General features: G+C 47.4%; 10 protein-coding genes across 19 annotated transcripts; 7 read left to right on the top strand and 3 right to left on the bottom strand.

Moving 5' to 3' along the window:
- The first annotated feature begins 1,112 nt into the window (after positions 1-1,112).
- On the top strand, positions 1,113-5,093 carry LOC105569478 (protein transport protein Sec61 subunit alpha). Its single transcript, XM_012025981.1, has 8 exons — positions 1,113-1,315; positions 1,510-1,577; positions 1,878-1,943; positions 2,019-2,229; positions 2,302-2,559; positions 2,648-2,814; positions 2,926-3,315; positions 3,399-5,093. Exons 1-8 carry the CDS (start codon positions 1,309-1,311, stop codon positions 3,660-3,662), a joined length of 1,431 nt encoding a protein of 476 aa, XP_011881371.1. The 5' UTR covers positions 1,113-1,308; the 3' UTR covers positions 3,663-5,093.
- Positions 5,094-5,262: 169 nt separating this feature from the next.
- LOC105569476 (integrator complex subunit 5) lies at positions 5,263-9,741 on the bottom strand. Of its 2 annotated transcripts, none has more exons than XM_012025979.1 (11): positions 9,282-9,741; positions 9,061-9,190; positions 8,088-8,497; positions 7,862-7,997; positions 7,123-7,792; positions 6,793-7,037; positions 6,515-6,720; positions 6,258-6,404; positions 6,036-6,176; positions 5,659-5,919; positions 5,263-5,588 (listed from the first exon to the last, which is right to left on the bottom strand). In XM_012025979.1, the coding sequence occupies exons 1-11, from the start codon at positions 9,501-9,503 to the stop codon at positions 5,367-5,369; spliced, it is 2,790 nt and encodes a 929-aa protein (XP_011881369.1). In that variant the 5' UTR covers positions 9,504-9,741; the 3' UTR covers positions 5,263-5,366. The 2 variants fall into 2 exon arrangements, with proteins under 2 accessions (XP_011881369.1, XP_011881370.1); XM_012025980.1 differs by having other exon boundaries at positions 9,301-9,376.
- A 783-nt stretch (positions 9,742-10,524) lies between these two features.
- On the bottom strand, positions 10,525-13,089 carry LOC105569475 (protein anon-73B1). 3 transcript variants are annotated; one of them, XM_012025976.1, is made up of 3 exons: positions 12,497-13,089; positions 11,037-11,209; positions 10,525-10,965 (listed from the first exon to the last, which is right to left on the bottom strand). In XM_012025976.1, exons 2-3 carry the CDS (start codon positions 11,205-11,207, stop codon positions 10,867-10,869), a joined length of 270 nt encoding a protein of 89 aa, XP_011881366.1. In that variant the 5' UTR covers positions 11,208-11,209; positions 12,497-13,089; the 3' UTR covers positions 10,525-10,866. The 3 variants fall into 3 exon arrangements, with proteins under 3 accessions (XP_011881366.1, XP_011881368.1, XP_011881367.1); XM_012025978.1 differs by having other exon boundaries at positions 12,811-13,088; XM_012025977.1 differs by having other exon boundaries at positions 12,841-13,087.
- A 128-nt stretch (positions 13,090-13,217) lies between these two features.
- Positions 13,218-48,638, top strand: LOC105569474. 2 transcript variants are annotated; one of them, XM_012025974.1, is made up of 13 exons: positions 13,218-13,858; positions 34,682-37,420; positions 37,529-37,613; positions 37,729-37,885; positions 38,047-38,191; positions 38,279-38,326; positions 38,511-39,195; positions 39,315-39,799; positions 39,887-41,438; positions 41,549-43,141; positions 43,353-43,605; positions 43,707-43,844; positions 44,030-48,638. In XM_012025974.1, exons 2-13 carry the CDS (start codon positions 35,088-35,090, stop codon positions 44,611-44,613), a joined length of 8,058 nt encoding a protein of 2,685 aa, XP_011881364.1. In that variant the 5' UTR covers positions 13,218-13,858; positions 34,682-35,087; the 3' UTR covers positions 44,614-48,638. The 2 variants fall into 2 exon arrangements, with proteins under 2 accessions (XP_011881364.1, XP_011881365.1); XM_012025975.1 differs by lacking the exons at positions 43,353-43,605; positions 43,707-43,844; positions 44,030-48,638 and having other exon boundaries at positions 13,222-13,858; positions 41,549-42,384; positions 42,479-42,774.
- A 741-nt stretch (positions 48,639-49,379) lies between these two features.
- LOC105569473 (aminoacylase-1-like) lies at positions 49,380-52,799 on the top strand. 2 transcript variants are annotated; one of them, XM_012025973.1, is made up of 6 exons: positions 49,684-49,745; positions 50,007-50,194; positions 50,268-50,442; positions 50,520-51,032; positions 51,364-51,654; positions 52,044-52,799. In XM_012025973.1, exons 2-6 carry the CDS (start codon positions 50,124-50,126, stop codon positions 52,185-52,187), a joined length of 1,194 nt encoding a protein of 397 aa, XP_011881363.1. In that variant the 5' UTR covers positions 49,684-49,745; positions 50,007-50,123; the 3' UTR covers positions 52,188-52,799. The 2 variants fall into 2 exon arrangements, with proteins under 2 accessions (XP_011881362.1, XP_011881363.1); XM_012025972.1 differs by lacking the exon at positions 50,007-50,194 and having other exon boundaries at positions 49,380-49,745; positions 50,273-50,442.
- Positions 52,800-53,974: 1,175 nt separating this feature from the next.
- Positions 53,975-59,183, top strand: LOC105569472 (aminoacylase-1-like). Its single transcript, XM_012025970.1, has 5 exons — positions 53,975-54,236; positions 55,706-55,875; positions 56,226-56,741; positions 57,219-57,509; positions 58,214-59,183. Exons 1-5 carry the CDS (start codon positions 54,131-54,133, stop codon positions 58,355-58,357), a joined length of 1,227 nt encoding a protein of 408 aa, XP_011881360.1. The 5' UTR covers positions 53,975-54,130; the 3' UTR covers positions 58,358-59,183.
- An 873-nt stretch (positions 59,184-60,056) lies between these two features.
- Positions 60,057-73,915, top strand: LOC105569471. Of its 3 annotated transcripts, none has more exons than XM_012025968.1 (4): positions 60,057-60,271; positions 69,380-69,656; positions 69,871-70,692; positions 71,683-73,915. In XM_012025968.1, the coding sequence occupies exons 2-4, from the start codon at positions 69,388-69,390 to the stop codon at positions 72,368-72,370; spliced, it is 1,779 nt and encodes a 592-aa protein (XP_011881358.1). In that variant the 5' UTR covers positions 60,057-60,271; positions 69,380-69,387; the 3' UTR covers positions 72,371-73,915. The 3 variants fall into 3 exon arrangements, with proteins under 3 accessions (XP_011881358.1, XP_011881359.1, XP_011881357.1); XM_012025969.1 differs by lacking the exon at positions 60,057-60,271 and adding an exon at positions 60,619-60,944; XM_012025967.1 differs by lacking the exon at positions 60,057-60,271 and adding an exon at positions 68,217-68,987 and having other exon boundaries at positions 69,046-69,656.
- A 4,670-nt stretch (positions 73,916-78,585) lies between these two features.
- LOC105569469 (CAAX prenyl protease 1 homolog) lies at positions 78,586-81,781 on the top strand. Its single transcript, XM_012025966.1, has 6 exons — positions 78,586-78,929; positions 79,263-79,409; positions 79,513-79,716; positions 80,227-80,742; positions 80,960-81,103; positions 81,193-81,781. Exons 1-6 carry the CDS (start codon positions 78,828-78,830, stop codon positions 81,409-81,411), a joined length of 1,332 nt encoding a protein of 443 aa, XP_011881356.1. The 5' UTR covers positions 78,586-78,827; the 3' UTR covers positions 81,412-81,781.
- Positions 81,782-84,780: 2,999 nt separating this feature from the next.
- On the bottom strand, positions 84,781-95,711 carry LOC105569468 (splicing factor, arginine/serine-rich 15). Of its 2 annotated transcripts, none has more exons than XM_012025964.1 (15): positions 95,512-95,711; positions 94,724-94,852; positions 94,346-94,637; positions 94,042-94,223; positions 93,686-93,958; positions 93,463-93,609; positions 93,140-93,387; positions 92,872-93,057; positions 92,590-92,723; positions 92,290-92,498; positions 92,030-92,207; positions 91,277-91,585; positions 90,664-90,891; positions 88,726-90,126; positions 84,781-87,719 (listed from the first exon to the last, which is right to left on the bottom strand). In XM_012025964.1, the coding sequence occupies exons 1-15, from the start codon at positions 95,539-95,541 to the stop codon at positions 86,839-86,841; spliced, it is 4,827 nt and encodes a 1,608-aa protein (XP_011881354.1). In that variant the 5' UTR covers positions 95,542-95,711; the 3' UTR covers positions 84,781-86,838. The 2 variants fall into 2 exon arrangements, with proteins under 2 accessions (XP_011881354.1, XP_011881355.1); XM_012025965.1 differs by having other exon boundaries at positions 88,726-90,102.
- Positions 95,712-96,909: 1,198 nt separating this feature from the next.
- On the top strand, positions 96,910-101,320 carry LOC105569467 (dnaJ homolog subfamily C member 7). 2 transcript variants are annotated; one of them, XM_012025962.1, is made up of 11 exons: positions 96,910-97,257; positions 97,824-97,912; positions 98,425-98,549; positions 98,616-98,804; positions 98,889-99,007; positions 99,088-99,241; positions 99,326-99,490; positions 99,559-99,727; positions 99,811-99,957; positions 100,043-100,195; positions 100,286-101,320. In XM_012025962.1, the coding sequence occupies exons 1-11, from the start codon at positions 97,178-97,180 to the stop codon at positions 100,396-100,398; spliced, it is 1,503 nt and encodes a 500-aa protein (XP_011881352.1). In that variant the 5' UTR covers positions 96,910-97,177; the 3' UTR covers positions 100,399-101,320. The 2 variants fall into 2 exon arrangements, with proteins under 2 accessions (XP_011881352.1, XP_011881353.1); XM_012025963.1 differs by lacking the exon at positions 96,910-97,257 and adding an exon at positions 97,301-97,450.
- Positions 101,321-114,854: the final 13,534 nt, after the last annotated feature.

Below are 114,854 nucleotides of genomic sequence, written 5' to 3'. Positions count from 1 at the left end.
AATTTGTTTATAAATATCCGATAATAAGATTAATGATATACTCGTGTGCCTTAATATTGAAGGCGTTATAAATACAATTCTCCGAAATGTATGCGCGTCTATGTATGTAAATGAAAGCGAGATAACGAAAGTGATGAATTAGTCGATTGTAACAGGTCGTTTGTTACAAGTTTCTGCAGAAAATATATGAGCCTTGACCGACATACACGGATATTCAGTCAGGCGAGCGCTAGAGGAAAACAAGGTAGTAAATTACGTGATTTACACTTGACGTACAAATTTCACTGTAAGTGTCGTGCAAACTGCGGCGCGTACACTTTTTTAAATATACAGGGTGTCACATTTTAAGTAATCCACGCAAATATCTCCAAAAATATGTATCTTTCATATTTTTGGAGATATTTGCGTGGATTATTTAAAATGAGACGCCCTGCACAATTGCAGAGCATATTATGCAAATTATGGAGACTTCGAAAAATGTTACTATTCTTAATTTTAACGACGGTCAGCTCGGTTTCATAATTCTTTTATTTTCGAACAATATCAAATAAAGTGAGAAAACGAAAGAAAACATTTTAATTAACAATGATAATCATAATAACGGTACTTGGAGTAGTTTTATTGTACTATGTTAGTCACAAGATGTAATACTATACACTGTTTCGTCGCACTAAAAGTCGAGTGACATTATACAATTTCTTATTCACGCGAAGCGATTAAACAAATAATAAAACGAACGTCAGCGAGGCGTCGAATTAAAAATAGGTGTCGAACAGGTCGTCTCTGCACATCAAAGAAAAGTGAGACTTTTCTTTAATAAATACATGCATCTATCTTCTTCAAGAGATCTTTCTCTTCACGGCTAAATTCGGCGTTTGCAAACCGGCGCGACATATTCTCGAGCCTGCAGTCATGCAACCCGTCGTGCATCGCTGTTTAAAGTGATAACGTAGTAGAAGACGAAGAATTATTTATCCCGAGGGCCATCTCTCACGGCAATGTTACCCAGAGTCGATGCGAACACGTAACGTTATTACCGACCGGCGCGCCGCGCCACCTGGCGCCGGGCGGCGGAGGCGCGTGCGGACGCGCGTCGGCCAACATCATCAGGTCACGTGACACTGGCATATTGATACGTGTCGGCGGGGTGAGCCACGACTCCGCTACGCTCTGCCAGTCGTGCATACGCGGCCGCGTTCGTGCGCGCTTGATGAGTGGGTACTTGGCGACGGTGTCGTGTCTCGGGATCCTGTGAGGGAAGGTCACTCGATCCGCGCCGTTCAGGACAGCCGTGTCGACGCCGACAAGATGGGATGTGAGTATGCCCGGCCGCTCGCAAGTCAGAAATTAAGGGCCGCCGTGCCGCGGACTCGCGCCCGCCGCCAACCTCTTTCTCGCAAGCCGCGCGCGTAACCTCCTCGCGGCAGCATATTGCTGGCGGCGCGAGTCAGCGCTGACACGCGCGCACCCGGGCGCCGCTTAACCGCTCCTCTCCCCTTCTGCTTTCAGTCAAATTTCTCGAGGTGATCAAGCCGTTCTGCAGTATACTGCCGGAAATAGCGAAGCCGCAACGTAAGGTGAGTCCCACGCGCGCGACGTAGCGCGGTCTATTTCCGTCTCTCTCTCGTATTTACAGTTTCGCGTACCGTTTTTCCTAAATTCCTGAATCGGCCCCCGGCCGCGCGCAAACACGAGACGAGACGTTCCTTACCATCTGTTTATGACGCGCGTCCGTCGCGCTGATACAGCGTAGATTGAAGCTGTAATTTTCTTTGTTCTCTTTCTCGTGCTTCAACGTTCGCATATCCACGGTATTTTAATCAATCTTAATCGTGATATTAAGGAGATGGAGTCACGCTTCTGTTGTCTCTCCACAGATTCAGTTCAGGGAAAAGGTACTATGGACGGCGATCACGTTGTTTATCTTCTTAGTATGCTGCCAGGTGAGTTAATGGACCTTTAATGTCGCTTGGGAAAAGTAATGCGCAAAATTAAGTACGAACACGTAATACTTTTAGATTCCGTTGTTTGGCATCATGTCTTCGGACAGCGCCGATCCGTTCTATTGGATCCGCGTGATACTCGCGTCGAACAGAGGAACCCTCATGGAGCTGGGTATCTCGCCGATCGTCACCTCGGGTCTTATCATGCAACTGCTTCACGGCGCAAAGATTATTGAGGTCGGCGATACGCCGAAGGACAGAGCGTTGTTCAACGGCGCGCAAAAACGTAAGTAACATGAATTCCAACGTACCGCCGTTGGAATGGAGCAGCGGTAACATTGGTGTCGTCCTTGCGCAGTTTTCGGCATGGTTATTACCGTTGGACAAGCGATCGTTTATGTGATGACCGGAATGTACGGAGACCCGACCGAAATTGGAGCTGGCGTCTGTCTCCTGATTATCATCCAGTTGTTCGTCGCCGGACTCATCGTGTTGCTGCTGGACGAGCTTCTCCAGAAAGGATACGGACTGGGCAGCGGCATCTCCCTCTTCATTGCGACTAATATTTGCGAGACCATTGTTTGGAAGGCGTTCTCGCCAGCCACAGTCAACACTGGTACTTTCTTGTTGTTGAGAAAAAAGAAATTGCATAACAGAAGCATTGCTCTTGATCATCTAAAATTATGTCTTTGTACACTCGATAGGCCGCGGTACAGAATTCGAAGGAGCTGTGATCGCGCTGTTCCACTTGCTGGCCACCAGACAGGACAAAGTTCGCGGCCTGCGCGAAGCGTTCTACAGACAAAATCTTCCAAATCTGATGAATCTTCTCGCCACCATTCTAGTGTTCGCCATCGTTATCTACTTCCAGGTAAATTGCCGATAGGTTACGCGGCATTTGTACAAGCTTGTATTAAGTTTTTCTAGTGCCGATCTTTGAGTAAAGAAAGTATCAGGTGACGAGAAATAATTTTATCTTTAGGGCTTCCGTGTGGATCTTCCGATCAAGTCCGCCAGATACCGCGGCCAATACAGCAGCTATCCGATCAAGCTGTTTTACACCAGCAACATTCCGATCATTCTGCAGTCGGCTCTGGTGTCCAATTTGTACGTCATCTCTCAAATGTTAGCCGTCAAGTTCCAAGGAAATCTTATAGTGAATCTGCTGGGCGTTTGGTCGGACGTCGGCGGCGGAGGTCCCGCCAGATCGTATCCGGTCGGTGGGTTATGTTATTACTTATCACCACCAGAATCGGTAGGCCATATCCTTCAAGATCCTGTCCACGCCATGCTCTACATTCTCTTCATGCTTGGCTCGTGCGCTTTCTTCTCCAAGACGTGGATCGAGGTCTCCGGAAGCTCGGCAAAGGATGTTAGTATGACTTTCACTAAAAGGTGGTGTGCATCTTCTCGGCGCGATGTAAAAATTTACGACATGCATCATTGAACTTTCAGGTTGCCAAACAACTGCGAGAACAGCAGATGGTGATGCGAGGCCACAGAGATAATTCCATGATTCGCGAACTAAATCGATACATCCCGACCGCCGCGGCATTCGGCGGACTGTGTATCGGGGCTCTCTCCGTACTGGCGGACTTCTTGGGCGCGATCGGTTCCGGTACCGGTATCTTGCTTGCTGTTACGATCATATACCAATACTTCGAGATCTTTGTGAAGGAGCAAAGTGAAATGGGTGGCATGAGCACGTTACTCTTCTAAACTTAATTCATCTATAGACTTAAAAAGTGAACTTTTTTAATTCTGAAGAACTGAGTAATAATTTATTGTAAAGTAAGAGAGTCGAATTGGCAGCTGTGTGTTTATGTCGAAGCTCATGGGATGATAGACATACACCGGCGCCAGACGAAAGTTCCCCGTTGTTATACATGAAGTCGTACATATTTAACTTATCATTGGTATATTGTTGATTCTCTGCTCAAAAGATTATACTGTCGAGAGGACATTTCTTTAAAAAAAAAAAGGTATGTGCTTCTTTTACGCAAAATAATATATTAACGCGTGACCATTGACACACAATATACTTTCAAATCATTCTGAAAATATTACTATTTTACATTTACATTTGTGAGATCTTTGTTCGTGCATTATTGAGAACAGAAGGGCGTATCCTTTATTTTTACATTAAACGTTATTGAATCTACGCTGTGTCAAATGGTACACGAAGCACTAACTGATAGGGGCAAGATACATTGACGGAGCGTAGAGAGAGTATAAGAACACGAACATAACATTTAATGCTCGCGAGTGCAAGCACGGAGGATGTAGCCACCGTGCGTACACCGCCGTGCTTGCATGCAAGATGTAATATCTTTCGTACAACGAGCAGCGTGTACATAGTAAGAAAGTGATTAAATATTTTCAACATTTTTTACTAGCGTTTCAGGCTCTGTGATTTGACGCGGACAGAGCCGTGTGGAAGACTCAATGGCGTAAAATCGCGACATTTATATATGTATGAATTGAACCGATTTTGCATACGATTATATGAGATAATCATTTCAGTTAGGACGAGACACCCACCTAGGGTATTCGTACAGCAATTTCGAACAGCGTTTGTTCATCTTAGGTAACATCCATTCCTATATATTGATAATAAATGCGAAATAAATTAATTTGTTTCTTACATATGTATTTAGGAGAGAGAATGTGCTTTTATAAATATTAAAACATATGTATATTTTTCTTTTCGTCTTCCTTGTTTCATTCCTCGACGGCTTCATTACGTTTTATTGCGCGCATATAATCTGCGCTGCGCGTAATCGCATCACGACTGAGCGATAATTTCCGAGAGTTGTAGAACAAATTTCTATCCATATTCTTAATTGAGAATTATGACGTTCGATTATATCACAGAAAGGAGGATCCATGTATTATGTAATATGTTACATACTTAAAGCAGAATGTATACAAGAAACCAGTAAAGATTACTTCCTATTTTATACAGTGTATGTGATTGTCATTTTCTACTTTATATTCAGGGTTGTTATAAGATATACATATATATAGATATATATATGAATTATAACTATTGTTATATAGGATATCGATGTAACAAGGAGAAAACACTAAATGTCCAAATGTACTTACTGTTAATGGTGTTTAATACATGAAACCTGTGGGAATATTTAATCTTAGTATTTATAATCTTGAAACACGCATGTTGCAATAAATCGACTTTCTCATATATGACGTCAAGTATTTCGATAACATTGTATTAACCAATATTATCAAAATACATAGCTTTTATATGAGAAATTATATGTATTCTTACAGAGTAAAAGAAGGTACAGGACGGATGTTACATTTTCGTATTATTTATTAATTGTCTCACGCGTCAATTAGTGATATTTACAAAATGCATACGATTAAACAATAATTTAAGTATTATCCAAAAATTATATCTCATTTATTTTCGTTATAAAATAGCGTTGAATATAAAGATCCTAAAGTGTGAATGTTTGCCAGTAACACTAGACGGAGAGTATCTGTAAAACGTGCATTGGGCGACGACATGTCAATATCCCTCCAGGCTATGTTGGTGCCTTCGTTCCGCGTAAATAGCGCCGGAGACGGTACATTTTCGCGCATGTACGCCCACAGGCATTCCCTCATTATTGTGTTTATCTGCAATCAAATTTACGAAATCCGAATGTATGAGATCAACCGAAGTAGCGTTGGAAACTCGAGAATGTACCTGGTGAGGCTGTAAAACGGGTAGGATGTCCCTGATACTCGCCAGCGGCGGTGGTAATAATTGACCGAGTGCCATTATATTGACAAGCGAAACGCCCTCCTCCGTATTCCAATTAGCCATGACAGTTGCGGTGATGCCTCTCAGTAAAACGGAACAATACGCTAACGCCGGCCTGTACCAGGCGGTCAATTCTAACAACGTCCACAACAGGGGAACGTCCTTAAACTTGCGACGGATTTGTAAATCTCTTTCTATCGTGACCTGTCGTAAAACCATCGTTGTATTGAATAACAATGAAGTATGAATGATGAATAGCTCAGGGATACAGCAATGAAATAACAACAAGTAACTTGACAAGTGTTCAGCGTAAATAATACCTTTGTAAATTCCTCATCAGGCCATGGCAGACCATTGTACATAACATCAGGTGATACCAATTCAACCAACAACAAACTGACCATCGTCAGAGCGTCCAAGTTGACCGGATATCGGTCCGTTTCCTGGTTGCTGCAACAAGCCTGAAAGTAGTTGAAATTGTTAGAGTATTTCGTGCAATGTTCTGGGACCTATTAAATAATAAATTTTATAGGATTCTCTACCTTTATGACGTCTACTAGTAACATTTTGTTTAAAACAACGACTTCCTTATCGATCGCATTTTCCGGAGGAAGCCTTCGTGGACCATGTCCTATTACACCAGCATGAAATACCGATGAATGTCGTTGCGCCAACATCGTGCTCGTCACCTGAGGTGAGATCATTTAAATTCTACTTATCGAGGTCTAATGGATAAATATTTTCAGTATTCTAAAATATATATATATATTATACTTTAGCACTTTCGCACAAGTTTTACCTGTTTATGATTCTGATGTAGCAACAACATCTCTTCGAAACGGGGCTCGAATTTCTCCTTTGCGCCGAAATATTTCGCCTGCTCATTATTAATACTATTTCCTAGTATCTCTCGGAGCGCCAGTACACGCGCGGATGTGGAATAACATGCTAAATCCCTCAATAAATGGCACACCATCTTTACCCCTTGTTGCTTTTTCGTAACGTCTAAGAAATTGCATTGTCGTATATATATCTTGTTGCTCGAAGAAAAACCAAGAACGTTAAAATTCTAATTACCAGTTTGAGTAATGCATGAAAAGAAATGCCGTATGATCGCCCTCGTCAATTTCAGCATAAGTTCCACATCGAGAACCTGATCTTTTCCGGGTGTACTCAACAGATCCAAGAGAGTAACGATATCATTCGCCAAGTCGAAATCATCATTTTTCATCAATAAGGAGGATATTTGATACAAATTAGCTCGGAGAGCTCTGCTAATCATCTGCGACTGCAATATCGCCGCTTTATTTGATTTCTCCCATCTAAACGATAGAAAAAGATTCTATTAATTATTAAACTATAAAGTGCTTAATTACTTTAAACTTGTACATGTTTCACAATACTTGCTTCAACATTGTAATGAGATTCTTGAACAGTTGTCTCGATTCTTCCTTATGTATGATATTTTTATAGTGCATCTCCCTAAGCGCCTGCTCCAAGACCTGTGCAAAGTAATCGTGACTAGCGAGGATATTTTCGGATCCGGATTTATTCATGGGAAACTGTACGACGTTGTTGGTGATAAGGCGTATTAAGGCAGCGAGGTGGAACGTCGTTTGCGCCTTCATCAGCATGTAGGACGCCGTGAAGACGACTATGTTCGGATTTTGACTTCTGAGAAAACACAACAGCCTGACGGCCGTTTGTACACGCAGCGGATTGGGATTCAGCAGCATTGGTATTATCAACGACATCTCCTGTTTGATCGAACTCAGCAGGAGGATATTAGCTGACTGCGGCCCGTGCGTTCTCAGCAAGAGATCGATCTCCTGTAAAACCAATTCCAGTATCTCCCGACAAATGTTCTTCACATTTTGCGCCGCGTTGACGCTGTGATAGCCGACGTTGCTCGTGTTCAGACTCGTGTCCAGCAGTATGTTGATTATCTGCGACGCGCCTTGCTCGCATCCCAACGTCAAGTGCACCGTCAGGTCCATTAACGCCGCCGGTTGATTGTCAAAGTATTTACACCAATCCGCCGCAAACATCGCCAGTCGTGGTATAACGTCCGGTCTCACTGCAACAAATATTTTATACAATTGTAATGATATAATTCACTTCAACATAATTTTTATCAGAAGCATACATATTTGTAACACGTCGCTGGTTATTGCTTTCAGAAGAGTCTGCGAAAGCGAGGCCAGGTTCAGAAGAAACGGTACTGTGGCCAGTTTCTGCTTCTTGGTACCGTCATCGAGACTCACGTCTTCTTCCAGACTCCACTAAAAGATTATTGCGAATACATTATATAATGCATAAATTTAAATCAAGAGTGTCAGTACACGCAACAGGGCAGTAAACGACGAGCTTGCCTCGAATAGGTCTAGCAGCGCTTTTCTGATATCTTGAAAATGACTGCCCGCCAAATGCCCCAGTATGCCGACCACCGAGTTCAACTTTGGATTCTTGACATTATGCTCGTAGCCCACAGCACAGAAGTCTTTCAATCCGCACGACAGCACCCTGGTGATGACAGTGTTCGGAAAGCAACTCCCTACGTGAGCAACCACCCAATCGAAGTACGGACTGTGCAGCACGCTGGTGTCTAGTAAAGCCTTGATACAAGATTCCGTGTCGGCGTGCATAAGACACTGCAGGCATTGAGCAGTAATGTCTATCAGAGTCCTCGTCGCACGGCACGACATCCACTGCTGCAGGAAATCATTGATGCCCGCGTTGACCGGCAAATTGCCTCGCTTCGAATAGTCGGACGACAGTTTGCCTGCGGGAGAAGCGTACTTTGTAAGTCGCAGAATTTCTATATTTTCAGCACAACTGTAAAGGCTGGTCTACAATATATGGAGTAAGCTTGGAGTAAGGAGTAAGAGAGAACCATAAACTTTAGCTTTTGGTGTAAATATTTATAACACCGATGGCATTCTGATTCACTAAGAGTAAGCGTAAGAGCTGAAGTGAAAGTAGGAAATAAAATATTTCTTACTCCAGGCTCACTCCACATTGTAGACTAGGGGGTCGATTCTGTATCTTACACATGGCGAAAATGCTAAAAGTGAATAGCTTTGTCTCCAACTTTCGGCGAGGGGTAAACTGCTGAGGGCATTGTAGTGTACAGATTTGTGGCATTACTGGGCATTACTAGGCATTACTTCGGGCATTAGGCCTTGCTGCAGCATTATAAAATAAGATAACAAGATAATACCCACTGGACATTAGCAGGCATTGGTGTACATGATTTTAGTCAGTGGTTTGCCACTAGCTTTTAGCATTTTCACTGTGTTGCAAGATACAGAATTGACCCCAGACCTAAATGAAATATGTATATACCGAGCAGGTCCAACGACCATGCGGATATGATGGGCGCCCAGGCTTCTGGGTTGCCGTTGACGAAGCTGCTCAGGATGGCGTGGATCTCCGCGATGATGTTCTCCTCGGGTATCGGTATACTCTGATTCGTCTACAAGATCGCAATTCATTGTTATTACGTCAATTATACTCATCGCGCGTCGCGCAAATGAATGAAGAGCTCGAGCGGCGCGCCCGCCTACCTCGATCTGGCGAACGTACTTCGTCACCGCGACGAAGAATACGTTGCAAAAGTACTCGAGCACAGCGTCCCTCGCCGCGGGTACGTTTCTCAGCAAGGACAACGCCGTGCGCGTCACGTCCTGCGTGTTCGTGCTGTGAGAGGGCCGGACGGCGCCGGAGATGAATTTTCTAACCTCGTTGAGAATATCCTGCGGCGACAAGGCCGCCGTGCTGTGCAGCATCCTCGCGGGGCGTTATTATCGATAATAATGTTCTAACTGCAAGGCACCGTTCGATCACGCCCGCATCTCCACTTGGATCAGCGTAAATTCATCGCACGGCCGCGCCGCGAGTGGCGTGGCTCTTTTCGATTTGGAGGTTATGTTGCAGCGTAAAAACACAGAACCCACAGAACGTACCAAGAGGTTAGGCTACACGCAGCTACACGTACTACACCTATACAGGATGTTTCATTTTAAATAATACACGTAAATATCTCCAAAATATGAAAGATACGGAAAAACGTTTGAAACAAAAGTTGTTTGGTTCGAAGGGGGACGTAAGGTGGTGCCATTTAAGCTTATGATATCTCGATAACTGTTTATCGGAGGGAAAAGTAGTACAGGACTTTTTTTACTTGGGGTTTGTTTTCTGTTCCTGCACTGGTGAACTAGTGCAGTAAGCTAGAATGAGAAAAAATATGCTTGTCTTACTCCAATTTATTGCACTAGTTCACTAGTGTAGGAACAGAAAACAAGCCTTTGATTTAGTCTCAGGGATATGTTGTCGCAACAGTGCTCCAATTATTGAAAAATTTTGTGTATTGTAACACATAAAATTTACATACAAAGTATCAGGAGAACATGATCAGCAAAGAGGTGGCACTATCTAAATTTCCAAGAATTGGATTCCCGAGAACTTTCAACTTCAAATCGCGAGAATCGAGAAAATTGGCAAAGTATCAGGAGAACATGATCAGCAAAGAGGTGGCACTATCTAATATTCCAAGAATAGGAATTTCGGCGAAAATCTTGAATCTCGAAAACTGGGAAAGTATCAGGAGAACATGATCAGCAAAGAGGTGGCACTATATAAATTTCCAAGAATTGGAATTCCGAGAATTTCGAACTTTTAATCGCGAAAATCTGAAATATGGAAAAGTGACAAAGTATCAGGAGAACATTTCTGCCTGCCTGTGTACATACGTACGTACAGATGCGTTTCGCAATATTCACACCTTTTTCGGAAAGAACTTGGGACACCTTTTCTTTTGCAGAATTACTTTTATTCCAAAGATCCTCCTCGCTAATTTCATCATGTAAAAGCTAACAGTTCTTCCTTTATAAAATATCACATACAAATAACGCTTTTATAAGTATAAATTCAATATAAATAACGCTTTTATAAATCAGAGATCGAAACGGAGACAATAAGTTGCGCGTTTAAGACGTAGCAAAAGTAAAGTATGATCTGGAGATTGACGCGACGCTATAAAATGTCCGTGTAGTATACAACTTAGACGAGTTGAGGGATTATCTTCAAGGTCCAGCCTTCAGGTGGTCGCGAAGCACGAGGGTACTCGTCGAAGTATCGCAGGGAAACGTCTCAACGCCTCTTCTTCTTCTCCTGCTTTCGCGGCCGGTGCGGTCTTCTCGGCGTCACCTGCGGGCTGTTCTCGGAGCATTCCACGTCGCTCGGGTCGTCCTGCAATTGCAAGGGTCATTGCTAAACGGAAGCCGCGTCCTCAGCCGCGATCCGCGACGGCTGGAACGTACCTTCAAAGCTGCCACGCCGTCGGACGGACCGGCCTGATACACGACTATAGCCAGCAAGCACATGATCTGGAACACCGCGCCTACGTAGAGGCCGAATCTCAACAGCTGCTCGAACAGAGTCTCCTCCGCTGGCAGCAAGAGTCGCTTGAACTGTGGATCCGCGTCGGCCATCTCTACGTGCGAGAAGCACACAGGTGTCAAATAATTTTTCGCTCGTATTCTGAATCCTCTTTTATCGATAAAAGCGCCCATAAAGAACTCTTTCAGCAAATAAGAATCCTTCAAAACCAATTTTAGGGACACTTATAGCGACAAAAGAAGATTTAGAACATGGACCTTTATCCGCGATGTATATCAATCATCACGTCGGGTTCGTTACGATGAAAAGGAGCAATGTACACTAGGAATCACTGATGCCTTCCTACACAGACAGATACTAACACATTTATACATTTTGCATATACATGGAAAGTGTAGAGGAAAGTCCCCTAATCTGTTGGTTCCACCATGAATTTATTGCCCTTGGAGTGGTCTGTTTAGCGGAAAATTGTTAGATCGTTGCGAAAAAAGATTTGTGATCGAATTTGGACATTGAAAACCTACTATCTCGTGTTAGAATTCTGTCTCATAATAGAGAGGACTTTCCTCTACGTATGTTCTATCTGTGCCTAAATTCATATGGGAAGGCATCAGTGATTCCTAGTGTACGACATACGTACTTTCCAGATAGCACAGATGATCATTATGGACTCGACAAGTATTCAATGTTTAAATCCTTTAAGAATTACTGTGATCTGTTCAAAATAAACTCCAAAAGAATTCCTTTCCGTGAATTCTTTTAGTATAAAGAGAATTCGTTTTGTGTCTGGAGAAAGAGCTCAGAATTGGTGGCACAAAAGCGAATTCTTCTCTCATGAACACTTTCGGCACAGAAATGGGAACCGGCAAAGGAATTCATTTCATAATTCGGGAATCCAAAATAAATTCTTTTTAACTCTCTGTGCTATCCGGGTTCGGAGACAACATGCATCCGAGCGAACGAACGTACAGTCGTGTATCTTTGCTCGACGAGCTTTGAACAGGCATTTCGGATGTCGATACAAATCTTTTACAAGTATAAATTCAATATAAATAACGCTTTTATAAATCAGGGATCGAAGCGGTGACAATTTCGCGTTTAAAACGTAGCAAGAGTAAACTATAATTTGGAGATCGACAGGATTAAATTGTCCATGTTGAATCGATTAGAACAGAGAGGGTGACATGTGACAAAATCGTACACATATTTGAGAGAAACTTAGTAGCTTTACAAGCGATATTTGAAAAAGCGAAAAACTGTTTTCATCAGCAACGTGAATCTCAAGCTTTATGCTACTTCGAAGGCCCTTTAAAGTCTTCCTTAAAACAACTTTTTTTTCAAACAGATGCGTCCTATCCGTGTAGAGCGAAGATCCGCTAACTCAATTTCGGCCAAAATGTTACGCGTTTCCCTCCTGCTCTCGCCGGTCCAATTTAAATCACGTTGATTCGCATTCGGCGGAAATTGAATTGTCTCAATTGCACCAAGTACGTCACATCCGCACATCCGAACCGCGGACGCATATTAGTCGGGACAGCTCGCTCATTCGCAAGTCTAGTCCGAGGCTGCTCCGACGAAATTTTTCCCCTCTTTCTCCCCCAATGGCATCCCGTTCTCTCGCACAGAGCTGTGCGCGCGACAATCCCGCGTTCCTCCCCTTCGGAGAACATGTCCGGGAAAAAATTTTTCTCTCACGTGAAAACGGGGCTTCCCGTGCGACGGTACCTGCTCGATCACGGTTGGCACATGGTGGTCCCGCGATATTCACGCGAGGGACATATATCTAGGAAAACGTGGAGGAAATCAATAAACGACGGCGACCGGCGATGAATCGCCGCCTCGTAGCCTCGCGGCGCGTAGCGACAGATAGTACCAACATTAGAAACGCCCGCGAACACGGCACGCACGCCGCGTCCCGTCCCTTCCAAGCCGGTGGCCGTCACGGCGCGATCGCGACGGCTCGTGACGTTTCGCGGAACGAAAACACAACAGCGTCGGCGGCGGCGGCGGCGGACTCGGGTCGCGATCGCGGCCCTTCGGCTCGCGCGCCGAGTCCGGCCGAAGTCGCCCGCTCGGCTCGCCTCGGCCCGGCTCGGCTCGAGACGCGAGCCGCAGTTGAGCTCCCTGACGTTGGCAGCGCGCGGCGTTCGCGCTTGCCGCGCTCACCGACAGATGGCGGCCGCGCGCGAGCGGCGCGACATCTTCCCGCGGCCGCGGTTACTTCGGCCAGTGTCCCTCGAGCGTTTCGTCGCGCGGTCAATTTGCGCGCGGGACCGCGATTCATCGTCTCGTTCGTTCCCACGTCGCGCACGCTTTCGTCGCCCCGCGGTCCGGAATCGCGCCGTCGCCGACGCGGAAGCACGCGGGCGCCCGACGCCGGGGATCCGCTCGCGCGCTCGCCCGACCGGTTTGAATCGCGCGGCGCACCGAGAGCGCCGGAAGCGCGCCTGGGTTCGAGGCTCGCTCGCTCGCGAGTCCGTGGATGTCGACCTTTGTTTTGTACGAAAGTAATGGCTGCCATCTCTAGTTTTCGACTGATGTTTTCCGTGGCGAGAGCGAATTCCCGTGTTTACCGCGGTATTTAATAACGCAGGATCGCATCGCGCAGCGCGTCGGCGTCGGCCGCGATGTAAACGGTGCTCCGGCGCGCGTCGTTTCGGCTGCCTCAGTGTCATTTCCGCCGAAAAATGCCTGTGTTTACATCCGAGTTACGAGCGAGCTTCTGCATCCCTGTCACATTAAGGTAAGCGACGCTCCCTCGGGCCGCGGAACGGCCCGTCGGCACGGCCGCGCCGCGGAAACGCGGAGACGCGCCGCGAGAACGCGGCCCCGCGGCCGCCGACGACGACGATTCCCCGGGCTGTCCGACGGCGACGGCGATCCGTCGCCGCCGACCGCCGTTCGCTTCTACCGCGATCGCTCGCGTTTCGCCCGTCCTGGCGACCGTCCCGGGGTCGCGAGTCCCCTCGTCGCGACCGTCGCCCCGGCCTGCGGCTGGAAAAATGCGCGTGTGTCCGCGAGAACGGGCCGAGGAGCGAGCGACTCGGTCCGTCGTGACTTAACCAAAAAAAAGTTTCGTCCCCCTCCCGAGGCGGCGGACGGGCCGCTCGACGCGGATTCCTGGTTTCTCGCTCGCGTGCGAGGCCGAGCGGGAACGTGGAGCGCGCGTCGCGGGCCCACGGCCCCGCCGTGCCGAGTCCGCGACAGATATTCGACGGGGCATATAATTCCGTGCATACGCAATTTTTCGTCCCGGATGGTGGCAACAATGGCTGGTAAAATGGTGAGCGAGGGCAGGTCAAGCGCGCACACATCGCCGCGGCTGCCCGTTTCCTGCGATCGCAAAACAAGTTTTCTCGATCGCGTCGCGCGATCGCGTGTCTCTCGATACGGGCCGATCGATCTTTCGGGAAAAGCGGCGGGAGGGGGGGCCCTTTAAATTGCGTCAGCCGCGGAATTTGGATCGAAGCGTTGGTCGAGTGTCCAGTCGCCGTTTTGTTTATTTTTTTCCTTCTTTTTTAACATGTTTCGACGGTTTCTACGCTTCTCTGGTATCGTATCTTCTCGCGTCTTAAGGTACGTCGAGGTAACAGATGGTTTAATCCAGCTGTTCGGATTGCAGATCTCGCCCTGCTCGATAAGCGTTTTTCTAAAATCCGGAGAATCTCCGCTGGACGCTAACGGAGTTGGCCATTACTTTAACCGCAATTAAGAATTTCTTATACAAGCCAGTGTAGAAACGATACTTGACGTAAAAAGGTTTCGTTGCCGTGTTCTTTCGTTGCATCTAATCGCCGTACGAGAACCGCCGATGTTTTTTTTTCTCTGGGATTTGCGAACTAATCCATTACCGACGGACGAGCGCGACAGGTCGGGCTGATCCGACGATCATTATATTGCGTTAGCGGCGAGACGTTTCTCCGCATGAGAGCGAAGGATGCCATGCGAGAGCAACGCCGCGCGTTACTCCGCTCACCGCTTCGCCCCGACTTCGTTCGGATCCGCGTCTATCGGCCGCAATTGCGCCGGGATCGCAGGTCGGGATTTAAATCTAACCTAAACGATCGGAAGTCGGCGGCGAAACGACGGTCGGAAGACTGCTTCGCGGCGGGAAGGGAAAAATGTTTCCAGGCGGCGCTTCTCTCGCTCGCGGGCGGCCATATTGTCCGCTCCGGCCTTCCTGCGCCATCCCCCAAACCCTCGTCCAGCTACCCTTTTCTCTCCCTCCCCCTCCTCCTCCTCCTCCTCCTCCTCCCCCCCCCCGGCGAACCCCATTTCCGTGATCTTTTCACGAGCGCGCGGATCCCTTCCAGTCGCACTCCCGTTTCTCCTATTTTCTCTCTTTCCCTCTCGCTCTCGCGTCACCCGGATTTTCCTCTCTCCGCCGTTGCGTCAGGTTTCCTCGCCGCTTCGCCGTGAAGGCTGCAACGTCGTGAATGCGCGGCGAGCGCGTCCGCACAATGCGTATTTAACGGGGATCAGAACGACGGGGGTGGCGAACGGACGCGTTTTTATTTCGCGTCGTCGCGAGGAAGGTCCGAGAATTATCCGGGATCGATGGCTCGCGCGAGATTCTCGTCCTGCTTTCCTCCCCCCCCCCCCTCCCCCAACCATCTTGCGATTCCGTACGGCGCGAGATTTGTTTCGCGAAACGCTGGGCGCACGGCGGGCGGCGGGGCTCGTCTTCCGAAATCTCCTCCCGGGGGTTTTAACGTCCGCGCAGATCTGTAGCCTATTTTTAGACAGCGCTCACGGCTGACTTGAACGCGGTGCCGCGCGATAGCACGCCGGAAGTGAAATATTAACAAGCACGAGACGACGGCGCGTCGCACGCGTGCTGTCCGCTATTAGTGGTGCAATTAACGGGACGAGGGAGCGGGGGAGTCGCGTGGAACGTGGGGCGACCTGATAAGTTTCCTTTTCGCAGAGAAAGAGACGATTGAAGGGATCCACATCGGAAAGAGAAAAATAAACTCTGAACTAGCGCAGCCAGTTCGGCTAAAACGAACAGACACCTAGACTGTCGCGCGCGAAATTCACTCGTGGCCCTCGGGGGGGCAAAACGGCCGAAACTCGGGCGAACGTACGGAGCGGCCTAGACGAGTTCGAATTCAAGATCACGTCGAAGCCAATCTTGTCTCTTTCTCTGCAAAAACGGAACGTACCGAGTCAGGTCGCCCTACGTTGGAAAGAGGAAGATAAACTCTGAACTGGTACAGTCAGTTCAGCTGTAAAGAACAGACCTTAGGTATACTCGGCAGTCCCCCAGGGGGTTTGATTCACGCGGCGATTGATCTCCGTCGCCGTGAACGCGGAAATCGGTCGGTTAATCGGATCGGTCCGCGCCACCGCGACCGAGCGGCATGCGTTCGATTAAAGCGCCATTGCGTTGCCTAACTCCATTACGTGCCGTGCATCCATGCACGAATCAATTATTGATTGGTTTATCCGAAACCCGCGGGCGCCGCGCTCTCGCCCGCAGGTAACCGGACAGGTAACAGCACGCGCGCACACGCCCCCGCGACCCCTGTCCTCGCCCTGAATTGTTTTACAACGCGCGAACGATTCGATTTCCAGCGATTTGCAACGGGCCGGGAGATGAGAGCCGACGGCGAAACAGTGTTTTTTTTTCTAAACGCCCGTTGGAATCTAGTAAAATCGCGCAATGGCGTTTCGCACGTAATATCTGTTGCTGACGCGACAGCCGAATCTAACGTTTTCGAGTTTCGCGTCCAGACTTTCTTGAAATGCGCGCCGGTATTCGAAAGAGCGTCCTGTCCATAGTAGTATAACTATGTAGGTCCACTCTCTGCCGGCCTTTTCGATCTTCGCGGCCCCGATCACGTGGTATTCCGCCATGTCTTTGGTGCAAATCCAGCAGCGAGAGCCAATCAGGATTCAGCTTTGAGTCACCTGACCGAAAACTCTGCATCCTAATTGGCTATCGTAAGCAATCCAGTAGGAGAAATAGTATTGTGTGCCATTGACTTTACTCATTAATGCCTGGACCTCAGTTTTACCATAGTATAACTAGTAGATCCACTATCTGCCGGCCCCTTTGATCTTTGCGGCCCCGATCACGTGGTATTCCGCCATACACCCGGGCAGGATCCAGTGACGCGTGTGTGTATACGCACAGTATAACTAGTAGATCCACTCCGTCATTTGTTTCGTTTTTCGTCGATTCCTTCTCATCAAAGCCACACTACAACACACAACTTTTCTCTCATTGGTCTGCCCAGAGCAATGTCGGATGCGCAGAAGGGATCGACGCGAAACGAAACAAATGACGGAGCGGGCCTACTAGTTATACTACGGTTTCACTAGGATTCATTTACATTTTCATAATCTTTATTCCCATCTATACATCGATGAGTTTCAGGCTGTAGTTCACGCAGCTTCTGTAGAAGTCTGTGATCAGCCTGAAACTCAGTGATTTGTATAGATGAGAAAAGTGATGATAAAAATGCAGGTCCAGGCATTAATGAATGAAACTCTTCATACGTACGTTGTGTGTATACTCGTCGAACTACAATATCCTACGTACAACTTTAATCTCATTGGCTGTCCCAACAAAATGTCGGATGCGCAGAAGGGATCGACGCGAAACAAATGTCGGAGTGGACCCACTAGTCATGCTATGGTCTCTCTCGCGCAAATCCAGAGCCGTCTCTGCGTGGGCGAGCGAGCTGCGGGTTGCCTCGTCGTGAGGTAAAATCGTATCGACCGCGAAGAAAAGAAAGTCGCGCGGATTGACGAACGAGCGAGCGAGCGAGCGACGCGCGTGTAGTTGGAAAAGATTGATCGAGGATTACCTGTCACATAGATAATCACATTCCTCGACTCACGATAGAAGTATAATTACAGTCGGGCAATAATTGATAACGCTTCCGATTCGGAAATACGATTGTTAAGTGCATACGTGATCCTCTCGGAAGGCGCAACTCATTTTCCGTAGGTATCTTAATTTCGGCGCGCACGGCTTGTAGTGGCTGCGTTCAGCCAAACAAGCTACTTTGCAGCTGTTGTGAAACTCTTGAATCTGATTGGCGCATACTCTTAATTATAGCGGCATCTAAGAGCATACGCCAATGGCTGCGTTCAGCAGAAGAAGTTGCTCTGCAACTGTTGTAAATTTGATTGGCGTATGCTCTCAGATTCTGCCACAGGTAAGAGCACACGCCAATCAGATTCAAGAGTTTTACAGCAGTTGCAAAGCAGCTTCTGCTGAACGTAGCCGAATCAAATTGACGAATTTTACAATTGCAAAGCAGCTTTTTTCGCTGAACGCAGCCCAGTTTCATCGATTTTCAATGATCCCCGTCTCGCGAGGCCTCGACAGTTCGACTTCCGAGAGACTCGCATAACAATCCTGCCCCGGGGAGGCCAGAATCGTCCGTCACTGACGGCGGATTATACGTCAGCAGCGCCGGAAGAGGAGGCGGCCGCGAAGGGCATCGGGGGCTTTTCCCCTCTCGCGTGGGGGTTTAACCTTAACCCGCGCACACACGGGGGCCGTTTCGGGCGCGTAGCGGGTCGATCGATAGGCCGCGTTTCCGACGCGGCCCCGTCACCGTCTCGCTCTCTCGCGCCGGCCGACCGCGTGCGGATTCCAATTGCGGCGCGACGCGGCTCGCGGATTGACTTTTAAAAGCCGGCCCCGTGCATAATTCATAAGCCGTGTAAATCCCAATCAGCGCGCCTCTTTGCCCTCCTCCCTCCTTCCTCGCGCTAATCCGATCCCCCTGATTGGCCGATTCGACGGACGAACGGGGACGATCAGGTGGTCGCGTGGCCGCGTTTCGTGCACGCGCATTGCCCTCTACATTCGTTTCTTTCAATGGATCGGAAATGCGCTTCTCCCGAAGAGAAACAATCGGTACGGAAAACAAAAATTGCGGACAAATGCAGATTCGCTGTCGATAGTAAAAATGGCATCGCTTCCGTTAATTTCAATAGACGAGCCATGGTCTCGTGGGAAGAGCGCATTTTTAAAGCTCGCGCGAACGGCATTCTCCTTGAAAATCCGCCCTAGGTTCGCCTCGGATGCGACCGTCGCCCGCGCAATTGAACGGAGAGACGGCGAGCCTGTACGATTTCGCGGATCGTCATTCGCCGCGGAAACCTCAGGGTCACAATGTCGTGCAAAATCACGATGTCACGCGGTGAGGAGCAACAAGACGAGAGGCGCTCCGTTCATTGGACGGCCGCTCGTAACCGTCGATTATCCTCGCGCGCCGTAAAGTATCGGCCCTTTGCCGGAGCTAACGAGACATCCATACGGCGCGCGCGTCTGATATCCCGCGGCACTCGATCTAATTATGGGGGGAGGGCCATTGGGGCCGATTAGTCTCAGTTTTTACGCGACGGCGATGGAATCCGGATCGGAATCCGTTCGCCTCGATCCGGCCCGAAATCCGCCCCGATGCTCCCGCGCGCGCGACTAATTCCGCGGTTTTGACAATTCCGCGATGCGGGGCGAGCGCGCGGGATCGTCGTTTGTTTAATTTTGCAACGTCGAAAAAAAAACGCCCGGCTATTTCTAGACGCGCCGTCAGATTCCCCCCTTTCCCCGAGACCGCGGTCTTTAATCGCGTCTTCGAAATCGCGGCGCTGATGCTATTCGCGTCGATAATAAACGGCACCGCGGCCGGTCGCGTGAACGATAAAAGGATTTTTACCGAACGCGTCGATTTCGCGCGGCGACCGCGATCGATTCGCGTCGTCGCCTCGCTGTCGACACTACGTCGTGTAAATCTTTCCGGGGCAACGTTACACACGGTGCTTTATGCGTCTTACAAGCCGTAGGCGTTATCTTGACTCGCGCGCGCGCGCGCGAGGATTAACGATCTCGTTTTGACTGGAGGACGGAGACGAAGCTCTCCAGAGAGAGAGCTCGCCGCGTTATCTCCTGCCGCCGGATATCAGTCGATTCCTCCGCGCGTGTAAACAGAAACGCGCGTTGCCGGCGATCACGGAAACGCACGGCGGAGAGAATTGGCGTTCGAGAGAGTCGTAAGATCCGCGCCGCCTGTCCCAGCCGCGAGGATCCCGGTGCGTTTCTGCGGCATGACGTCAGAGCGTATTAATGGCGCATGAAATTCTGACGATCCGCGCAATCCGCGTAAAGGCTGAATCAGACTATAGCAATTGCCGACGCGGTTTGGCTTGGGATTGGCGATTGACGATTATCCTCTAGCCAATGAGAGCAGCCAGCGATTCTATCGACTCTCATTGGCTAGAGGACAATCGCCAATCCCAATCCAACCCGTGTCTACAATTGCTAGTCTGCATCGGCCCTAAAGACCAATGAGAGTCGCTGAAATCGCTGGCTGCAATTGCTAGTCTGATTCGGCTTTAACGAGCGGCGCACGCGTTGCCTTTGGCACGCGAAATTACCTCCCACGAGTCCCTAACTCCTTCTCCCCGTCTGTCGACAAATATTGTTTGTATTGTATTTTCATAACCTTTTGCACAAAACCTGACGGTCGGGTGCGTTAAATTGGTGCGTTAAATTGGAGGCACGTGGTCCTCGTTTGATTCGAATCATTTCTCACGGATGAGCGACAGTCTTGTCCAAACGAACATTCCATTATGAATCTGGAAATTTCTGTTAAACCCGGTTGCACCAACGTCACGTAATTTTAACTGTAGCTTAATTCATTATTTGTCTGTTCCTGAGGGAAGCAGAAACTATGTCTTTTGTTTCCCTCAGGCCTGATTTACAATGTGCTCTTTGCGTCTAGAAACATTCTATTTTGTAGCCGATAAATATGTTTAAAGAATTTCTACAAGTTGATAAATTGTACGTTATACATCGTACAATCGTATGCTGTCGATAAATTTTTGAAGCGTTTTGATTTGCTTATGTAAAACAGTTTCTAGACACAAAGAGCACATTGTAGATCAGGCTATAGAAACTGTGTTTTCTGTTTCCTTTGAGGCCTGTGTCCACGATGCTAGAGCTTGGTGCAAGTTCTAGTTTCGAGAAATGTGTAGCCAATCAACTTGCGGCTATTCCATAAAAGCTGCAAGTCGATTGACTACACACCTTTAGAAAGGGACAAAGAATGACTTAAGCTAAGGTTAAAGTTAAACGACATTGGTGCAACCGGGTCTTACTCTCCGGAATTCGCGGGGATTTCTAAAAACACAGCCTACCGATCGTAATCGTGATTCGGGTATTTGCGGAACCGCGCGATAAACGCGAATAGCGACTCGATATGCGACTGCTAATTAGTCGTCCATTAATATCCGCGCGCGCGCCCAATCTATTAATCGCTCGTCGAATCGCATTACACATCCCGGGAAACGTTTCCTTCCGTTCACGGTGCGAAAGCGGACGGAACGTGTGCAATTGGCACGACGCTCGCTCGAGCATTAGCGATAACGTTCGAAGGTATCGCGGCGGCCCCGTTACGAATAATAAAAGAATTCGAAAAGTGCGATAATCCTATTCGTCATGCCCGCGATAGCGGGGAGCCGTTCTTCAGCGGTGCATTCACCCTGCGATAACAGTCGTAACGCATCTGATCCTCCGTTACGGAGTAGCCTCGAGTATGTCACTCGTTTGCCGCCATCGTCCTTTTGCGAACTTAAGAATGATGACTTCTCTTTGCGAATTACGTCAATGTTGTAGCGGCATAAGGGACTCAGATGTGCGCACGCAAGTTTTTCTATCAATCGAGCAGTTTTATTGAGCGTAATGAGAATAATTGCCGCTTTATCATTTTCTTCAATGTCTCGCGTTTCAATTTTTTTTTTGCGCAAATTTTTTTTGCGCGTCATTGAAGTAGCTCAACTGTAAAAGTAATTAACGCTTTGACGCAATTAGGCTTTATCGTGCGTGATTTAAATTCTCCCGGTGGTCTTCTCACGGTTGAGGGTCGGATGGCTCCGGAGCACGCGACGCGAAGCAAAGCGGATCTCTCCCGATTATTAGTGGCAAAAAAAAATGACGAGAAGTTACGACGGGGGACGCGTTATTATCGACTTTTCGCGCAAGTCCATTTATCGAGACGTTTAACCCGACATTAGTCGGCAGTTTGTTCAACGCGAAACGTTTAATTTCCCTGTCACGCGAACGATAACGCGATGATTCGTGAATTGAAATGCGAAATTCGGAGAACCGCGAGACAGAATTCCAGGGATGAAGAAAAAGGTTAAGGGACTCTGAAAGGATAAAATAGGAGCACTTACAGAGATTCGAAGGAAACGAGACCAAGATTTATTTAACTGTTACGCAAGTTTGTCAATTGCGCGTCGAAATTCGAGAAAACTGCGCCAACTTCGGAAATATCGCTCGACCTTTGTCTCAGCATCATTCGGGGATCAGGCGTCGAGCCCTTTAATATTCGGAAAATGGAGCGGCGCGCTGTTATTTGCAGTTGCGTCGACGCAATTGCTTTAATCGCAATTGCCCCGTAAATTAAGTCGCCGGCTAAATTACGCCTGACGGAAACGTGGAGGACAATTGCTGTTGTTCGACCGTGCGGAATTAGCCGACGGCTCCGCCGCGTTGCGCGTGTCGCCGTTAAAATTTAAGGGGCGAAAAACGGAGTAAGGGGGATTATTCTCGCGACGGCGATCGTTACGTTTCCTCTTTATTGACGCACGCTTCGCCGCACACGTAAGGTGTACGCACGTTTATTGCGTCGCACGCGTAACGGACCGAGGAAATCACATTGCAGCGCGATGGACACGCGCTCGCGCCAAGGGCGGGGAAGAAAAATGTCGATCCTCCTTCAGCGGGTTTCTCGTCGACGGAAGTCCCCTCGCGCCTCCCTATCTCTCTTTTTTCACCACCCCCCCTCCCCCCTCTCTGTCTCCGTCCCCGTCTCTGTCTCTCTTATCGGCGAGATGAAGAAAAGTGCTCCGCGATTGCGTAAATAAAACTTCCTGCTCCATTTTCCGACGCGCTGATAACACTGCTCGACAAACCATTACTTTTTTTCGAGCACAAGAATGAGACTAATCGTTTCCCGTAGTTTTTAAGACGTTGAACACGATCCTGTTTTATTTGCTCTGTCACACTGAGAATAATTTCCATCGGACAAGCCAATTAGAATGGCGCGCCCGATGGTTAATTTTTCCGATTACGTTTTTCGATTAAATCGTGGGTACAGCCGATGAAATTTATCCAATGAAATGCAGTTTCATCGGGTGCGTCCCGAAAGCGGACGCGCTAATTGTCACGTTTAATTGTCATCTCGCATGCTGCTTGACTTCGTCCGGATTATGCCCAGTCGCGGGAGAGCGACTTGACGTTCGAGTGACGCCGAGTCAATCTGTGCGTCGAGGCACGCGTTTGAAATACGGTCCCGCGTCGCGGATAAGCGGAACGGAGAGTCGACGCACGTGAGCGAGAGAACGGCGGAGAGTACGAGAGGAGAGTTTACGACTCGTCGGGGGTAACCTTGGATGTAATAGCGGAGGCGCGCAATGCCGGGTCGTCGTCTTTCATGTCGTCCCTCCACTCTTCTGGGACACCCACGTTAACGCGCCGCCGCGATTTGCACACGCGATATTGAACAAACGTTCGGTTCCCAATGGAGCCCGGGCGTCATCCATCCTCCGGATCTGGGCCGGTTTTGTCCATCACTTTCGACCCTTTGTCCGCGCGTGTCGAACCTTTTAAACGATCCACGTAACTTTACAGGCAACGTAGCGCATAGTCAAATTGCACGTAGAACTTCGGGGCAAGTTAAGGGTCGCCTAGAAACGATCTTTAGTTCGATCCCTCGGCCCCCTTCATCCCCGATCGCCCTTGTGCGCGCAGCCTCCGATCCTTCCTCGCCGTATGCTCGCATTCCTAACTGATTAATCTGTGAAACCGCGATGTGAAATCGCGCTACGGCGGTCGTCGACTGGAAGCGGAGGCGTTCGTCGACGAAGCAACATCCTTTGTTGGATACAATGTACCGCGATAAATTAAATCGCTAATCGCCGTCACAATTAACATTGATGATCTCTTCGACTTGACGCTTAATAAATCAGTCCATTTCTTTTTAGAATTTATTATGGCTTCACTTGTGGCTCAGAGAAAATTTGCATTCCTTTATTATTCGATATTAGAGTGGAAAATGTAAATTCCCTTTGTTTGCGCGGGAACCAATGTCCATTTTTACCAACGTAGGTTCGGTTTAATTTACCTTTTACCCTGGTTTAATTTTAGGAACTAGAAAAGGATGAAAAATAAGTGACAAAATTCTTTTTAAGCGATAAAATTCTAGTATTAGATTCGGTATACATTGGAAATCCAAGTGTAAAGTCAACGGCACACGATACTATTTTTCCTACTGGATTCCTTACGAGAGCCAATCAGGATTCAGCCTTAAGTCATCTGATCGAAAACTCTGCATTCTGATTGGCTCTCGTAAGCAATCCAGTAGGAAAAATAGTATCGTGTGCCGTTGGCTTTACTTTTATACTTAGATTTGCGGTGTAATGATTAGGAGGTTGCCTAATAATTTTGCCTACGGCTGTATGCATGTTCCCAGTGATCACGAAAGGGTTAATCGGCAATTAATTCAACCGGCAGAAATGCCTGCTGGCAATATTGTCAACTACATAATCAGTCCAATATAAAACTTTCTTTCCGCGTATCGAGCAGCAAAACCCTAACAATTCTATCCACGCTAATAGCAGCGCAGCTGCTGCTTGACAAGTTAATCGGCGAGCGAGCTAATCGGTCCCGCGTCTGATTGAAGTCAAGGATTAATTTGACGGACGATTAGCCTGTCGGGTAACACCTATTTCGTTAACTCGCGTAGAATTTTTGTTCGAGCGGAAAGAAGAGTCGTAGCGAATTCGGTTACTTGCACTAGTGCGCACTGAGCGCACGCTAAGGCTTGTTTACAGTCAACTCTCACATTTAAGGATCGTCTTAAATATCTTTTGAAATATTTTTCAGCCAGTAAAAAGGTCTGTACAGCATCCGTGCGGATCAGTTTTCCGGCTGGATACTTTTTGTATTTAATACAAAGTTATTATAAATACAAGCCTTAGTGTGCACTCAGTGCGCACTAGTGCGAGCAATCGAATTCGCTATAAAGGCCTGTATCCACGACGCTAGAATTTTGGTTCAAGTTCTAGTTTCGAGATATGTGAAATCACTCAACTTGCAGCTATTTCATAAAAGCTGCAAGTTGATTGATTTCACATTTCTCGAAACTAGAACTTGGGCCAAGTGCCTAGCGTCGTGGACACGGGCCTTAAGACCAGGGGGGCGGCGAGTCGCACAATTGGAAATCCTGCCGCGAGTGATGACCGCGGTCGAATTAACCGCGGATTAAGTCAGTCGGCGCTGGTCGTGTCGTAGCCGTCGCCCTTGGACGCGGAGCGGAAGACGGGCGCGTTGCGACGTCTATGCGCGCGAGGAACGCGGCCATCTTCCAGCGGTCGGCCGAACGAGCGCGATACGCGACTCGCCATTCGTCGCGCATATCGACCGTCGCAAAAAGGGAATTGCGAAAACGCCGGCGGGCGCAGTGGCGCAACGACGCCTCCTCGCGCGGATGAGCCATGCGTTATTCACCTTTCCAGGGAAACGTGGAATCCCCGCGGCGGTCCGAGGACATACCTCTTCGTTCTCGCGCGAGTTTTCCCCGAGCGCGCACGTAGCGGCGTATGTTCCTCTCGCGCTTCGAGTGCCACTCGAATCCGCGTTGCGCATCGAGATGCGCGGCCGCAGCCTCGAGCATGAAATCGCGTTAATCCTCTCCCGCGTATCTCCGCTCCTCGCGAGGAACAACGCGACAAATTCGCGCCGCTCGAACGAACGCGTTCGAAATCGCGCGTCGCCAGAGAGATCCCGATCCCGCGCACGCGCGCGCGGCTACGTGCGTTTCCGCGGCAACTTCGCGGTTGAGCAATGAATTCGTGCTTTGTCCTGCGGTAGTATCGACAATTGAATTCTGTTTCATTTCAGCTTCTTTGAACTCGTGTTGGCCGCGAAACAGGCTTCAAGCCGGGGAGGCATTAAGCGCGATTTTCGCGCGGTAACGTTGGTACCTCTCGGCATCGCGTTGCTGCCCTAGGAGTCTCTTTCTCTCTCTCTCTCTCTCTCTTCCTCACCTAGCTTTACCTCCTGCAACTCCGCTTATCTTCGATCGAACTCCCCGCGTAACTATATCATGAAAATAACCTCACGCGAATGCCGGAACAAGCGTCCCCGAGTACACTTCCTCTCTCGCTTTCTCTCTCTCTCTCTCCCCCTCATCGGCTTGCGCACTTAAATTTTGTTTCATTGAGCAAGAAATTACACGCCGCATTGCGTACGAGCGTATGATTTGACATTGCAAGATAAATTACGAGAGCCTCGAATTATCGAAAACGATGAATCACGTACTTAGTAATTCAACGTAGTTTTCGACAGTCCGAGGCTCCCCGGAAATTTCTAAAAATATGCAATCGCGTCCCTCCCCTCTCCCCTCTCTCTCTATCTCGTCTGCTAGCTCGCTCGCTCTCCATTCTTTCCTTTTCTCTCCGCTGGTAACTTCTGCGCAATTGCAATTATTGCCGTTTATTCATTCCGCTGTGCTCGCGGCGGCATGCCAAAGCGTTAAATAAAACTAATTAAATAAGCACAGTTTCGCTTCTCTCCTCCGCCCCCTCCCTCCCCTCTATCTCTCTGTCTGTGCCCTCCCTTTTCCCTTCCCGTGGTAGCATCAGTATCCAGCTCGCGTCACATTGTCTCTCGTATCTCGATACACTTCCATCGGCGTTCGTTCCCTCTCGTCCCTCCCCCCCCTTCACCCCTTCACCGCTTCGCCGTGACTCCATCTCCCCTCCCACCCTTCTCTCGTCTTCCATGTTCTCCACCTTCTTTCAACCCGCCGCTCCGTGAACCTAAAGCGAAGACAGCGTAAAAGTGAAGAGAGGGCAGCGAGATACCGGTTATTGGCGGGGACTGACATATTTCACCGGGTGTCCGGCAATCAGGCCTTTGTGTACGGCTCACTGCACGCCGTTGCATACCCATGCGCGTGCTATGAGAAAGGTGGGAACGGCGGGGGAGGGGGACGAGCGAGCGAGAGAGAGGGAGAGGGCGGAGGAGGAGGAGAGCCAGGCGTCGGGGAAGAAGTGAGAGCGACCGAGAAACGGAACGTTTATTCAACGGCGTGGAACTAGTCATAGGTGCACTCGGCCGGTGGAAGGGGTGGAGAGGGGGGGTGTACGCGGGCAGCTGGATACACACTATATACTCCCGAAAGTGTCTAGATGACGCGTATCTACCCGCGTATCCGCGCAATCGATATTTTCCGGCGACCGCAAGCTGCTAAAAAAAAAGCACCACACCTACCAACTTTGCGAGCGATCTGCTGCAGTCTCCCCTGCCGATAATTTTCCGAAATTCTTCGAGACGTTCTTTCCTCGCGCCCTCTTGGTTCTTCGAGAGGGAACGAAGAAGCAAGGGATGATTTTCAGTATCAAGTGTATTTGTATTATAATTAGGGCGTTGATAAAGTTTTGCCCGCGTTTGAATCTCCATGAAGAATAAAACGCGAAGCAGACGTCTCGGAGACCTCGACGAGGACCTCGTCGAAAGCGCGTCTTAATTAAATTACGCAAAATTTGGAACTGGGACGAGCGCCAGGTTCATCTCGGTCCGCGGGCAATCGCTTTGGTAGATTCGACGAATCCAGTACTCGAGAGAAGAGCATCTTCGCTGCCTTAGCGCAACCGAATACATTCTGTTTCGCGAGCGGCTCCATTTTTCATCCGCGCGCTCTGGTCCTGCGTCTTTAACGACGCTCGCTGCGCAGGGCTGTCATTGGTTTACATTGGCGGTCGCCCGTGGGTATAATGTTGGGATCATTAGATGGCCTAGGCTGACGCGCGATTTACATGTATATGCGTATTCGCCATTAAGTGCCTCTCCTCTCGCTCTCGCCCGCTACGCCTCCTCCTCTCCCCTCCCGTGCCATCACCCGTGCTGCGAGCACAGGAGCGGATTTAAACGTTCGCACACCCTCGCGCGGGATTCGTCTTGCGTTCGCTCCGTGCGACTTTTGAAAATCAACATCTTTCGCGCTCATTCCTTTTGCCCTCTGTACAAATTTCGAGGATGCCAGCCGAACAGAGAATGTCTGAGGCAGCAACGTTTTGATCTGAAAACAAAAACGGTTCACTCTCCATTTTTGTCGTAACCCAGTAAACACCGAGCATCAGTTACATTGCACTTACGCTACAATTTCTCACTCGACAATGTAAACGTAATAACACGTGTGTTAACTGATACTCGGTGCTCACTGGGAAGTGTATACTCGAGATCGCAAGCTCGAAAGATGTACGAATCGCCGTTGACTCACACAGATATCGCGATTTAGGAGATTAAGGTCGGTGTCTGTAGCCAGATCTTATGTTTAAGATCGTCTTGAGAGCATCTTTAATCTTTTTGCTTCGTAGCCAATGAAATATTTCGTACAGCATGCTCAGATAAATTCAAGACTATCCTGAATATAAGATCTGACTAACGATCAAATCTGGCTACCGGCCTAAGAACGATATTTGTAGACCGATCTTATATTTAAGATGGTTCTCACCAACGTCATTTAATTTTGATCTCGGTTTAAATCATCTCTTTCCAAAGGGACCAGTTAAAAAGAGGCAAAGGACGAAATAAACCTACAATAAGGCCACGGTTAAGCGACGTGGTGAAAACCGGGCGTAAGGTTCTGGCTAATCTCAGCTTTACTCAGCGAATGGAGCGTGGCAGCTGCCCGCGATCGTGCGCGAGTCAATCTTGAGCACAAGATCGAGCTGCGAATAGGGAAATCGGCTGCATAAAATGATCCGGTCCTGCACCCGTGACGTTTTGCGCGGCGGTTACGTCGGCCTCTTACGACCGGGCTGGCTAACACGGCGGCGGAATGCGCGCCGGCGGAGTTGCGCACGCGCGCGACAGCAACGTCGTTTTCCTGTAACGTCGACCGTCGGGCGAGCAGGCCCGAAGGGGTCAGCGGAAGCGTCGTGCGCGATCCGCGCGTCCGGCAGCGGCTCGACGACGAGCGGGCGATTGATAGCGCTGCGGGCGTATAAGGAGATGCGATCCATTTAAAGTTCTCTAAAGGCGACCTCGACCGAACTCGGAGCACCTTCAATCGGATCGATCGGCTCGACCGGCAAAACTGACGTCATTTCTGCGTGATTTGCCGCTCTCAAGCCCGTTTCTACGAATGCGGATTAACTTTAATCTCGATACAACTTACCTTTTATCCTTTCCTATAATTAAGAAAGGACGAAAGGGGAAGTTAAACCGAGATTGTCGTTAATCCACATCGACAGGGATGGACATTAATCTTCCTCCCCGCGTGTCGAATAATGAGAAATTAATGGTACCATCCATCTTAACAAAATGGGTGTAAATGATAAATTATCGGAGTTCGGCCGAAGTCACGCTGAGCCGCGGAGCGGCTGTTTCGTAATTACAACGTAATTGCTTTATGCCAGGGCGAATTTTAACCGATTATCGAAATCCCAGATAGTCACAGTGTGGGCGCAAGTTGCTTTCATATTGCCAACAAAAATGTTACATCTTGCTATGCAGCTGTGTCGTCTATTGTGCTGTTGTTTGCTAGCATTTGATGTCGGAAATGAAACATTTGCATACGATTCAAACATTGTGCTAGCATCAAGTGCTTCACCAGATGTAATAGATGTAATATCTTTGTATCTGGTAGAAAATTGAAAACAATGTACGCTAAATCTTTGTTAACAATATGTCCATTGATGTGCTTTTTCCGATCGGGAAACCGCTGACCAAAATCTTGTACACCAATGCCCACTAATGCCCAGTAATGCCGCAAATCTGTGCACCACAATGCCCCCTCAGCGGTTTCCCCCTCGGTTTTGTCTTTAGCTCTGCGCTTAACTACGACAATATGTTAACATTATGCTGGCTGTATTTAAATCACTCAAACCTTGAACTCATTCTAGCCCTAGCGAAGGGCTAGCATCAGTTGCTATCATTTTATTTCCATACGTTGCCTGGTTATCAGAGATGCACGATCTCGCTCTGTAATCCAGAGACCTTGTCGTGGCGTTTTTCCGCCTTTTAAACGAAAGCGAGAGTTGACAATTTTTTGCTCATTAAGGACGTTAGAATCTTTTTTTCTCCTTATCGTTACAAGATCAAAGGTGGGATCGTTTTATATCTTAAACTGCACATCGGTGTAATACGTGAATCTGCATATATCGCACGCGCAGCGCGGCAACAAAGAAGTTTCCACGCGCGATCGTAAATAATTCATAGTAACGCTCGACACGATGAGGTCATTGTTTCCAGCAGATAAATGCGTAATAGGCGTTCCTTCGGCGCTTGTCGTTCGCCGCGCCTAAAGAAATTCGCATTGCAGAAACGCATCTGCCACGCGGTGCCACGCTGGAATACCGACGCGTTCGCTTCCGAGGGAGCCGAGGCTCTACGAAGCGCGCTGTAAATTAATGGCCGATCCGTCACGGATCTCTCCTGCTCCCGAGACTACATTTCGCTCCGGATCTCAACGGAAATCGCGGATTAGGGGGAAGCCAAATCTACGACGATGCGGAGGGATTCATTTTCCTCCGAAAACTCTTTGACGCGGGGGAGGGATGCGCCGCGCGGGGTACAGGAAGTCGTGGCCATATTGCCGGGATGTTGATGCCTAGGCCGATTCGGAAATACGTTCGATTTCTATTTTGGAGACGCGCTCGAGGAGAGAGAGAGAGAGGGGGGCATCCTCCAGAGGTGGGCTGGTGGTCGGGAACAATAATCGCTCGGAAATAATTTCGGTTCGAATCGATGTACTGAGGGGGTCGAGGTACGCCAAGTAGGTCGCCGCGGATCCCCATTGCTGCCAACAACGAGATGCCACCACAGCACAGCCGCCGCCGGTGCACCTTGAGGTGCAGCAGCGCGCTGCACTCCGCCGCGGGCCGCCACGAGAGCTCGTTAATTCCGCGCGCGGGACACGCGCGAGGATCGATGATTCTCCTCGCGCCGGTACCTTGAAAGATTAGTCATTAAAGGCTAAAGGCGCAATTGAGACTTTCAAAGCTCGATAGTCATTCGCGGCTGAAAGTGCCAGCGACTCGCACCCTCGGTCTTTGATTTTTGACGGCAAATGATTTTCATTGTCGCTTCTCTTCGTTTACATCGTTGTTTTAAATATCGCCACATAAAAGCGTCATTTTAACGCAATTGCGTTGCTCCCAATCAGCTCGTAAAAAAAGGAATACTCTGTTTCGTGCTATTTCGTTTTCTCTCGTTCGCATGTGAACAAGCGAGAAAACGAAATAGCACAAAACAGAGTTTGGTTGTGACCATAAACATAATATATCTAGACCGAGCGTTTTGCCTTTATTCGAGCAGTGGGCGGTAGAGGTTCACGTAGAAAAGGACAAGCTCGTTCGCATGTGAACAAGAGAGAACGAAATAGTACAAAACCGATAAATAAAGGCAAACGCTCGGTCTAGATATATTATGTCTACGGTCGCAACCGTTCTGTCCACCACTGTGCAACAAACCGAGGTGAAACAGAATACAAATATTTTTCATAGAAATAGTAGTAACTCTTGGTCGCGTGGGCTTGACGCGCGCACGTTCGCAACCGTGGGGTCCGATCTACTTGGCGGGTATCGTTGTTTTATTTTAAATCCGAGACTTTCTCCCGCCACTGCGGGCGCGCGTCTTGCGGCGTCACGGCTGCCGTTCCGCGGAACTCTCTCTCTCTCTCTCTCGCCGCGCGACGACCGAACAATACGTCCGAAGTCGGTCACGAGAAAGAGAAAAGGTCCGCCGCTCTCGCAAAATCGGCTCTTTAAGGCCCACCCGATGCAATCTCTCGCACGTTCGCCCGCGAGACACGCTGAAAATCGCGCGCGGGGACTTTCTAATTCCCTCCTCCGCCGTCCCGCGTACCCTTCGATATCGAGACGGCGAATTTACGCGGGCCTGCCTTCACTCGCCTCGCTCCCGCGGCGACTTCACGACGCTCGATCCTATCGGCGACTCTCGCGACGGGGGGCACCGTCGATCGATCGCGATTGTGCGGCTTCAATGTCGATTACAGCCCCGCGTTCACGTTTCAACTTGTTTAACCTTTAACGAGACGACCAGCGGATTAACATTTTCCGCCTCGCGACTCGGACGTCGCGAGACTCATTGAATTCATGTAGCAAACGTAGAAATGTCGCGCGGACGCCGTTGATTCCAACGTGATACCGAGATTAATATGGAGATCGGCGGGGCGTACCGGCGCGGGTGGACGAGATTAGCCTCGCGATTCCGGAAGGGTCACAGGCGTGCCTCCGGAATACTCCGCGTTGTACCGCGGATATAACTGACAAGTGTGAATGTCGCTAATGCGCGGGGTTAGCGCCGCGCGGCCCGGACAATTATATTTAGTCGGGCGCGCAACCGCGCGATCCTCCCGCGATCCCCCCCTCCCCCCACCCGATCTCGTCGCGGATCGCAGCCGCGAATCGCGACGTGAGACGTCCGCGCGATTTCGCGGCCATCTGGAATAATACCGCGGTGATTCATTTCGCGGATGCCCGTTTAAAATTAAACGCGCCGGCGATGCGCAACCTCGGTTAACCGACGCTCGCTTGGCCGCCGCTTCGGTTCCAGCGAGAGGAGTTATCGTCGAAGGCCGCGCGTATCTCGGCACGCGTAGAAGCCGCCGGGGTCGTCGCGACGACTGCGAGACGAGGGAGAATCGTCAATGGACGAACGGCCGCGGCGTCGCTCGATTCGGAATGCAAATGGATTTTCCCCGATCAGCTGCCCATCACCGCGGATCCAAGGGGCCAATTGTTTCACAAACGTCGGTTAACCGGAGTTCAGCCAATTTCCTAACTTTTTCCATCTTGCTATCTAAGAGGAGACAGAGAATCAATTAACAGTTGCAAAATTTGTGTTAATTTAACAGATATCTTTAGGGCTCGGCCGCGCCGAACGTAAGCGGAACCGCACATGGTAATTAGCCGCGTAAACAGTTGATTTCGTCATAATCCGTTATCTCCGACGATAGCGCACACGTGTCGCTCGTCTTCCTCCTTTTGCGCACGAGGCCGCGAGCCGCGGCTGACCAGCGGGGATTCAATAGTGCAGTATCGCAGGAAATTCCGGCGCGCGATGATTTCAAATGCATTCGCCCAAGTTGACGATAATCGCATTATTCAGAATCTGGTTCTTAGAATCGCGCGCCGTCCCGATGAAGCGATTCCATCCACGTGGAGAGAAGGGAAGAGAATCTTTAGTGCATTGCAGGCCTACGTCGAGCTGGATTCGACGCGACACTTCGCCGCAATAACTTATCGCTGGTTCTCCAGGCGTGTTACGCGAATACAATCGACAAACTGCCACCGTATTTTTGGAAATCCTCCGAATTTCCCCGAATAGTAATTCTTCCGTTCATATTTCATCCGCCCGAAGAGTAAACCGCTGAAGGCATTGTAGTGTACAGATTTGCGGCATTACTAGGCATTTTTTGGGCATCAGACTTTGCTGAGGCATTATAAAGATAAAATAAGAGCAAAGAAGATACTAAGATTAAGTAATGTCCACTGGATATTAGTAGGCATTGGGGTACATGATTTTGGTCAGCGGTTTGCGAAAAACGGAGAGCGAGATCCGCGATCCTCGTTCGCGAGGACTCAAGACTCGTCGTCTCGCGCCGGCTTCCGCACCTTAAAGAGTCTCACGCTCCTTTATCGAGTTAAGTGAAGCAGCCTTGCGTTTCCATCGTGCGCGCGCTAACGCGGACAGGAACGTGAGACGCGCGCGGCGGTGATCAATGACCGAACACCAGCCAGCGGCAGCCCCGCGAACGTCGCGTACTTTGCGAGAAAGTTGCTCGGAATCTGCGCTCCGCGGAGATCTCTCGCTCCGCGGAGCGCGCACTTCCGTCTTTCTCGGCGCTCGCTCGCGTCAATCGTAGGACGTGCCGACAACTTCGAGACCAACTCCCACATTGCCGAGTGTTCTTGAAGCCGGCGGCGTCCGTCCGCCTCGAAGCCCACCGGTTTCCCGGCTGGGAAATCTCCGGAAGAAACCCGACGCCCCTGATTAGCATGACGCGCGCTTACAGTAGATCTCGCTGAAGCTAAACAATTCTCGGCGACGCCTTCGCGAATTCTCTAGTCAATTTAATTACGTACGAATCATTAAGGTCCAGTTTCATCAACGTCGCTTGACTGTAATCTTAGTTTCATTCATTGTTTGCCTCCAAGGAAACAGTTGGAAAGGATAATTAAGCTAACGATAAGCTTAGAGTTAAACACATTGGTAAAACCGAGCCTAAATTGTTCTTTTAGCGATTACCATGAGAAACGTTCCGTACGTTCTGCGTCTGTGTGTGTAGGCGGATCGAAAGATTTTAAGAAATACACAGGCTCTTTCATTTAAATGGATCGTTACGTGAAATGTTGCGATATAACGCAGAGCTTAATCCCTTCGGTATTGGTTTGCCATATTACAGTGGCAAACGAAATCTAGTAAAGTCGCGCCGCCCTTTAACAGAATGGCTTGAATGCCGACTTCGCAGTCGTAATTTTGATTTTTTTTTCTTCTCTCTTACAGCCTATGGTCCACGGTCCTCAAATAGCCGAATCGAGAACTAGACTTGGTGAAGCCGGAACCGGGCGAGGACGACAGCCAGCAGTCCTTGGACCGGTCGCGCAACTCGCTCGCGAGTTTCCACTTGGCGTGCTCCCGTAAGGCTACCAAAACGTCGACCCCATCGGTAATCAAGTTATCGGGGGGTGGAACAGCTGGCAGTGGGGAGCAACTGTCCCCAGGGCCTGGCCCACCTCCCCCGGTGTCTTCGTTGATCGGTGGTGACGGTCACGTCAGCGAGGAGAACGCGAGAGCCGCAGAAAGCAACGATGACGAAGCGGAGCAAACTGCCGTCTCGGCGGCAACCGGACCGGCCAAGTCTACGTCCGCGGACGTGGAGAAGGAATGCGGCCAGGCTAACGAAACCACCATGAGTTTCGTTCTAAAGCTGGACGTGGAGGCCGCGGCGGCACCGGTGATGGAGAACGCGACGAAGGACGGCGTCGAAAGTGACGGACCACAGCCGCCGACGTTGCTGTTCGCTCGGGAGATATGGCGGTCTCAGGAGCCCGTTGCCGTCGCTACTGGCGCTATCACGACGACAGGGAACGCCGTGGTAATCGCGAGCGGAGGCAGCGGCGACAACGCCGCCGCGGCTACCAATGGCGGCAAGTCGCAGCTGTTGCAGTGTCTGGAGGCGACGGGCAACAACCAGGAGCAGCAGCCGACGTCGGTCATCACTGCGTCCACTCTCACGACGGTGAAGCCTGTTGTGACCTATCCGGTCGCCAAAGGCGCCAGGGAGCAGGTGCACCGAATGATCGCCAGCTCGCAGACCAACACCACGGAGGTGTTGACGACACGCGTTATTTCGCAGAAGCTACCGCCTTCGTCCACCGATCAGGCGCAGTCTGCCCCGGTGACCCTCAACATTTCCTCTCAAACATCGACCAACTCGACGTCCTCACCGTCTCCCAATAGTAGCGGCGTCCCCTGCCCTTGGCAGGCAACCGTGACTGCGGTACAGAGCCCTCATCAGCCAATGTATCAGTCGAAGAATCCGGCTGCGGTCGCTGACCTTATCCATTGTAACAAGCAGCAACAGGTAACGGCGGCGAGCAGTGTGCAAACCACGTTGCATCACAAGCTACAGCCAGTATACTCCATGAGCACCTCTACTACGACGGTGAAGGCAAAGGATTTGCAAAGGTATCACACGAAACCGTTGCAAAGCATCGTCTCAACTAGTCAATCTACGCAAAAGATCAAGGCCGTGGCGAATGTAATCAGTCCAGCTACTATGCTCGCACAACTCAATAATTCCCTGTCCAAGTCACAGAGCGTGCCGAAGACACGAGTATTGACACCTGGTCAGTTCATAAACAATCAAACGAACGCGAACAACGCAAACCCGCAGAAGATTCAGCTGGGCAATTCGACGATACAGAAGACGCAACCTGCCAATGTGACAAATGTGCAGAAAACAACGCTCCAATCTGTCTGCAACAATCAGAAAGTTCCGGTGTTGAGCGGCAACCACCTTCCAAATCTCAAGACGCAGCAGCATGGTTTGCAGAAGTTGCAGGTGCCTCAGAAGATATCGCTGGCCGTCGGCAGGCCGCAGTTCCAACCGAGCGCGCAGCAGATGAACAATGTCTCGAAATCTAATAGCCTTGTAACCGGTGTACAAAAGTATCAGTCACCTGGGCATTACATGGCGTGTCAGCAAGCGGTGGTATCTCAAACGAGGACTCAATCGACGGCAACCGGGCTGCAAAAATCTCAGACGTTGACGACAGTACAAACCACCAAGTTGCAAACCGCGACGAGTAACGTCTGCAAGAGCAACAGTGTGCCGAATGTTTCGAAACAATCGCAAGGCACAAACGTAATCACGCTGGGCAAGCAGCACACGCAGGTGCACCCTGCGCCTGCGCAGTTGTTACAGGGTTCGCAGCAAATAATTCAAAAATCTCAACAGCAGCAATCAGCAAACGCGAATAACGTACAGATTCAACGAAGTCACAGTGTTACTAATGTGCACTCAAAGGTGATAACGTCTGTACCGAACAATCAAAGAACTCCGGTTGTGATGAACTCGAAAGTTCAACAGCAGCAGCAGCAGCAACACACGGTGATGAGGGTAGGGATATCGAAGGGCCAGACGCAAGCTGCACAAACTGCAACAGGTCTAAAGACTATCTCGCAAAAACCTGTAGTAAACACTGTCAAGGCTACTGCGAATTCCCAAAATAATGTCATTCAGCAGCCTGTGGTGCAGAGAAATAACAATCCTCTTCAATCCGTGAAAATCGTTCAACCACCACAGCAACAGCAGCAGCAGAATGTAATCAGTCCGCAAAACGCGCCGCAAAAACAGCCTGGGTGCATCAAAACTATTCCGCCGCAGAAACCCGTGCAGAGAAATCACACTCAGAAAACCGGCAGCGTTGGTGTTAAACCCGCGTTGAGTCCAAATGTAACGGGATTTACGAAAGCTCAAGGCCCGACTGCGACGCAAGTAGCACCGAAGACATGTATCAAAACCCTACTGCCGCAGCAGACGGTGATCGCATCGTCCAACGTGATGGCTCCGCACAAAAACTCGCCGATTAAGATCCACCAGCAAGCGATACAGCAGAAACAACTGGTCATGACGCCGCAATACACCCAGCAGATCCGGCAACAGGCCGGGCAAATAAAAACCCTGTTCCCGCTAACCTCGGCTACGATTGAACCTCGTAAAGACCTCACTGAGAACAAGTAAGCTTAAGCGTACATACACCCTGCGGTGAATTTATTTCATTGTCCTTGTTCTTTCACTAATCCGATCATGATCGCCGAAATAAAATGAAATAATGTTATTTGTAGAAACGACAACGAGTCGCGGATGTCCAAGGAAGAGGAGCAGAGCACCCCTAAATCGCCAGTAAGAAGAATGCCGCTTCCTTACGAGGTACAAATTTATACGTTATGAAGCATCCTCACTGCTTCGCTTACAAGATTCTGTATTTTTGTGTGTATCTCGAGATTACGAATAGTTTGGACTTAAAAACGAATTCTTGTTGCAGTGTCTTCAGTTTGTTCTTCAGGACCATAATTATGGAGCGCCACCGCCAAGAACACCCCCGCCGCCTCCATCGCCACCCCCTCATCCGAAGCAACAACCCATTAATGGAGCCGGCAGTTCCACAGCTACCTCGCAACATCCTTACATCTTTGGTCCTGGTAATGTCCTTGATATTACTATACGATTGCATCAGTTATAAATGTATATCTGTTTTACTTTTTTCCCCCAAGAATCACTGTTCTCGAAATTTTTCACAAATGAAAAAAGTACCTTCTAACACAGAATTTAAAAAGTTAATAATAATATTATTTAATTAAAGTTGTGAGCAATACCAATGTGGAGGATGATGCTGCCAGCGCAATCAGTAGTGAAGCAGGACGGGAGGCGGAACCGGAAGGTGAAGAAACGGAAACAGCACCCGAAGGCGAGGGTGACGACGAGGACAGTGTTACTAGATGTATCTGGTGAGTGAATAAGAAAATTATTCTGTAGATAGATAATACAGCATACATACATAATGCATATGGTAATGTTTGATGTATTATTTTTAGTGACTTTGAACATGACGATGGATACATGATATGCTGTGACCGATGCTTGTGAGTATTTAATAGTATTTCCACTACCTGATATAGAATATAGCCAAAGAAACGCGTAGAAAATAAATTAAGAACTTTATCATTGATTCTCATGCTATATAACATTAAGAAATAACTATTGCCCGAATTGTTACGTATCATACTTTTGACGAATAAAACACTCATCGAAATCTGATAACCGCAGAGTATGGCAGCACGTCGATTGCATGGGCATTGACCGTTCAAACATTCCTGACGAATACCTCTGCGAGAGATGCCGGCCGCGACGAGTGGACAGACAGCGGGCGCGCGCTTTGCAGATGCGTAAGCGCGAGGAGCTTCTCAATTCGGATACATCGTCCGACACGTCGTCCACCAGTTCGGCGGATACGGACGTCGGCTCGATGAACAACGCCACGACGCAGAAGAAACGCTCGCTTTCGCAGCAACAACCGCAAGTTCCGAGGCGCAACAAATCCGACACGTCCGCTCAGTCGTCGCAAGTACGAAGATTAAACAATAACAACAACAACAATAACAACGTTGGGAAGAGGCAGAGAAGGGACTCCCAAGCCCGACAACCGAGCGTCGTCCGCAAGAAGGAGAACACTACCCCGAAACGAGGACCTGGAAAACGTAAGACCAAAAGGAGAACGAGTCTCGAGGACAAAGAGGAGGATGTGCAAAATGCCTGGAGCACCAACATGACGCCCCTAAGACAATGGATCGAAGATTACGAAGAGATCGTTACGAATCATTATAGTCCCGAGTTGCGAGCCAGGATATCGAATATCAAAGTCAACGGCACACAAAGTGATCTCAGGCAAAGTAACATGAATGTTGTTGCCACTGGTAAATCCAGACTCAATGTGCACAGCAATAATCTTAAAGTAAGTAAAATGTCACGTTGGATATAAACGAAATAAGATGAAAAAAATGTTAAAATTTTTATTCCCCTTATAGAAATGTGTACTAAAATGTTTATTAAAAAATTCTTTCGTTTCTGCAGTTTTTAGTGGCGACAATGTATCTTCCGCCAAACACCCCCGTCGTGGAATTACGCGGCAAATATATGCTCAGCACGCAACACCGACTACAGTATACACAAAGCGGGAGGCAGCACGTACAACGGCCAGGACCGTTTGTGTTTTTCTATCGCCTGCCACGCGACGGCACCGAGGTGTGCGTAGACACGCGGGCGTACGGAAACGAGGCGAGGTTCGTGCGGCGCAGTTGTAAGCCGAATGCCGAGGTGAAGCACTGCATCGAGAAGGGCACGCTGCATCTCTATATTGTGACGACATGTGCAATCGAGAAGAACGCCGAGATAACGATCAAACACGAGCAGCACGATCTGCTGCTGTCACCCAATTCCAATTCCCCCGCGCTGCCCGTTGTATGCGCGTGTAACAATCCGCGGGAGTGTCAAATCGCGAACGCGGCGAGCCAGCTGAGCAGAAGAGGTAGCAACGGCGCTCTCGTCGAAAATGCCGAGTAGGTTCACGTAGCGAATAGTGATAAAATGTACGTGGTATTTTATATATATATATATTTGTAATGTATTCTTTATCTGTTATCCAGTGGCAGAGAACGAAGGCGGCGGGGTAGAAGGAACACAGTCTGCGAAGAAACCGATTCCACGCCACCGGCAGTCCCGCCTACGAGTGTCACGCAAACCACCACAACCGCAACGTCGTCTGCGCCGTCGACGGTGACTCCTGTGACCCCGAAGAAAACCGTCACGACCACGGTTACGACTACAACGGCTCGCCAAGTTGCCAAGGAAGATACCACCGCGACGGTGACGACCACTCAACCTCAAACGTCGCCCAGTTTGAGTCAGTCGGTGACGACGACGCCGGAAACGAAGAAAGATAAAAAGAAGATGACGCGGGAAGAGAGGAAGATGGAAGCGATCATGAAGGCCTTCGAGAGGCTAGAGAAGGCGGAGCAGAGGAAGCAGGAAGTACAAGCGAGAAATGCGCAACGGAAAGAATCGGGCGGTACGCACAGCGACAACGAGGATAATCATTCGTCGACGGGACAGTCCAAAAATAGTAAGACGAACTTGGAGAGACCGCTGCGGCGAAGGAGGAGAAAAGGTCGGGCGAGAACGACAAGCTCGTCTCAGGGCAGCGGTCGAAGACCGAGATTGAACTCGGCCGAGTCCGACGTATCCTCCGGGGATGAGAGCAATTCCATGCAGTCACCGCCTCTGTTGGGTCAGAATCGTCCGCTCAGCCGAGACGTTCCCTACTCATCGCACTTGCACACTCCGACCAAGAGCACGACGGGCAATATTAGCACCGGATCGTCCGGTAGCCACCAAGGAATTCCCACTGCGGCTGGCTTGCTGCTGGCTTTGGCAAATTCGAACGCTCCTGGTCCGCCGAGCTCGCCGCCGTTACAACAACCTACTCCCGTCAAGAGTCCTACTTGCGACAGTGGAGCCAGCAGTAGCTCGCAGAGCTCCACGCCATCGACACCGTTGTCGTCGGCCTGCTTGCTAGTGGCCGCCGCGGTCGGCCCGTTGGCTCCCGGTTTCAAGTTCCCAAAGACAAAGAAGGTGCTGATGAATGAATGGCTGAAGGAATCGCCCGATCCGCCACAAGCTAATATACCTCAAGTGTCGCCTCTGTCTGCTCTACCATCCGCCGGTCCGCCAGTTCTACAAAATTCCATGAACCCGCTGTGCGGCAGGCATTTCCCGCCAACGCCAGCAGAAACATCGGCGGATTTCCTGTCGCAGAGTTACGCGGCCAAGAGCCTAGCTACCCTTGTGCAAGCTGCCAACTCGGTTAGCGGGATATGCGACTCGCCGCCGCAGCGTAGACAGCAACAGCAAGCGGTTCCTGGTAATAACAACAACAACAACGGCAACGGTGGCTGTCCCGCTGTATCCTCAGGCTCGGCGAAGAAGCGATGGTTGCGCCAAGCGATCTCTGAAGAGTGCGATTCGCCCAATAGCCGGCCTGAAAGCCCACCGTCGCTTATCGAGACGGTAGCACCGCCCAAGAAACGGAGAATAGCTCGGGAGAGCTTGTCATCGGACAACTACACCCCGCCGACGACGCCGACCATGCTACTTCCGAGCGAAGCAGCGCCTAACCACAGATTACTGTGCTCTGCTGACGTAAGTTTCACAGTTTTAGTTAGATAATTGTTTTAATGTTCAGTCTCTATAATACGCGCGACAAAATAAATTGTATATAATATCGCTAATATTTTACTGTTTTTTTCCAGGATGACTATATGGAACATGTGCAATCACCTATCGTAGAACAGATCGACGAAAAACACTACGATTCAGAAGCTGTGAAAGAGGAAATCAAAATGGACGATAGACCTGTAGATTCTGACAAACCTGATCGAGAGAAACTCGCAATTGATATTCCTCAATCAGAACTTTATATAAAACGCGAAGGAAAAACAGAATGCTCTGATATCGTTAAAACGGAAGTGTCTTGTGAAATGGACGCGGAAAATGTTACGACGAAGAAGGAAAAAGTTTCTCCGAAGTGGGAGGGAGATGATACGAAATCTGAATGCAATTACGATCAATTAAATCAGAAAATAATAGAGACAATTCGAGAGGCCGTCGAGAAAGTTAAGAAAGAGTCTTTCGTGAAGGAGGAGGTTGTCGCTAAAGGCACGGTCGAGATAATCGATCAGAACGAACCCGATACCGAGATGGAAGAATTCAGTTCTCCCATCGCCACTATAGAGCCCGACGCGATTCTGAAACAGCGAGTGGTCGAGATGCAGCTAGAGTTTGGCGGTGCCATCTCCGAGATCGTGAACATCGTCAGTAGCGAAAACGAGAGATCCAACGACGAGAAGAAACCGTCCGAAGCCGCTGCAAAGTGCCAGGAGGTCGAGAAGTCGGACGACAACGCATCCATCGACGAATTCGACGTCGAGGCGCAGATGAAGAAGATCACGGGCGACGACGGCAACGACTATCAGGAGAAGATCGACACGAGTTCGGAGAAGGACAAGAGCATGGACGGAATAGAGGGTCTAATGGAGAGCTCGAAGGAGGATTCGGATTCCGAGGATAAGGACGTGGACGATGACAAGTACTGCGAATCTTCCTTTAAGTTGTTTGCTATCAGTCACGAGGAGACACCTTTCAAAGAATCGGACACTAAACCCGATTCTAAACCGGAACAGATTATTGTTGCGGAAGAAGACGACGCGAAAGAGACGGATCAGGATGCGAGTGACGAGCCCGCAAAGGAAGACTCTAAGGCCGAACAGTCGCCAGCCCTCGCCGCGTTGTCGGAGGAATCCATCTTCGAATCGGCTTCTACGAACATGGACGCGGAGTCCATCGCGGACCCTCCCAAGATCTTTCACTCGATTCCACCTTTGAGCGAGCGCATTCGCAAGAAGGCCGATCCGTCCGCCACGCCGAAAGCGCCCAAGATGGATTTTGAGGCGGCTATCATAGAATCCACGATAAGTATGGACGCAGTGGACGGGTCCAAGAACGGCGAGCAAAAGTCAATTTTGTCAACCGCGCTGCGCGAACTCTTGGAAGCGAAACTGGACGACGAGCCGACGGGCGAAGTAATGAAAAATGACATTGATAATAAGATTAACGCGTCATCACAAGTAATTCAACCAAAATCAGACTCCTCTGAACATAGTTTAGACACAGTACAAGATTCGGTTTCGACTCAGGAAGCCCCGAAGCCCGAAGAGACTCCTGCCAAGGAGGAAGAGACCAAACCCAAAGAGATAAAACGGTTGAAAGACCCGAGGACCGTTGTGCCGAACAGTATGCCAGCGCCAGCTTTTAAATCGGACTCTCTTCCTCCCGTCAAACGCAAGGTTAGCAGGGTATGAGTGTAGTAATGTTTTTGTGCTGCTGTGAGAATGGTATCCCGCTGTCTCACTATTTTTTACTACCGTTATTCTCGTCATTGCAGCCCTGTTTTGCGTAAAATCTCCAAGTTCCTTTTCGTTTTCGTACAATCTTCTAAATTCTTCTCGCGAGTAAAAGGCGGCTTTATTTTATAGAAATGTTTATGTATCTTTCTAGTTGTCCATATCGGAGTATCGCAAACGGAAGCAACAGTCATCCGGAGGAGCCGGAGCCGAGCCGGAATCGTCGAACGACGCTTCTGCCACGGACAAAAGTGGGGCGCGAGGTAGATCGGACAGCGCCAGCAGCGGCACTTCTTCGCTCAGCTCCGACGAGGAGGGTTCGAAAGCGTCGCTCTCGCTCGACTTGACAGGAGCCAACGCGTTGACACTCTTCCCCAATGCTGCTAACGAGAACGATGAGAAGAAAGGTAACAGCCACTCTCCAAATATTTCCCTAAATGAAGACAATGATTGCACCAAGGCAACTTTTAAAACAATACGACAAATGATGAATTAACATTTTAATTAGGCGGCGAGGAAGGTGCAATCGGTTGGTCCGCCGCACCAACTTTGGTGGAGCGTCAACGAGAAAATCTCACCGAGCGATTGAAACGCGAATTCGGATTGTTCCTTAGCGACGACGAGGAGGAGAGGGCTCGCAAGCAGGGTACATATTTTAAAGAGATACATGACCGGGAAAGAATGTAGCAGTCTTCTTGGAGAAGACAAAAACTAGTGTTCATTTTAGATAAACGAAGAAATCTAAAAATATAACACTTGAAGAGCGATGACAGCGCTACCGTAAGATGCTAGCTCTTACTCCGTACGTTATCCTTTCTCTCTTGCTTACAGGTTTGACAGCCGAGGCGATACTGAAGTCAAATCTCCTACACAAGTCTCCACCTCACAACTTGGTAGCCAGTGTCTCGCCGGGATATCCGGGATTGCCGCAGTTACCACCGCAGCCGTACATACCGCCACCCGGCTCGGCGTCCATCCATTATCCTCAGTTCCAGAGCAAACCCGGCGTGGTGCAGTATCCGAACTTCGCGGTACCACCGCCGACGACGACCCAACAACCGATATACGGCACCGCCACGCCGTCGCAAGCGGCCGCGATCGGCAAGCAGACGCAGCAGACGCAGCAGACGCAGCAGCCGCAACAGCCGCAACAGCCGCAGTTCTTGGTACCCCAGACATCGTCCCAGGCGCCACCGGGTTCCAATCCGTATCCACCGCAATTCGTTCCGCCGCCGTCGCTGCCGCCGCCACCGCCGCCGCCGCCGGCCACGGGAACGGCGGTGCCGATCTCAAAGTTCCCGTCGGCGACGCCGCCGCCGCCGCCGCCGCCCCCGGGCACGCAGGTGTCGTATCTTCCGGCGCCGACGGGACAGCCGCAGAAGCCGTTTTTTAACCACCCAGCGCCGAGATCGTAACCGACAGAAAAGGGTAGGATTGTTAAAAGTTCTTAAGTTTTAAACCGACGTTGTTTCACATTTTCCGCGATGTCTCGATTAAACTGATCATCTTGCCCGCCCTCCTGTCGACGAGACCAAGTTTTAGGCTCGTTTCTTTGGGAGAAGTGGCAAAGAATGAATTCAAATGGAATACTAATCGCTGTGGAAGTTTGCATTCTTCTCTTATTACGAGACACTGAGATATCATCTCGCGCGGAAGCGTGCGCCGCGTACAGAATTCCAACAATTTCCTAGATAATTAGAAAGAGAATCATTTTAGTTTCGCGCTGTCGATTGCTTCTAGGGTTGTCACGTACATTTAAAGTTTACCGATACACGTTGGTTCGATGGTTTTTTCTGTCTCTCAAAATATTCGAAGGAATTCGTGTGGCCTAAGGTGATAGCTGAGTATTTTGAGGATATAGCGACGCGCATTTTAGCTAGCATATGTCGAGAAAGAGAGCTGTATTGGTACCTCCTTCGCGGGCAACGGCCAAAAGTGTATTCGAGTGGCATACACTTTTTATACCGGTGAAATGGTGCCCTAAATTGTTTATATATATAGCATTAGTCCAATTTTTTGATAAGGTGTTAACAAAGTTGGAAGCGCGCTTTTACTCGGCCGACGGAGTCAGCTGCTCTCGCGATATCCCCTCTAAAAACGGTTATCATTATATATACAATGTGCACCCTGCATACAATACAACTTATCTGTACATATTATTTGCATATACATATGCATAATGTTAACAATACAGCTATATTTAATGACACTGCATATTTAGATTAGTTTGTAGATCGTAACCGTAACAAAACCTAGTATGACACGTAGATAAGTGAGCTAATACTGTGTTGTGTTGTTCTTTGACATATAAGAAGAGGCATAAAGAGGCGCGGAATTCTCTATATTTTATATTTCACTGTAAAAGGGCAGATTATTTATAATAATAAAGGGTAAATATTGAAATTTGAAAGACTTGAGTTTTATTTTATAGGAATTCGTGAAGGTTGCACACGTTGCCGTTCGATCTCTTTAGTATGAAGGCGATGCATTCTCGACACGCGCGACAGACGTTCTTTTAACGCTTTAAACGTTTTTTTATTTGGAATACATTTATTTATGAATTTACACGAGATATCGTAAGTGGGCAGGACAGATCAGTTGCAATAAACGGTACGATATAACGTACGTACGTTTTATTCTCTTCGATACTTTAAAGCAATAACGCAGATACACGTTTAGTTAGGAAAAGCGCGAGAGATTACGGTGCGTGACAATACGTTCTATTTGCGAAGTTTTCCTTTTTCTATTTAGATCGGTTTCTCCCAAAATTTCATTCGCTCATAACATTCATTCAAGTACAAAACTTACTATACGGTAAAAAATTAAAATGCGTAGAGGTAAATTATGGTAAATTAATGCAGCGAAAGATTCGTAGTCTATTTTGTAACTGAGAGCTCCTTCACACGGTCTTTCCGTTTAGTCCGCGAAACACGACGTTGTTCTGTCGTTGACAAGAAGTATAATAATCCTTTATTCCGAGCGATAGATTTGCATTAAAAATTAGCTGCGCGTTAGCGACATCCTTTGGACACGTACTAATGATTCAGTGTATTATGTAATCTCGTAATCAAAGGTGATCAGAACAATCGCCTTTTTGTCTATAATTTAGAGGCCGTCTAGTTCTAGCTTAACCCATGTAATAAAAATTATATATATATTGTATTTTATATATAATTGGAATTAATATATATATATATATATACATATACAGCGTATAAAAAGTTTTTTAGATTTCGATGGTGCGATTACTAGGTGTATATAAAGTACGTTACTTGTTATGATGCGCGAGGAGAAGCCAAGTTGGAATTTCTTTGTAAGTTAATTTTCCTTTGTTTTGTAATATAATGTATTGTTTGTCTATTTTCGGTCGCAGACTTTTCCGAAATCGCGAGGAGCGAGTGGTGATAAATATTAGGAGGAACAACGAAGAATTAAGTTGCTTCGTTAACAAAATGATGCGTATTTATGCAGCGCTAAGAGTCATAATTACTCACTTTCTCGCAGAATCTGACCGTGTCGCTTGAATTAATTATAGTACAATTAGGTGGTAACGTTGATTAGAAGTTCTTAGACATAAATGCGTTACATGTTAAAGTAATGTTGCGATCAAAGTGACAATTAGAATCGATTTCGAAGGGAAGGATGTAGCCATAAGCTCATTTAGACCTCTCATTGGCATGGAAAAAGCAAATATATATTCTAATTTATTATACGAAATACAAAAGCGTTACTTTTCATGAAGCTGCAGACTCTCTTAGCTTTGACCTGTGTAGTCTTCTGATTGTAAAGTATGTAACTATGGATGCGGTTCACCGTAAAAATACTTCGGAACGTTTGCAACACGACTTTTATTCAATGCCTGGCGTTATTGATGCGTCACAGATTTTCGCTCTGTAAAAATCGATTTTAGAAAGCACAAGAAACTTTCGACGTACTTATTAAGAAAAGCTTGAAGTTGGATTTGTTTGAAATAATCTACGGTAATCTCGTAGAAATTGTTTCTTTTTTAAATTGCGCGAGGGGGAAAAAGAAACGAAAAAAGACTACTGGACGATACCGTATCATCCGTGGTGGAATTAAGATCCACGTGTAATGAACAGAGCGAAAACATCTGGAGCATTCGGAAGTACCAAATGTACCGCATCCGCTGTGTAACCCGATATATTAATAAGAGTTTTACCTGACCGAAGATGCAAAATGTGCAGTGCGGGGTCTTCGACGTGGCGCACAGAGGAAAGAAAAGCGGGACACGCGCGGGGTTCCAATCCTGCACTGTCGACTTTTAAGCGAATATCAAAGTTTAGAGATCTGTGATTAGGAAACGAAGATTATAAAAGTGGAGTAAAAAAATTCATGCGTTCTCTAGGGAGGATATTCTTAGCCGGTGGAGCTGCCGGTATATGCACAGCGCATAATTCGTGGTGCACGAATGTACGGATCTCCCCCGTAGACGAGCGCGAAAACCTTCTTCTTCTTTCCCTCTTACATTGCGTTCGGCTGCGATTTCAAAGTGTAAACAGACGTATTTTTGGCATTTGATATTTACTTTTTTAGCTGATATTTTGTAATAAGAAGAAAGACGTGTACACTATTGTAAGTTACAAATTGCCGCGAGTGGCGTAACATTAGACGCAGAGAGGTAGAAGAGTGTACAGCATATGTTCGCCACCCGTATACATAATGTGAACATGTACATATTTTTGTAAGATAAATTTAATTATATATGTGTGTATGTATATAATGTGTATACGTATATATACATATATGTACATATATGTACACATATGTATACGTATATATATTAATATCTCTCTATCCTTCGAATTTTCGTAAAATTCTATTGAAAATCCGAAGAACAAGCTACGAAACAATTGCTTTGCAGCTAAATCCATATGTTTATTGTCCGCTGTACAATTCTCTGATAGATGATACTATATACATATATATATGTGTGTGTGTGTGTGTGTACGTATATGTATATATATGTATATAATATATCTGTACGATGACATTCTGACATATAGAAGCAGGAGCGACCTTGTTATTAAAGCATCTGATAGTATAAAAGAACTCGTTAGGATAATCGTTTCAATGTTGTAAATAAAAGCAGAGCGCGCATAGCAGTTATTATATATTATATTATATTATATTAATATTATATTATATTCGCATATATATATTCAACTTTATATAATAGGCTGAGAATACACGATAATTTTTTTATTTGCAAACTCACTGTTACATGTATGTGCCTAGTTATAGCCATGTTACAATTATTACCTATTACATTGTATGATAATTTAATCCATATTACCGATTATAATAAATGTAACAAGTTCTTCGATATCAAACTCTACACGATATATTATTATGGCGTAACGTGTAAAGAGCTCATATTTAGGCATACGTGAAAAAATTTAATAAATCGGAATACATTTTACGAGTCGAGATGTTGACTGACGAATCCTCGCCCTCATCGTCGTGCGGTAGATCCCGCGACTTATTTCCACGATCGAGCGGCCATTTGCCTCCTGAGTGCGACCAGATATACGATGGAGTGTAATTGAAAGTTAAAATTAGAAAAGTAACAGATACGTTTTAGATAGCGCTTATTTATTATGCGCTATCGCAAACAAGATCTTGTCTTCTTATTTGACAATTGTACGGCAATATGTAATGACTATTATAACAATATTTATTATGCGCTGCTGTCTAATTGGGAGAGGGCAGTTATCACGCAACTTTCAGTATTTACCTCTTGCTTGCAATCACAAGCAATTGCAATTGAAAGAAATGACGATATGAAAAGATAAATAGTTGTTTTGACGCTTTTACGTCTGCGCCGAAATTCGCCACGTGCGGTATATTGTGCTGATATCGCATTGTTCTGATGGTTTAAACGGGTTTACACTACTTACTGGTTCAAAGTAAGTAATAAGCAATAAATAAGAGCACGTGCAATGCGTAACCGTCTAACTACGATGGAAGGATTGCTATCAGGCAATTTTTACTATCTCTCGTTCGAAATTACTAATTTTTTCCCGACATTTTTACGTTTGTTATCGAAATTAGCTATGTGCGTCACTTTACTGATATAGTATTTTTCTTCTTCCTTAAAAACAACTCTTGAGTTCAGAAACTAAATGTTCAACAATTATGACTTCAAAGCAACTGTTTTCTCGTTATTTTGAAGGACATGTGTCATCTATTTCAGCCCGTTAACTGTGATGCGCATTCGAAAATGGACACATATATATCATTTAGTTCAGCCCCTCAATAAGATAAGACAATAAGATAATAAATTTCCGTACAATTTTTAATACGGTTTCTACACGCGCGCATCTTATCGGTTTTTTTTCGAGGACAAGTGTAGACTTTGCATAAGGCTTTAAGCAAAGTAGACATCACAAAGACAGAGACTGAGTTAAAAAGAAAAAGAAGCATAAGGAAATAGACCATCGTGAAACGATGTCGTTGGACGAAACAGCTGTGGAGAATTTCCGCGAGTACCTGCGGATACCGTCGGTGCAGCCGGACATCAATTACGGTGAGCGATCGCAGGGGGTGAGATTCGACAGTCCGTGAAATTTTGGAAACCTATTTAAATGCGGCAGTCGAGGGCGAGGACAGAAAGAGAGGCCTGTCTAAAACCTAGTCTACAATGTCCTCTTTGCGTCTAGAAACATTCTATTTTATATAAGCAAATTGAAATGCTTAAAACATCTGTCGACAATTTACGATTATACAATTCATCAGCTTGGACACATTTTTTAACGTATTTATTGACTACAAAATAGAATGTTTTTAGACGCAAGAAAAACACGGACAGGCACCGGAGACAAAACACGAGATTATATTCCCCGTAAGCAAAAAAAAGTAGCGAGATCAATCCCGACCGGTCGCATCCGCGAACAAGATTCGAAGCATGCATTTAACGACGCGTTTCCTCGCGCGTTCCGTGTCATTTGTTGATGACGGGGGAAGCATTGTGCCACATAAGGTAACAGTCTACATTTGCCTGCACTAGAAATCTTACATATGATACATTCTGACTGGCTGCGCCTTCCATTCTAGATGATTGTGTCGCATTCCTAACTAGACAAGCGCAGTCCCTTGACTTGCCGATCAAAGTCTATCACATACACCCTAAGAAACCGATCATGGTTTTGACATGGGTGGGAACTCAACCGACGAAGCCATCGATTCTCCTCAACAGTCACATGGACGTTGTGCCTGTCTTCGAGGTAAGCGATCAGTCTTGCGGTAAAGTTGTTTTAATCAACTTGCTGGTTCCCAATTCTAATCGTGTGAACTGAACCAGGACAAATGGACCTATCCGCCGTTCAGCGCTCACATGGACGAGGAGGGCAACATCTTCGCTCGCGGCAGCCAAGACATGAAGAGCGTGGGAATACAGTACTTGGAGGCGATTCGCAGACTGAAACTGAACGGACAACGCTGCCAGCGCACTATCCACGTCTCTTTCGTCCCGGACGAGGAGATCGGCGGTGTTCTCGGAATGAAAGACTTCGTGCACACCGCGGAATTTAAAGCTCTGAACGTCGCTTTCGCGCTGGACGAAGGCGTGACCGCCTCACACGATTACTTCTACATGTTTAACGGAGACAAGTCGAGATGGCAAGTTGAAATAAAGTGCGCGGGCAATCCCGGTCACGGGTCGAGCATGTCGGACAACACGGCCGGGGAAAAATTGAGAGTCATAATCGACCGCTTCATGGACTTCAGGGCCTCCGAGAAAGCGAAACTCCCCGAAGATTTAAAAATGTTGAATAGCTATGGCCGAGTGACGTCTGTGAATCTTACGAAAATTTGGGTAGGTGTCACGCGAAGGTTTCGTTAAAAAAACTTATCTAATTGTAAGAGATATTCATCAAGTTGTTTCTATTTAAATATTATTATTGTCTCTCTTCTCTTTCGTTCACTTTTGCACTGAATTCACGTATAGAAACGTCGAATAGAATTCATACTGAAAATTCACACACTAATGAAGATAGAAATTAATTGATTAAATTAATTTTCAAGTCCTTACATGATTGTTTGTGATTAGTTTACACGGTTGTGCCATTAAACTTTGTATGATACACTAAGATATTCATAGACAGATTTTCTATTCAATATCGTTTTAAAATCATCTTTAATTACAGGGTGGCGTACAGACTAATGTTATACCCATCGAGTTATACGCTATGTTCGATGTTCGTCTATCATCTACCATTGATCACGATGAATTGGAAGCTACTATCAAACGTTGGTGCAAGGAAGCTGGCCCAGATGTGACATATTCCTTCAAAGAAAAAAATCCCAAAGTCGAAAACACCAAGCTCGACGATTCTAATCCTTTCTGGATCGCCTTTAAAAAAGCCTGCGGTGAAATTGATATCAAATTGGAAACTGGTATCTTAGTGGGAGCCGCGGACAGTCGTTTCATACGAGGGGTGAGCATGGAACTGTTCTGTGAATGATAATTTTTTTTGTACATTACACACAGAAGAAGAAATATGTCTATTATGTTATTGCAATTATTACAAAGTACATATTAATACGTTCAATATTTATTTAGAAAATTTAGCTCTCTTTGTTTTATATTTACGCCAGTCACTTGAAGAATTTAATCTAATAAACATTTTTCTATGAAAGATTCTGGTGTAATATCTTGTATATATTTTTGTATATTTTCTTATAATTAGGCTTTTGATTAAAGGTAGCGGCTTTGCATTTAAAAAAATGAGAAATAACTTGTGATATTTATTAAGACGAGAGGTATTCTACTTCTGTTAAACTTGTTTAAATATAAAGTATAACTTCAAATATATTTACTTCACAGGTGGGTATTCCTGCTCTTTGCTTCTCACCTATTAACAAGACGAAGCTACGTATTCACGATAACGACGAATATCTGAACAAGGATATATTCCTGAAGGGAATAGAGATTTATACCAAAATAATACCAAGCGTTGCAAATGTTTAAATTAATCTAGCTTATACTTCGTCCTTTAAGTTCATGGTTCAAAATGTACTGTCATCCCTGTGGCGGCGGCGGTCAATATGGAAACATATATACAGGGTGAACCTATACATCTTTTTACAAAACTTGCGCGTTCATTCGTTCGATTTTAAACATTTATTTCTCGTTTATTACTGAGAATATCGCAAAATGGTACGGGACTTTTTCGTTTATCTCAGTCCGTTTTACCTTCTCACGAGTTTTGTAAAAAGTTGTATTGTATAATTCACCCTGTATATGTACATATGTATATATATGTGTGTGTGTGTATTTGTTTCAATCCTTCGACTTTTGTAAGATTTTATTGGAAATCCGAAGAATGAACTACGATACGATTACTTTGCGTCCTCGCTTCTATTATCTATCCTTATGCGGCAAATCCGCGATTTATTTCCACGTGGTAGACTTTGATCGGCAAGTCGAGGGACTGAACTTGTCTAGTGAAGAAGGCCACACGCTCATCTGACGTGAAAGATCCATCAAATCGGAATGTGTTATGCATGAGGCGTAAGCAAGTGCAGACTCTTGTCTAATCCCGAGTTATTAAAATTTACAGAATTATTTGTAGCAACCAATTGCAAGAATATGTTATCAATTGCGTTAAATCTTGAACTTAATCTGCGTGTCAATTCCACTTAACTACGATTCTAGGTCAATCTGTGTGGAAATTTCAAATTCGCTGATTCGCGCCCCTCGTGCGCGATCAGACAAACGACGGAGCGTAACCGAAAGTGAAAATTAGCATGGTAACAGATGCATTATAAATAGCCTGTTTACCGCGCGGTGTCACAGATAAAAGCTTATCTGTTTATTTCGGATCTGCAACAATAAGTGGGCGCGCGATAAGAGGATTGCTACCGCGCATCTTTTAACTGTTTTATCTCTCGCTCGAAATGACGGGCATTTTCAGTAAGGCCCGGTCTACAATGAGTCGTTAGTCGTTAGTCAGAAGTCGCAACTATATGTTGATCCTTTTCCTTTCTGGGTGGAAGAAAAAGGACCGACATGTAGTTCCGACTTCTGACTAACAACTCATTGTAGACCGGGCGTAACACGATGGGTCTGTTTTTTATTGCTGCACTCCTGAACTAGTGCACACTGGTGCAATGAGTTGGAATGAGAGATAATCTATTTGTTTCATTTTAACTTTTAACATTTTAAATTGCACTAGTTCAGTAGTGCAGTAATAAAGAACAGGCCTGATATCACGTCTATCCTCGGGCTTCGTTGCGATGTCGCGTTTCCTTTAACTTTTTAAAAGAGAACCCTGCTAGAGCCGCGCATTGACCGAACCGTGCAACTACCCAGGGGAAAAAAAAGGTTCTCGAAACTCGGAAAATTAAATCGACAGTTCTCGCTTGAATCCGGTTGCGGATGCTTTTCCCGCGAGCGAAAGCGTGACCGTGGACGCCGCCGGATGCGTCCCGGAAGCGTCCGCGTCGCCACGCCGTCGTCGGTTTGAAACGCCGGGCCCGGCGCGGCTCGGCCCGACGCGACGCGACGCGACGCTACGCTACGCGACGTGGCGCGGCGCGGCGGACGCGCGAAAGCTCGCGCGCGCATGGGGGCCTGTTACTAACCGCGTTATTCGATTCGAGCGAGTCGCCGTGACGTCAACGCCGGTAACCGGCGGCAATTGGGCGAGCCGTCGCCGCCGCCGCCGCCGCCGCCGCGGTGTGGCCGTGGCCGCGCGGCGGCGGCACTCCGGATCGCTCGCTGCGAGACGCCGCCGTCTGCTGTGGTGACAGTCGAATCGCCCCGACGGTGCCAGGCGTCTGGACGCCGTGCACGCCTTATCGGCCTTATCGCGGACGCGCGGACGGCGCGGCGGGGCTCTTAAGAAGCGCGTCCGGTGCCCCGTGGGTGGATATCACGGGCGGCGCGGCGGAGCGAGGTCGCACAAGCGGATGGACCAGCGCGGAACGATGTCGCGGGCCGAGCTGGACGAAACAGCTGTGGAGAATTTCCGCGAGTACCTGCGGATACCGTCGGTGCAGCCGGACATCGATTACGGTGAGCGATCGCGGCGAGTGGGTCTCGCGTGTCCGCGGACCTCGGGGGCGACGGGGGCGGCAGGAGAGAGAGCGCGAGGGCGAGAGAGAGGCGATCTGTGACGCGCGTCCAAAAGCGTCCGGCGAGAGCGAAATAGCTTCGCGTCCGGGTTGAGAGACGGTGGACCGCGGGGGGTGGGGGGGCCGGGGAAAACGAGGGAACCGCGTCCGAGAAAAGAGAAAAAAAAAGAAACGGCGAGAAGGCGGAAGGAGCGGGACCCACGCCGACCGGGCGCGCGCGCGCCCGCGAACGGGGTCGCGAGGCACGCGCTCGGCGGCGCGTCTCCCCGTCGAGGCGAGGTCGACGGGGGTCCGCGAGCGCGGGGCAGCGGAGCCCGGCGGCGTCGCCCGTGGGAATCGGCCGACGCGCTACGCGACGCCGGCGTGGCGAGGACGCGCCGCGCGAGGCGACGTGTCGGGGGGATAGCGTCGGTGACGCTATCCAGCCATTGGCATGCCCCACCCTGCGGCGCGCGATGTTATTCNATTTTTATTGCCCGGNGTCCGGTCGTCCGCGCCCGACCGCGCCGCGACGTCGCCGGGACCGGCCCCGGGTGGCCTCTACCCCCCCCCCCCGCCGGCCGGCGCGCGGCGGCGACGGCGACGTCGCGGCGACGCGACGCCGCGGCGTGACCTAGATCGCGGCTCCCGGCGCAGTCCGTCGCGTCCCCGTCGACGCGGTCCCCGCCGGCTTCCGTGGAATCCGACGATCGGCGAGGACGTCGGCGTCGATTACGTAACCGTCGACGGGAATTCGCGTTCCCCGCGATCGTCACGGCGACGCGACGCGCGTTATCCGCGCCCGACGCCTTTACGGCGCGTCGTATTTCTTGATAACGCGCGCACGGGTGAAACTAACAGACCCTCCCCTGGTCGCATCACGAAATAGATAAATGGTTACAATTGATAATGGAGCCAATTATCGCCCCTCGGCAAGTATCCTGTCTCTTATCGCGATTATTACGCGATTGCCGGCCGGGTATCTGCGGGGAAATTAATTTTTTGCGATACGGCGAGATTGTTATCGCGTTTATGTAACGCTTGTCACCTTCGTACAGCGAGACGTCGTCTCGCGCGCAAACAACCGTTTGAACCTTGTACATTTAATAAAGCTTCGAAAATTCCATACGGATTCAATTAGAGTCGACGTTAAACGGAACACCGAGTAATTTCAAACATTAACGCGATACAATGTAACCATTAACGTAACATTAACGCGGCCGCCGATTTATGTATCAATTGTAGCATCTTTGAAATTTAAAATCTACCTTGCTCTGTCTATTAACGCAACAGTTAATAATATTTTGGCGACTGGTTGTTACGCACAAGTCTTAACATTTTAATAACTCCGGATCAGATAAGAGCCTGCATTCGCATGCATTCGGAATTCCGTGCATAACACATTCTGACTTGCTGTGCCTTTCATTTCAGATGAGTGCGTGGCGTTCCTGACCAGGCAAGCCCAGTCCCTTGACTTGCCGATCAAAGTCTACCATGTGTATCCCAAGAAGCCGATCGTGGTCTTAACATGGATGGGAACGCAACCGACGAAGCCGTCGATCCTCTTGAACAGTCATATGGACGTTGTGCCTGTTTTCGAAGTGAGTCCTCGAACTTGCGGGAAACAACGTAGAGGACAGTCCTCTGTTATGAGACAGTATGCTAATGTCAAATAGTAGCTTTCCAACGTCCAAATTCAATGACAAATCTGTCTTCGCAACGACTGCACGATGTAACAGTCAATGTTCCACCAAACGGATTTCACTCCAAGGGCAATAAGTACATGGTGGAACTAACTGACGATGTTTATTAACTTAGCGGATATTTCGCTGTGTCATATTAGGAGCCTATCTTATAATAGGGGACTTTCTTCTATATATAGCAACTGCTCAGTCACATAATCAACTCGCTCGCTCTTAATACTTGATTGTACAACGTGTAATTGAACCAGGACAAATGGACCTACCCGCCGTTCAGCGCTCACATGGACGAGGAGGGCAACATCTTCGCACGCGGCAGCCAAGACATGAAGTGCGTGGGAATACAGTACTTGGAGGCGATTCGCCAACTCAAGCTGAACGGGCAACGCTGCCAGCGCACTATCCACGTCTCTTTCGTCCCGGACGAGGAGATCGGCGGTGTCCTCGGAATGAAAGAGTTTGTGCACACCGCGGACTTCAAGGCCCTGAACGTCGGTTTTGCGCTGGACGAGGGAGTGGCCTGCCCTTTCGAGAACTATTACTTGTTTAATGGAGAAAGGTCGATCTGGCACGTTGAAATTAAGTGCGCGGGCAATCCCGGCCACGGGTCGATCATGCTGGACAACACGGCCGGGGAAAAATTGAGAGTCATAATCGACCGCTTCACGGACTTCAGGGCCTCCGAGAAAGCGAAACTCCCCAAAGATCCGAGGAAATTGGCGACCAGCCTCGGCGGAGTGACGTCCGTGAATCTTACGAAAATTTGGGTAGGTATCGCGCAACGCGTGCAGTTTTTCGTGAAATAAAGTTTACCTAAGCGACACTTGTCAATTCGTTTTAAAATTACGAACAGAACCATTGTCCGGTATCTCTTTTCTTTCATTTACGGTTATATTAAATTCATATAGAAATGTTGCAACAAGGCGCTGAATTCGCGTACTGGCAAAGACACAAACAAATCGATTAGCTTCAATTTTCAAGCCATTACATGATATACTTGTTTGCTTTATATGTCTGTTCCATTGGGATTTTCATGTTACACAGTAAGTATTTGGAGTATTCTAATAACACTTGCAGTTAACGTTGATAATCATTAGATATAATTTTTCACTTATTATTTCTTACCTGGTACTTGCATCAAGACTCTATTTTGCCAATGTATGTCTTCATTGAAATTTTACGCTCTTCGTTTGTCTGCATGCTTGACCACTGATTGTCAACTAATTCAATGCGCTCATTTACAGGGTGGTGTACAGACCAACGTTATACCCACTGAGCTAAGCGCTATGTTCGACATTCGTCTAACACCTTCCGTTGATCACGAGGAGTTTGAAGCCACCATCAAACGCTGGTGCGAAGAAGCCGGTCCAGATGTAACTTATACCTTTGAAGAGAAAAATCCCAAAATTGAGAACACCAAGCTCGACGATTCTAATCCTTTCTGGATCGCCTTTAAGAAAACCTGCGATAAAATTGGCGTCGACTTGGAAATAGGCATTTTCGCGGGAGGCACAGACAGCCGTTTTGTGCGAGAGGTAAGCATCGGATTGCCCTTTGTGCTAAAAACTTAATTTAAATATAACACAAGAAGAAATATGTATTATTATTTCACTGTAATTACTACGACTTATATGTTTACATGTACAATAGTTATTTGGAAGCTTACATCTCACGCTTCGTTTCATATGTGCTCCAGAAAATGTTACTTGAAGGATTCAAAGTTTTACAAATAATTCTCTCAGTACTTTTATACCTTTGTTATTTGCAAATATAGATTTTGGATTAAGGATAGCAGTTTTAAAGTAAAATATAAATCGTGGTTTTCGTTAAGATAGGCGTTGGTAACAAAAGTAAAACGTCGCGTTGAAATTCAGACTGTAACATCGTGTTAATTACGGGAGGTGTAGATCGTCATGATTTTTAATACATTACAATTGTAGAGGAAAGTCCTTTATTACGAAATAGATTTCTAATATGAGACGGCAAGCTTTCGGCACCCAAATTCATACACAAATCTTTTTCCCACAACATTTGCACGATCCAACAATGAATTTTCCACTGAACACATTTCACTCCGAGGGCAATTCATGATAGAACCAACAGATGATGCTATTAATTTAGCGGAGACCATGCTGTCTTACGTTAGAAGCTTGTCTCGTAATAGGGAACTTTCCTCTATGTATATTTCAGAAAGTATATAACTCGATTAAGTATAACTTTGGGTATGTTTACTTCACAGGTCGGCATTCCCGCTCTTTGCTTCTCACCGATGAACAAGACAATGATACTTCTCCATGATCACGACGAATATCTGAACAAGGACGTATTCCTGAAGGGAATAGAGATATATACCAAAATAATACCGAGCGTTGCGAATGTTTAAGCGGACGCTTCGTATGCTACGTATGAGATACCAAAAGTGCCATATTTAGAGCCAACTCGTTCTGCCAATGCGAAACCTATTAATTTAGCGTTTGCTATATTCAAGAGGTCATAATTAACGTGCAATAATACGCTAAGTCGATAAATATATATATTTCTACGTTGCTTTTATATACTAATGTTATGGCTATTTGAAATGTTTATTGTCGAGTGGATTTGTTTGAAGACGTTTACTCCAGAGAAATAATACGAAGCGAATGTCTGTGAAGAGACGACGAGCATAAAACGATCCAGAAGATGAATGCGAGTTTAGAAGGTAGATGGAATGTAGCGTACCCACGTTACATCGAGCACCCGCTCGAATAACGATATCAGGACGATACGGAGGTGATTGGAGAATCAATCACGCAAGATTTTCACGAAGACTGCAGGAGAAGGAACGGTGCTATAAACGGGACCAAAGCAATCTGTTAGAATTGGAGAAATTCCTCGAGACTGTAGAGCTTCCAACGAAGCACACTCGCATATATACTTGGATATAAATCTAATACTCGCGTGGAACATATCTGCGGATGTTATATACAAGAGAAAATATTTTTACAAGGCTGATGACGCGCGCAGAATTGCGTATCTTCGCGACGGAGAAACGACGGAGACCCAAGATTGAAGGATGGGAAACGGAGCCGCGAAGCAGTGCGCGCAATGAAACCGCGGAATAGACTGAAATAATGAAAATGTTTTGTAATACATATTTTAAGGAAGTATCGTAGAGAGATGTATTGAAGTGGTGGCGAGTGTTACGAATAAAGGATACGGAGAAAAGATAATTCGCATGAGAGACCATCTATTGATTTCGGAGGTAAGAGAGCCTGGGCGAGACGGTGTTCGCACGTCGGAGGGAAAATAGCGAGTTGCCGCGCCGAAAATTCGGCGGGAGCGCCAAGAGGAGCGCGAAGTGAAACGGCGAGAGAGAGAGCCAAAGTGGTGCGCGGTGTGTACTCGGCCGCGCGGAGCCCGATAAATGCCCATGTGGCCGCGTGCGCGCGTACGTACGGCCCGCCGTACCTTCCCGCCATTATCGCGGCGCGCCAGTGCTTCATTCTTAACCGGGCAGAGTGCCTGCCCGACTCCCCTCCGTAGTGGCAGCAATGGACTCGCCCGTCGTTTTCAATCTCGTTACACGGGACGGCGATTATTCGCCGCGCTCGCGACCCAACTCGGCGGACCGACTCGGCGCTGGCGCGCGCCGCGAGCAGCCGAAGAGATCGCGCGGTCCCGCGACGCGGGCGGCCAGCGGTGGCCGTGATACGTGCCGGGGTTATACGTGCCGTCGTCCGACGGAGTGTGTAGTTTCCGCGCGCGCGGTGTTGTTTTGGGTTCGGCCATTTTTCGAGTGGGGAAGGTTAGGGCGGCCCGAGTGCGCGACGGCGACGCGGCGCGCGTGAGTGCGGCGTGTGTATGTGCGTGCGCGTCGACGGCATCGCCTCCGGGCCGTCGACCGTCGGCGACGGGCACGTCGCGGGCGCGGGCGGCCGCGCTGCTCCGCCAAACTCCCCCGCGGGAAGTCCGCCTTTGTCAGCCATGTGCATTGCGGCGCATCGTTCAAAACGTCCTCGCACCCCCGTGACGGGCGGCCAATAGGCGGGCGGGCGCCGCGGCCACGTGACCGCGGCCGGCCAATCGGCGCGGCGGGATTTGAAATCTTGTGGTCTTTGTTCACGGGCCAGCCGTGTCAACCCAACGTTGCCTCAGTTCCGTCAAGGGGGACCCGTGTCGGTGTACGGTTTATACATGGTCGCTGCGCCGAAAATCCTCGACCGCGGCCTCGCAACGTAAATATATGTGTGAAAGTGCCGGCCGACGCGGACAGGGCAGTGCGACTCGGGGAACGTCGGACGCGCAGTATCGATATACGGTAGGTCTGGCGCCATTATACGGCGCGCCGCGTAAATATGCCCCGCGAAAATGTCTAGTTGCCCGTCTCGTCTCGTTTCGTCCCGTCCCGTACGTCCGTCCGTCCATCCCGTCCCTCGCCCGCCAGTGCGCGCGCGCGCTCTCTCTCTCTCTGTCCGTCGAGAGAGCGCGGAGAGCGAGATCGACGATGTTGTTTTTTTCTCCTCTTCTCTCGCCCACCACCCCGTTCTCGTCTCCTCGCTCGTTTCGGACTCCGTTTGGACGAGAGAGAGAGAGAGACGATCCTCCTCGTTCTCGCTGCCGTGGCCTCCTCCCCCCCCCCCAGGTCGATCCGCGCGGTTGTGTCCGCGACGGCGCCGATCGCGCGACGACGATCCGCGAGCGTAAACAATCCGGCCGCCTTCTGCCGTCTCTACGCGCGTCGAATACGCGCCCGCGGCGCGAACGAGTTTCGGCGGGAAGCGCGAGAATCGTTAGAGGAGGCGTTAGTCGTCGGGCGCGGGAATGCCGAGGGATCAAAACAACGGAGTGTTACGAAAACGGTGCGAGCACGCCCGCGCGTTGACGGATGTCGGCGCACGGGGCATGCATACGCGACAAAAACGGCGTGTCGGATGTGTACGCGAACGCCTGCGTGCACGTCCCCACGTGTATGTGTGCGAGAATGCGTAAAGGTGCGTGGCCGAGAGAGAGAGAGAGGAGCGCCGTGCGCTCCGTGAGCAGAGTTCCCTCGAGCGCCCGGCGGAGATGGGCGAGCGGATACGCGCGTAGGTCCAGTAAGTTACGAACAATGTCAAGTAAGTGCGCGTGACCGCGCGAGAGGGAGAGAGGCAGCCATGCGAGTGCTCCAACGGGGGTGAGAGAGAGAGAGAGAGAGAGAGAGAGAGAGAGAGAGCGTGTACGTGTGTGTGTGTGTGAACCTTCCGGAAATCGGATCTCGCGGCTTTCCCGAGACTTGCCGAATTCTCGGGAAATCGCCCGAAATCGCCCAAGACGCTCCCGCCTCGCGATACTTTCGCGCTCGATCGGCGAGGACGGGTGGAGGAGGAGGAGACAAAGGTCTCGCGGAAACGAATTTTTCCGCGAGAGCGGAAACCGCGCGAGACTGCCCGGAGACGTCCGCTCCGCGCCGTCGACTCGAGTCGGCGCGACTTTTCCGATTTCCGTCCGCTTCCTCTCGGCTCTCCTCGTTCTCCGCCTCCTCCCCCCCTCGCGCATGTATCGCGTATAAACTCGCGGTGCACTTTGCGGTATTCGCCGACGGTTTTCCCGCGTAATTATTATATCCGACGGCGACGGCGACTTCGCCTCGTCGCCCGAAACCGCCAACGACGATATCGATTTCCATTGATAGCCACGAATAGTAATTCCGCGCGGATCGCCAACGTTTAATTGGCCGCCGGAATAACGTCGCCGAGATGAAAACCCGCCACCTCGTCCTCTTGCCGTCCCTTTGTCCCCGATCCTTTTCCCCCGGGGGGTGGGTGGAGGGGTACCTGATTTATGAAACGCGCAAGGGACCCTCGTTAAAAGCCCCGTTTTACGCCCCGCTCGTGCGAGCAGCGCGGATGAAAATTTATTTCGATTTTCAAAAACGCCGGCGGACGGAGTTGTGGAGTTAGGCGACGAAACACGAGCGTGTGGCCCTGCGGCGGGCAAGGACGACGGCGAACGGGTCGTGAGCGGGGCGAGGGGGGGGGGGGGCAGAGGGCAGGGGGGAAAAGGCAGCCCCTTCCGAGCGGCACTTTCCAGCCGCATGCCGCCGGGAAAGCTATTGACCGTGAGAACCTTCCGGGGAAACCCCCGGTCCCTTCTGGCCTGTTTCCCTCGCCATATGCCCGCCGCAGGAAGCGGCCCATGGTCCTTGCAGGTACGGCCGAAATTCACATTCCTTCCCTTGCCGTCTACGTTCTCTCTTTCGTCCGTGCCCTCTCGTAGCACGAAGCTCTGTCATTCTCTCGTGCTCCCCGACGATTATTTCAGTCCGACTCGGAGAGAAGGCAGGGCAGAGGAAGGCACGGGATAAAGAAACGGAGGCGGAAAGGCGCGGAGAACACGGAACGGTAATGACGGAACGTCTCTTCTGTTGGATATATATTTTTTTATCTTCTCCTCCCTTCCTATTTATCGTTCGCGCGGCAGAAAGGGACGCCTGGCGAGGAGAGGAAATTGTTTTCTGCGGGCGCGCACAAAAGTACCGCGCGCTTCCTCCGATATCGGCGGAACGGGGGGGACCCGCGATAGCTGCGTTCGGTGGGAAAGAAGTCTAATTGGCGTAAGCGCTCGAACCCGACTGGGGTTTAAGAGCGTGCTCCATTCGGATTCATAAATTTTCGCGGCGGTTGCAGAGCGGTTTTTTCTTCCGAACGCAGTCAATGAGGAGCCGCTGCGTCGGCTCTTATCACGCCTTCGCCACGTGGCACATAATAACAGAGAAAAGTCCCCCTATTGCGGGATAGCGGAGCTTCTGCTGAATTAAAGGGTAGTGCCACTCTAGCGCCCGGAAAAACAGCCTAATTTTGACAAGTTTTTACGGGAATATAAAGATTTCTCCTCCAAGCTTCAACCCCGCCGCGGAAAGTAATAGACTTCCTTTGCTGAGCTCGGACGCCGCCATTTTATTAAGACGAAATTGAAAAAAATTCGTGAATACATTTCAAAGTATGTACATGTATGTATCATACAATGAAGGCCTTAAAACAGATTTTATATTCCATTTATCATATTACCATAAAAATTTGTCAAAATTAGGCGGTTCTTCCGGACGCTAGAGTGGCGTTATCCTTTAATACGCATCATCTGTTGGTTCCACCAATTGGAGTGAAATGTGTGTTTAGTGGAAACTGGATTGTTACAGTTCGTGTAGTCGTTGCGAAGAAAGTAAGACACGTGCGATAAGGGATGTATTTGAAATAAAAAGAGAAATTATTTTGTGATTGAATCTGGACGTTGAAAACCTGCTATCTCATACTGGGCTCCGGTATCTCGCGCGATGGAGGACTTTTCTCTAATAATAATAAATGCGTGGCAACGCACAGCATCGAAGAGCCGCAGGAAAGGAACATCAGGTAGAAGATTTGCACGCAGTCCCGGCGATTCGCCGTTAGGTAGTCGGATACTCGAACGTTTGTCGAGAGCTCTACGACAATTTTACCATTTTTGCCACAGTCACGTGTTGCTTGGGTAAAGTCGCGCGTTTCCGGCCTGCATGACCGGGAAAAAAAGAATAATACCCTCGTCGCGGAGCACGCGAGAGCACTTCGCTGCATCGCGTAGCTTCCCGCTCGCGTCCGCGTCGCCGAAGGATTAATCGCGGCGTTGAAAACGACGTCGCCGAGCGGAAAAGTGCCGCCGCGCTTTCCAAGAAGGGGGGCTTCCTTCTCGGAGAATTCTAAAAGGTTCCATGCGCGGGCGATGAAATTTTGGACACCGTAGACTCGGGCGACTTCGGCCAAACCCGGGTAGCTTCGACCACGTTTTCGGTGCTCGCTCGCGCCGTACAAATTTATCTCGAAACACCCACGGTATATAAAAACCATTTAAAAATGAAAGCTTGGCATTGACTGCTCCGGGGAGAAAAAGACAGCGACCCATTTTGGGGCCCACAATTAGTACTTGATTTATTTGGAACGTTCGTAACTCTACTCGGGGAAAAATTTTGACCGTTCTTTTTATAGTTGAGCGACTTAACATTTCGGTTAGTGCCGCTTAAGTGAAAATTATCTTTGCGCTAGTGAATATCGACAGAACTAATTGAGAGAATTGAATAGTGTCACTTAAAAATCGTGAATATATATAGTTAATTGTAATTATATTATACATATTATTAAACTAATTAAACCGATGTAAACTGTGAATCAATGACTGTTCACTGTTTTCAGCGATTAGTCACTGATTGGCTTTTAGAGGGTAGGTATTATAAATTTTAAGATAAATTTTTGCACAGCAGATACCGAAAAAGCGGCCGCAAAGCCACCCAAGTTTGCGGTGCGTCTAACTTTAATCCCCCCCCCCCCCCCAAAGATTTCGTGCGCCTTCGAGCAAGCGGTCGATAAATAACAGTCGCTAATTTCGTCGATTTAATTATTGACTTTTGTTATACACATATAAATATCTATTCGCGGTGCGCGCCGTGAATAATTTATAGAATAGAAAGTCATCGCGCGCGGCGGCGGGAGAGAAGGAGATCGTTTGATAAAGCGCAACGGAAGAGTGCGTTTTAATTCGGGGGGGCCCCCCCTCGGCTCCTCGCTCTCTCGCTTGCTCTTTCGTCGCGAAACGAATTTTGCGAAACAATCGGAGACTCTCGCGTCGTTAGCCGTGTGGGGCCTCACACGCGCGTAACGGCGCGCGGGTTAACGCGCCATTGTGCTTTCGTGCTTTCGCGCCGTTGTGTTACTGTTGCGCTCGGGGGGTCTTCCGTTTCAAGCTTTGGAAACGCGCGGGAACACTCGCGACTCGAGGGCCTGAAAATTTTAACCATTCGGGAATTTCGAGCGGCGTCGCTCAAGTTTCAAATGGCCGCCTACGCTCTCGACTGTCATTGGTCACTGCCCTGCGGTCTTGGGTCTCGCCGCTAAGGTTTTTTCGTGCGTTCGGGCCCTCAGCGGCGATGGCACGGGAGCGGGAACGCGGAATGGAAACGCTCGCCCCGGTCCGCTTTCGCGCGGCGCTTCGATAATATCGCGCGAGCGCAGCGAGCCTCACGGAAACACTCCGTTCGCGATCAGCCCAATTCGCCCGCGCTCCGCTCGCGGCAGCCGCGAGCACTCGTCCGATTTGCAATTGCAATTCGATTTGTAATGCGGTTTTTTCTATTTACGCGGAAATATTGCGCGATATTACCAGTTCGTGGGAAAGAACGATATAATCCCGGGAACGACGCGGCGATCAACGCGCGCGCACGTCCGCGGAATTTCGCAATTTCATCGATCCTATTCCGTCGTTTTGCCGGTATTACGAGAAGCACATTGTAATTTCTCCGCGTCGGACAGGAGGGGGGGGGGGGGAAGGGAGAAGTAACATTGGGAAACGCGTACCATTGTAAGAGGCGCGTGTACGCCTGGTTCCGCGGTAACGTGCGAAATTTTGCAAGATCTCGGAGGGGCCCGGCGATTGGCTCGCTTGCCCCGCGCCGGCCCCGGTGAAAGCAAAAACTTCCGCGCCCGGTGAACCCATCGGGGAATTAGTCAGAAGACGGGATTAGTAAATACACCGTGAGAGATCGACGTTAAGCCGAGGAGAGAGAGACGTCCGTTTCAGGTGCGCGATTACGCGGGTCTTTCGTAACCGCGAGCTGGGGAAAGTATCGCTGATGCATAAATCTCTCCCGATCTCGATGTTCCCGGTTACGTTTGAGACGCACCTCCCCCTCCCCCGCTCCGAAAGTGCCCCTCGCGCTCGGATACGCACTGTGCGTGGAGGAAGAGAGAGAGAGAGAGAGAAAGAGAGAAATAGCGCATACGAGATCCACGGCGCTACCGATAATCTCGTTCAAGCCTGACCTGCAATGTGCTCTTTGCATCTAAAAGCATTCTATTTTGTAGCCAATAAACAGAGAGTAGAAGTAAAGTATGATTGACGAGCTGACAAATAAATAAGTTACGTAGATTAAAGTCGTAAGTATAAATGTAGTTAAGTTGGAGCTACCAAAAAAAAATTACTGTCCCCGTAACTCCGTTACAAGTAAAGCCAGCGGCACACGATACTATTTTTCCCTACTGGATTGCTTACGAGAGCCAAACAGAATTCAGCCTCAAGTCATCTGATCTAAAACTCTGCATCCTTATTGGCTCTCACGAGCAATCCGGTAGGAAAACTAGTATCGTGTTGGGCTTTACTTCCCAACCCTGACTACTGGACTGCTACCTTCGAGCTGAAGAGTGAGGCAAGGGTTCCGCCATGTCTCGTTAGGTATCTAAAGTATTATGTGCGTCACTGACAGACCCATGCGCGCGTACTACTTTATTTACCTAACAAAACAGAACTCTCGCCTCACTTTTCAGAGCTCGAAGGCAGCAGGCTAGGAGTGCATAGAAGTCTGTGGCTTCAGCCGCGGTAAGTATGTTATTAGAGGCCGGCGCGGTCTAGAAAGGGACAGCTCGCCGCGCGATATCCTTTCTAAATCGCTGGAAGACCGGGCCGCGGGACACCCGCGCGGAGAGACCGCCCGAGAAATTTATCCCTCGGACGAGCGATAAGCGCGTGAATCGATACTCGAATGCGGCCGTGGCCTTAACGAAGTGCCCCGCGACGTTGTTTATCACTGCCGCGTAATGGACATGAGAGTATCGAGAGAGCGAGAGAGGAGGGCGGGCGTGCAGAACAGGTTTCCGTCGGGGCGAGAGAGAGAAAGGGAGAGAGAGAGAGACGCGGGCGATATCCGCGTCCGGAGAACTGTGGGCGATCTTCTGCGAATGCTCCACCGTGAGTCACCGTGCGGCGCGACGTCGACGTCGGCAACGAGACTTTTTCGCGCCAATTCCGCGCGGCCACGTGCGTACGGTGCCACGCGTTGTACGTCGATGCGACGTGCGCACAGACACGTCATTGTGCCCGCCAGTCGCTCCGTGCCGTGTAAGCGACACATGTCGGTGTTAATCCGCCGCGACTGGCGTCGCGAGCCGATGGGAATGGATGGATTTCGGTGGGTCTAACGTCGCGACTCCAAAATTAGAGGCTCGAAGTACTTTCGATCGACGGAACGGAGAGCCCTCGTTCCGAAGGATAACGCTTGCCGCCGCATCGAATGCCGCAACAGATTCCTCGCCGCGTGGATACTTTCCCCCGGTTTCTCGGTACAATTAAAATTATTCGTATTACTCCGGTCAACGTCCCGCGTTTGCGGATTATCGCCCGGCGGCCGCGGCGACGGAGAAAACCCGCGCGGGAGAAGAAACTCGTATATCCCGAAACTCGCTAAAAATGTCGGAGTAACACGAAATCCGATATCTGCTCTCCTATTTACAAAGATAGAAGCATTAATTCGCCCCCAGCGAGCGGTATTAAGGGGTAACGAGCAGCGCCGAGGGGGGGCGTAAGGGATGAAGGGTCGGAGGGAGACCGGGAGCAAGAGAGAGAGAGGGGTAAATTTTCAAACGGGCAACGGGGCCAGGGGAGTGTTTAGGGTGCCACCCTGACGAACCTGGGCGCGGCATTGGTGCACGCTGCGCGCGGGGTGCACACTCCTGCAGCTCGCAAATACTGGTCGTACCGCGGGCCGGAGGGGGAGGAGGGAGAAGGATACGACCGAGGGGCGGCTGTGTCAGGGGGATAGGGAGAGGTCCGGGGAAACGGGGGGGGGGGAGGAGGGTAGACGTATCAGATCGATACTCGGCGAAAAGCGCGGGCCGAGCGGAGACGGCGCGGCCGTGTGTATCTACGGTTGGTCCATCGCGAGATCCGGATGTTGCGACTACGCACAATCTACGCGGTGGAATATTCGAATCGATGCCCTGGCGCGCGCTGATACTCGCTTCTCTCCGCGCTGAGAAAAGGGGGGCTCTCTCTCTCTCTCTCGCGCGCGCTTTCGTTCCAGCTGCGCTCCGAGCGACTTCGCGCATGACGTAACTTATTAAAATTCGCGCGCGAGTCACCCGTTTAGATCGGCATTGTCTCCTTTCCCAAGCGAGATTTCCCTGTCGCGTTCGCCCGTTCCAGCGGCGTTTCCGCCGCTCAGGGCTCGTCGATTGTCCGTTATTAGTTTTTAATGAGAGATAATCATGAAGAGACACGGAGAATGGGAGGGGAAAAAAAAGAGCTGCGGACGAGTGGGAGCGGAGGAGCGAGGGGGGGTTTCTACTACGAAGCCCGTGCATATAGTAAGCCAACTGTAGTACTATGAGTTAGTCACACCCACAAGCCGGTTGTGGGTTCAAGATCCTCGTAGGCTCTTTCTCTCTCTCTCCCTCCCTCTCCCTCTTGCACCACTACACGCACACGTGTAAAAGCATGCGCGTGTAATTGTACGCCGGCATACGCGAGGTTCCCGCGTACGCGCGGAATCTATCGTCTTCGCCTTACGTAGTGAGACACTGAACCGCCGATCCTGGCACTCGCTGTATTCGCGGCTCACGACGCTGATAAAGACCTGAGATAACGTGGGAATTTTCAAGGCGAATACAGCCGATCGTGATTGCGGAGGGACCGTACGATCGCGGACGCGTACCCGAGCTTCTTTATAGATTAATGCAATTTACAATGCGTTCCTGTTATTTTTTTTCTTCTCCTCGGGTTGAAACGATTGACGCGAGGTGGATGACTTATGGATTTGGAGACGCGAATGCAGGGCCGAGCCCCTGGACCGGCCGTCCCGATCGGCGGGATAAGCGCGGTATTTCAAGGAACGGATCTGCTTTCATTCGACGAGCAACTCTCTCGGGAGCTCTCACGTGCTCGCGCGGGCTCTGTTTATTCCTACGACGGAGCGGCTCGCGGTGCCGTAGACGCCGGTCTAGGTGCCCTCGCGCGGCAATTCCGTGAAAAAATGATCGATCTACGAGCTGCGTGCTGGATCGGAAGTGCTCTCCCTCGTGTCGGCGAAACACGCGCGTTGAGACACAGACTAGTCCCGCTGATGGTCGGGAGGTGACGAGAGCGACGTAAAGGCCGGAACACGCGAAAAGACTCGAGGGAAATGCCCAATGACTGTCGAGAGCGTAAGCAGCCATTTAGAAACTTCAGCGATGCTGAAAAGTCCGATTGGTTCAAGTTCTCGAGTCTTCAGTTCTACCGCTCGAGTTCCCTCGTGCGTTCGGGCCTTAATTCTTTCAGAAGGTCTGCAGTCGCGAGTATGTGACACAGTTACAGAGATCACGTAACGAAATGGAAAGAGATGTAATAAAGAATAAATATATAATGCATAAACTCTGTGAGACAATATCTCGTATCACAGCTGCGAAGTTAGATTCTTTATGGAGCTATAAAACGCTGCGTAATATCGCTCTTACGATACAGAGCGACGCGGGGCGTTCGTTATGGCGGTGTCGCTTTTACGAAAATGAAACTATTTCGGAGGGGTAATTGTCGGCGGATTGCAGCCCAGTCGTATCACTTGGCAACGTCCTGACGGCTAGTCTTCTAAAGGCGCTACGGTTTTTCTCCTTTGCAGTCGAGTGAATGGAATTGGACACCGTAAATGCGTACAATACCGTCGGGATGGAGCAGGGATTGTCTGGGGATCCATGGGACTGCCTGTTCGGCAGCGACAGCATCTCCGACGCCATCCAGGGTCGTCCAGAGATGTTCTATATGGGCATACGGCGTTGCGATAACACCGGCGAGATCGGCTGGCTCGGTCCAGGCCTCGGTTTTGACTTCGACGACGTCTTGACGGAGCCCGACGATGAACCGCTCGGCTTCAATGACAAGAGCCGCAGTTCGAACAGGTGAGACGAACTCCCTTTGGAGGATCCTTTATCTGCAATGAAGGAGAGACGTTAGTCATAGTAAAAGTTGTCTAAATTCAGAAAAAGAAAAATATACATTACCGTAGGACTTTGCAATGTTCTACTAAGGCGCGGGAATTCACAGAGTTTAAATTGGAGGGAGCTTCATTTCAATTAAGTTTATAGAAAGTTTAACATTGTCTGTGCTCCATAGCAACCTGGAGGAATTGAATCTGGACAGCGACAACGAACTGGCCCTGACGTTGGATCCGAATTTGGTATTGCCGCACAACATGTCTATCGACAGCCCGGCGACGAACAGCGACGCGGCGATGCTGGAGACCGCGAGCGTGGAGGAGAACGCCGCCGAAAACGAGGGAGACGAGACGGAGAACGAAAGTGAGGTCGAGCGAACCGAAAACGACGAGGAGAATGAAAGCGAGGAGGAGGAGGAGGAGGAGGAAGAGATTGAGAATGAGGAGAACGAGCACAACGAGACGGAGGACGAGACGGAGGAAGAGGAGACGGAAGAGGAGGAAGAGGACGAGGAAGAGGAGACAGAGGACGACGAGCAGGACGTGGCTGTTCAACAGCCGCTCACACCCCTGAGCGTGGAGGCGCCGACGTCGATGTCGTCGTCGTCGGCCAACGTCGGCGCCAGGACGTTAACCGCCGCCGCCGCCATCGCCGCCTCCCCGCCGACGATACAGCTGACGAGGTTGCATCACTCCAAAATAAGTACCATATCCGGCACGGTCAAGGTCCAGGACATCAAGATGCTCGCGGCGAACCAGGGCATCCAGACGCTGCATCAGATCCGCAAGCAGATGTCCTACAACAACAATGTTCACGACGTCAGTGCGGGCGCAACGGCGACGGTGATGATACAGGCGGCAAAGCGCGAGAAAGACTTGACGGGGAGCCGTGACAATTCTTATCCGAAACCCGCGTACTCGTACTCGTGCCTCATCGCGATGGCACTGAAGAACAGCCGGACAGGATCGCTGCCGGTCTCCGAAATCTACAACTTCATGTGGTGAGTGCTTTTCAAACTGTTACCGCGGAGAACGCATTGCAATTTGGAAACTAATGCTTAGTTGCTGGAATTAAATATTGATAATATAAGACTGATAATTAAATTACATCGTCTCGGAAAAGTACGCATTTTCCTTTGTGAATAAAATAACTTCGACCGAAGGATAACTGCAATTCTTGGAATAGCTTCTCGAAAAATGGATTACTTCTCTCGAATTTTCTCGAGTCTTCGGAAATCGTAGCGGAAACGTTTGTGCCCTGGCAAATTATTTACTATAGTTCCCAACGTGAGGTATCGCCATAACAAATGTTTTCGGGTCGAACAACGAGGGACTTTTTGCTTGATGAATAACGTGTCGCCCGTTTGCTTATTTTCGGCCATTTGGCCGGAAGGATAAAGGGTCTGGCAGAGCCCCCCACCTCGCGCTTAGGTACACGAAGGGCAAAAGTATTGTCTTTTCCCTCTTTATTCTCCTCGGTTTTACGGGTCGGAAAGGGAGCTAAGCGAGAAGCTGCCATTTTGTATGGGGCCCTTGGAACAACCGGGGGCACGCCGGGTTGTGTACAGTCCCCCCTAGAAATCGACGGCGGGCCCCGCTCTCCTCGCTTACCACCTGCCTTCGTCTCTCGCCGTTGCAACTCACGGCCGTGCTCGTAAAATAACTGTCGTCTCTCGCAGTCGTGTTTCGTTAGAGCTCTTCTGCCAAACGAGAACGTTAAGACCCGCTCAATTTACGGATCGTCTCGCGCGAAATATTTTTCCGAATGACGAAAGGGACGATCTTTCTCGAGGAAGTAAACTTGGTCAGAGTTAGACTTTATTATTAGAGTCCTGTGATTGAATTATGTAATTTCGAGCGATTAAAAAAAATTTAATTATCAATCATTAAGCTCAATTATCAATTGCCAGCCAATTCTCTGATCTCTCACGCTAATGAAAATTCGGATGCGCTCAAATTTCATGCCCCATTTTCCCGTTTCGTTGACGCAGCCGGCACTTTCCCTACTTTACGACCGCGCCGACTGGCTGGAAGAACTCGGTGAGGCACAATCTGTCGCTGAATAAGTGCTTCGAGAAGATCGAGAAGCCGCCCGGCAATGGCAGTCAGCGCAAGGGTTGCCTCTGGGCCATCCATCCGTCAAAGGTGACCAAGATGGACGAGGAGGTGCGCAAGTGGTCGAGGAAGGATCCGACCGCGATCAAGCGGGCGATGGTGAATCCCGATCAGCTGGAGCTTCTCGAGCGGGGCGAGATGAAGTACGAGGGTGACCGGCACGAGGAGACGTACGAGGACGCGGAGAGTTACGCCGATTCCGAGACGGGTGGGTCCGCGGCGGACGAGGCCGTCAACGACGACGAGAACGTCACGTACGACGAGGCAAAGCAGATCGACATCGTCGACGACAACATTGTCGTGGAGCAGCTTTACGAGGATCTCGAGCTCATGGACGCCGCCGACCTGCTCGACACGCGGCTCAACGACTTCCCGAGGCAGGAGCAGCCGTTGGTATACGAGCTCGTTTCGTGCGCCAAGCGCCAGAAGACGCTCACGAGCTCGCCGAACGATTACGTCTACCAGCAGGTCGACGCGACGTCGCCCCGGAAGAAGGCGCACCTTGTCGCGCTACGGCCCGGAGCGGCGGCACCGGGTGCCGGCTCGCTTCTCGAGGCGGAGTAAACTACTGGGACAATTTATACACGATCTCGTATTTAAGTATATACGTATATGTACACGCGGCCAAGTACACACATCCCCCCTCCCCTTTTTTTATCGCCAGACCATTGTAAATAATTACGTCATGTAACTTTTTTTACAGCCTGAGATTTTGTACATAATTGTGTTTTATACAACGATGTACCTTTTTTATACAGCGCGCTTGTACATAACTGTAATTTTTAAGTGTACAAATATCTGTACATACACAGTGTATAAAGGGTTTTGTTTTTTTTCCCTTTTTTTTATACCGTAATGGGGACCAGTCCGTAGGCGTGCGCGAAAAAGAGAACCTCTCCGATGTAAGTGGTCATTTCGTATTGTGCATGTTCGCACGTATTTACGAGGGAATAACCGGTACCGAGGGGGGACAGAAAAAAATTCCGAACCGATTTGATCCGAGGACCTGGTGCTTGCCGGGGCAACTGTTACATTACCGAGTCACCCTTGCGCTCGCCTAACTTGTCTAACGGCGCCACTACGAATTTTGTAACGAACACTTTTTAACGCTCGTTAATTCCTCCGACCTTCTTATTTGCATATCTCTCGAAGATACCGGATACACGTAGAGATAAACGATACAGCTTCCACGTGCCGTCCGCGAATAGGGAATAAATTGACAAAAACACGGAGCTCACGGAATCGTCACTGCCAACAATGGTCAAAGATACAAATACGAACGTAGCGGATAGCGCGTAGATTACAGCAGAGATACGACACGCGATCTCATGCCGATTTTTACCGAGGACTGTAAGCTCGTCCAGCACGTCCGTGGCATATTACGTAAAGTTTTTTTGAGAATCTCTTGGTTTTTTTACGGAGTCGTCGTACTTAGCTCTTCGTCGCGTTATGACTTTTATCTATTATACATGTATCGACTGATATTGCTAATCAATAATAGGAAATCTCCTAATTTATTCTAATTTTAATCGGATCATCAGTTGTTTTTTTTACGCGGATAATTCCATAATTTATACGGGAGAAAGTTGACCCGTTGCGGGCCATGGATGATGAAGCTTCGACGAAATTTTGTTTTTCTCTTGTGCAGTCGCGAGTCTCGAAAATTTACGAGTAAAATTTCGGAAGATTCGAGCGGGCGAATTTGTCCTGGATTCCGAGGATTTCATCGTCGAGCTTTCATCCGGCACGGAGTATTTGTACATTGTATTTATACATCGTTCGCTGCGTTCGAACGTAATTTCATTCCACGCGAGCAAGACCAAGCTCTAACGCTTACAAGGCATTTAGATAATCGATAAACAAATAGGCAAACAGGATGAATGAGAAAGAGAGCGAGCGAGTGCGTGAATGTGCGTGTGTGTGCGCGCGATAGCGTAAGGTAGCGATTAAATTAAAGTAGCGTAGTTTTTGTACCTGTTTGTAATATTTCTATATAACGTTAATGAGTGTGTAACTTTCGTGTAGGCGCACGAAATTAATGCGTAAACTGCGTAACTGATGTATATGTGCAATGACTGCAATTTTGTAATAAAATATTGATACGCTGTACTTGGCGCCTCGTGTTTGCTGTCGCGCTTGATCGTGAGCCAATTAACATCTCCCGGCGATCATCGATAAAGCCCCTTCTTTTTCATTATTATTTTTTTTACGTATTTTGGCACACGCACGGTAATTGATTCGCGCGATTCGGCCGCGTTAAATATTCCGTTCCCGCTCGATGTTCGCGATTACGGACCGGCCCTCGGAGCATCTTCCCCGCTTACATAATCTGGCGTAAAGAGAAAAAAAGAGAGGAAAAAAGGGGGATGGGGAGAGACCGAGGGGTTGTGACACGCCGCTCTCTCGCATCTGCGTGTGCACGCGCGCTTATCGGTACGCAGCCGCCGCGCGGACGCGTGTCGTCCGCATGTCGATTACATTACGTACGATCGGCGATAACCAGTTTACGCCGCGCCGGCGGAGCCGCGCGGCTCCGTCCGTCTATTGAAACGGGCGGCGTACAATTCATATTCGGTTCGTTTCGCGGAGCGGAAAGGGGGGGGGGGAGAAGAGAGAAGGAGCGAGAGCGAGAGGGTCTTCCGCCAATGAAACCGGTTTCTCGGTTCGAGCCCTGATCACAAAGAACTCGGCCGCGCTCACGCGAGATCGGCCGCGCCGAGGCCCTCGATCGCGCGCGGCCCCCGTCGCCTCGGCGATTCTCGCAGAGATGATTTTCTTTCAAAGTTCCCCGAGATGTTGTCGCGCACCGCGGGAAGGGACGGGGGAGAATCTGTATCGCGGAGCCGCTCGTGGTTGCCGCGCTAATCGTAAATCGGAAGGCAAACAAAGGGCGGGAGGGACCGCATCTCTTCCACGAAAGAGCGATTTGTTGCGCGACGCGAGTCGACCAGTTCCGCTCTCGGTCTCGCCCGCACAAAGACGGCTCCTCGCGCGCATACATTCCCAATGCACTCGCCTCACGTCCTGCCTGCCCCCCCCCCTCCCGCCGTCGTATTTATCAGTTGCATCGCGCATCGCCGCGGACGTTTCGTCAGGTGTTTCGAGCACCGGCGAAGCGCATCCAGGACCGGTTTGCGGCCGCGACGGGCCCCGCGCCGATCGGTTGCGCCCTTATCGGAAAGACGAGGGGCACGATCGCGAATCCTTTCCTCTGGCGTGAATTCGTGAGAGATGAAAAATTTCATTGACGAATAGTGAAATTCTTCAATGAAATTCTGAAGAAAAGACTCACGATCGAGCCCGAGAAATCTCTGTTTTCCCGAGAATTACGAGCTTCGCGGGAACGAGGAATCTCTCGATCGGTATGGAGTCACACTCGCGGGACTGTCTCGCGGTTTTTCAACGCGTTTCGAAACTCTCGTTGAAAGAGAGAGAGAGAGATAGAGAGAAAAAAAGAAGAAAAACTAAGCGAGCTTCGGTGCCACGGCTCTGATCGATACGACCGATTCCCGCCGATTATCCCGGACGCTCCGGAAGCTCCCACGCTATCTTCGCGCCCTTATCGCTTAGGTCGTTAGGCGAGCATTGAGTACCGCGATTAGAACGCGGCGCGGCAAGGCCGATAGATGTGACATACGTACGCGTGACCTCGTGCCAACGCGCGCACAGTCGTACGCGTCCATGCGTATACAAAGAGAGAAACGAGAGGAAGAGAGAGAGAGCGTATACCGAGGGAGAGAAAGAGAGAGGAGCTTGAACCCACAACCGGCTTGTGGGTGTGACTGACTCATAGTACTATACTACAGTCGATTTACGCACGTATTCATAGTACGTACTCCCCCCTCCCTCCCTCTTCCTTTCTACTTTCCTTCGGAGCTTCTTTTTCCCCTTCTCTTTGTTTCTTACGCCTCTCTCTCTCCTCTCTCTCTCTCTCTCATTTTCTCTTTCTTCCTGCTTGTTCGTTCAATCCTTTCTCTACATCGCGCGGTTTCCAGTCGGGGAAACAAGACCCCGGCACCGCGCGGCCGCGAGATTACACGAGTCCACGCACGTGTACTCTACCCGCGTAAATTCTGTTAATAAAATGTAAATCCGACTCGCGGCCCGCTGCCGGAACGTGAGATCGGCTTCCGCGAATTGTTTGACGACAAAAAAAAAGAGAGAAGAAATAAATAATCTAACGGTTCCCCTCCCCCCTCGTAACGTCAGTTCCCCGTCCCGTCTCTCCCGATTCTCCTCCCGGCCAGCTGCGTGTTTCGCTTTCACGACACGCCATGTGTACACCGCTACTCGCGCGGTGCCTGCACGACGGTCTGGTATATTACGTATATGTCGACTTATCAGCTGCATCACGAGGGAAGGAACTGAAGGAAGAGCGGAGTAACCTGAACCTGTGCGCCCGTACTGGCGCTCGTCCGCGATGCGCGTCGCGCGAGTAAATGAGTCTACCAGCGGCGTTAAATCCGGAATAAAGCAAGCCGCGAGAACGACCGTCGTCTGATCTAATGTTTTCTTCTATTCTTCCACCCCCCCCCCTCCTTCCCACTGTCTTGAGTCTAATGTTTAGGGAAAATTCACTTTTAATTGACGGTAATACGAGTGAAAGCGCATCTCGCTTATCCTCGCGTTTCCTTTCGGCCCTATTGTCTATCAATAATTATTTACAGAAGTGCGTCGCGCGCGGAATTCACGCTGAGCGATTCTCTCAAAGGCGGCCCACCCCGGGCGCGCAATCGAGAGATAAGTTAATCTCACTTGAATGGGAATTCTTGCGGAGCGCGAGGAGAAAAGAAAGAAATAGAGGCGGCCCCGAAGAGCCGGGTCGCCTCTACGTGGCGAGAGGGAAAAGAGAGGAAACGCATACTGGCGCATTATGCGCTCGGCGGACCTCGTAGGCGCGATTCCCTTTCTTCCCCCTCAGCCTCCTCCCTCCCGCCCTTCCGCTCTCCCCGGGCCGCGTCTTCGAGTTCTCATCGCGCGCGCGAGAGAGAGAGAGAGATGCATCTTTCAGGCACAGAGTCCGACTTGAAAACTGACGAAAATAACGCGGGGAGCAGGGGGAGGCCACAAGGTTTTTACCCGGCCTGCCGCGGGTGAAAGACCAGCGTTAGTGGCACCAGACGACCACACATGTGCCAAGCGCGTCTCTTAATGCCGCTCTTGATTATTCCCCTCCTCGTCCCGTCCATGTTGTGTTTCTCTCTACAGGGTGTCGCGAACGAGCCGCGGCGCTCGTCTCTCGCTCGTCAAATTTTGACGAGGCGAGTCTTCGCGGGCCGCGTAGACGGCCCGCGATGGAAATGAAATCGCTCGTTGGAATTCCTTCGGTTTCGAGGTTGACCTTCGTCAGGTACCTCGCCGGGGTCTTTCTTCTCTTCTTTTGAGGTCACTGTGGCAAGAGCACGGCCCTGGCCGATCCTACGGCGAGTCTACGGCGAAAACTTGACCGAGGGGCATGACAAAGGAGCAGCCTTGAAGAAGAATGGCCGCTTACCCGTGTTAAACCGCACGGTATCGGATGCTCGTTCCACTTCAGCGCGGCGTTTCCCTCACGAAACTAACATCCAATAAACGCGCATCGCCTCTGGTGTATCATGACGACAATTTGTCTCACGCAAATACACGTATAAGAAATGCCTGAATTATTAGAAGTAGTAAAACTAGCTGCACACGGTGCGCATCCCTGTTTAAAATAACTGTTAGAATATGATCAGATTACATTAGTTTACGTGTAAAAGTAAATTAATAAGACTCTTATATTTCTTTACATAGAAATTGTATGTAATCTAATGTCATTGGATCATATTGTATCTAATATTTTATACACTTATATAAATAATGCAAAACATCATGCCAGTCATGCCTGTGCATACAGCGAATATGCGTTTCGTTAACAAGTTAATCGCAGTCCTCCACATGCCAGTGTAAATAACGAAAATTTACAAATAAAATTTTTTTAATCGCAACGTTTAAAGTTTTGTCTTTTAAAACTGTCCATCCGATTGCTTTCTGATATTTTGCTGATTTTTCACAACTAAACATTTGATCGATAATTATGGTACGGCGATCTGTTTCGGAAGGTATTTTAAAGTGCCGTTATTACGTTTCGGTTATTTGATATGGCAATCGTCGACAGCTGACAAAGTCATCAAGTATTTCATTCGCTTGCCTCTCGCGAAGGCTCAAATTTTTAGGCGTTGACAAGTTTTGTAACTCCAGTGCCACTTCCTACCCGATTATATTCTCCTAATACTGTGTCGATTTTTAAGAATCAGCGATCAAAAACTGATTAGTAATTGTTATTGTCGATAAAGTTAACAAGGGACTATACCGGGCGTCGATAAAGTCACCGCAAACTTGATCGACCGTGGTATTTACTAATCACGCATTTTGATTACAGAAATTATTTTTAATTCGCAAAAATCCACAAGGTATCAGGCGAAGATGATCCGTAAAGAAGTGGCACTATCTAAACGTTCAAGAATTTTTCACAATTTGCAAGAATTGGAATTCCGAGAATCTCACACTCCAAATCGCGAAAATTGAGAATCTCGGAAACTAACAAAGTATCAGGAGAATATGATCGAGCACCTCGACAAAGGGATACGCGTTAAAATAATCGAAATCAATCACGATAACCTGTCGTTTGTAAAGCTATAAGAGTCGATTGAAATTGTCAATTAAAAATTCAGTGGGAAAATCATAGACCTGGCGAACCAATCGGAAGCCTGGATACCGCATGTCCAGACTCTGATTAGGTGGTCTCTAATTCCCCTCGCCCTTCAGAGTCAATTCCCCGCGTCCATAAGGGTATTTTACGCTCCGTCCAGATATTTCCTACGTCCATGGGATGCAGCTACAGATTGCTCCAATCCTTCGCGGGCACCTTGAAATACGTGTTCGCATAATTTAACCTTACTTCCTTACCTTTTGTTCCGCACGCGGACAACGCGACGCAGGGTGGTCGGCGAGCTGGCGGTGGAGCTGTAAAATAAGAATATCTGGTTAACATATCAACGAAATGGAGATAGTTGTGAACTTTTGGGAGAGGCATATCCTCGAATCGATTTTATGCATGATATGGCTGTTAAACTTGTGGTATTATTATTTAGACTTCCGTCAGGTAGGTCTGCCATTCTAACCTGTAATTCGTTCCTTTTTACGTTAGGGCCTGAGCAGAATGGCTGTCTTGTACTCGTAAGACAATGTTTCATGTTTTAAATCTTTGCCTTAGGGCCTGAACAGAATGGCTGTCTTATACTCTGAAGACAGCCTTAAGACAATGTTTTATGTTTCAAGCCTTCGTCTTGAGGTAACGCACAATAACTGTCTTATGTCTTGAGAGTACAAGACAGCCAATCTGCTCAGGCCCTTATCATGATAAAAGACTGCTACGTTTTAGAATGTTTTATGTTAATCAGTTCTCTACGCACTTGCGTGCGTATGAACGTTACAGAGAGCTCTGCTGAAGCGTTTGGTTGATATGCCAAAATCGATTGAGGGTTTGATGACCAAAGAGACATACGACAAGGCTCGTGCGTACGCATTGCACAGAAATACCTTTGGCATTATACAGGACATATATTCTAAGCTTTATAATACGGTGAGTGTCGTGACGCGTTTTGACAAATTCTACATGCCGTCGAAAATGGAAGGAAACTTTTAGGCATTACTCAGATTCGTTATACAATATGGTATTTTTGCAGATAATCCTGGTAACTTTTGGCTACCACTACATCTGGCAAATGAGCATTCAAATAGCCAAGTACTATGGTATCAATCATGAGAACGAAATATTGCTGAGCGCGATATGGATGCTCATAATGAGCCTATTTTCCAACATATTCAGTCTGCCGATAGCGATATACGACACCTTTGTCTTGGAGCAGAAGCACGGCTTTAATAAACAAGTAAAATTCTTCATGTGTTACATTTTGCAATTATAGAGACCTTTCGTATGTCTTCTATGCCTATAACATTTAATTATATTGAGCCCAAGTACTTGTAGTCGGATCATATATTCAAGACCGTCTTGAATTTATCTAAAGATGCCGTACGGAACATTTCGTTGACTACGGAGTACCTAGAGATCATCTTGAGACAGTTTTGAATATAGGATCTGACTGTGAACACTGGCCTAAGAGTTGATTCAAAGAGATGCTCAAAGAGATTTGAAGAGAATTTGCTGATTAACGCATATTAGCAAATTTAAAGGAACAAAGGACTAAGAGCCGGGACATGGGTGTTTGTGTCTAAATAGTTCGTATTTAAAGTTTCTTGCGAAAACCTCAGCCAGGGTGAGATATTTAGACACTAACACCCTGTCACGGCTCTTAGTCCTTTGTTCCTATAAATTTGTTTATCACGTTTGAGCCCTACGAATTTTCATTAATTTGTTTAACGAATATTAATATTTGCAGACAGCTATGTTTTTCATTAAGGACGAAATTAAAAAGTTTGTTGTGGCTCAAGTTATCACTTTACCTCTTCTCAGCGGTATGATCTGGATTGTGCAAAATGGTGGCAATTATTTCTTCTGGTACTTGTGGCTGCTATCCGTAGTGGTCTCGTTATTCATGATGATCGTGTATCCCGAAGTAATCGCGCCGTTATTTGACAAATATTCACCATTGCCTGACGGCGAATTGAAGCAGAAGATCGAGGAATTGGCGGCTTCCTTGAAATTTCCCTTGTATAAGCTGTTTATAGTTGAAGGCTCCAAGAGATCGTCACACAGCAATGCCTATCTGTACGGTTTCTACAAATACAAGAGGATTGTTCTCTTTGATACGCTCATCAAGGATTATTACAAGAAATGCACCACTAACACCGAGAAAGAACATGGTTGTGATACAGATGAAATACTGGCGGTACTCGCGCACGAATTGGGTCATTGGAAACATAATCATGCTGTGAAAGGATTTCTGCTGAGCCAGGTATAACTTTAAAGTTGACTGATATTTTATATATTACGTCATTTCAAAGTTAATCTCTGTTATGGTATCTGTAATGATATTTTAATATTTTCCAAAGAAAAGTTGGTCCTGAATTCATTAGAAAATTATTTTATCTATTCAATAAAATATATATATAACCTGAAAAATTCTTTCGATTAGTCCTTGTATTTTTAATAACGAGTATTAATTTCTTCAGATAATACTAGTAGCCAATTTCGTTACGTTTGCCAAGCTCTTGCGGTACTCACCAATGTATACCGCTTTTGGCTTCGTCAATTCTCAGCCCATCATTATTGGCCTGTTTATAGTAACAATGTATATTTTGATACCACTGAATACGGTAAGTAACCATTACATTTTTCCAAATGTTTTTTCATATTGCACATTAAAACAAGAGATTATCTACGCAAATTCTTTCCTTCTTTTTAGATATTGAATTTTATCAGCGTGGTGATTAGCCGAAGATATGAATTTGAAGCTGACAAATTTGCCACGAAATTAGGCCGCGGCGAGCCTTTAAAGGCAGCTCTGCTAAAATTACAGAAGGACAATTTGGGCTTTCCTTTATTCGATAAGTTGTACTCTGGTTGGAATCACTCGCATCCACCTACCCTTGAACGACTAGAAGCGATAGATAAAACTCAATAAGGGACGAGTCTTTCACGTGACGCGATTTTTGCAACTTTGAAGACGTAAAAAATGAAGCCTATAGCTTATCGATTAAGTTGTTGTTCGCGTTATTTTGTTACATATTTTTTTAAATTTAATTATTTTACTCTGGTTAAACGGACCTAAATACAGGCCCGAGTCAATTATGCTTCCTGTTTATTGTCATAATGCGATTCTTGTTGTAAGAGTGTGTCTCTGCAATCTTATTATAACATCCATCTTTTACAGTCCACTCCAATTAAATAAGAACTTTTAATAGAGCTTTGCTATCGAACGTTTTCATACAATATATATATATACAATATATAAATCTATTCCAGCATTTAATATATTTACGTATATATGTAAACATTTTTCCAGTAATATTATAATTATGTGAGAAATGACCACAATGTTTTGTATTTTTTCAATGTTTATAGGGTTTTACCTCACATTTAAATATTTCGAGTACATTTTATTTTTCGAAGACATAGACTAGATTATGAAGTCTTGTATATATCCACCATAGAACTAGTGCTTTATTCAATTGTTTATCATTCGTAGATACAGATTCTAAATGCCATTAAGTAAAAGTCCGACTAACTTTAGGATATAAGTGCAAAATGTAAGTTGATATTCCATTTAGCATCATTTTTACAATACTGGAAATTTGTAAAAATATATCACGTTTGTGAACAGTCTACACATTTATTCTCGTGTAATAGACATAGTGCTTTTTTTATAATTACTACTAAGAATGTATGCTGAGAAAGTACTATTAAAATTTTAATAATTCTTCACAGTATGACAATGTCAAGGAAGATAATATGTATATCTGTCTTTTCTAATGAGAGACTCTTACTATTCAATTATATGTATATGCACTTTACATATAAGTATCCAATCTAATTTTGTCTATACATCAACGAGCGAGTGATAAAGGTTGCATCAATATTATACAAATTTTTATCTTGTATTTGGCTTTAAATAATTGAAGCTAAAAATAAAGAACGATACGTTCGTGCATGTATGTATGTATGTATTCATTTTTGTAACGTTAGTTATAAAGACTAACTTCTAAGAACTAACTTCTTCTAAAATACTTATAAACCGAAGTTGTATGTGTATATATATATATATATATATGCGTGTGATTGTGTCTGTTTAAAATATACATGTATTTTAATTTACTTATGTAATGTGTGTAAAGTACATGTACTAAATATATGATATAAACTGGAGATTCTCCATCTGAAAATATACTAAGAAGTAATTTATAGCTTATTCCACACATATGAACTACTGACGATTCAACACTTTTTGTAAAAGCTTCTTCCGAATACATTTAGTTACGACAGAAATCTGCTTTACTACTATGTTACAACTGATTAAAGTAAATAATAAATGAACCACTAAAGATTATCTGCTATGTTGTATGTACACACCTGTGAAGATAAAACAAGGATGTATTGAATTTGATACGTATCCTATATATGTATCGTGCTGGCTTGTGTATGTCCATATATCTCGTGATCTGGAGTAAATGGCTACTTGACGTCAATATAGAAATTTATAAAAATTCAGAAATATTAACGCATACGTATAACATCCCTTATTTATTTTCTATGCAATTATCATTACAAAAGTTATCTAAAGCAATATACTAATACTTACCTATTATATAGATGCAGTTTCATATTTCCTGTATCTAATATATCATATAGGATGAGTCCACAAAAAGGTGGAAAACACATAAATGAATATCCAATAGTATAATTTTACATCAAGGCTTCCTAAATCAAACTCTTATTAGTGAAAAGTTACAAGTTATCAAAGAGCCCAGTCAGAAATGACTTGTCGATCGACATCGAAACGATGTATCGACATCGAAACAGTCATGTTGACGTTGATTCGACATCGACTGGGAGGTTTTCCTCGGTGATTCCTATCCTGTTTAAAATACCCTTTTTCTACGAATACTTACGTATTCAATTAAATAGTATTAAAATAAGTATATTTCTTAGATACCTAAGTCTCAATAACAATAATGTAGGATATTAACTAATAAAGTAAATATTAAAATTTTCCTATATATGCAAAGCACAATCTTATGAATGATTATTTTATGATTAATTGATCCATAATTTCGTTGAATAAAGAATCGCGAATAAATAAAATTTTTTTACGATATCAATTCACATTATTAATCAATATAGTTAATTAATCATCTCATATTTCTGTTCAAATTAATTACTCAATAAATTGAATTAAAACAATTATATCAGAGCATAAAAACCGGAGGACATATATTATCTGAAATATGATTTTATCAGCAATGATAAAATTGAATTTTTGTTTATTAATTCTGTACGTATGTAAATTTAACGAATAATTTTTAAATTTTTAAACATTTTAAACATATTTAAATAGTACATACAATATTGTTTTGAAAACGTATATACATGCTTGTAGTGCAATAGTATTATATTTAAGAAATAACTTCATGGTTTTTTTAAGTAAAAAATTTAGAAAGTTTTATAAAATTATTTTCTAAAAGAAAATATTTATATATATAAATGGTGCAATTAGAAAAGGATGATTCCTCGTGCGAAAGTAAAATAAAGATAAGAGATAAAATTTTTACACACATTCATTTGTGAGAAAAAGTTTAAAAATCGAAAAACTAATTTAATCTAATATTACAGATATTGTTAAGAAAGAACGAAAATATGTAATAATTCTTCAGATATAAGTAAGAAAAAAAGAGATCATACACATTGAAGTGTTAAACTAAAAAAAAAGTGATATCTAATATTGCAAATGCTTCTATCTCTTCATGTATTTTTTAAAATTATATATAAATATATAATACACATATGTATGTATAATGGATGTGTATATATAATTTTGAAATATGTATATATATGTATACGCATGACATAAACATAAAATACTTTTTAAAAATTAAAATACTATACTTCCGCAATCGAGGAAGTTTCAGAAATAATGTTAAACACGAGGAAACATACCTCAAAAAGTTCCACATTACGGTCAGATTAAACGTTTGCAATCCCATTCTAATATACGTATAAAATCCTAGAATGTAGTGCCGCGCACCACTCCAGGTTTGTTCTCGTTTATAAAATTTTTTTTAAATTTACATCCATGTGTGTGTGAAACTTGTGATTACAATGCATCTTTAATGTGCTACATGAAGTAAATGTAACTATACATTTAAGAAATAATAACAATGTTCACTGTATCTTAATCATTCCTCTATGCGTTACTCATTTCGGAAACGGTTAATGATATTTGAACTACAGCAGTTTCTAAAAGAAATTAATTAAAAAAATATAAGAGATATGGATGTAAACAAAAGTCAGCACATTGTTATCTGCACAATACATTTTACAGAATTTACAGAATTTCTAATTTTTATATACGTTACAATGTATATATCAGGATATTATGAAATTTATCAACAAAATATGGATATTACGTGTTGAAAATTACGTTAAGTACCAACATACTAGTAAAAAGAAAGAATTCTTTATCAATTTATATTTAGGTTCATATTAAGTATACGCTCTTAAATACAGTTGCTGTTTTTGTTCATGGATTCACATATATGAATATATGATCGTAAAACGAAACTTATAGTAAAATAAGCTCAAAGCAAAGAAATAGACATACATGCGTTCTAACGTGAAAATATCAAACATTGTCGTTATACGCGTCGAAATAATTCTATGATATCCTATTTTAACGACTCATTAGAAAGTCTACCACGATTATCTCTTAACAATCCAGTTTTTATTTATCATTAAAGGCGCGAAGTGAACGTTTAATGTTAACGTTTCAGAATCAAAGAGTCGGTTCAGTTGACGAAGTCCAACAAATGGAACATGATCGGACATTTCAACTTTGGAAGTCGTTCTCTCTTAATACCATCTCTTAGCCGTAAGCAATTATTCTAATTAAAGATATACAATAATTATTTAAATTGGTAGTATATGTATCGACGAGTTTCATCCTGGAGTGGTGGCGGCCAAGCAGTGGCCCTTTTAAGATCATCTTGTGTCACATTTCTTGACTAACGGTATGTGAAAGAAATTGGGAACAATACCTTGCACTTGTCACTCAGTTTGAGCGCAAGCACGTGTCTTCCATCGCTGCGCCGTGCAATACATGCGTATGTGAACACAGGAACCAAGTTGTCTGTACGTGTATGTGTGTTACACGGAAGCGCATGTACATGTGGGATATATCGTACTTTTACAACCATTCTCGCTCGTATACTTCAACAGATTTACTTTAAATCTCCTTACGCAGAATGTGGAATGAATCTGTGCCGTGAGTTAGTTGACGTAAAACGGATCATCTGACTTGTTCAATTGTGTAGAATTCAAGGGGAAAGTAATTTCACGCAACCGGTAACAAGATCAAGAATAAAAAGACAAACGGAAATATTCTGAATTGTGTTATGTACATGTCTCAGTAGATGCCTAGAAATATAATTCGTATATTATACACGTGTAGACTTAGTCTGTCGTTTTCATTTTGTTGTGATTGGGAGCTACGCGCGTATCGGAATAACAAGGCAATGTTTCTTTTGTTATCAAAGACATTATATATAAAATATTTATTCTTTTTCTTTCTTTGATTGAGCAATGGCAATCAGCACATTATATTCATTCATTTGTTCTGCTACGAAAATATAAAAGTATGTACAATTCAATAAATTAATCCTCACCAAAGGGCCATGAGGTACGATACTCTCGCTATACAATACCCGATGAGTGATTCGAAATTAACTACAGGAATATTCTTAACAAAACTACTAAAAGACTGACTGGAGAGTGATCTCGTATAAATGGCAATGATGGAATCTTTTCACATATATATATATATATATATGTATATATATAAAACACGTCGTTTGCGACCGTTATCCAACGTGAAAAATAAAGAAGAGGGAAAAAAGCAGATTATGCTAAAAGAATTTCGATTAAGAATTGAATCTCTGTATATACCTCTACACGGGTAAACAGGTCCTGTGTTCACTCTATCACAGCAATTATCTAAGCAGCAGATTTCAGTTGGGAAGAAATCTTGATTAAGACTTACACGAGAATCAACAATCGAATATTTTGACTGAAAGATACTCAAAACAACTCACTGGACCCAACAGCTCCCCCACCACTCCAGAGTGCGATAATTCTGAGTCTGTAAAATCGAATTTTTTTTCACTTTTTTCTTTCCCTCTCTCTCTCTCTCTCCCTCTCTCGCTCGCTCACTGTAGCGCGACTCTATGTACATTGTATCGATTTAAACGATATTTTACACGAATCTGCCTGAAGATTCTCTATACTTTACTTTGGTAGTTTCCCCAATATCGATCTTTTCCTTCAATTTCTTTCTCTCTGTTTACAACGAATCCGCTTGCTGTTCCACTGTTTGCTCACTATGATTTTCACTGACGTGCCCTATTTGTTCAATCGATTGTACCACATTTTGTTGCGCTGAATCTTCAGCTGGAATGGGTGCTTCGTATTCACACTGTTCCTCTTCACCCCGCTGCTTTAGCGCTAAATCGTTGCTGGAGAAATGATCCGCACCAATATCGAAGGTATTGCCCTCATCATTTTTATAGCTAATCTCATCGCTGCCCTTATCGTTCGGTATACTAGCAAACTCATTTCCTCTGTCACCATGCATCACGTCTTGCTCGTGAATCGCCGACTCATCTTGCTCCTTTTGCATCAGAAGACTCTGCTGATCGATGGCCGAGGATGAAACGTCAAAGCCATCCTTCGCCTCTAGTTCACCGCCATCCGATGTCTCCACTTTATTTTCGGCCTCCTCCGACGGCATCTCGTCCACGTCGTCCGTCAAGGGCGGACTGACGTTACCCCAGCGGGATTTTCGATTTCGATTACGGTTCTCCCGTTCGGACAGATTTTTATAATCCTGGTGCTTCGCCAATTTTTGCTTGTCCCGCGGGAGATGATTCTCGCGTTGCCCGAGGGGCACCCCATCAGGTTCCTGTCCGGACCACGACGCGGGCGGTGGTCCACCGCCCTCCTGATTTCTCCATGGACCATCCGGTCCGTGTATCGCCGGTGGGCCCATCGGGCCAAACGGCGGCCGGATGTGCGGTCCTGGGCGACCGCGCATATCATCGAACGGCGGGCGGAAGAAGGAGTCTGCTTCTCTGGGGTCGAACGGTGGACCACGAGGTGCGAACGGCGGCCTCATCCCGGGCCTCATACCTCTCGGACCCATACCACGTAAGAACATCAGTGGACCTACAAAAGACACGCCCAAGTGACACACGCACGAAGCGACAACATAATCACGTTCGCAAATGCTGTAATTAATAAAGCAGATCTTCCTTCGCTTTATATATCGTATTATTACGCACTTTTTATGAAAAATCTCACAATGCCAAAAAATTAAACAAACTAGCATCCAGAAATTCATAGAGATAGTTATAAATACTGTTATTAATATTATGTCAAAAAATTGATACAAGTTCGTCTGAAGTTTGTAGCTACAGTTGTGTCATGCAGTGCATGCGAATGTGAACACAGGAACTGATATTGCCTTTTAAAAAATGTTAAGTGTTTGCTGGAACATTTAGTTATTGTTCTCCATCTTTTCTCTCCTTTTCTTTTCTTAAATAAGGCCACATTAGAAAAATACTACTATTATATAAAAATTATTATTATAACACATTTATGTAACTTGTTAAATAAATTTGCATATTCTTAATAACTTGAATATTTTATAGTAAGTATACATTTCCACATCATTAGTGTCTCTATATTCGAAAGGAATATCATTAGAAACAGAAAAATAGACTAGGACTGTGTCAAGTTAAAATCCATGTTAATATTTTCTATGAGAATTATTTAGAAAGTCGCATGCTTTCGTATAGAAACAGCAGTCCCATAGTTGATCCTCAGGTTTTCATAAGATATGAATCTTATTCTATATACGGATTTAAAATTCATGATTGACATAAAATGGCTCCTTGGATCTCCAAGTCGGGAGTCATGAATGCGATTGATAATCATATTACGTGAAACTACCCGTTCATAAGAACTGAACGTTAAAGAGAAAGCCGAGTTGAATCTTTAGAATCGACCCATCTAGGATTGTAAAGCAACATTGACCGATAAGATTTCAGTTTGCAGCAAGAAATATGGCGCATTAAATGCGCTTAATAACATCCTGTACAATAAATAGCAGTCTCTAACACAAAATATATATCAAAATGGTCAGAAAGATGATAGGAAATTCGTGTCTTACCAGGTCCCCTGGCCCCGCGTGGTCCAAATCCATCAGGACCAACCGGTCCTCTCGGTCCTTTCGGCCCCATTAACGGCGGCATTCCGAACACAGGCTCCATTGGGCCACCAAAGAAGTCCCTTCTGCGAAGATCGAAGTCGGAACGCTCGTTGTGACCTCTGAGATCAAAGCCGTCTTGCATTCGCGGATCAAATCCGTCGCGTCTCATCTCGTACTCGAAACGCTCGCGTTCGTACTCGTCCACGGGCGGTCTGCGAGCACGCACTTCCGGTCGCTCAAACTCGTCACGAGCCGGGCCCAGCCTGCCCGAGGGGAAGTCCTCAGGCCGAGGCCCATTGTGGCCTAGCCTGCCCTCGTAGTCCTCCGGGAAAATGCCAGGCTGCATCCTAGGATCCAAGAAGTCATCCATCTGCGAGGCCCTCGGTCCACCGCGTGGCGGGAAAGTCTGACGATCGGGCCGATCGGGCAAGCCGCGCTGTGGAAACTCACGCGCGTCTGGCGGTCCGGCCCGGAATTCCGGTCCTCGCGGCGGGAAATCCGTCCGATCCGGAGGCAGCACCCCGAACTTGGGTAGATCCATCAACGAGATCGGCATGTCGCCAGGTGGCCGTCGTCCCCCCGCACCTCCGGGGCTCTCTTCGAAGTTCCTGTCGTTCCGCTCGTTGTTTCGCTCAGCTCGGTTACCACGTATGTTCCGGTCCATCCGGTCATCCAACGGTAACGTACCGTCCGCCAATTGTCGCAATCGTTCGGCTAGACTGGGCTTGCCCTCCTTCTTCGCCATGCCCTCGCTTTCCTGGATGTTTTGACTTTGCACGCTCGGTCCCTCCGAATGTCTGCTGCCGCTATCCCGGCTCTCCCGACTCTCACGATTGTCCCTGTCGCGTCTCTCGTCCCTCTCTCTGTCGCGACCCTCGCGATTGTCTCTCCGTCTATCTCGCCCACGATCCCGCCCTCTTCCTCTGTCCCTGCCACGATCCATCCTGCACTCATTAATGTCCATGCGATCCCCGCGATCTCGATCACTCCTGTCTCTCCTCTCCCTGTTCTCCCGGTCGCGTTCTCGTTCCTTGTACTCGCGGGACTGATCGTTCTCCAAACGACAGTCGTTGACGCTGCCGCTTATATTCATCGCCGCGATTAACTGATCGCTGAGATTCTGCTTGTCCTTGGGCAGGCTGCTGCTTAAACTTTGCGGCATCGCGTCCTCCATCTCCACGTCCATGTCATCCGAGTGGTGTTGTTGCTGAGGTAGTTGCATCTGCATCGGCGGCGCCGGACCTACACCGTACGGTTGCCGTAACATCGGCAAGTTCGGCATACTCGTCTCCGTTGTAGGCGGCGGTACTCCAATCGGTGGGACGTTGTGTGGCATACCTGTAATATTCAGGATCTCGTATCCTGTTTGGCTGCGATTAGCCAACTTTGCTGGGACGCTAAGAGTTATTATATATCAACGTGGGGTCAATTGAAATTAGGTAGAATTAGAACACATGCTTGTACCAATAATTGATTAGTGCTAACAACTCTGATTGTTTCTATTCTCCGCGTATACAAGTATTATCTTGGTTTAGATCTCAGTCCAAAATAGAAAAATATTTCACACTTAAAGTTAACAGTTCCATAAGAAGTACAAGGATATAAGTCGAGACTAAATTTCTAATAACAATATGTAGCTCTTATATAAATTTTAGTTATGTTCAGACTGAAATTGTATTCCTATCTCCAATTTTTTTCATACATATTTTTTAATTTGTTTAACTATACAAGAGGCTACATTTTGTTCAAATTTAACAAAAGGACGATGAAGAAAACTTCAGTTTTATTATCGATACACCACGTTGCGACCAATGCTTTGTATACAGAAAATAATTCATCGACATTGTCTCAAGTGATCTTTGTTTCTATCATTAATAAATGTTAAAGAAATATACATACCAGTGGAGTTTGGTTTATCGGAAGGCGCTGCAGGTGCGGGCAGTGGGATTTGTGTCAATAAACTTACGCCAACACCTGCTCCAAATGGCGGGTTTACTGAGGGTGTCAGCATGGTCTGCATCATGCCGGGCGGTCCCAGCAGACTCTGCATATTAGGTGGTGGCACCCCAATCGGAACATTCGGCATTAATCCGTGCGTCATTTGTAGGCCCATGTGGCTAATCATTCCTGCACAAGATTAAGTACCGTAAAATACTGCAGTAGGAACTATTATCATCTTATTACGCATTGCTACACCCCAAAAAATTAGATATTATTAAATTACTACAATCTATTTTATATTTTCGATATTCTTTTATCGTAACGTGTAACATTAGAGACTTGTTTTTAAAGAAAATAAAATATAAAGCATGTGTGATCTATGCAAAGAAAGTAAAATGAAATTAGCCTATGTGTAAGAACACTTAAAATATAATTGAAATCAGTATATTCAAAATATAGTATACTATAAATAATTATACACTAGTGCATGGATATCTGCGCTTGCAAAATCTGGTGTGAATATTTATCGGAAAGAATTGGATTGAGAAACCGGTAGACGCTGTAAACTCACGTGGCACTCCTGGCATAGTAAATGCTGGCGGCATCATTGGCAACTGTGTGTTTGGAGGGGGCAGTAGCGCAGCTGATGTTGGTGGTCTGATTGGTGGCGGTTGACTAGTGTCGACTAATTGTTGTTGCTGTTGCTGCTGCTGCTGCTGTTGCTGCTGCGAATTAGCCGACGACTGGATAACGTTGACGATACCGTCCGTTAAAGTGGGAATAGGAGCACCAGCGTTTGCAGCGGCAACTATTGCTTGCTGTTGCAGATGCAATTGTTGTTGCAGGACATCCGCACTCGTGCCAGTGTGCTTCAGTTTTCCTGTGGAATAAAAGAGAAAAACATGTATTGTAGAATGCATTACTAATTACCACATACAGTAATAATATCTACAGTATATTATTTTAATATTAGAATTGATATTTATTATTTTATTTTTAATCTATGCCTTGCGGCTTTGGACGACTTTCAGTTTTACATTTGTGAGAATAATTTCATCAAAATAAAATTGTTCAGAGTTACATGGCAATTTGATTGGCAATAGAAAATCTAATGTCTTCAATCTGAATCAGATTGTACGAAACACTCGGATTTTAATTTTGCAAATTCCTTGAAGTTATACATTTTAACTCGTATATAACTAAGAAAAACTTGCCTTTTAAAATATTTATACACAATTTATTAAACTACTCTATTCCGAGTACCTACTTTTTATGTATATATTAACTTGCTCTACATAAATATGTACAAATTGAAGAGATGTACCTTTCAAATGGGGAGGTAATGTGTCCTCGTCTATCATCCCTCCTTCTTCTAGCAACTCCAATTCTGGATCGGTAATGTTATTTAATTTATTCCAAGGGATGTAACTAACGCCTAGCTCTACTTCCCAGTAGTCTTTCCATTCCTTGCCTTTCACTCCTTTACCAGGCGCCCACGCTAACTGTAAAATCAAAATAGAAATAGAAATCTCAACTTTACACAGTCACTATATGTTAAAGTGATATACCGTGAATACTATTTACCGTGATGGCTTTGCCTTGCATCTTTTGATTTTTCAATTTCGTCAATGCTCGATACGCATCCTGTCTTCTGTTCATACATATAAAAGCACAACCTCTCGGTGAGATTAAATCAATGCTAACGATATCGCCAAGCTCTCCAAACGTATCGGACAATTCTTCTTGATGTACGAGTTTTGACAAATGTCCTACCCAAAGTGTTGTACTGCAAACTGCAAAAGGATGCGTTTAATTTTTCATACTTTTCTTCTTCTGACTTACAATACATGAAAGAACGAGGGAGATCCCCTTCAGTATACGTACCACTTAATTTATCTCTAACTATCGGTGGCAGACCGCGCTTGCGTCGTTCCCTATCCTTCTCACGTTCTTCCTCAGTCATCTTTTCTCGACTATCGTCACGTTTTCTATCACGACCCCTGTCTCTTGAACGCGATCTAAGAGAGTAAAAATACATGTAATACAAAATTAAAGGCACAAAAATATGGATTAATTATTTATGACAATCTTTATTTTCCTACGTCTGATATATCTCAAGTTGCAATTACGAAGACAATCAATTTGATTTAGCTTTAGTCTAATTACCTTCTTCGTCTTGATCTGCTTCTAGATCGAGATTTCCGATCTCTATCTCGATCTCTATCTCTATCTCTGTGTCGTGGAGATCGGGATCGACTATGGTGCCGATATCGTTCCGGCGATCTACTTTGGGAACTCGTGTTTTCGCAGTTCACAATTTCTACACTGCTGCTGTCACGCCTGATACTGTTCCTGTAAAAAAAAAAGTAACCATTAGAAGAGATAAAGTTATCAATTGAATTAATATGTATGTTGATACAAATTGATATATTACCCAGAATAATCTTGTGCTTCTTGACGTTCATCAAGTAACGGACTCTTTTGATTCTGATGCGCCGATTGATTCATTTGTCGAATATTTGATAAAGATTGCGAAGTGTATGACAGAGCTGGCGGATAACCAGGCGGTGGCTGGCTCATATCTTGCATCACATTGCTGTTCATGCTTGATGCATAATTTTGTGTGTTCGGTTTCAAAATATCCGAAGGTTTTAACTCGCATTCAGATGCAAATGGAAGGTTCTGAAATAAAAGAAAAAAAAATTATGCACAATATCACGATATGCAAAAAATTAAAAAAATTTCCGCTCAACTTACAGGAACAGTTTGTGCTAAATGCTTATCAAATTCTTCCTCCTGCTGTTTCATTTGTTGCAGCTTGCGCATCTTTTCTTCCATTTCAAGTTGCGAGGAGGATGCATTGCTTTGCATGGTTTGTTGTAGAGTTTGCAATTGTCTCAAAACCTTTCAATAACATGAAATGATTAGCTACACTTTTGCTCCACGGTATTGCTGTTGACTTTTGGTACTTGATAAATACCTCTGGATTTGCAAGCAACAATCCGAGGCTTTCTAAACTGCTGTTTGCTGAAACTGCATTGTGCTGGGTATTGGTAGAGGCAGCTGTGTTTGGGGAATTAGTAAGAACGACATCGTCATCTTCTTCCTCGCCGTAGTCAAAATCTAACAATTTTTTATCAAACTTGACAGAACTCTTTGGTTCGTTTGTAGCATCCTTTTTCAAAAGCAGTTGCTGTAAATGTTGCAACTGGTCGAGAAACGAGGAATCCATCTGACCGGAGTTGGACTGATTCTGCATAGGAAACAATAAAGTTCAATAAACTTTCAGCAAACATACAAACAGAAGCTTGGTACAAATGTATGTAATAATATTACCAAAAGTTTATTTGCATTGACTGCTGCTTCCATTTTCGTTTGTGCCAACCATACGGGATCAATAGTTTTTCCCGATGGAAATAGTTTGGGATCCTTCACAGCGTTCTTAATCGCAGACGGCGGGGTCTTGGTGACTGCGCTCACGTTACTTAGATTATTTCCAGACGATGCATTTAATGTACCTAACGATAATAAAACATTTTACAAACTATTAGATATTTCTCGTATGTATACGTGCACATATTGTATGTCAAGCTACATATTTATATCGTTTGTTAATTTTACTTTCTGACGTTATATTTACCATTGCTATTTACTGTCTGTTCTTTGTGTATCGGATGATTTGGATCCGCCAGATCGAAAAGTGGTTGGATAACTTCTGGTGGGAAAACCGCATTCTTCTGCCAGAGATTTAATACACGTATAACTTTGCTTTTATCCTCCTGCGGGCATTTCAAAAGATTGAGAAACGTGGTCTGCATGTTCTTCGCAAATCGCGGAGCAAACACATCCTTCTCCATCCCAAACTGATGTCGGGACTGTCGGACAATCGAATCTATTACATATAACCCTGGTACTTTGTACTCCGGCTTGCACTGCAACAGAAGAGAGCGAGTTACAAAATTGGACGCGTGCGTAAACGGGCCTCGGGAAGAGGGCGCTCGGACGGGCCAACACTTACTTTCTGAATGAATTTTTCCACGCTTTGTACAACATGCTTGTAGAATTTTATTGCTTTGATAGCTCCCCGTGTAAGCGAATTCATTTTGGCTTTTGAGATAGGGGGTTTGACATCGTAGAGAGCAGAGAGCTGTGGAATTTAAATCACAATTAATTCCCCTTTTCAAAAGGAGCAACCTGTCTAGTAGGAGCTAAACGGCGACACCTAACTAGCACAGCTATACCAAGTATTTCAATGGAACGCAAAGCTAATGCATTCAATTCGGGCGCGTCGTATAGCGAGCGTAACGCGCTCTAAATATACAGATCAAAACAACACGCGCTCGTGCCCTGTCGCTCCACGCCGCGGCGTTAACTGCCGGGGAATGCGAGGATTCGCTCGGCGAGGTCGCGCGGCCGCGAGCGCGGCGAAAGAGCTCGCCGAAAACAAGCACCCACCTCGAGGGAGAGAGGGGGGGGGGGACCACGATGGAGGTGCTCGTGGGCATCTTTCGTCGCGGGCGCGATTCCACCCCGCGCGGTATCTCGGCGAGGAGAGGCCCCCCTTCGTCGGGACCGAAGCGGGGCCGCGGTCGGGAAGAATTTACGGGGGGGGGGGAGGGGGGACGACGCATCCTTCATTTCTCGCTTCCCCCGCGCGACCTTCGCGCGAGATTCGGAGCAGGGCGAGGCGCGGGACGTGCCCGGGCAGAGGGTGAGGCGCACGCGAGAAAAGGGAGAGATGCCCCTACGACGGTGACCTCTAAGACGTTCGCGTACGAGCGGAGGGACCTTCGGGGTGTTGCTTACCTCCGCGTTGAACGCCTTCACCGCCTCCATGGCGCGGGGCTGGGGAGATGCCTCCCCGCGTCACGGTCGCCGTCGAGTCTCACGCGGATGCCGTGGTAGCGAAATACCAGCGTAACGTACGCGTTAAACCTCGCATGTCTCCCTCATCACGCACTGTGTGGCCGAGCCATGCCATTCAAGATGGCAGGAATCCCGTGTTTCCCGATACGCATCGCGAGGCGGCCGAGACGCGTGACGTCACACCTGTCGTCCGGCCGCTCGGTAAGGCAGGGCGAGGCGTCGATTCGCGGCCGGCGATTATCGATCGGCCTCGCGGCACTCGCGCGCGCGATCGATTGATTCTCTCCTACGCGCTCATTACACGGCGCGGAACGCGGCTGGCACGGAAGTACCCCGCGCGCGTTTAATTACGATCCGACAGACGCAACCGACGCAACTGATGATCATCGCTGCGATCGAAGAATTGACGAGGCTTGAAATTTCCGGCCATTCTTGCGCTGTCGCTGATTGGCGCGTTCTCGCATCCGCCGAACATGGCCGCGGTGTTCGCCGTCATATTCAAAAATAGAAGATACATTTTCAAGATTGTAACAGATATAGAAAATAATCAGTAGTGACGAATTAATAACGCAATAATAATTCAATAGTGTTCCTCGCATAAGCGACAGTCGTGTCTCGAATATGCCGCGATAGACATGCAACTTTAGGCTGGTTTTAGAATATTTTCAGATACTCGACAATTTTGCTATCGCGCAGCCAGTCAACACGTTTGAGGGCCGTGGCAATAAAACGTAAGCAGTAAACGAATTGACCAATCATAGGCCGGTATTCATAGTCGATTCTTATTTCAAAATCATCTTGAGTATTGTCTTAAGAAGCTAATACGGCTCTGCGATTGGTTAAAAACGCATTAAGAGTATACTTAAGATGATCTTAAATATAAGAACGGACTATGAATACCGGCCATAGTCGAGAATTATGACAGCCACTGCCATTCCATCTTAGCTCAGAGAGCCGAGAAGCGATTACTTCGATCTTAGCTCAGAGAGCCGAGAAGCGACATATTCCATCTTAGCTCAAAGAGCCGAGAAGCGACTAATTCCATTTTAGCTCAGAGAGCCAAGAAGCGATTACTTCGATCTTAGCTCAGAGAGCCGAGAAGCGATATATTCCATCTTAGCTCAGAGAGCCGAAAAGCGACTAATTCCAATCTTAGCTCAGAGAATACTATGAATACCGGCCTATGATTGGTCAATTCGATTCGACTCCCTGATTGGTGGCCACTGCGCATTCACAGGCGCGCAAGGCTTCCTTCCAGTCACGCCAATCCCCCGTTACTCCCTCTTGAGCCAGGAGCCATTAACAGAATAATAATAATAATAGGCCCTCTACTCTTCTAGTGCTTCTGCTTACATCCGGGTCCCGGGATGATCGGGGTGTGAGGGCGAAAGGGGGAGGTCGGTCCGCGCTTAATTGCGTTACGCGGTGCGTGTCGCTCGCTGTGGGATCGCTCCGTGAGTCTCTCCTGCCCCTCGTCTCGACGACGACGACGACGACGAAGCGCAGGACAGGGAGAGAGTACCCCGCGTGTTTTCACGGTGCGCGCCAACGACCGTCTCTTGCCGCTCGTCCACGTAGGCTCGTACACGTCCGTCGAGAAACAGCCATGGCGTCGTCCGATCAACCGATCGACATTGCCGCGGATCCAGCAGCCAGCGTTGCGGAGCCAGCGCAGAGCACCAAGGAGTGAGTTCCTTTCTCGTTGCCCTAAAACCAGACGTACTCTTGCGTCACACGGACAGACGGGAGCTCGCTCTGGGAAGGACCTTCTGTTTAATTATAACTCGCCCTTGCAAGGGAGTCCCTGTACAACTACCTTTACAGCTTCCTTCGAGGCCTAGATACTTAAATATCTACCGTGCCTTCTCTCTTCGCACGAGTAAGTGGTCTATTCTATTCCACGGCTGGCACTTGCATTTGGCGATAAGGTTGAGCCAGGGTAACCCAACAGTTTTGATCTCTCGAAGTAGAGACAAAGTTGAGATTTCTGTTTAGATATTTGACCGCGTTTCAAAAGCTGCGGTCAAGCTGCCGCTACAAATGTTCCGAGGCGTTTCTCTTCTTTTATCTTTACTGAAAGTGAGGAAGAGAAGACTATTTCGGAGCATTTCCAGCGGCAGCTCGACTGCAGCCGGAGTCGCATGTAAGTGCAGTTCTCTCGATACTGGATATAGTATCAGTTTGTAGTTGTATAATTTTATATTAGATCCTTTATTAATGCGGTACTAATTATTTATACGCAATATGTGCAGATTGGCAGAATCGAAAAAGGAAGCCGCTAATGAGTATTATTCACAGAAACAGTACAAGAAAGCATTGGCTGGTTACAATGACGTTATTGGTGAGAGATTCTTGGTATTATATAAGTGTGTGCTGTTTTTAATACGTTGACTGTACACTTAGGTAACTTTGTCCCTGGTGCTATTTTTGTATCGGCGTATCATTTAAATGATACTTAATTATTTCTTTTTTTTCCTTGGAACTTGTAAAGATTATTGTAAGTTTTCATTGGAGTTGTATACTCTATTATTGTTTTGTAGTCATATTGATGTACAGCCACATATCGGTATACTTAACAGATTTTTGCTTGAAGAGGACCGCAATCCGTACGGTCGAAACGTTGTACATTATTTAATATTAATAAAATAATGCCAGTTGCGTCGAGGGACAATTCAAGTTCTTGTAAAGATCCTTTTTCCTCCGAAGAATTGAATCAAATCTCTCTAAATTACGAATGTAAACTTACGATCGGCAGTCGGCGTTAAAAATAGAAAGTTTCCTAACGACGTTGGACTATTTGTGAAAATTTACAAATGTTTTTGTAAATAATCTTAACGAATCGAAATGTTTCAGCACTGTGTCCCAATGTGTCGCGTTACTATGGCAATAGAGCAGCATGTTACATGATGCTCGGACAATACCGAGATGCATTAGCGGATGCTAAAAAATGTATCGAACTGGAGCCAACATTTTCTAAGGTATACTAATGATTCTCTACCTGTTAATCGTACAAGTTAAACTTATTGTTCCGCATTCCTTTCCAGGCGTACGTGAGAATGATCAAGTGTTATTTGATTTTGGGAGATATTCTAGAGGCCGAGACCGCGGTGAAGAAATTGCTGGAATTTGATCCCGATAACGAGTCAATAGCTGCAGAACAAAAAGACATAACATATGTAAACAAGTTCCTTAAGGATGCTGATGCTGCCTACAATGCTAAGGATTATCGTAAGGTGAAGTCTCTGTCGTCTGCCCTCAACTTTTCTATATTTATTGACGAGCTGTCAATGAAATAAGTGGATTTCGTGTCCCCATAGGTTGTATATTGTATGGATCGCTGTTGTGACATAAGTACATCTGGGACACGTTTCAAGCTGACCAAAGCTGAGTGTCTAGCCCTTTTAGGGAGATATCAAGAAGCCCAGGATATTGCAAAGTAAATTGTTTTGCCAAATCGAGAGTACATACGGCACTTATTCTCATAAATATATGTTTATTGTGCTTATTTTACCTCAGCAATACTTTACACATCGATAAACAGAATGCCGATGCGATATACATTCGTGGAATGTGCTTGTACTTCCAAGACGATGTCGATAGAGCCTTCTCACACTTCCAACAAGTACTACGACTTGCGCCAGATCATGCCAAAGCATTAGAAATATACAAAGTAAGAAGAGAAATATAATAACTTTCCTGATTCATATTAAATAATGTGGTATGTTGTATTAATTTTTCTCTGTCCATTATATAGAGAGCAAAATGTTTGAAGAAGAAGAAAGAAGAGGGCAATGCGGCGTTTAAAAGGGAGCAGTATCAGGAGGCTTATAATCTTTATAATGAAGCCTTGACGATCGATCCACACAATATCATGACAAATGCTAAATTGCATTTCAATAAGGCAACAGCTGCAGCTAAGGTACTACATTACGTTCTCTCACGAAATTATGATATGTCCGCATCAATATTTATTATCGTTCATTTTAGTTAGGAAAGTTGAATGAATCTGTAGCAGAATGCACGGAAGCACTGAAGCTCAATGACCATTATTTGAAAGCTCTTATAAAAAGAGCGAGTATTTATATGGAACTCGAAGAGTTTGAAGAGGCAGTTCGCGATCTGGAAAAAGCGTGTAAAATGGATAAGACCAATCGTGGTATGAATCGCTGCTTATCAATTTTTTAATACGTACAGCGGCATATTAAGATGCTGCATTAATTTCTTCTATAATTTTCTCAGAAACGAAACGATTACTCGGAAAAGCTAAGTTGCTATTGAGGAAATCGAAGAGGAAAGATTATTACAAGATTTTGGGTATCGATAAAAATGCATCTACCGAAGATATCAAGAAGGCTTATAGGAAACGAGCTCTGGATCACCATCCAGGTAAGAAATAAGTATATCAGTTTGTTGAAAGACAAGCACATAATTATAAACGTGGCTTTGTATTGTTATACCTTCTATTTCATAGATCGTCATGCTAACGCCAGCGAAGGAGAGAAAAGAGAGCAAGAAAAGAAGTTTAAGGAAGTCGGAGAAGCTTATGGTATTCTCTCGGATCCCAAGAAACGATCTCGCTACGATCGCGGTCACGATCTGGACGATAACGGTAGTGCTTTCCAAGGTACTTTTCTCTTTCTGTTACATAATCATGATATATATTCTATACTTTGTTACTGTTAATATTATATATATTCTCGTTTCTTCTTTCCAGACATGGATCCGAATGCAATGTTCCACTTCTTCTGTCAAGAGGGAAGCCAGTTCCAGTTCCAGTTTCAGGACGGTTTCCCTAGCAATACTTTTCAGTTTCAGTTCCCGGGTTAACAGCGTTTTCATAAATGCACGATATGATACGGTGTATATGATATTCATGTCCGTTTTAGTAAATACTGCATCGACTTTTTTCGAATACTTGAGCCCACGATGCAATGTAGTATCGTTTGCGTTTCATAATTTTTCAAGTTGCTGAACGTAGATATTCGTCTGAGCGATTGATACGCATATTTATTTCGTCATAATATGAAAAGTGTTGTGTATATATCTATATATAAGATATTCTCGACCCTATTGTGTATCGCGATGCGGTAGATCTTCGATTTAATGAATCAAGCGGAAGAACATTAAGGTTAACGTCGAAGTACAACGGGCAATTTCGAGGCCTGAACACGCTCGTACCTGACGAAACCTTTGTGAATAGATAAGAAAAGCAAATAATCGCACATCTATATATATATATATATTATATATATATAATAGAAAGAAAAGCAAAAAATATTCGATTAGGTTGATAGAAACATTCTTATTGAGAAGTCTATTGTATTTTTTAATTGAAATCATTGGACAACTATCGTCATTATATTGTGGGTGTCGTATCGATTACTGGAGCATACTAGAGTCTTAGTTTTCATTAATTTTTATATCGATTATTGAAACTGCTTTTAAAGGTTCGTAAAATCGAGGGTTTACTATAATTTCGTTAATTGCATCAAACTATGTGCAATCATTAACGAAATATTATCTTCGTGCCCACGAATAATGTGTACCCACTGATTCCATATCCATTTTTACATCATGATTAAAACTGTATAAACTCCGTACAATATCAATTACGTGTGTTTATCCTGCGATGATACGTGCGCTTAATATTTCGAAATAATGATAAAAGTCTATGAGTATTGTTTCCATAGATCCACGATGTATTCATTCCACAAAAAGATCTTTCTACAAATATATAAATTATAATACACTTCGCTTCCGTTCAATCGTACGAATTGACTTTCCTGACATTGTCCTACGTTGTCGTATCGGCAACCGTGCGCTTTTCCTGCGTAGAAAATATATCTATTGGAAAAGTACTGTATACCAGAATGTTAAAAGCCGAAGGTATTTACTGTCGAGTGTCTCGATGACATTTAGTATCCGTATGTTTAATTCCTGTATAAATGTACAGTGAATTTTTGTCCCTACGCATGTATAAGCGTATTATCAAGTGACCTTTTACGTTTCAACGACATTTCGCGATAAGTCGTGGGACGCGAGGGACACATTGCCGCTGTTGGAGGGATTGTTTTTCCCTTCGTCATGTCTCGCGGGAAACGCGGACGTGGTTCCTCCTCCATTCTCAGCCTACGCCAATTCAAGGGATTCACTCGCAATACGGTCACTTTTTTATCATTTGCCTTGTCGAGACTCACACGTCAGGATCGTCACGCTCGATACGCATGCGACACTGAAGAGTCATAAATAATCAATTATTCGCGGCGATGTAAGCTTCAATAGCACAACGCCGGGATAAGAAAGTATAACGAGTTTCGGAACTAATGTCCATCTTTTATCTCGATCATTCTGTGTGTGTTGGTATGTGACAAAAACTAGAAATTTTATTTCATAATCTAACAAGTGTCCAAATCTGCTATTTTGTAAATTCTACTTTGCTTCCGCATTTTTCTTCTCTTAGGTCTTTTTCAATGAAAGAAACAAAGAGTCATCGTACACAAAATACACACTTTCAGATTTCAATAGAATTATTTATAACGTCAAACTTTATTTTAAGATAAAATCTACTTGGAAGAGAAGAGAAGTTTCCTTGTACTGTTTTAAACTAGGTTTTGTAGTCTACATATTTTAATAATTATTTAATTAAATAATAATTATACTATATCATTACGATTATTGATATGTTATCATTTGTTAACATATCAACAAACGTCCAGAAAACTAAATGGACTATCGGATACCTATACGGGCATCATTGGATATCCACGGTGTTCTGTACTGCCGCAGGTAGCTGAAAGTGTACCGGTGCGACAGCGAAGGACGTGGACGACACTTCTTTCCCGAGACCACGTGGTAGCTTCTTGCCAGGCCGAGCAATTTCGACGATCACTTATCTTCCTGTCCAGGAGTGTTCGTTCCTTGCTGTCGGGAGTGGACGCATGGAAAGACAAAGGTTGAGAATGAGAAGGAGAGAGGTGGATGTGAAGAGAGGCGAAGAAGAACCGACCGCTTTGAGCGAGCAGTCGAGAGGAGGACGGGAAGAGAGAGAGAGAGAGAGGGGGGGAGGGGAAATCAGAGGAGGGAAGTTTGGAGGTGACTTTCAGGCGTGGAGAGTTGCGCGCGTCAAGGCAATCCACTCAATCACTCTCTGGGGACACTGAGAAACCCTGGTTCGCCGCGCACTCATACACATGTACGCGGACGACAACGTGCGTCGCGTTCACGTACCGCCGATCCGATGGTATAATGCTGGAAAAACCGTTTAACGCTGTAAAAGCAGGCGTTGCTCGTTGAATAACAGGAGGCTGAATCAATGATAAATCAATTTTGGTGACTTGTTGCCAGACACCAGATACGAGGAGCGCATTACTCTCGTTGTCGCCATTATCGCGAAAAGTTGTTAACGAATCAATCGAGGTAATCATTAGCGCGCTTGACTGTCTGAACATGTTGATTGCTATTTTGCGTAAGAATACAATTCTCGTCGTTTTGATTTTGTCGCTGGAGACCTCGATATTGTAGCACAATACCGAACTGTTGATAGATCGATATCGCGTCGCCGCTTTCCTGATTACCGAAGATTACTATTATTCGCTAACAACTTAGTCTCCCGAGGCAATTCTCACAAGAGCTTCCGGAAGCTTAACGTGAATTTGACACTATAGCCGGTATTCATAGTCAGGGGGTCAATTCTCTATCTCGCGCTACAATGAAAATGATAAAGATGAGTGGCTTTGTCTTTTTCTAACCGTTCCCGTTAGTCTAATCTGCAATGTGCTCTCTGTATCTAGAAACATTCTATTTTGTAGTCACTAAATACATTTAAAAAGTTTGCGCAAGTGAATGAATTGTATATTATATACTGTACAATCGTACATTGTCGACAAATGTTTTAAGCGTTTCGATTTGTGTTTATATAAAATAGAATGTTTCTAGATGCAGAAAGCACATTGTAGATTAGGCTTTAGAGAAAGACAAAGCCGCTCACTTTTGGTGGTTTCACTACATTGCAAGATACAGAATTGACGCCAATTATGTATCTTGCAACATAGAGAAAATGCTAAAAATGAGCGGCTTTGTCTCATTTTAAGGGGACAGTTAGGAAGAGGCAAGGCTAACCACTTTTACCATTTTCACTACATTGTAAGATACAGAATTGACCCCCAGATCTTATATTCAAGACCGTCTTGAATTTATCTAAAGATGCTGTCTGGAACATTTCATTGGCTATGGAGAATCTAAAGATGATCTTAAGACGGTCTCGAATATACGATTTGACTACGAATACCGGCCTGGATATTACAAGTCTCGTCGTGTGGCGTCACGAGAAATTAATCCAGTCGCGGTTTCGATACTTGGATGCCTATAGTCTGTAAACATCAACGATATCATTGCGCGCTTTACGCAGACATAATATATACCATAGAAAAGCCGCACAAAGCGCGTGATAATGTCGTTAACGTGTACAGAATAGGCCCCTTAGTTCTTAGAGAATAATAGAACGCGAGTGTGTGATAGTTGATCCGCGAATTCTCGCGGATACGCGTGCGAGAGTTGTACGCGACGGTGGATGTTGGACGTCGCAGCGGCGCGTGTCGCGCAGCTTGTCGCTCTCGATTGAACCCGTTACATGTCCGTCCCGTGATTCACACGGAGGTGTTCTCCAATTGGCTTCCGGCGATCCGGCGTGACTGCGAGAGCGATCCCGATATCAGACGCCAAATTGCCCCTGTAAAGCGTGTCGAGCGTTTCGCGCTGCTCCATTTGCATCTACACGCGTGCGACCTGCAACGTAAAACAGCAATAAAACGGTAACGATTTCAGTGGAGAGAAAGTCCTCCATTATGAGATAGAATTCTAATATGCAATAGCGGATTTTCAACGTTCAAATTCAATCGCAAATCTACTTTCGCAACAATTGCGCGAACCAACAATCAGTTTTCCACTAAATAGACTTCGCGCCAAGGGCAATGAATTCATGATGGGACCAACAGATGATGCCTGTTAATTTAGCAGAAACTGTACGCTGTCTCGCAATAGGGGACTTTCTTCCCAGTACAACTAGTCCATTCTCTGTCATTTCTTTCGTTTCGCGTCGATCCCTTGTGCGCATCCGACATTGTTCTGGGCAGAACCGATGGGAGAAAAGTTGTATGTACGGTAGTCTGTAGTTTTGCTACAAAACTACAGTACGTACGCGCACATACGTCGCTGGATTATTGCCCAGAATACTGGCGGAACACCACGTGAACGGGACCGCAAAGAATCGAAGGGGCCGACAGAGAGTGGGCCTACTAGTTGTACCATGTTTCCTTTATAAATAATTTTCTTTGAAATGCTGACGCGCACACGCGCGCGCGCGGGGGTTCCAGAATTTATCACCTTCATGCGTGCCTGCTTTTCTTAGCAAATCCCGGATAACCGGGACGAGGGGGAATCATCATTCACGTCGGTCAGCCAGGGGGAGGTGTGAGAAATTTCCCCGGCGAATGCTGGTGATTCGTCACGATATCCCGATATCCGCCCGTGACGTCGCACGTCCGCGGCCGATGGGAAGATCCGTGCGCGCGATACGATATCCTCGGGGTCCGCGTGCGGTTCGTAAAATCGTTATCCCTGGCACGCATCGTCGCGCCCGGAAGACTGGCTCTCCGACCTGGGGGGAAGCCTGAAAAAAGTATTCGGGATTAAACGCGCGCGAAAGAGATTTCTAATTCGGAGCGTCCGGAGAGGCCTCGCTCGGGCCTTGACTTATCGGGGAAATTCGCGGGGAAGATAATTTTTCCCCGAGCGTTTTGGCAAGAGAGCGCGCGCGCATTGAAATCCCATATAACTTTTACTCTCCGTTTACGTCCACTTCTGTCAACGCGGATTATCCCTAATCTCGACTTAAACTCGCTTCTTATCCCTTTCCAATTCTTAGAAAAAGATAAGAGGTGAGTCGAGCCGAGATTAAAACTTAATTTACATCGGTAGAAATGAGCATTCGGCTGACAAAATTCTCTCTCTCTCTCTTTCTCTCCAAGATACGCGAGATACAAAAGAATGCCTCTCGAATCCGCGCGCGGCTCGTCGCGCAAATTGGGATAAACACCCCGGGGGCCGGTCGAGCGTGGTCGTGCGTGCGTGCGTGCGTGCCTGCAGGCAGCTCGACGCGTGGAGGGTGAGAGCGAGCGAGCGAGAGAGAGGGTGGCGCGGATCGACGAGACGGCGGCGGCGACGGCGGCGGCGTCGGCGGCAGAGCGAGCGCACGAAGGGGTCGAAAATCGAACGGGAACGAGTGAACGAGCGAGCGCTGGCGCTGTCATTAAACCGCAAGCAGAATTTCCGACCGCCCGCCCGACACGCGTCGCCTTCCCCGTCCGCGCCCGCCACCCCCGACCGTCCCCGTCGCCGCCGTCACGCCGCGCCGCGCCGCGTCGCGCCGCGTCGCGCGACCCCCATTCATCATAAATGCAATCAGATCGTATTACGCGCCATTACCATACGCTCTGCCCCGTTCCACAGTCTCCGTCCCTCCGGTCCCCGGGTCGCGCGCGCGCGCGCGCCCGCCACCCTCCTTCTCCGGGCGGCTCGCGCGATACCAGCCCCCGAAATTCATCCCCCTTGGCGCGCGCGGCGAGCCGAAATCTCCGAAAGGCGTTCTTTCGGAGAGGGGGGGGGGAGTTGGAGGGCTGATTAGGTTTTGATTGCGCCCGGCCGACCGCAAGTGACGAAGCCGGGGGTGGAAGCTTGTCCGCTCTTGTCCTGCGTCGCCTTTTCTTTCCCGCGCACCTCGTTTCCCGCGTGATCGATGCCGCCATGATGGGATCGCTCGCGCCAATCATTAATAAACGAGACAACTGATGGCCCGCAGCATCGGCGAATCGGCAGGCGCATCGAAGCGGCGCCTAATGGAACTTTAATTGAGAGATGGCGCACCCGCGCCGGAACGAGGCCCCGGATTACGCGGCAGGCTGACGCTCTACTTATCGCCAATTTTCCCGGGTGCATCCCCGATCGGCGGTCGCGAGGGAGAATGTAGGAGACTCGGAGGCTCGAAAACTGCGTAGGTATTCGCTTCGCGATCTTTCGCGACCTGCTTATCGCGAATCTTCCCGGACCGGGCGTCGCGAGAGAGAAAGTAGGGCTCGGACGCGCGAAAACTGCGTAGGTATTCGCTAGGAAATCGACGCGCGTTCAACCGTCGGTCTCGCGACGCGCGGCCACGTTCGCGTCGCTTCGCGATCTTTCGCTTTGCTCGTCGCGAATTTTCCCGGACCGGCCGCGTCGCGAAAGAGAAAGTAGGAGACTCGGACGCTCGAAAACTGCGTAATTATTCGCTAGGAAATCGACGCACGAACCGTCGGTCTCGCGACGCGCGGCCACGTTCGCGTCGCTTCGCGATCTTCCGCTCTGCTTGTCGCCAATTTTCCCGGTCCCGCCGCGTCGCGAAAGAGAAAGTGGGAGACTCCGGACGCTCGAGGACCGCGTAGATTGTACTCGCTAGCAAATCTCGATCAAATCCGCGACGCGCGTTACGTGGCGCGACACGGGGCTCTAGTCCCGCGTACTCGCGGCTACGTTCGCGTCGCTCGAGCGATCCTTCTCGACGCTCGCGCTGCCCTCGGTAGTTCGCGGTGGTGAAACGCCCGCGTACGTGCCGCGAACGGCGGACGTGCCGTGCGCAAGTTTCGCGCGTGATCGCCGAACCGATATTACAGCCCGGGCTACGCGGAGTCTCGGTCGCGCGAAACTTCGCGACCGCGTAATCGCCGGTTACGTCCGCCACGCTCGTTACGGCACGCGATTGTCTCTCGCGTCGGAACGATTCCCCCCTCCCCCCCCTTCCGCCGCGCGACGAGGAAGAGATCCGCCGCGGCGGCGACTACTGCAGGTAAGTCGATTAACTCCATCCGCGTTGCCGGAAACGCCGAAGTTTCCTGCGCGCGATCGCGAAGGGACTCGGCCAGTCCCTTCGACGTAAGATTTCGATCGCGGGGCAAAGGGATCGCGCGCCAATTCCGGCGCCGCCGCCATGCTGGTCGCGAGTCGCTTCTCCGCGGCGTCGAAAGAATCTTCCGCGCGAAGATCGTCGCGACGCGAGAGGATTCTCCGCCGCGTCGGAGAGGAGTCTTATCGGGGAGCGCGTCGAACGCAATTCCGCGCTGATCGCGGAGCCGCCGATCGATATCCGCAAGCGCGTCCGATCGAGTCGCCCGTCTCGTCAAGTTTCGATCGCGAGGTCCGCGTCTCTCTCCGTCTCTGTCTCTCTCGCCGCCATGTTAATTGCACTCGGCGCGTCTACCCGAGGCGACTTCCCCCGAGCCGGTGACCCTCGCGACGCGAAGAAGATCCCCGGGTCGAGTGATCCGCGTTATCGAAAGCCGAGCGAAGTCTCGCGATTCGCGACGCGCTAATCGCGCCGGGATCCTTCGAGATTTCAATCCCGGGGCGCGGAGGGGCCGTCAATTTAGGTCCTCGCGGCGGGAAAAACGGTCGGAGTGACGTCGCGCATAAGAGTCTCCGCCGCCGTGATTGGTCGCGCGCGATCGCGAAGGTTCGGCCACGGCCAATCGAGTCGAGTCTTTTATCGCCTGGCGCGAGACCGAAGATCGCGCGCCAATCGCGCCGCCATGTTGATCGCGCGAGTCGGCCTTCTCTGTCGCGTCGGAGCAATTTTCCGGGTCTCTCAGCGACGCGCGCGAGTCCGCGGGGCCGCTAATTAACGCTAATTAACGCGAGTGATCGCGACGCTCGGAGCGTCACGGTAGTGCGCGCGTTGTGGACGCGGGACGGTGGCGACTCGGACCATGGGCAACTCCGAGATGAATCCGGACGAACCTCCAGCCGGACGGCGGGACAGCGGAGCCGCGTCGGGTGCGACCAGGGGGCTGCTCGCGCGAGACGATCAAAATGATCCAGATTCGGACGACCCTGTGCTACGATCGGTGAAATCTGAGATTGCAGATTTCACCAGTCACCGCGCGGGGTCATTTTAATCCGAATCATCTTGATTCTCTCGCGAGAGCAAGCCCGGAGACTTCTACCTGCTTCTGGACTGCTTATCGCCGAGCTGAGAAGTGAGGCAGGAGCTCCGGCCATGTCTTGATGGGTAAATAAAGTAGTATGTGTGTGCGCGGGTCTGTCGGTGGCACGCGCGCTGCTTTATTATTTCATTACTTTATTAGCCTTATTAAGTAACCAATGAGAATATTCTTAAACGTCGCCAGCAGTAATTAACAGCATCAGTGATTTTTATTGACCGTATCTGGCAATTCTACGGTCAATAAAAATCACGGATGTTCTTATTAAGTAATGTTTTATAAGTGATTTTATTGCTTTATTAATAAGACACTCTTGCCTCACTTTTCAGCTGGCAGGCTGCAGTCCAGAGTATCTAGAAGTCTGTGGGTGCATCAGCGAGTGGACCATCAGCGCATTGGTGGTGTATTAATTCAGGTGCGTTTTGTCATTAGTGTTTACTAATTACAGTGTAATTCTGAGATATACGCAAATGCCTCGTTGCTGGAACAATGTGTATTGCTCAATATATCTGCTGTATAGAACAATACTCTTCAATATTTCTGTTATACAGAACTTGCGAGGTGCTGGTCTTACCAGCATCTTGGTAAGTTAACTTGAGGGGAAAACAAAGGCGTGTCAATTGGTGATTTAACTATCAGTTAACTTACCAAAAGGTTGGAACAACCGGTCCCGAGGGAAGAAACCATAGACTTATGTACCAGGCTGCGCCATTCGTAGGAGGCGTCGGTCGTAAGATACAGAAAGAGAGGAAGTGCTGAACCGAGTCAATGTGTCTCTGTCTAACTTGTTCGTTTTCTCCCCACTCTTAACGCCGAGAGAGAGAGAGAGAGAGATCATGGCTCTTTTGATATGTCTGGGGCCCGATTCTCGAAATCATTCGAAGAAGAAACGTACACGAACATTCTGCTCCGACAGAAAAGCGATTGGTTAAAGCCACGCGAGTAGCCAATCGACCTGCAACTTTTCTGTAAGAGCAGAATTTTCGCATACGTTTCTCCTTGGGATAAATTGAAGAATCGAACCCCTGCACTCTAATGTTTAGGGCAGCGCGTCCATAGGAATGGCGCAGTCTAGCATACAAGTCTATGGAGGAAACACGAAATAACGAACCTGTATTTTTTTTAAACAAACAACCGAAAAGTATTGAAGATAAAATTTTCTAGGGAACACGAAGAGTCTAGGATGCGTCGGCGGTACCGGGCGCGATGATTGTATCTCTGCGCATTACAAAAGATCCGATCGCGCAATTCGAGCGGTGAAGTCATCGATTGATTGTTACCGCGCGCAATAATCAATTTTCGTCAGGCGCGACAGCGGTCCTTCTTCATTTCCGGATAACCGCTCGTGCCCGACAGTCGCGCTGATTTTCAAACAAACGCCACGACTTGGGCGAATATTTTCAACTGTAATCTCGATCCCCGGGATACATTTCAATAATATACGCTCGCAACAGATATATATATAGTAAATACACGTGCAGCGACGTGGCGTGAACTTTGGGAATAGGTTGCAATCAAGACCGATGATTCCCGTCTATCCGATTTCGCCGGGAAAAATTGGCCCCGTGTCTCGCGCCATGGACGGAGAACGACGGATAAGTTTCGAGACTCCCCCCTTCCTCCCCGCCGCGTACATATGTACACGCTCTTACATACCTACGATCGCGCGACGACGCGGACGTCGGCGTCGACGTCGGCGGCGACGTCCCGCAGGATGTTCTACTTAACCCAGAAAACGGCGGAGTGGAAGCGAGGCGTCCGTTCTCGCGTGCGTGTATCTGTGCGCGCGCGCGCGCATGTATGTGTGTTCGCGCGCGCGCGCGCGAGACTCTACGTGTCGAACTAGAGCGATCCGGGGGTGCAGGCGGGGTGGCGTCGATGCCGAGGGACGGACGGACAGGCCCCATAGTTCTGATCGCTTCGAAACCACCCCTGCCCGCCCGGCCCCCCGCGCCACCGTCGGTCGATGCTTTTCACCCTGTACGAGCGCGACGTACAGTGCGCGAGATAAACGCGCGCGTTGGGGGATGCCGATAGCGAGCCGCGCAATTAGGGGCGCCCGATCGTCGGAGACATCGACGGGAATTAACGATTTTCGTTTCTTTGCCTTTCAGGTGAGTTCGAGACACGTATTCCCCGTGTAACCTGACGGTGAGAGCGGAAGGTACTTGGATCATTTTCTCCCATGCAGTCCGAATTGTTATCAGTTAGTACATTTTTTTGGTAAAGTAGTAAAAACACGTAACACGTTTGTTTAAAGAACTATCGTCTCCGTATATTACGTCAGAGTCTAAAGATGTGTGTGGTCTAAAGAGCGAGGTGATTAGCGACACCATGGTTCGAGTGAAAACTTCACTTGAACAATTCGAGAGAGTACGTTTATAAAAAGCTTATGCAAGTTGATAAATCGTACATTTTACATTGTACAATTATACATTTTCGACAAATTTCTTAAGCGTACCGATTTGCTTATACAAAACAGAATGTATCTAATGACAAAGAGCAGATCGCACGGATCAGGCTTTACGCTTGAAGCAAACGTCAAACCGGTACGCGCTTGCGCGGCGAAAGGCGGCTTTGCAAATTACCGCGTGACGTCCGAGATATATATTTGAGAAAGCGCGCGCGTCCTCGCAGTCGTCGTAATTTGTCACAGCTACCACCGCGTCACTTTCGAAACTAACGGGACTTTGACAAGTCTCCCGTGACTTCTTCAGGCCGCGATTAAGCCAAAAAGCGATTACAATTCGACGCCGAACCACTTGAAAAGCACTCGACGCGGGGATACCGTGGAAACGTCACACGGCCACCCCCTGCGCCGAGCACGCGCCCCGTCTCTCCCCCCCCCCGCCCTTTGAAACAATCGCATCCCCGATAACCATCTCTCCTCCTTACGTGTCGGTCGCTGAAGCGGAATGTACGCGCGCGTGGCGCGGTGTGTGGCACTGGCGACGGCACGGCATATCGATCACCCCATCCCACCGCCCTACGGTGGATGCGGGTAGCACCAGGCCAGAACTACCACGTTTCCGTCGCGCGCCCTCCTCACCCCCTCTCGCCGCCCGCGCTCCCTTCGCGGGGATAGTAGAGCCGCACGAGCCTGCCCGCCCCTGATAACTCACAACTCGCCCATCCATCCATCCCCCGGCTTTCGTACCCCCTGCTGCCTGCCGCCCCCTCCCCCCTTCCGACCCCCGATCCGCCGCCGAGCGACCACCGCCGGCGACTGACGGCGCTGTCGGGGGAGGGGGAGGGGGAGGTGCATCCGATGTTTGTTACGCGGTGGCACGCGCGCTGCTCTTCCTCGTCGCCGCCGTCGTCGTCGTCGTCGTCGTCGTCGTCCTCCGCACATGTCGATTCTCGCGGGGTTCGGCTGGTTGCATATCCCTGCGGCGGGCAGGTACAGCTCAATACCGCGTTGAGTTTTTCCCCTGTCTCTCTTTTTCTTCTTTTTATTTTTCGCTCTCTTCTTTTTTTTTACCAACTCCGGATTACTCGAGCTAGCGTGCTCCCGCACGTTCTAAGCGCGGGCAGCCGGTCCATTTGCTAATTGCATTTTTTCACAAATTTGATCAACCCCGTATAAATTTATTTGTATAATTGAAAGTAAGAGAACGCGGCGACGCGGGGGAACCGCGCGCGCGTCGCGGAGCAAGATTTTACAAAGAGAGAGAGAGAGAGAGAAAGACAGTAGATGCATTTTCAATTAATATTTTTCAGTTTCGTAAATTACGTACGTTGTAATATCTCTCGCGTATGTGCAACATTCGTTCCTTACAAAGGTATGCAGAATGTCCTTCGTGTTTTCCTCTCTCGACATTCCGTGCGCAATTCTATGATTGGAGTCTGCAAATTTTCGCAGTGGCGCCAAGACAAAATAATTTCACGGGTATAGCGCGCCAAAGTTTGCAATTTCGGCGAGGGACAAAAGTTCGTAGCGTTCTTTCGGACACGCGGAGTCAAGGCCGAATTCACGCGCGTGTGGCCTAAGCTGTCGGGGGATTTGCGGGGTTTTCGGGGACGAGGGCAACGGGCAGCCGAGGGCAAGTGTGCCTGAGATCAGCATACTAACGATGTGTACCATCCCGGCATTCACCCCTGCGTCCGAGGGATGACGCGTGGACGCGTACACGCGTCAAGTTAGTCCCCCTTCGGCATTAGAAATAATTGAATTTAAAGTTTGGCGCGACCGACCGCTCCGGTGCGCAGACGAGGATTCGATGAGCATGCGAGTGTGCAAACGATCTATCGATTAATACCGTTGCGAGTGATTTAAATTACATTCCGGACTACAGTCTGATCTACATGAGGTTGGGAAAGTTACTTTATACAAAAGTATCTGGTTACGGTTTTTCCGCTAAAAATTCAACTAGCTGCAGTTACAAGTTACCAATTCTGAAAAGTAACGCGTTACAGTTACAGTAGCCTCCCCACAAGAATTTGTGCACGTATCGACACGTTTATACATTTTCCATATACATACATGACAAACGGGCAGGCATCGGTGATTCCTAGTGTACATTTGTACAATCGTATACTGTTGACAAATTTGTTCTAAGCGGATTGATTCGCTCACACAAAACAGAATGTTTCTAATCGCAAAGAGCACACAAATGGCTTCAGCTGCTGCAACGGACATCTCGCCACGAAAGGATTTGTTCGCAGCTTTGTCGCCAAGGATGCGAAAAATCGAATTTGCCTCTTTCTCATTTAACGAAAATGGATACGAACGTCAGAGCTCGAGACGCAGCGCCGCGTTTAATATCGCGCCCACAACTTTCCCCGCGCATGCCGTCTCTTTACAGTTAACACGACCTTGCGCGAAGCGCTACACTTTTGGGTAAACGTACACGTATTGGACCACGTGGCTTCAACCTTGAGTATAGTCGTATTGCCAGCAGTCATGCCGGCAAGCTGCAATTGTGTGCTGGGTCGGGGGATATTACGTCGAGTTAGCCGATATATAGAGCTTAACCCGGCGTCTGGCTAAACTGCCAATTTAACAGTAGTTAGTATTCACCGCCTTCTTGCGTTAAGCCCCGCAGTCCTACGGTCCCATTAAACGATCGTTACATCGAAATTGTCGAAAAGTTTCGCGAATCCTCGCCCAAGTTTTTTCAGTGTTTACACGAAGAACCCCATAGGCATTTCTTTATATTTTTGATAGTCCACGAAACTTCTCGAGTCGCTTTGCCTCTGACGTACAATCAAGTTGGAATTGTGGGTTGAAAATTTTATTAATTCGACAGTCACTTTCTCCGCTTCGCGCAATTATTTTTACGTCATCTGCGAAGAATAAAGTCTTAGCAGGTAAAAGAAACTTTGACCGTCAAATTTTAGTTGTTGAGGGAATCAATTCTAATAGTTTGGATGACGGGGTTATTTTTTGTATACTATATTCACGAATCGTATCTTGAAGATTTGAGTCGCGAAATGGAACAATAGCAGAGGTCTCAATGGGATTTTTTTGTCGAGCGATGTATCTCAAAGGGCGGAGTGTTCTGAATCTCGGATCCCTTTGGATCCTCGCGAGTCAAGTGACTTAACCGTTTCGAAATACTTTTTAGAAGACCTTCCTCGTGTCTTCTTCGCCTGCGGAGACGGACAATTTATTGCGCCGAGAGGGAACAGGTTGAATTCACCCGCAAATAATGGTCGTGTGGAAATTTAATGGACAACGTCGGACGATCAGACGCGTTCGCCAGAGAGGAAAGTTTTTTTCCATACCGTATGAAATTTGTTTAAAAGTATTTATGCCGAGATTAGTAAATTTAATCTGAACTTGATGTAAGTTGAACTCAACACGAGTGAGTTGCGTTTCTATATCCCTCGCGAGTGTTGTTAAGTTCGCGACATTTCAGCGAACAAGCGAGCAGGAAAGTAACAACTTTATTAACTGAAACTGCGACCGATTTGCAAGGCAATTCTTAAAGACGATACCGCTGCGTAAACAACAACGAGGGAACGAAAAACGCCCGTCTCTTCAATCGTCCGATCGGTGCTTTCCATCATTTGTATATCGCGTCACGCATTTATATTTATTAAAGCATTCGCGCGTGTGCGTGCGCGCGTATGATAATGCACTCGGAATAAATGTGCCACGAAGAGCGTGGCGTAGCGAGGGAGGCAAAGTGTAATAAATTTCAGGGTGCGAGAACAGGGGCGCGAGGGAAAAGTGCGCGCTGCCGGAGGGGCGGGAGGTCGTACAAGAGGGGTCGTCTCGGTTCGCCGAGCACCGAGGGGTTAGCACGAAGACGT

Source organism: Vollenhovia emeryi, unplaced genomic scaffold (assembly GCF_000949405.1).
Source record: "Vollenhovia emeryi isolate VEMERY1.0 unplaced genomic scaffold, V.emery_V1.0 DF939124.1, whole genome shotgun sequence".
Lineage (NCBI taxonomy): Eukaryota > Metazoa > Arthropoda > Insecta > Hymenoptera > Formicidae > Vollenhovia > Vollenhovia emeryi.
Note: the sequence above shows the minus strand (reverse complement) of the source record. Positions and strands in the feature narration are given on the sequence as shown.

Bases quoted from the DNA above. Each gene is read 5' to 3' on its own strand.
- LOC105569471 (XM_012025968.1), top strand. From the start codon at position 69,388: ATGGAATTGGACACCGTAAATGCGTACAATACCGTCGGGATGGAGCAG. The intron at 69,657-69,870 runs GTGAGACGAACT...TGTGCTCCATAG, and splicing joins AAGAGCCGCAGTTCGAACAG to CAACCTGGAGGAATTGAATC. The intron at 70,693-71,682 runs GTGAGTGCTTTT...TCGTTGACGCAG, and splicing joins GAAATCTACAACTTCATGTG to CCGGCACTTTCCCTACTTTA.
- LOC105569478 (XM_012025981.1), top strand. The intron at 2,815-2,925 runs GTAAATTGCCGA...TTTTATCTTTAG, and splicing joins CCATCGTTATCTACTTCCAG to GGCTTCCGTGTGGATCTTCC. The intron at 3,316-3,398 runs GTTAGTATGACT...TTGAACTTTCAG, and splicing joins CCGGAAGCTCGGCAAAGGAT to GTTGCCAAACAACTGCGAGA.
- LOC105569473 (XM_012025972.1), top strand. From the start codon at position 49,667: ATGTCGTTGGACGAAACAGCTGTGGAGAATTTCCGCGAGTACCTGCGG. The intron at 50,443-50,519 runs GTAAGCGATCAG...GAACTGAACCAG, and splicing joins ACGTTGTGCCTGTCTTCGAG to GACAAATGGACCTATCCGCC. The intron at 51,655-52,043 runs GTGAGCATGGAA...TTTACTTCACAG, and splicing joins ACAGTCGTTTCATACGAGGG to GTGGGTATTCCTGCTCTTTG.
- LOC105569474 (XM_012025974.1), top strand. From the start codon at position 35,088: ATGAGTTTCGTTCTAAAGCTGGACGTGGAGGCCGCGGCGGCACCGGTG. The intron at 41,439-41,548 runs GTAAGTTTCACA...GTTTTTTTCCAG, and splicing joins GATTACTGTGCTCTGCTGAC to GATGACTATATGGAACATGT. The intron at 43,606-43,706 runs GTAACAGCCACT...CATTTTAATTAG, and splicing joins CGAGAACGATGAGAAGAAAG to GCGGCGAGGAAGGTGCAATC.
- LOC105569468 (XM_012025964.1), bottom strand. From the start codon at position 95,541: ATGGAGGCGGTGAAGGCGTTCAACGCGGAG. The intron at 92,724-92,871 runs GTAATTAGACTA...TTACTCTCTTAG, and splicing joins AGCAGATCAAGACGAAGAAG to ATCGCGTTCAAGAGACAGGG. The intron at 90,127-90,663 runs GTATGTATATTT...GCAGCCAAACAG, and splicing joins CGATAAACCAAACTCCACTG to GATACGAGATCCTGAATATT.
- LOC105569469 (XM_012025966.1), top strand. From the start codon at position 78,828: ATGGAGATAGTTGTGAACTTTTGGGAGAGGCATATCCTCGAATCGATT. The intron at 79,410-79,512 runs GTGAGTGTCGTG...GTATTTTTGCAG, and splicing joins ATTCTAAGCTTTATAATACG to ATAATCCTGGTAACTTTTGG. The intron at 80,743-80,959 runs GTATAACTTTAA...TAATTTCTTCAG, and splicing joins AAGGATTTCTGCTGAGCCAG to ATAATACTAGTAGCCAATTT.
- LOC105569472 (XM_012025970.1), top strand. From the start codon at position 54,131: ATGGACCAGCGCGGAACGATGTCGCGGGCCGAGCTGGACGAAACAGCT. The intron at 55,876-56,225 runs GTGAGTCCTCGA...TAATTGAACCAG, and splicing joins ACGTTGTGCCTGTTTTCGAA to GACAAATGGACCTACCCGCC. The intron at 56,742-57,218 runs GTAGGTATCGCG...GCTCATTTACAG, and splicing joins TGAATCTTACGAAAATTTGG to GGTGGTGTACAGACCAACGT.
- LOC105569467 (XM_012025962.1), top strand. From the start codon at position 97,178: ATGGCGTCGTCCGATCAACCGATCGACATTGCCGCGGATCCAGCAGCC. The intron at 98,550-98,615 runs GTATACTAATGA...ATTCCTTTCCAG, and splicing joins TGGAGCCAACATTTTCTAAG to GCGTACGTGAGAATGATCAA. The intron at 100,196-100,285 runs GTACTTTTCTCT...TCTTCTTTCCAG, and splicing joins TAACGGTAGTGCTTTCCAAG to ACATGGATCCGAATGCAATG.
- LOC105569475 (XM_012025976.1), bottom strand. From the start codon at position 11,207: ATGGCCGACGCGGATCCACAGTTCAAGCGACTCTTGCTGCCAGCGGAG. The intron at 10,966-11,036 runs GTACGTTCCAGC...TTGCAATTGCAG, and splicing joins ACGGCGTGGCAGCTTTGAAG to GACGACCCGAGCGACGTGGA.
- LOC105569476 (XM_012025979.1), bottom strand. From the start codon at position 9,503: ATGCTGCACAGCACGGCGGCCTTGTCGCCGCAGGATATTCTCAACGAG. The intron at 6,721-6,792 runs GTAATTAGAATT...GCAATTTCTTAG, and splicing joins TTCATGCATTACTCAAACTG to ACGTTACGAAAAAGCAACAA. The intron at 5,920-6,035 runs GTATTATTTACG...GTTTTACGACAG, and splicing joins CTGATGAGGAATTTACAAAG to GTCACGATAGAAAGAGATTT.